Consider the following 121,896-nt stretch of genomic DNA (forward strand, 5'->3'; position numbering starts at 1 on the left):
GAAGAAAATGATCATCCATGATTTCTCCACCCAGTGATCATTAGTTCACACTAGTAAAGCCTTTTTGAAAAGTCCAGCGTAGCTTCATAGTACTAAAGAGAATCAAGAGCCAGGGAGTTAGGGCTTTGAAGAAGTGTATGCTCCTGGGGGCCAGCATAGTGGTAAGACAAGTTATCAACATGAGAGGAAAGTAAAGACTCTGAAGAAAAGTGCTGTGGCCACCTGTTCAGACGTTTCTTCCTGCCTGAACACGTGCCTTTAGAAGCTTTCATCTTCCCAAACCTTCAAGAACTAATTATTTTATTTTATGGAGGATGTCATTTCTCTACACTCCTCTACCAACATCTCACAACTAGTATCCCAGGTGATAGAGTCAGGAAGCAAGGCCCTGGTGATATAAATTGTCCCGAAACAGATACAGCTAAACAGATTTTGTTTCTCTGTTAATCTAATGGTATAACAAAAAAAGATTAAAATAGATTAAAATAGACTGAGCATAATTAGCTTGCTTTAAGGGTAGAGTAGGAAGAAAGCATAGCGAGGGAGTTTGTGAAAAGCAGGCACAATAAATAGTTCTGCATCCCCAACATTTGGGAATTTTAGGTCAGAAAAAAAGAAGAGGAAAGGAGGCAGCAGGAAGCACAGAAAAGCTGACTTGTGCTCAGCTCAAGGAGAGACCAGGTTAAGGTTTGGAGAGCATAACTGGCTGGCTAGAGAAGTTTTTACCCGAGCAGGCTAAGGTTGATTTAGGGGCTACAAGCTAGAACAAGTTAATAACAGACATTCTCTGCAGCATTTATATAATACATACATACTATCTACTATTTGCTAGTTGAATTGGGTACTATTTATGCCCTGGAGGCAAGTACATGTCTAGAAAAAGGGAAGGATGAGTGAATCAATGATGACTGTATAGAAGGAAGTGCTATGGCAGGGGCAGTACCTCAGGCTTACAGAGAGAGTACAGAGGAAGGGTAGCTCTACATGATATCTGCTGTGAGGTCTTTGAAACGGGCCTTCCACAGTTGCCTGCCTAGCATCCCTGGAGGAGGTTTGTAGAGGAAAAAGACTAAGGATTGCCTAACTTGTGCTTCCAAAGGTAATTGTGAGGTCTCATTATCTCTGCCTCTACCTTCAAAGCCTAACCACCTTTAATCTCCATTAGAAAGCTATAAATCCTAAAATTAAAGAGAAAACAAATTTCAAACATCATCAAGTTTAAAAAGGAATTTATTGTAGCTAAAGTATTCCATGGGATTAATAATGTCAAATATTTTCTACTTCTGGTAGAAGGGAAGAGACTTGAGGAAACTGAGAGAACCATTGGGACTGGTCTTCTTTCAATACTTGGGGAATCAGCTGTCAACTGGACTTATGGAGGGACAGGAAAGGGGGGGGGTCATTCCCAACTCCTGCAGTTTTTCTACATCAACACCAGGGGGCAGAATCTCCTCAGTATGGAACATGAGAAACCGAGAGAAAGAACCATACCTGAACTTTTTGGCCTTAAAGTATTAACCTACTTTATAATTTGGGTGAAGGAAATCCAGTTTTCCTTTTTTTCTGTGATACTGTACACATTCATTTAAAATAACTTTTTAATGTTTATTTTTAGGAGAGAGAGAGCCAGAGAGAGCCAGAGAGAGACTGGGGCGGGGGGGGGGGGGGGGCGGGGAGGGAGACAGAAGCGGAGACAAAGAATCTGAAGCAGGCTCCAGGCTCTGAGCTATCAGCACAGAGCTTGATGTGGGGCTCTAACCCACAAACCATGAGATCGTGACCCGAGCCGAAGTCGGTCACTTAACCAACTGAGCCACCCAGGCCCCCTGGCACTGTACACATTCACAGCTTGGGGATAACATCTTTGATGAGGCTGGCTATACTCTGCCAACAATACCCCAGCTCAAATAATATTTTCAAATTGACTCCCAGGTTTCGTCATCTACTTCCTCAACTCTTGTAGTTTCCACACTCCCCTCCACTTTCTTCACCTCTTTTTTTGGAAAGGATTAGGAACACCTGTCCCTAAAGAGCTTACAGAAATGCCAGAAGACCTGATTCAGAATTGACATTTTTCACCCGAGAGAAAGTTCATGGAATTGTAGGCTTTCGGGTGAATCTCATATGATCACATTACCACTGGACCATCTCTCTTTTTTTTTTAAGTTAATTTATTTTTGAAAGAGAGAATGTGTGAGTGGAGAAGGGGTAGAGAGAGGGAAAGAGAGAGAATCCCAAGCAGGCTCCACACTGTCAGCACAGAGCCCAATGTAGGGCTTAAACACACAAACCATGAGATCATAACCTGAGCCAAAGTCGGACACTTAACCAACTGAACCACCCAGGTGCCTTGGATCATCCCTATTATTATCAGTTCTCAATTACTAAATTTTCATGCTGTCAAGGATAGAGAGGTAAGAGTATACCTGTTAAACACCTAGACTCTGAAGCAGATTGCCTGGATTCAAACTTGGATTCTGGTTGTGTGGCATCGGGCCTGTTATTTAACCCCTCTGTTCCCGAGTTTCCCTACTGTAAGATGGAGATAATAATAGAATATATCTCACAAGGTTGTGGGAGGATTTAATGATTATGATTAGAACTTAGTGCCTGGCAGAGAGTAAGCACCATGAAAGTATTATCTACCATTATTGTTGATTCCTCTTTCTATATTTTATTAAGAAATGAAATTAGTAGATACGTAGTGCTACTGCAGAAAATGAACTAACATCTGTATGAATATCTCAAGTTTGTTGCTGAAAATAATTGCTGGTATTTCTGTGGCAATTAAGCTCATGGAAAAAAATTATAATATTAAAAGAGTAAAAGAATGTTAAATTCATGAATTAGTTTGAAATGCAAAAACAAAGGAAAAGTACAAATGTTGGAGGAAAGTAAATAGTTTAAATTTCCCTCGATACTAAATAATACCTGTGAAATATCACATCTTATTTCTGCTCAAAACCATTTATCCACCAGGTACTGTCCAAAATAGTTTATCTGCCATTGGCTGTAAAAGTTTTTGAGACATAGTCCTCTATTCATTGGGAACCACCTACTGTCTTAGATTCTAACACCCCTGCCTATATAAACTTCCAACTCTTAACTGGCCTCATTAGCACAGTAGGCAGCATGTTACTCTCAAACTATTAACCCTCCTTAGGGCACACACAAGAATATCCTTTAAAAGACTTTCTTCCTGATTGGGATGACAGAAGTGACTGGTCTATCCCTATGTAGATCTTGCCATACTTAGTAAGGGATTTAAAGATTTTCATATACTTGAAAAATAAGAAGCTTCCTTTCTTTCATTATATTTTAATGTTATACATAATTTGAGCCGAAAAGAACCTGAGGCCAAAAAGACCATTGGTAGGTAAATTAATAAAACAGCGTATGAGATACTCTTGTCTATTGTTGATGGGAATGCAAAATGCAACCTCTTAGAAGAATTGAGAAGTTTATGGACTGAATGTTTCTGTCTCCCTAGTGCTCATATACTGAACCCCTATCTCTTCCTTGTAATGGTATTATAAATTGGGGCCTTTGGGAGGTGATTAGGATTAGATGAAGTCCCGAAGATGGAGCCCTCATGAACAGGATTAGTGTCCTTAACAAAAGTCATGAGAGAGCTTGATTCCTCTCTACTCTCCGCCATGTGAAGATACAATGAGAAGTGGGCAGATTGCAACCCTGAAGAGGGTCTGACCAGAACCCACCATGCTGGCACCCTGATCTTGGACTTCTAACCTCCAGAACTGTCAGAAATAAAGTTCTGTTATTTATAAGCCACCCAGCCTACAGCATTTTGTTGTAACAGCCTGAAATAACTAAAGCAGGCAAAATTATATATCATCTATGCTTTGGCTCAGCAATTCCACTTCTAAAAATCTATGCCCAAAAACACACAATGACAAATGTACAAGGACATTTTTCATTGTGACATTATTTATAAGTGCAAAAGTCTGGCAACAACCCAATGACCATCAGCAGGAGACTACTTCAAAGTTCTGTAGTATATCCACACAGTAAGGTACTAAGCAATTGTAAAAAAAAGATTAGGAATTATCTCCATACATTGATATGGAATCTCCAGAATATATTAAGTAAAAAAAAAAAAAAAAAAAAAAAAAGTTGAAAATATACTATCTTTTTTGTAAGGAAATAGGGAAAGGGGTATATTTATTTTTCAATGAAACCAACATCTAATAAAAATGATTACCTATAGAGGAATAAAAATGAACAGGGTGGAAAATATGGAAATGCAGACAAAACTTCTGGGAATGCATCATCTCATAGAGTTTCAACTTCAGGATCAAATAAATATTTTATGTAATTAGAAAATAAAATTACATCCAAATATATATACCTAAATATTAAAACCTGAATTTGAGTAACTTAACTGTATACCAATCAATCATGCTTTACTCAAATAAAAACATTTTATTTAACTCTAAAAACATTGCTTTTAGGAGCGCCTGGGTGGCTGAGTTGGTTAAGCATCTGACTCTTGATTTCAGCTCTGGTCATGATCTCTAAGTTCATGAGTTTAAGCCCCACTTCAGGCCCTGCTCTAAGAGCACAAAGCCCACTTGGGATTCTTTCCTTTCTCTCTGCCCCCCTGCTCACGCTCTCCTTCCCTCTCTTGAAATAAATAAAGTTAAAAAACGTTAAAAATGTTTTTTAAGAAGCTCCAGGCCCACATGGGGCTTAAACTCCCAACCCCGAAATCAAGAGTCACATGGTCTACCAACTGAGCTGGCCAGGCACTCCTAAAAGCAGTGCTTTTAACGTTTACCCTTGTGAAATATATCCTAAGGTCAAAAGAGAATCACAGGGACTCTTAACTGCATTCGCCGGCCCTATTTATGCCATCACTGTTATTTTAAAACTATTGTTAAGTGTGTTTAAGATAAATCAAATAGGTAATTATGCTAATGTTGACAGAAACCAAGATTTTCAGGCTAAGAAAAACATTAAAATCCAAGAATTTATTTTATTTTATTTTTTTTTAATTTTTTTTTTTCAACGTTTATTTATTTTTGGGACAGAGAGAGACAGAGCATGAACGGGGGAGGGGCAGAGAGAGAGGGAGACACAGAATCGGAAACAGGCTCCAGGCTCTGAGCCATCAGCCCAGAGCCTGACGCGGGGCTCAAACTCACGGACTGCGAGATCGTGACCTGGCTGAAGTCGGACGCTTAACCGACTGCGCCACCCAGGCGCCCCTAAAATCCAAGAATTTAAATAAAATCCCTTTTCTCTCTTTTGAAATAAAAAAGGAAGCATTTCCTGACTCTACCTATTGAATAGCCTATAAACAATAACAACTGAGTAGCAGAAAGTACCACCAGCACAACACTGGGATCTAAAATACCACTTCCCAGCAAAAAAGTGCCAGGGACCCTTGACGAAATGGCTGGTTCTAGATCTGAGGAAGAAAATGTGGAAGAGCCAAACCACAATGATGTTTCAATTTGATACCTGAACTGTGGTTACATAAGAGAAGGAATATCCTTATTCCTAGGACATACATGCTGAAGTATTAAGGGATAAAATAACATAATGTGTGGTGTCTACTTTTGAATCGTTCGAAACAATAAGAGAAAGGTGATAAAACAAGTGTGGCAAGATGGTAAAAAAACTGGTGAACTTTGGAAAAGGTATTTCAGAGTTCTATTATTCTTACAACTTCTCTATAAGTTTGACATCATTTTAAATCATGTCAAAATAATTTTAATAAAATTTTTTAAAAGCAAGATTTTCAGTGGAACTTAATGGAGGTATCCACTGGACTAAGGCCTATTAATTGAAACACACATATTGAAATGAATATATAAAACATGGTAAGTTCATGATACTTGATCACCTTTAGAGGTTTCTAGGACATCAATTCATTAAAGATTGAAAAGAGAATGAATCAAATATTTCCCCCAACCTTTCCTTATAGGCCTTATCTCAGGGTAACCAAATACGTGATAAGGAAGTGTTTTCCTTTATAGGATTCCAACTAATAAATGCAGGAAAAAAAAATGACAGAGAATCACTGTTTTGCAACTTAACATAATAATGGATCTGGCAGGGGCACCTGGGTGGCTCGGTCAGTTTGGCATCCAACTTCACGTCAGGTCATGATCTCACGGTTTGTGAGTTCGAGCCCTGCATCAGGCTCTGTGCTGACAGCTCATAGCCTGGAGCCTGCTTCAGATTCTGTGTCTCCTTCTCTCTCTACCCCTCCCCCACTCGTGCTCTGTCTCTATCAAAAATAAATGTAAAAAAAAATAAAAAGAAAAAATAATGGATCTGGCAGTAGTTGTTAGTTGTTAATAGCTGCAAAAAAAAATCAAGTGAAGAATTTGATGGGGAACTTGATAATGGAGGGGTCAGTTTGACAAGGCCTAAATGAAAGCCATGATTAACGTTAGCATCACTAATAGTGGGATAACCAGACATAATTTACCTCAGATGCAATGTAATAGGAAGAATACGCATCAACTACACTTACCAAAAAAAAAAAAAAAAAAAAAAAAAGAAGGGAAAGAAAGGAGGAAGGGTGGGAGGAAGGGAGAAGGGAAGGAAGGTATGGAATGGGGAAGAAGAAAAAAAGGACCTGAATTTAATCAAGACTCTGGTCAACTATGAGAAATTTGAAGACTAAGACAATAGCTAAACAATACCACAAAAAGCAATTAGCCAAACCTAGAATGTGGGACAAGCTACTAGACAAATGATCTCATTTGTTCACAAGTATATGGCATGAAAAGGGAGAGTGGCACAGTGACTGGTAGAGGTTGAAAGGGACTCAAGAGCTAACGGTCAAACGCAAAGTACAAACCTTTAGATCCTGCCTCAACCGACAACAAAAAAAAATCAGATCAGGGAAATCTGAATATAGATTGTGTACTAAGTATTACAGCAGTATTAAATTTTTAAGTGAGATTATTATCAATGTAATTGCTTAGAGAATGAAAATTTTAAGTGTCCACTATCACTTAGAGATGCAGTCTCAGTTCTTTATCAGTCATATTGCATGTCTGGGATTCTCTTTAAAAATATTCCAGAAAAAAAAAAAAAAACAGGGTGAATAGATGAAGATTAGCAAAATTAATTACTAAAAGGTTAATTTTTGAAGCTGGGTGATGGGTATATGGAGGTTCCATTAGTATTAAAAATGAAAAAAAGGAAGCCTGGAAAACACATTAAAACTCACAAAGTATTCTATCTTATCACAGAACTTCCTTTTATGCCTTAAGAGTTTGGACTCTTCATTGTAATAGCTTTTTGCATCCCGTTATGAGCCTATCGTACAATCCACTCATCACAGTCTTCCAAATTAAAGTTGAAACTTCTACTCCCATTACTGCTCTGGCCCCAACTAAGAGAACCATCCAGTAATTTTATGAAAGAACACAAGAGGTATAGCTTGAGCTTTGCCGGGATATCACTGTCTTCTATTTTCTCTCTCTGGGGGGAAAAACTAGGTGTATTTTTAATTCCTCAAATAGATTGAAGAATATGGCTTTACTCCTTTGTGCTATCATGTCCTACACATACTAAGCTTTTAATAACTGTCTGCTGACAGATTTTGCAATGACTTCTGGGTAATACGAAAGCTATCTGTGCATGTCTTAGACATCACAAACCAAACTTCAAATGCATCAATTCAGTCAAGAAATCTTAATTTCAGTATTTTAATAGGTACTCCTAAAGTGCTTATTTGCATATTTTGTCATCTATAATAAATACCTCAGTATATGTGTTAAGTTTCTACTTAAACTCTAGGAGTTGCCCTGTTAAGAATGCAGTTCACAGATGGTTAGCTGATATTTTAACCAGGAAACCTATATTCAAGGCAGCTACAAACACTTCGGTTATTCATAATTTGACCAACATCCAATGTTTTGCTCATTAGTGTATTAAATGTCAGGGACATTGTTGGGGAATAGTGGTTCACAGAATAACATGAAATAAAAAAGTTGTTCCTATTGGTGAAGTTAACAGTTTCAAGTTATATGGATTGCCTAAATATATGAGATATTTCCAATCCTTGCATGGACAGGTTATCTGAATCCATTCAGGCCTATAGTTTACAAATTCCTTAAAGATGGCACCTGGGGCTTAATCCCTTGTTTACAGAAACTTCCCCATAGGAGGACTGCTGGTTACCTGATGCTAGCCATAAGCGTAACAGAATCCTCTGCAATGTTGCCTTGTCTGCCTCAAGTAAACCCCTTACAAGGCAAGTTAAGGAATCTAAAAGGAGAGAAAGCTGGGACTGCATGGAACTTACAGACTGAACTCTTGTGCTGGCTTTACTAAAGAATGTTTCTTTAATAAGTGTCTGAACATGTGGCAGAATTTAGCACGACACACGTTTCCATTATAATCTCGTAATGAGGATGTAAAAGATTAGCTATCCCATACCAACCTCAACTTTTGTGGCCACTACCTGCCTACCAACAAGCATCTAAAAGTTGAGAACGACAAAGTCAGCTTGGGTCAGTTCAAAACATTTGACGCATATGAAGTCATGTTTCTCAAATTTATTTTAAACATTTCACATTAAATGAAATTTAACCATAGTCATTGCAGAGCATCACCACAACAGTACACACAAAGAACTTTTAAAATAAAAGACAAAAGAATACAGCTTTCAACAAGTTAAATGCCACTTTACCATGTAAACAAAAATAAAACCCTGATGCTAAAAAGATACATATTCAGAGGTAAGATACATTTACAAAAACATTTAAACACTAACATAATCCACAACTACATCACATTCTTTGCAAGAGAGTACAAATATTAGTACTCTACATCTACAAAATTTCAGAATCCTGTTAAAATCAAAACCATCTCTGGTTTATGATACAGCACAATTCATAAGGCAAAAATAGAGGCATTATCATCCAGTTCTTTAATTTCACTTGTATTTTAAGGCAAACTTGGAGCTTTTTGCTTATTATTTTAAAATAAACGGGACTTACACATGATAAGTTGACAAAATTAATAATAAATTATCTCTAGTTAAATATGTATAATATAAAAGACATATGGATAACAATTTTTCTCTCTACAGAGATGTAAACTGGATTTTTATTGACTCCATATTCACACCAGTAAGAAAACTTGTAAACCTATAGTATTTGAAACAATGTATTTTTTACTCTTTTCAAATGTGTATCAACACTGAATTAATATACTGTAAGTGAAAATCCAATATGTATCCAGCCACAGAATAAATGTATCTAATTAAACCAGGTCTAATTAAAGTGCTGTTTTACAAAGGAAAGAAAAAAAAAGATTAAGAAGTAGAACTGGATGTTAACTTGACATGTGACATCTTCTAATTTGTTTATTTTCAGACTACAGAGGTTATAGAGGTTATCACAAGTTTATTGAACTTTTAAGCAGTATATTTATTGTAGAATCTGATTTTCCTGAAAATGAGCACTTAGGTGACAATACCAGAAATCCAACACCAAAACTGAAAACAAACACAGCATTATAGGTACATATACTTCTTCAATGTTAGCCAGAGCCTTGTAATATAGTAAATAATTTTTTTGCAGTTTCTACAATTTTGTTTTTCTAATAGAAAATATATTATCCAATTCCAGGAAGTTTAGAGTTCTATAAACATTAGGTTTTCTATAATTCTTTACATGTCAATAAAACCTAATTGGACACTAAAGGACACAAATGTTTATACATAAACTGGGTGTCTAATCACTTCTAGTGATATTGGTTATAAGGAATTAGATTCATACTTTACCATAATAGTTATTTGGGTACAGGTCTCCCTCACCATACTTCACTCGTTGAGTGAAAAGACTGTATCTATTATTTATAATATTTCTAGCCCTGACAGAATCTGGCACAATACCACGTGCATATAGTAGACCCTCCATAATTTGTCAAGCTAGCAAAATAATTTTTCAAAACCTGATGCCATTTTCCTACCATTTGATATCACTTTCTACAGTTTGATATTCATTCATATTTAAAACATTATTAGCAATAACCTATGGAAACATCCTTTGGGCTACATTAAAAATCACTTAAGTTCTATTACTATATTTAACAAAGATTAAATACCCAAACATTCCTACAAGATTAAGTCGTCATAATTATGGAAGGCAATTACCTTCCAGGTGATTAGATAATTTCTATTTCCATTGTCACCTTTTTTTTTCCAAAATATTTCTGGGCAATCTTAAACAGCTTTCTTCCCATTGCCTGAGTATATAAAATTATGTCTAATATCATTTATAAGCAAACACTTTGATGAGTTTTGACACATGAAAAACATGTGACTTTAAATTCACAATCTGTCAGCAAAGTATTCATGATGAAACTTCTCAGAAATCCATACGAGAAGGTCTACTGTAAAGTTATCAGTTGTCAGGTTACAATACCTCTGGTTGTTATGGATAGTACCGTAGGTTTGGTAAACCCAAAATTAGTTATTTCAAAAGTTTGGGGTTGTTTTCTTTCTTTTTACAGGTTTTTATAATTTTTTCTCTGGTATACAGTTTCTACTATTGCCCAAGATGTTTCACATTTAGTCTTTAGCAAGATAAAGTTTTGAGTTTTCCAAAACAATGATCAATATATGCCTTTGGTCTAATTTACCAAGTGATTCTATGTTTAATAACAATTTGATAGTGGGGAAAACACATGAGTAAAACATTGTTGACATGTATAGTACAGATCTGTTTACAATTAAAATAAATTTCTATTGTCTTTCAAATTCCCTTAATTATTATCTTCTGGGGATAGAAGATTAAAATAGTATAATAGAATGCATTTAATAATATAAACAGAAAAAAGATTGAGTTGAGAATTTAAAATTAAGTAAGTAATGAAATCTATTTTAAATTGCTTTTCCTTAAATAAAGTCTAGGCCAATCACAATAGTGCACCTTGTTTCTATTCAATAGATTTATTCAAATCAATTAAAAAGTTATTGCTATATATCATTATGTTATTCAAACAAGCAACATAGAAAATACTCAGCCTGTCAATTTTATTAGTAACTTCTGTTGAGTTCTTAATTGTAAGAGACTAAAAAATCACTTGCAAGGTTTTATAATCTGTGCAAATATTCATAAAGCATACTACTTACATGATTAAAGGTGATTTTATGTAGTTTTGCACTATGTATTTAAATCTACACTGGCAGTTTATGGAAGAACAAGAAAAACTGCAAATTGCCAGGCAATAGTTTCCAAAAAATAACATATTTGCTAATGAATGAACCTATGTTTTATAATTACAAATGGCTTCTTAACAATAGTTTGGAATATTATGGCACTTAAGAATGCAGTATGAATTTTTTCTTAGAAAACAAATGTACACTGGTTTTGCAGAGACTATAAAGAGATAGCAGGCAGGTTAAAAAAAAAAAAATGAAGGAAAAGAAAACAACACAACTACAGTACCAAAAATACAAGTACCGACATCCTAATAAAATGCAAAGTAATAGGTTCAAGACTGACAGGTATTTACTAAAACATGCTAAAAATGAGCTAACCACTAATTTTAAATAAACTATCACTGGCTATAGCAAACAGTCTTGCTTGTTTCTTTAGTCAAAGTAGAACCAAATTTAGAACCATTACTCAAGTAAACATCGAGTTCCAGTTTTCCTCAGTAACTTTGTAAAATATTCAATTACCTAAGAAGTGTACAAAGTAATGCATAACTGCCTAGTGCTTCATATTTAATGCATATATTTGTTTTTAAGGAGGACATATAATATCTAGCACAAGGAGAAAGAAGATTAAAAAATGCATCTTTCTTTAAATCACTATTCAGGAACCATGAAAAATATAACAGGCCATTTAGATGACTCTTGGATGTTAACATTAGCATAACTGCTAACACTTTTAATAAGCACAAATGAACCAAGCCAGTAAAAAAAAAAAAAAAAAAGAAAAAATACTATCAAAACATACTATCATGCATATCTCATACTGAACATTCAAAAGAACATTATAGCCTTGTTATATATCCTACAGTTAGCACCATTTTTATATCTGAACACTTTGAAAAAGCAACCAAAGGTCTTAAAAAACTAAAATGATTATAAGGATATATGAAAAAAAATCAGTATGTACTTAGAATGTACTGAACATTTGTCAAATATTTACATCAACACTGGGAAGCCTGCTGTACTACGGAAATAACAAAAAAACTGAAACTGATATGCTTAACTCTTTCTATCCATGCTTAGTATAGCACAGGTGGGTAGCTAAATTCATCCAGCCTTAACCTGCCCATAGAAAGAAGGCATAAAGAGCAAATATCTGCCTTCTTAAAATGAGCCCCCAAATATCATGATAGTAAAAGCATTTGTTCTACAAACTTCTTATATCCCCATTCCTAAAGCCATTTAGTAGGAAGAGTATCCAGATGACTCACTATTGTATATAATTTACAACCCTTAACAGTACCCCCCTCAAAAAAGCAGCCCTTTATTTAAAATGTGAAGCATATGAATTAATATCCAACAGACAGTATCAGCGCTCTGTCTAGTCATTCAATACACTCCAACACTGAAGCATCTCTCATCCTAGGAAATCATGGTGCATATATTAAGTAAGAGGGAGAGCTAAATTTTTTTTTAAGCAGCAAGATTTTCTCCACATGTACACTTATGAACATAAAACGACTCTATCCCAGTATTAGGAGGGAAAAAGTGCACAATTAAATTGGCAAGTTCTTTTTTTTTTTTTTTAAATTGATTCACTATGTAATCAAGAGCAACCAAAGCTACTTTATCAGTTCAGAGTACCCAAGAGAACTTTGAGTCTTCATGCCATTTCAAGTTAATAAGAAAGTAATGTAGCTTTTGGATTTCAGAAAATTGGGCATCCTTTCATGCGGCACAAGGTTCATTACCACACTATTTCCACAAATCCACACTTGTCAAAGTGCAGTTAATCCAAAGTTGCAGCGACAGTATATCATGCCAGCTGAATCCAGCCACGTATCTGAAATAGGGTCATATTTCTGCACAGTATTCAGATAGGAAGACCCTGAGTGACCGCCGACTACATAAAGGTAGTTATCAATTACTGCAGCACCAACTCCTAGGAAAGGTGAGTAAAAAGAGGGAAAAAAACATGTTAACCATGAAGCAGACTTCTCACTAAAAATAAATGTATTTTAATGTTTTCTTAAAATACATTCTAATAATCTATTATTAATTATACAAACAATATAGCCATATGTACTTACTGGAAAAAAATCCCTTAACATGAAAGCAAGAGTTCTAGTCTTCCTTCACTTCTCCTCCCTAATCCTATTCTCCCTCTCCTCTTCCACAGAAAAATATGAAGAGTATATTATATGTCTTCCCATATGCTTTGTCAATTTATATGTATATATTTTTCAACAAAGCATTCATCTTTATCAGGTTTTTAAATGTCTTCAAATACTTGAAACATGTATTGAACTATATAACTTAGACTTTAAAAATTCTACCGTATACACTGTTTTACACAGTTCTAACAGAACATGGCTACCTAATGTTTTCTCACATTCTCATTATTTTATGGCTTTCCCTCTTATGCAAGGAAGCATTTCCATCAGCAACTTAAAACTTTCTCCTTAAAATAATATGATTTGAGTTTGGGTTCAAAGATAATTTCCTTCTTTTCCTCAAAGCTGTTTTTGTTTTCTCTGGGAACTGAAATCCAACCTTTTCTAGATCTTCAAACTCCTTCAGTAGGTGAAAACATTTGAAAGCAAACATATAGACTGATGTACAATAAAACAAAAACAAAACAATGCAAAGATTCTGGGTGTGTGTGTGTAACATAAAAAGATGACACTTGTGGGGCCTGGATGGCTAGTTGGTTAAGCGTCTGATTCTTGATTTTGGCTCAGGACACGATCTCACAGTTCATGAGATTGAGCCCTCCATGAGGCTCTGCGCTGACAGTGAGAGGCCTACTTGGGATTCTGTCTCTCCTTCTCTCTCTGCCCCCGCCCCACTCGCTTGTGCTCACTCTCTCTCAAAATAAATATTAAATAAACATTTTTTAAAAGATGACATTTGTTGTATGGACAGAGGAGTTTCTGTAAGATACATTCTATTGCCACCATTTCTAAAAATGTGTTCTCCCAACTATAAGAAATGATAATATCCACAATGGCATATTAAAATCACAGTTCAAGAAATCTATTTAATTTTGTTGAATCATTTGTCTCTCGAGTCGAGCACAGAAGTTTTTTTTTGGCTGGACAAGTAATACTCTTACTATTCCAAGGACCTATTATTATTCTAAGAACATCACTTCTATAAGAAATATTACCCTATATGTTTAGATATTAGTTATTATTACCTGTTCTGGGTTCTTTCATTGGTCTACACACAGTCCATTGATTTTGATGAGGGTCATATCTTTCAATGCTTGACAAATGTGAGACACCATTATGTCCACCCACCACAAAAATAAAGCCTAGCATGACACCCACACCAAAGTGAATCCTTTTATCTGCCATAGATGCAACCATCTCCCAGGAGTCCTTACTTGGATCATAACGCTCCACACTGCAAATATTCACAAAAGAAAGAATTAATTCACATATTCTTTGTGCCACTCTTCCTACCAAAACAAAATTAAAACCTACCATAGTTTTAAAAGTGCAAAAAGTCAAATAAAACAAGAATAGTTTTCCTAAATGTTTACTTTTTGCTGATAAAATTGCAGGGATAAAAGCTTACCTTATGAACTGAGAGCAAAAATAACAGTACGTTATTCCCTTATATCATACAAGCAGCAAGATGTATTAAGGACATGGAGCTTCTGGAGTTAGAAAACCTTGGTTCAAGTACTAATGCTGTCTACTTAGGGTTAAATGAACTGAAGCTCTAACACTTGTGGGGCCTGGGTATGTGTAATCCTGGATAAGCCATTTCCTCTCACCTGCAAAAATGGGGATAATCTAACCTCAAAGGATTCATGTAAGAATAAAGTCAAATGCGTATGTACGTTCTGAAAAGACTCTGAACATCCCAAATTATAGATGTTTTCTAAGGACACTAAGGATCTTTCAAAGAGCTAAGGAAAAGGGAAGATGAAAAAAAAAAGGAAAGGAGAGGAATTTTTTGTCTTATAGAATTCATGGTTTACTGTAAAGTAAACATTGCAGTAACCTCAGAGTGATTTAGGAGAATTCAGGGATTTAAGTCAAGTCTGCATTCCAGATAACACTTGGCATTTCCAAGCTGCATTATGGATATCCAAAACAAATCAGAATGTCCAAAACAAGCTTCCTAGAAAATCCCAGAAGGCCTCTAAATCTGTGATTTGCCCTGAAGGGCACAAAGCAGGCTTGTTGAGCTCCTTCTGGTCCTAACCTAACTTCTCAAGAAAGCCTGAAGCATTTGAGAGTCGGTAGCCTAATTCTGGAGTTCAGAACAGAGACCAGACTGTAGACTGACTAGAATATAGACTAAACTATAAATATTTCTGAAAGAACACCAGAATAAAAGCCATTAGAGCACAATTACTGGACAAGAAGAGTTGATAAACTTAACAACTTAAACTTGAAGATCATTACCTCCCAATAGAATACTCAACCATTTATCTTATAAATTTCTGACAGCACATTTTCAAAGATTAAAATGCATGTCTGTGCCCCAAAGACTTTTCCTTCAAATAAAGGCGCAAATAAAATGGAAGAATGCTTTAGCTTACAAAGAAATAAAAATTTATAGATGAAATGCTGTTGTGCCCCTACTTACGCAGTTAACAAACCACAACATACTCTTTCATCAAATGCTCACAATCAATAAAACATACACCACTCTAGTTACTATCAGAGATAAAATCTCTAGAACATCGATTTTCAACAACAGTTCAGAATTATGATTAATTTTCCATATAAGCAGTCACTTTATGCTTTTATTTTTCTTGTATATTTTTCTCCTTTATTCAGAGAATACTACAAAATACAGAAATTGCAAATTCGGACTCCAGCAGAACTCAGGTACATAATGATACACACATGATTATAGAGTAAGAATCCAAAAAGGAATATTTAAATAAGGCTTTATATATGTTTATGATGCACTATAATATATAAGCATATAGAAATTACATTTTTCACTTTTTATTCTGTTAAGCAATGCAATAACAGACCATTTATACACACACATGCATATTTATATATATTCAGCACTCAAAATCTAAAGTTGTCCAACTTCATCTTATTTTCAGATTTCTGAATTTTAAAATCTAGCCGAATTATATTAAATGAATGAATGTAAATTCTTATAAGAGGGATTTCTTAGGTCTATATTAAATCATCATGTAAAACAATTACAATTATACTAGTGGAGCAGATTAAATTTCCCAAATGCCTAACAATATTACTTTGAAAATTAAAAAAGGAAGTTCATTCATATATACAAGTTGTGTATGAATCATTATTAACGATACTTAAAAAAAAATCTATAAGCATATACAACTTCATTAGGTTAAATACCTGTTCATGTGGGCAGGACCATACCCACCAATGGCATATATCATTCCATCCAACACAGCTGCAGCAAAACAACTTCTTGTTGTAGTCATTGGTGCCACATGTTGCCATTTTCTTAATTTAGGAATATACTTCTCTACAGATTGTAAGTAAGATTGTCCATCATAACCACCTAATGCATAAAGTTCTCCTGCAAGTACTACTACTCCAAGGGTACTTCGGCTCTCATTCATTCTCTCGAGAGAAGTCCAGGTATTTGTATCAGGATTCCAGCATTCTACTGAATTTTCATGTTTTCTGATAGTGATGCCAGGACGCACATTAGTTTCAATACCACCTATAACATACACTTTTTGGTCTAAAACACATATTCCAAATTCATAGCGAGGAATGTTTAGGGGTGCCAAACCAATCCAAGAGTCATTCTGAGGAAAGTACATCTCCACACTAAAGAATAAGCAGAAAAAATTAAATTTTAAAAATCAAAATGGCTCAAAAACAAAAATGTTTAAACTCTTTAATAATCAGGGACGTGCAAATTAAAACAACAAACCATGACACACTTTCCAGACTGGCCAAAATTTAAAGTCAGATAATAGTAACCGTTGGCAAGAATGTGAGCAAGAAATGCATACTCTGTTGGTTAGCGTGTAAACAGGTTAAACTATGCTGGAACACAATATTACCGGGTAAAATTGAAGATACACAAATGCTCTGACTCAGCAATTTCATTCATATGGATCTACGCTACTGAATGCCTGTTATAGCCAGTTTTGCACCAGGACATATGTACAGAAATGTTTACAGCAGCACAGCACAATCATCCATCAAAAGGAGAATGGATAATTAAGATGTGGTATATCCACCCTATGACTGAATAACTCCACTCCGAGATATATACCCAAGAGAAATACACACATGTATATATATGACGTTCATAGCAGCGTAACAGTCAACAAATGGAAACAATTCAAATATTCATCAACCATAAAACAGATAGATTGTGACATATCAGAGAATACAACAATGAAAATAAATTATAGGTATGTGTAACAGGAATGAATCTTACACATATAATGTCACGGGAAAGAAGTCCAATTCAAAAGGATACATTCTGTATAGTTTCATTTATAACAAGTTCAAAAACATTTCTAATTTCTGGATTAGAAATGAGGATAGTGGTTACCTTTAGGGAGGGCAAACTCCAGGGTGGTTTCTGGTGTCGATCATATTCTTTCTTGAACTGGTTTGTGACATTCACTTTGTGATAGCTCAGTGAGCTGTTTGCTAGGGATCTGTGCACTTTTCTGTATGTATGTAACACTTTACCTAATTTTTATATTTAACATGTTCATTTTAGAAAGAAAATATATTATATCCATATACTGTAATACCATACACCAATGAAACTAAGTGAACTACTGCTTCATGCAATCTCACAGGTGAATTTCATAAATTTACTATTTAGTGAGAAAACACATCTCTGAAGAATATATATGCTGCATTTAGATAAAAACATGTAAAACCTAATGCTATATTGGGGCACATAAATATGTGATGAAAATTACAATGCAAGGCAAGGAAATAATATACAGAAAATTCAAAATAGTGGTTATTTCTAGGGGAAGAAAGGAGATGCACCAAGGAGGGACAGGAGGGACACAAGGGAATTTAAAGGTATTGTTAACAGTTATTTCTTAAGCTGGCTGATAGGTACTTGGGTTTTTATTCTTTATATCCTGCATGCTTATTATATATGGCCTCTTGCAAGTATACACATTTCATTTCAATGCCTCCAAACTCAATAGTGCAATGGCATAAAAATATGTTTTCTATTCAGTATGACCAAAGAACATCATTCATTCAACAGTCATTGAATGCCTATATACAGTTTTGTTATATTGCTTGTTTTAAAAATACGAACTTGTTCCAATGAGAATGATACATCAGGGAATTATTTGACCTTAATGAGAGAAGTTTCAGTGGGGTGGTGTGGACAAGTCTTGACTGGAGTGGTTCAAGAGAGAATGGGAGGTGAAGTGAAAACAGTGGGTATCAACAACTTTTCTAAGGATTTTACTATAAAGAGTAAAACAGACATGAAGCAGTTACAAGGATGAGCACAGAAAGACCATGGAATTCAGGGAAAATTGATTTAATCTGGGAACTTAAACCAAAGCATGTCTGCATGCTGATGGCAATGATGTAGTACAACGGGAGAAGGCGATGTAAGAGAGAGATGGGATACATGCAAGAGCAGAATCCTTGTGTAGAGGACAGGAATGGAAGCTAGTAAGTAGAGAAATGGAGGGAATGGTCTTAGAAGTAACTTGGTGGATCTGGAGATCAGAAAATGAGGTAGTTCTCTTCTGATTGCTTCTATCTTCTCAGTAGAGTAAGAGATGAAGTCATCAGCTGAGAGTTGGAAGGTGAGGGTTGGGGGGTTTGGATGTTTTCATGCAGAGAAGAGAAGGTATAAGACAGTCCTCGAAGGGAGTCAAAGAGTAAACTGGTTAGGGAAAGTAAAGGGGTTGCTGAGAGTGCTAAGGGCCCCAAGTGACACAATTTAAGATGGGTATTATGTGTGCTTCACTGCTCAGGTGCAGCCAGGGCATAAGTAGAGAACTAATTTTAACTAGATGAGTATGATGGAAGGAAAGAAGGGCAAGGGAGCCATGAGTGTATTCAAAGGGATGATGACAGTGATGTTCCTGGAATCTAAGCTGGGTAAGGAGTGAAGTTGAGGACACTTAGTGATTGGTGAGCAATAAAGTTTTCTGATTATAGGGCCAAAGGATTAAAAGTCTTGAGGTGACAAAAAGTAACTGCAGTAGATGTACTGAAATAAATAAGCTGGCAAGAAATAAGCTGGCAAGAAATAAATAAGCTGGCTAGTCAGAGACTGGAATGTGTGAAACCAAGATTTTGAAAGTTTGAAGTCACTGGTAATGACAAAGTTGAAAGTATGATCATGAGAATAGGTGCCCAAGGTAAGGCAGAAAAGACTGTTAGAAGTGAGATCAAGGAGAGAGGCAAAGTTGTTGAATAACTGTGGATCATACTACAGGGATGATGAAATCAACAAGAATGTAAGCCAGCTATAAAAATCTTTACTAAATGTAGTTACTAAAGGGACAGCAGATGTTGACAATAAGAAGGGATATCGAATGATATCACCCAATGGCAAACACTTGGAATGAGTTGAGATTTTTGAGAGAAGGGAAATGAAAAAAAATTGGATATGAGGAACAAAGAAAACACTTACTCAACCTTTAGGACCTGCGATACATGAGGTATGGGAAAACAAAACGGTTTTGAGAGGGCTCTGGCAAAAACAGTATCCGTTAAGCATCAGTCATATTTCAGAGTAAGAAGTTAAAAATAAAGATTTTTCTTATGATTGAATATAAATTCTATAGGACATGGCAGACAGCTCTGAGGAGTCAAAAAAAAGAGGACTGGGCAATAAAGTTAAATTAGATGATATACAGAACCTACAATAACGGTGCAATAAAAATTCTATTTGGGTTATGTGCCAGGTTCCTAGCAGAGAGCTCCTAAACTTAATTTCCTGAGTGATAAGAATATCTTTTGTTTTTTATAATGAGCCCCTTTCAACCACACTTGAGTTTATGCTACTGAGGTGACTACAAGTGGCCACATAGATAGCTTCAGCATGGGAGCGGTAGCCAGAGGTACCAACCATGTAATTAACAGTCTGGAGGTTGAGCTCAATCACCAATGGCCAATGATTTAATCAATCATACCCTTATAACAAAATCTCTATTACATTCCCTAAACAATGGGGTTTAGAGAGCTTCCAGGCTGATGAGTACATTGAAATGCTGGGGGAAAGGGGGAGGGGGTGGGGATGGTGGAAAAGGTGGTGGCATGCCCAAAGAGGGCATGGAAGTGCTGTTCTTCTCTTTGCCACACCTTACTCAATGTCTCTCTTCCATTTGGTTGTTCCTCAGTTGTATCCTTTGTAATAAGCTGGAAATAGTAAGTAAGTACTTTCCGGAGTTCTCTGAGTCATTCTAACAAATTATCAAACTCGAGGGGGGTGTTGTGGGAACCCCTGAATTTTCAGTCCTCCCTACAGAATTGTGGGTAGCCTGGGCATCCCCTTTTGTGGCTAGCATCTTAAGTGGGAACAGTCTTCTGAAACTATGCCTTTAAGCAGTGGGGTCTGGGCTGACTCTGCATACTGTCAGAATGGAATTACTGGACCCACAGTTAGTGTTGGAGAACTGGTGTAAGAAAAAATCTCTCAATGATATTAAGAGTTCAGCTTTGATGATGGATTTTCAGAGATGATTTTTTTTTTTAATTTTTTTTTTTCAACGTTTATTTTTGGGACAGAGAGAGACAGAGCATGAACGGGGGAGGGGCAGAGAGAGAGGGAGACACAGAATCGGAAACAGGCTCCAGGCTCCGAGCCGTCAGCCCAGAGCCTGACGCGGGGCTCGAACTCACGGACCGCGAGATCGTGACCTGGCTGAAGTCGGACGCTTAACCGACTGCGCCACCCAGGCGCCCCGAGAGAGAGAGAGAGAGAGAGAGAGAGAGAGAGAGAGAGAGATGACTTTTCTAGGTAAACAGAGATACAAGATATAAAGGCATTAGTTCTTACAATCTTTGAGGACAAATGAATAATTAGTTGTAATGAGAGCTTCTTTGTTGGAATTTGACCTGTAACTTAGAGCACTGAGGTGAGTGATGTCATGAGTGGTTTGGCTAAAAGTCCATTTAACATTTAATGTATTTGCATAATTAGTCAAAAACACTTTTAATGTACTGCCATCCTTATGACACCCTGTGTAAATAGAAACAACACTGTTCTCAGAGCTTCCTGAGAACTTCCTTAAGCTACCTACCCAGTCTCCACTTCCCTCTTTTGCAGACCTCCTTCCTTTACTAGTTAAAGGGAAAAACAGGCTACTAGATAGTATCTATCTTAAACCCCTTCTCCTTCTCCCACCCCTCCCCACTCCAGCAAACTTATCCTCATTTCTGGTCTTGGAACATAAAGGAGTTTCTCTTTCTTATATTTAAAACCTACCTTTGCTTTTGGTACCAACCCCTTCCTATTTCCTTTAAACTCTTGCTCCATTAGCGACCATTCCTCTGTCCTGTACCTTTACCTTACCCCTCTTTACTGGCATCTGACAGAAACATACTCATGTCTCTCTCTTCCAGAACAAAATAAACAAAAACTTCTCCTGACTCTATCATTGTGCTTGCCTTACCTCTCTCAACTCAGCCAAGATTGTTAAGTCTTCACAGTTTATTTCCTTATTTTTTATACACAGCTCAATCTGCTATAATGTAGCATTTCTACAATTATGCTGAAATCAATCCACCAAAAGTCACAAATGTTCCCCATATAGTCAAGTCTAAGAGCCACTTTTCTATCTTTATCTTTCTGGAACTTTCTTTAGCATTTTACATTTTTAGTCACATTTCTTCCTTCTTGATACATTTAAATTGCTTGGATTTCATGATACTATCCTCTCTTTTTTTTCCCTCATTTTTAATTTTTTTTTGAGGCTGTTAAGGCTGACTTTATTTTTTTTTAAATTCAAGTTAGCTAACATACAGTGTATTCTTGGCCTCAGGAGTAGAACCCAGTGAATCATCCCTTAAATAGGACACCCAGTGCTCATCCCAAAATGTACCCTCCTAATGCCCATCACCCAACCACCCCATCCCCGCACCGACTTCGCCTTCAGCAACCCCTACTTTGTTTTCTGTATTTAAGAGTTTCTTATGGTTTGTCTCCCTGTTTTTATCTTACTAAAAAAAAAAAAAATGACTATTCTCTCTTGATTCTCTGACCTCTAAGACTGTTCCTGTTGCCCTCATCCTGATTAGTGTTCCCAAGAGGTTCATTTATGAGCCAATCTTTTTTCCTTTCTCTATGTTTTTAATGGGCAGAAAGAAGGAACATTTAAGCTAGTCCAGAAGACTTCATGGTTTTAATTTATACATCTAAGTGTTACTACATGCCAATAACTTACCATTTCCAGTTCTGATCTCTTTGTTGAATTGCAATCATGTCCAGCTAGTGGGACATCTTTCACTTGGATATTTAATAGGCACTCCGATCTCAGTGCCTATTAGTTTCCCCTCTAAAATGGCTCCTCTTCCTATATTCTCTTGGTATATATTTATCTAATATCTAACCAAGAAATCAAACTCATCTTGGCCATCCCCTCATATCCATTCAACTAAATCTTGTCAGTCTGCTCTCTTAAAACATTTTTTTTTAAATTTTTTTTTAACGTTTATTTATTTTTGAGACAGAGAGAGACAGAGCATGAACGGGGGAGGGGCAGAGAGAGGGAGACACAGAATCGGAAGCAGGCTCCAGGCTCTGAGCCATCAGCCCAGAGCCCGACGCGGGGCTCAAACTCACGGACCGCGAGATCGTGACCTGAGCTGAAGTCGGACGCCTAACCGACTGAGCCACCCAGGCGCCCCAAAACATTTTTTAATTAATGCCCCCTTCTCTAACTTTGCTACTTCTACCCTAATTGAGGACCTCATAATCTCTTGCCTACACTTTTATAATAACCTCTTTCCTAATCACTCAGATACTAATCCTGGCCTCTCAATCTTTCTTCATAATGCAGCCAAAATGATCTAATATATGAATCTGATCACTGCACTACCCTTCTTAGTTTTTTGACCCACTTAAGAAAAATCTCTTCATCATGGCACATAATACATTCTTTACTTGGTCCATACTGACCACTGTCTATCACTTGCTGGTTAGACCTTTGAACTTTATTTTATCTTTAATGTTTTTCTTTTCTTTTTTAAGATTTTATTTTTAAGTAATCTCTACATCCAACATGGGGCTCAGACTTACAACCCTAAAGTCAACAGTTGCATGTTCCACTAACTGAGCCAGTCAAGTACTGAGCCAGTCAAGTACCCCTGATCTTCAAACTTTATATTCTGGAATACCAAACAGCTTTTTTTTTTTTTAATATTTTAATTAATTATTTATTTTTATTTGAAAGAGAGAGAGGGAGAGAGCAGGGAAGAGGGGCAGAGAGAGACACACAGAGAGAGAATCCCAAGCAGGCTCTATGCTCAGTGTGGAGCCTGATGTGGGGCTCGATCCCCCAACCCTGGGACCATGACCTGAGCCAAAATCAAGAATAAGACACTCAACTGAGTCACCCAAGGGCTCCCTCCAAACAGCTTTCAGTTTTCTGCACACCCTATACTGTCATTCCATTGCACTGTGTCTTTGTGTACTTCCTGTGATGCCCCTGCTGTCTTTTGCTTGGGTCTTGCTTAGCCTTCAACACAACTTGGACGTTAACTTCTCCACAATATCTTCCCTAAATCCTCCAAGTGGGATAAATGCCTTTCCTTAACATTTCCATGGGATTATTTTTTTTTTTTTTCAACGTTTATTTATTTTTGGGACAGAGAGAGACAGAGCATGAACCGGGGAGGGGCAGAGAGAGGGAGACACAGAATCGGAAACAGGCTCCAGGCTCTGAGCTATCAGCCCAGAGCCTGACACGGGGCTCGAACTCCCGGACCGCGAGATCGTGACCTGGCTGAAGTCGGACGCTTAACCGACTGCGCCACCCAGGCGCCCCTCCATGGGATTATTTTAAACACTGCATTAACACTACATATTACAATTACCTATTTAAATATTTGTCAAATAAATAAATATTTGTCTCCTTAACTAAATTATAAATCTGTTAAAGATCCATTACCCAGCATAGTGTATCTGATGCACTGTGTCTACACTATTTTTGCAGAAATATATTGAATAATTACTTAGATTGATTCCACTGTTTCCATAGTTATAAATCATACTGCAATAATACTAGCTTAGGGCAAATGACATTAAAAATTTTTTTTGACAGATTGTATGATGAAAGATTACTGGGTCTAAACACATCAACAGTTCTTATAACTCTTCAAAAATTTATGTCTATTTTTTAAGTTTATTTTGAGAGAGAGAGAGAAAAGGAGAGGGGGAGAAAGAGAGAGAGACATAGAGAGAGACTGAGTGGCGAAAGGGCAGAGAGAGAGAGGGAGAAAGGATCCCAAGCAGGCTCCATGCTCAAACTCACAAGCCGTGAGATCATGACCTGAGTTGAAACCAAGAGTCGGAAGCTTAACCAGTTGCACCCTTATGTCTATTATTTTTAATATTTGAGAGACCAAGAGGCAACTGGTCAAGAATTTTTACTAGGTAAATTCACACTTGGAATTTTCTGTCATGACATTTAACTAATATGGTTTACTTTATGCCAATAATTAATGCCTTTAACAATAAGAGTAAATAATTTTTATAGTCACGATAACTAATGTTCTACCTACAGCCCAATCTCTATGATACTAGCTTTAGACTATGCAATTAACTTAATTTTAGACAATTAAAATGCACAGTAAGACTTTTTAAAAGATACAGATATATCAGTTGACACCGCTAAAACATCAAGTTTCCTATCACTGGACAGGAAAAAAAGCAATCTAGCAAATTTTTGAAAATGGCCAGAAAGAAATCCATATTATCAAACACGAAAGTTTTCATGAAGCATTCCCATTCAAGGGTAATGCAAAGGTAACATCCTGCTATATTTTCAATATATAAAGGTTACTTGTATAATGCTCCAAATCAGACGACTTTTGTAAATAAAGGTTTGTTGGAAACCCATTCACCTCATTTGTTTATGTACTGTCTATGGCTGCACTCACTACAATGGCAGAGCTGAGTAGTTATGACAGACACCATATGGCTGCAAAGTCTAAAATATTTACTATTTGGCTCTTTATAAAAAAAAAAAAAAAGTCTGACAACTCCTACTGTAAGTTATTAGAAAATAAAATACTCTTTACTTCTGTCATTAAAAAATATTCACACCAAAGAAAAGAAATATGGAAGCCTATGATTTGTATTGGTATCCTACTTTTTCTTCCTTCTTTTGTGGTTCTTCTAATTAATGGTATTCATTCAAACCCACTATAGTCCCCAGTCTGCCCTCATCAAAAATTCCTAGCTCTCCTTCTAGCATCTTCTGTTATAGTTAGCAATAATAAATCCCTGCTGACCTGGTCAAATAATAATGTAAAAAGTTTCACAAATTAAAAGAAAAAAAAAAAGACATAAAATGGTAGAAAAGTAACCAAAATGGATAGTTTGTGCAGAGAGGGCTTGGGGGGAGGTTGTTAATAACTGGGAGTGTTGAAGAGAATGGATGCCAATGTGATTGAAGCAATCAGGAAAGTGTTTTAGGAAGAATGGAAGAAATAAAAAGAAGCAAAGAAAGCAAATAGTAAAATCAAACTTTTAAAAAATATAGAACATTAGCATACTTAGAGAGCATAAAATCTTTCAGTATCAATCATTTAAGGAAGCTTTCTATTTACCTGTCCAAACAGGCAAATAGTCCAGATTTTCCTCCTACTGCACAAAGTACTTTGGGAGCACAGCGAGGTCGTGTCATCAGGACTGTCTGATGAGAAAGTCTATGTTCAGGCATAAAGTGGTACTTTAGGGCTTCATTCAAAAGATGTTTACAAGTGCGATCATCACGAATAAGATGATTTGCTTCATATAGTCTAGTAAGAAACTTAACACTCAGCAATGGTAATCTCACACTGTTAAGTAGCTGTGCTAAGTATTTCTGACGTTCTTGTACGTCATACTTGATCCAAGACTCAAGTGCGTAAAAAACAGTCTCTTCAGTAGCTACGTTCAAACAGTCATTGGAAACAATTTCATCCAAATCAGCATGTGTAAGTTCAAAAAACTCTTCAGTCTGGCAAACGGCTTCAAAATTCTGGCATATGTATTTAGTAGCTGCCAAATAAAGGTCATGACAACCATATGTCTCTGCAAAACGAGAAATTCCAATACAATTACCAGGATCAAGCTGGCTTTCAAGAAATGCACAACATTCTTTTAGGACAAGCTTTATCTGGAGTAGGTTTGCTGCTGGAAGGAGAGATTCAACTGTGTCCTGCGAAATAAAAACAGTCCCGGTATAGGCATACTCCACAATGGCCTGGAGAGCAGTTTCATCAATGCACTGAAACTCAACCTCACTGTTCTCTTTTTCAGAAAGGTTTCCAGTGAACATAGCTTTGAAATATGGGCTGATGCTGGCAAGTACCACTTTGTGAGCATGGATTTTAACATCACCTACTCGAAGAATGATGTCACAGAGTTCGTGATGTTGACGAAGAAGATTCAAGCCCTGCAGAAGTTGTTCAGAATGTAAGTGGGTTAAGTTAGCAAGCATGTAGGTCGGGGATGTGTGGTCCATCTATGGAAAAACAAAAAGCACGAACAGTTATTTCAAAATGATCTTGCTAATATGATTGATTCCTTTTTCAAATAGTATAAAATTAGCAAAATTTGTTTACTGGTCTGTTTGTTGGTTTTTTAATACTTTATACTAAATACTAGACAGAAGCTTTTAGAGGTAGAAGGGATATTACCAATCATATAGTTCAACTTCTATATCATAAATATTAGGAAACAGAGGCCCAAAGGTTATGTGTGTGATATGTCCCAAACCGCAAAGGTCTCTTGACAATGGACTTTTGGACTACAACTCTGCCAACTCTTCTGTTTCCTTTCATTAAATTCAAGTCTGAGTTACCACTGAGACAAATTACAAATGTGAAAATGCTTAAAGGAAAATGAGTTCTGAAACAATGCTAGCAGGTTTTTGGCTATTTTATCAGGAATAATATCAATGCCTACCAATCTAATCAACAGATGCTTTAGTTGGAAAGAAATTCCATGTTAACACACATTTTAGTCAACAATTCAATAATTACTTTGATAAAGGGTGCTGAATTTAACAAAGGTATTACTATCAACCAATAGAATGACAATAAAAATTAATGTGAGTACAATTTGATGCTCTACAGTGAAGGCAATTAGGCTCACCTACTCATCTACACCATATCTACTCAACTCTTCACCATAACTTTAGATCATATTCAATCAATCTTCTTGCCACTTTGTATGTCTGGAATATGAACAATAAAAAACAGGAAAAAAGAGACAGAGGAGAATAAAAGAAGAAAAAGAAGCAATAGGGATTACGGTAAATTGAATAATGGCTCCCAAAAAGATATCCACATCCTAATCCCTGGAATCTTTGAATGGTACTATCTGGCAAAAACAACAACAACACTGCAGTTATAATTAAGGATTTTGAGATGGGGATATTGTCTACTGGATTATCCAGGTGGGCCCTAAATGCAACTTGTAAGAAGACTGTAGATTTGACACAGAAAGAAGAAGGTAATATGACCATGAAGGCAGAGACTGGAATGAGGCAGCCACAAACCAAGTAATAACTGGTAGCCCCCAGAGGCTGGAAGAGGAAAGGAACATATTCTTTCCCTAGAACTTCCAGAGGGAGCATGGCCCTGCCAACACTTTAATTTCAGCACAGTGATAACTAATTTCGGACTGTGGAAGAATAAATTTCTGTTGTTTCTTTAAAAGGTTTATTATTTTAAGAGCGAGAGAAAGAGAGTGTGAGCAGGGGAGGGGCAGAGAGGGGGTAGGGGGAGAGAGAATTCCAATCAGGCTCCATGCTCTCGGAGCCTGATGAGGAGCTTGCTCCCTCAAACTTTGAGATCATGACCTGAGCCAAAATCAAAGAATTGGATGCTTAACCTAAATCAAAGAGTTTGGCATCCAGGTGCCCCTGAATTTCTGTTGCTGTAAGCAACTGAGTTTGTTGCAACTTGTTACCTAAAAAATTAATACATGGATACTTCAGAATGGATGTTTTTAAAAATATATGTACATATATATATATAAATAATTTTTTTTTTTTTTTTGAGAGAGAGAGAAAGACAAAGAGAGACAGAGTGTGAGCAGGGAAGAGGGAGAGAGAAAGACAGGGAGACAAACAATCAGCAACAGGCTCCAGGCTCTGAACTCTCAACACAGAGCCTGACACGGGCCTGAACCCAAGAACTGTGAGATCATGACCTGAGCTGAAGTCCAACTCTTAACCGACTGAGCCACCCAGGCGTCCTTCTTCAGAATGGATCTTAGCAGCCGCTTAGAAATATGAACTGCTTTGTTCTTATCTCATTCACACTTCAAACATAAGTTATTGGGATAATAAAAAAAGGAGAAGATTTGATTCTAATTTTTATTTTTATTTTTTTTTATTTATTTATTTTTTTTTTTTAAATTTTTTTTTTCAACGTTTATTTATTTTTGGGACAGAGAGAGACAGAGCATGAACGGGGGAGGGGCAGAGAGAGAGGGAGACACAGAATCGGAAACAGGCTCCAGGCTCTGAGCCATCAGCCCAGAGCCCGACGCGGGGCTCGAACTCACGGACCGCGAGATCGTGACCTGGCTGAAGTCGGACGCTTAACCGACTGCGCCACCCAGGCGCCCCTGATTCTAATTTTTAAAGTATTATCAAATAAATCAAAACATTCCAAACCAACATCAATACAGGTAGGACTGAGAGAGTATAGCACTTTATTCCTATGCATTTTTAAGTGGAAATATCCAAATACTGAAACTTTTATCTTCATCAAGAACTTCATCATTTCACACTTGTTTCAAATGAATTTTAAATCCATTAACAAATTATGGTAACATGGCCACCTAACAGCTGGTATCACTGACCTCCACTTCTGATCTCTCCAAATAATCCCCCACACATCTAACAGAATAATGCCAATCATGGTATGAACAAGTCTCAAGAAATTTCTGGAAAAAAAAATTCTGTGTCTTCCAGTAGGTACTTTATTCCAGAACAGAAAATTGGTAAGAAGACAGCAGCCATAGGCATACGGTTAGATCTGGATCTGTTCTTTTACTTACTATAGGATTGACCTTTTAATCTATTTAACTCCCTTTAGTCTCAGTTTACTGGAAAAAATTAGTATTTTGACTAAAAAGTGAAAAATGAACAACAGGAATGGAAAACATACAGAAAACAAGTGAAAAGATTAAAAAGCAGTCTTAAGCTACTTTACATCTAGTTAACTTCTCTCATTTTCATTTTACTGATCTATAAAATGAAACATTATACCTGAACTATATACCTCACATGGTTTTTGAGGGTCAAATTAGATATTGCACATGAAAACGCAATAAACTTTCAAGAGTTACAAGTACAGGGTATTATGGTGAGGCAACAAAAGGGGAACAGCATCAGGAAATAAAAAGGACCTTGGAAATATAAGATAATGAGTTTTAGTCTGAACTAGGTCACATACTGTTACATGGAATCGATACATTCCTTAATCTGAATATTAATTTTTTCATTCATAAAAGAATACCTCCCTCTACCTCAAAAGGTTATATGAAAATGTTTTCTTAAAGTTGTTTTTTTTTAATGTTTATTTATTTTTGAGAGAGAGGGAGAGACAAAGTGTGAGTGGGGAAGAGGCAGAGAGAGAGGGAGACACAGAATCCAAAGCAGGCTCCAGGCCCTGAGCTGTCAGCACAGAGCCCGATGCGGGGCTCCAACTTGTAAACCATGAAATCATGCCCTGAGCTGAATTTGGATACTTAACCAACTGAGCCACCAGGCGCCCATTTTAAATGTAAAGTTCCATACAGTTTGAAGTGCCATGAATATAGCACTTAAGTGCCATTTTATTAAGTTGCCTCTTCCCATATCCTCACTTTCACTAATTCCCATTCTTTCCACAATAACCTTTCATTCCAGTAAAGCTCATGTAATTATTAAAGGGCTATACAAATATTTTCTTACCATATGCCTGATTTTTGTCTATAGCCTTTCTCCTCTCATTTTCTTTACATCCAATTCAAATTCTCAACAGGCTGGGTCAAATTTAACTTCATCTGTAAGTCTGTAAATATTTAAGTACTCAATTCCTTTATATGCAATTAATTATATGTGCCGTTTTGTGTAACATAAACAACTCTCTCATTGTCTAAGACTCTCAACTCTCTCAACTTTCATTTGTCTTATTTCACAAGGAGAATGTTATTCAGACTGAAAAGTGCAGAATAAAGAGGAAAAGTGAATGGATTCAAAATAAGAGAAAGGGGGTGCCTAGATGGCTCAGTTACTTAAACATCCAACTTTGGCTCAGGTCATGATCTCGCAGTTGTGGGTTTGAGCCCCACGTTGGGCTCTGCTGCCAGCTCAGAGCCTGGAGCCTGCTTTGGATTCTGTGTCTCCCTCTCTCTCTGCCTCTCCCCGCCCCCCACCTCTGCTCTCTCTCTCTCTGTCTCTATCTCTCTCTCTCTCAAAAATAAAAATTAAAGGAGAGCCTGGGTGGCTCAGTTGGTTGAGCATCTGACTTTAGCTCAGGTCATGATCTTGCGGTTCATGGGTTCGAGCCCTGGGTTGGGCTCTGTGCTAACAGCTCAGAGCCTAGAGTCTGCTTTGGATTCTGTGTCTCCCTCTCTCTCTCTGCCTCTCCCCCTGCTTGCACTCTGTCTCTGTCTCTCTCTCAAAAATAAATAAATGTTAACAAAAGAAAAAATTAAGAAAAAAAAAAACAGAAAAGAAGAGAAGGGGTTGAAAAAGGAGATTTAACTAATCAGACAAGAAAGGGAAATAAAGAAATAAAACTGCCTTTGTTAGCAGGTTACTGGATTGTCTATGTAGAAAATCGGAAACAATCAACAAGAACATTCCTGGAACTAATAAGCAATTATAGTAACGTAGCAAGATACAAGGCTAATATCAAGTCAATCCCTTTTCTATCTATACATCAGCAATGAATAAGTGAAATTTGAAATTAAGGACATATTACCGTTGACACTAACACCTAAAAAAATGAAACACTTAGATACGAATCTAACAAATATATACACCATTTATGTGAGGAAAATTGTAACATTCTAATGAAAGAAATCAAAGAACTAAATTAATAAGAAGCTACTGCATGTTCATGGATAGAAAGACTCAAAATCATCAAGATGTCAGATGTCAGTTCTTCCTGACTTGAACTATATATTCAATGCAATCCCAATCAAAATTCCAGCAAATTATTTTGTGGATATTGCAAACTGATTCCAGAGTTTATAGGGGAAGTAAAAGACACAGAAGAGCCAACTCAATATTGAAAAAGAACAAAGTTGAAGGACTGGCATTACCTAATTTCAAGAATTATTATAGGGGCCCCTGGATGGCTTAGTTGGTTAAGCATCCAACTCTTGGTTTCAGCTCAGGTCATGATCTCAGTTTGGGAGTTCAAGCCCCACATCCACTCTGCACTGCCAGTGTGAAGCCTGCTTGGGATTCTGTCTTTCTCCCTCTCTCTCTGCCTCTCTCCCTCAAAATAAATAAATTGAAAAAAAAGAAAAAAAGAATTATTATAAAGCTGTATTAATCAAGACAACTGAACCACCCAGGTGCTCCTAAAAAAGATAAGTCTTTAAAAAAATAAATTTAAAAAAAAGGAGACTTAGCTAATCTTTCAATTACTACCAGTGCCACAGACTGGAGACTGTTTTAAAAAATAAGACAGTAAATTCAACATTCTGATAAGGTTAATGTTATTTTTGATAATATTTTAAAATAAATTATTAAAGGTTTGATTTGTGAATACCTAGAAAAGGATGTAGTGATCTGTAAAACTAGAATGGATGAGCTAATAACAGTAAGACATGTTATAGACTAATCTTGTTTCTTCTTTTTTTTAATGTATATAGAAGACTTGGACATCAGGAAAAGACTTGATGTTGAACTAGATGTTTGTAAAGAATTTTACAATGACTCTCATGATTTTGACAGCAAAACTAAAAAAATATAAACTTCAGTTAACTAAATTAGCAACATGAGAGTATACCACCTTCATGGAAGGAGGTTTATCTGAAGGAAAGCTTCTAGAACATGCTGTAAGGCCAAAATGAAGATACTTGGGCGTTCCCTTCAACTCTGCAGGTGACATGAAGCTTCCAAAGACAGCAAAATCAGTGGTTAACAAATCAAGGATCCAAAAACACCTGATATCTAACAAGAAATTTAAGAGGGTAAATGTTGAGATTCTATAATGAATTACAAAACAACTACATAAGTATAGCTTAAGAGAGAAAAGATACATTTGTAGGATATGTTTAAAGGGCTCAGGGGTTTTAATTTTAATATTATTTTAGTACACTAAGCTTATGTACATTTAAGTTGCAATAATAGAACTGTAATATGCAGAACTAACGGAGACATTCTCACTTTGCTCTGCAAATGTCACACTACATCTTGAGTATAGATTTTGGATACCATCCTTTAAAAGGGAGCTAAACAAAGTATAACACCTGACAAAGAGAAGAAATTCAAATCATGTCTCATGGGTAATGGAACTGAGGATGTTGAGTCTGAAGAGAAAGAAATCTGAAGGTTATCATGTAAAATAACCTAGGGGTAAAAGTTACTCAATAACTACATTATTATTATTAACTATACAGAGATGTTTCAAAGATTAAATAAGCTTATACATATAACGTGCTTAGAATATTGTTTACCAGTAAGTTCTTGATAAATATAATTTTATTTATCAATAAGCGACTGCATTTGAAGTGAATTTCTTGACTACTTAAAAGGTATTCTGCCTTCTGGGTTGCACCATTTCTCACTACTAGGTAAGAAATCCACTCTGTACTACTGAAATCCTGTGCCCCATAAAGTATTGCAGAATTGCTGATTTTTAAATCAAGTAAATGGAGGCGCCTGGGTTGCTCAGTCGGTTAAGCGGCCAACTCTTGCTTTCGGCTGAAGTCATGATCTCATAGTTCTAGAGTTCCAGCCCCACATCTGACTCTGTGCTCACAGTGTGAGGCCTGCTGCAGATCCTCTGTCCCCCTCTCACTGCCCCTCCCCCATTCTCTGTCTCTCAAAAATTAATTAAAAAAAATCAAATTAATGAGTTATTTATTCATTTGTTTCACTTTTATATAAATAGTAACCATATAGTAATAGATCCTTACAGTAAACTAGTTTTTGTGTATTTAAGGCTAATAAATTACCACTAACATAATATGAAAGCATGATACAATACTGATTTGTAAAAAGACACACACATATATGTACACACAAAACACATAAACACACACACACATGTGTGTGTCTGTGTGTATCTCAAGTATCCAGATATGCAGGACAGTATGATTTTAATAAGGGACTCAGGAATCAGGGTCCTAGGGTCACAATATTGTCTTTACTATATACTAGTTGTGTGACCTTGGGAAAGTGATCTTAAAGTCTCATTTTCTCATCTCAGTAAAACACAGACAAAACAGCACATATAAGAACTCAATAACTGTTAGATGCAATTTATTATTATCAATATCATACTTAGAAAGGCTTGTTTTTTGCTGGCTAAGCCGTGTGACTTCCTTTCATGTTTACCAAAAAAGAAAAGAAGCTTACTTACTATCGAGCGAACTAACATAACCAAAGCCTGGCTAATCTGACCGGAAAAGATACAAGGCACTTTTAAATTTGGACAGTTTGCTAGTAGCACACAAAGAAGAGTAAGCCAAAGACTAGGCTTCCTGAATTCTTGTCCCACACAACAAAAAGGACAACAAAACAAAAGGCGCTGGACGATGGCAACACAAGTTAGAAGAACCCAAACTACACTGAAGCTAGGCAGTTTTATGTTCTGCAGCTCTATTCTTTTGGGTAGGGGCACATGAAAGCCCCACATCTCATCGTAATCAGGGAGATGAAAAGAAGCACTCTCATGACAGACTCTCAGGGTTATAAAAAGGCAAGTGGGAGATGGACTTGTAGCGGCTCCATAAAGGTCTGCCAACTTTTAGTGTTTCAGGAGAATCACAAGGTGTTCCAGCACTCAGATAAGCTGCAGTCCCAGGATTCAAGCTTTTCCTTATGTGGACACATACAGGCAACGATGAAGGTCATGATGAAGCTGTTCCCCTACACTCAGACCTTCTATAGATTTCTCCTTTAACCTACTTTCTTAGTCCCCCTCCCCCAAATAATAAAAATGATCAAAGTTTGAAAAACAACTCAAAGAAAGGGAACTGGCAAAGATGACTTTGTGAAAAAAACACTCACACATAGTTCCGTCCATCACTCTACAGGATACACATGACACGATGTTCATTCCCTTTAAGAAATACTGTGAATGGGGAGCCTGGGTGGCTCAGTTGGTTGAGTGACCAACTTCAGCTCGGGTCATGATCTCATGGTTCATGAGTTTGAGCCCTGCATCAGGCTGTCTGCTGTCAGCGCAGAACCTGTTGACATCCTCTGTCTCCCTCTCCCCATCCACCCCCCCACCCCCTGGGTGTGTGTGTGTGTGTGTGTGCATACATGCATGTGCACAGTGCGCGCACTCTAAGAGATAATATTTTTAATGCTCAACTAAAACAATTCAAACTATACACTTTAAAAGGGTTAAGATAAAAATAGGAAACTTAAAATGAATTATAATGGAGATTTGTCATAACATCATTTTTAAAATTTTTAATTTGACCCCTTTCCTGTCTGAAGAAATCTGACCTAAAAGCAATTCACAAAACTTTAACTTTTTTTTTTAGAAGCTTTAAAACAATGGTTCTCAAAATTTGATCCTTGTACCACCAGCATCAGCATCACCTGGGACTTGTTAGGAATACAAATTCTTGAGCCCAACCACACATCTAAGGAATTAGAAACATAGACATAGACAGGAAGGGGCAGCAAAAGCAACATGCATTTTAAGCCCTCCAGGCAATTGATATGTATGCTAATGTTTAAGAACCAGTTAAAATAATGCCATCACAAGTATAACTGCTAAAAAATTATTCTAAGTCACACTGTAACTCCTTCAAAATTACAAATTACAACTGTGACTATATTTGGTTCTCAGCTATTTACCTTAAATGTCTAAAAATAACTCAAAGAAGCGGTAACTTCTAATCTTTAAAACCTCATCTTTGACAGTTTACATTGACAGTTTTATCTCAATAACAACCTTGTGCAGAAGGAAAAGAAGTATCATGGAAAACAGGGAAGAACAGTGAACAAATTCAGAATCAAGAGATTTGGGATCGAGTTTATATGTGACTACTTAATAGCTGTTATGACTTGGGACAAATTACTTATTCTAAACTTGAATGTTCTCATTTGTAAAGTTTGTTGTTGTGGATTAAACCAAATGTTTGGTTTGGAGAAACAAACCAATGGAGAAGAATTAAAATACAGAAATAGATAATTCAGCATATGGAAACTTAGCTTATGATAAAGACCATTATCTTGAAATCAATAAGGAAAACAGGGCTTTTAAATAAGCAGGTTGGGGTGCCTGGTGGCTCAGTTGGTTAAGCGTCTGACTTCGACTCAGGTCATGATCTCGCAGTTTGTGAGTTCCAGCCTCATATCAGGCTCTGCGCTCATACCTCAGAGCCTGGAGCCTGCTTTGGATTCTGTGTCTCCCTCTCTCTCTGCCCCTCTCCCACTAGTGCTCTCTCTCTCTCTCTCTCTCTCTCTCTCTCTCTCTCTCAAAAATAAATAAAAACATTTAAAAAATTTTAAATAAGCAGGTTAGGATAACTGAATAAAAATAGATAAAATTAGATCCTTATAAAAATAGATAAAATTAGATCCCTTCCACATATCTACACCAGTATAAATTCCTAATGGGATCAGAGGTATAAGTAAAAAATGAAATCATACAACTATTACAATAAAATAGGGTGAATTCCTCTGTAATGAGATTAGAAATAATTTCCTAATTATGACACAAAACCCAGAAGCAAGCAGTAAGTGAAAAAACAGACTAACTTGATTGCATCACAACTTTGCCTAGCTAAAGAAATCAAAGGAGGGGCACCTGGATAATTCAGTTGGTTAGGCATCCAACTCTTGGTTTTGGCTCAGGTCATGGTCTCGCGTTTGGCGAGTTTGAGCCCTGCATCAGGTTCTGTGCGAACAGTGCAGAGCCTGCTTGGGATTCTCTCTCTCCCTCTGCCCCTCCCCCCACTCACTCTGTCTCTCTCGAAATGAATAAATAAACAACAAAAAAAAAGAAATCATAAGCAAAGGAGAAATAGGAGATTGAGAAAAATATTTGCAACACATATATAACACATATCAGAATATTTACAACATTTCTAAAATACTCTAGCCCCACAGAAAAAATAAGCTAAAGAAATGAATAGCTCATTAAAAAATGCAAATGGTTCTTAACTATATGGAAAATTGCTCTACCTCACTTACAATCAAATGGATTAAAATGAGTTAATAATTCTTTCCTGGCAATATACTCTGTTGGTATGACTGTGAGAAACAGGCACTCTCACACACTGCTGTGCAAATGTCAAATGTTTAAGACCTCTGGAGGTAAATCTGGAAAATCTAGCAAAACTACATTTGCATTTACCCTATGACCCAACAACCCTACTTCTAAGAATTTACCCAAAAAATATACTGGCAAAAAATATATAATGGCACCTTCATAAGGTTAATAATTGCAGGTCTATTTGTAAAAGCAAAAGAATAATTCTTTATGCTTATTTTTATGCTTGAGAGAGCAAGATGTAACTGACCAAGAATTTTAAAACGACTCTAAAGTCCACCAATAAAAGAATGGTTGAAAAAAACTATGACGTATCCAATCAAATGAGTGCTATGCAGTTATGGAAGAAGAATGAGGAATCTCTGTACATAGGCTCTAGAGGGATCTCTGATCCAAGCAAGAGAAATATGTGTATAGTATGTCACCATTTACCTAAGAAATGGGAGGTTACAAATATACAGATTCACTTACATAAAAACAAAGGAAATATTAAATAATATATATTTTTAAAGGTTATCTACAGGAGGAGTGAGGGAACAGAGTAGAGGGGATAGAGATAGAAGCTAGACATCTCTGAACATATGCCATTTTACAGATTTGCCTATGGAAAAAGTATTTTATATAATTATAAAGCAAAATTAAATCTTGAAAACACAATCCATAATAAATTTGAAAATAAAAGGAAGCAAAGGAACTCAATGTTCATCTAGTTAGTGGTCTAACCATATCATTCTAAATACCTTTAAAACAGTAATTTGATGGTCCTTTCCTAGTAGGATATGCCCTAAAAAAACACACTATTTTCAGTAATCACATTGCTGATGAAAGTGTTATTTGTATTGTGAAACTGTTATGTGTGCATTGCAAATGCATTATTACAAGGCATTTCTAATCATCCCTAGGGTCACTATGATCTGTAATTCTCAGTAGGGGAGCAAAGAGATAAAGATGTTGAGACGAAGATACTAAATATAAACCTTGAACTCTGATTTTGAATATAAAGTGTTTAGAATAGATCTATATACAGAAACAACATTAATTATATATTAATATATATTTTATGCATAAACATATAAAATGCAAATGAGATACACAAATATATAAAATATATTATTTTAAGAAAAAAGTTAATTATATTTACTAGCTCTGTTTCCTGAAAAGGGTTAGAAACTATTAGACTAATGGCTGATTCAAGGCCTGGGGCACAAAAACGTCAAGATAAATTTGGAATTTTTACATACTAGGTAGCAAGAAAGCTATCAATGACAGCGAAGGTTATAAAAAACTTAGGAGCCAAACTGAATAGGCTATCATTAGTCAAAGATGGGACAAACTGAACATCAATAACTACAATTGATTAAAACTTATCAGATATGCTTAAACCCATGAGTCCATAATGATAACAAAATTATGATAATTAAAAGAAAGTCTTAATTCATCACCACTGGAAAATGCTAATGAACCAACTTATTATTTGAAACCTAGTAAATAAAGGGAAAGAATCAAACATTTATCATGTCTTTCCAATACTAACTACACCAATGAGTTACCAAACAAATGAGGGGAAGTTTCTTTCATAAAAGCAAAGGAATAAATAAATACAGGAATGTTAATAGATAAAGGATGACAGAGTATCACCATTTCACAATCTTTTTAATTTCTTTTTCACTTTTATTTATTTTTGGGAGACAGAGAGAGACAGAGCATGAATGGGGAAGAGCAGAGAGAGGGAGACACAGAATCTGAAGCAGGCACGAGGCTCTGAGCTGTCAGCACAGAGCCTGACACGGGGCTCGAACTCACAAACTGCGAGAGAGATCATGACCTGAGCCAAAGTTGGATGCTTAACCGACTGAGCCACCCAGACGACCCCACCATTTCACAATCTTAATGAATAAATGTAGGTAGGCTTTCATTATGAAGGGCTGCTAATATCACAAAGAGACAACCAGACATCAGGGCCTTCTGATAGGAGACCATAATATCACCTATGGATACTCTTGGACTCCCCGCCCTCCCCCCCCAAACACCAAAATCAAACATGCAGTCAACAGTCTAGATCCAACTATTAATTTACAAGAAATACAGAGAACAGAAAAAGCACATTAAACTATAACAGAAAGATGCAATTAGCAAAAAACATCCTGACTGTGAGAAACTTCATGGAATAAATAACCTAGATGCTTCCACAAATAAACTGAAAGAAATAAAAGAGAACCAACCTACAGTTCAAAATAAACTTGAAACACAGATCAAGCAAATACAACTAATGAAATATACAGGTGTGTGCACGCATGCATACATGTGCACATGCCCATACATATATATTTAGGAGACAACTGGAAATTTGTACACTAACTGGGTAATTTATTATATTAACTAATCACTGTAACTTTAGTTGCTGAAAAAGGATACTGTAGTTATGTTTTATACGTTTATATGTTACATATGTAACATATAACTACATATGTAGTACTTTTAAGGGTTTTTATCTTTTTATACTAAAATATTTATAGATAATGTTTTCAGAGATTTGCTTCAAATTAATATGGGATGAGCAAGCAGATGTAGATGTAGATGATCTCATGACATGTTTTTGAAGCTGGGTGATAGAGACATGAAGGTTTGTGTATTATTTTATTTTTGCATGTTTTTGAAATCTTGCACAGAAAAAAATGTATGTGTAAGGCACTAAACTTGGCCTAAGACTTAGAGATGAAGAATCTGACGTGCAGAGAGTTTAAATGAATTGACAAAGATCATACAAGTAGTAAGAGACATTATAGGAACTATAACGTTTTCCTAATCTTAAAACAGCATTCTCTTCATATTACATTAAAAAAATTTCAAAGCTGAACAGTGTAGACCTACTCAAAATATTTACTAAATCAATTTATAATTATTACCACTCCTGAGAAAACTAAATGATTCTAAAAAGAGCAACTGGAATGGGGTGCCTGGGTGGCTCAGTTGGTTAAGCGTCCAACTTTGGCTCAGGTCACAATCCCACAGTTCGTGGGTTCGAGCCCTGCATCGGGCTCTGTGCTGACAGCTCAGAGCCTGGAACCTGCTTCAGATTCTGTCTCTGTCTCTCTCTGCCCCTCCCCTGCTACTGCACACTCTCTCTCTCTCTCTAATATAAACGCTAAAAAAAATTTATAAAGAGCAACTGGAATACCTTTGACTGTCACAGTGTGCCAGTTACTGTTCTAAGCTTTTTACATGTATTAACTCCTTTCATCCTCAGAATAACAACATGAGATAGGTGCTATTGTTATTATTCCTATTTTATAAAGTAATCTGAGGCATAGAGAAACTAGGCCCAGGCAAGACTTAAACCTTGGTATGCTGTCTCCAGAGTTCTTCACTACCAGGTTATAAAGCCTCACTTATAAACTCATAATTTCTTAATCTCAGTAAAGTTTAACTCAAACAAGAAACTAAAAAAGGGCAGAATAGAAACTCAAAAATAGATCACATACAAATACACACATATATATATTTAAAAGTACATCAAGGTTTTAAAATGAAATACAGAGGGATCTATGGAACAATCATTCCCTTCTGTTATTTATATAATAGTAGCATTGTTACATAAACATCCACAATATAAACACAATGTTAGATAAAAATCAAACTTTCCATAGTCTGCAGCAGCTTCGTAATTTCAGGTTCCGAAACAAAGCTAATAAAGGTCAAGCTGTGAGTTTAGTAACTATTTAACTGACACCTAAATTACAAAACAGTTGTGCTGAAATCAGTTGGGAGGCAATTATCTGCTACAAGGAGAACAAATAGTGATGAGAAATAAGAATTGTTAAAAAAAAAATCCAGACACATATATTTTGCTGTAACAAGTATGATTTATGAAATAATATTTTATTATGTCAGTCATTTTCTTAAATTTCTTTCCCACAGTTCAACTCTCCTCACACAAGAATTCAATTACTGATGGCATACTATTTTATCAGTGAGCCTATGAACAAGTTGGCATATTTTCCTGTTCTCTGGGCCTGGCTTTCATTATATCTGAAGAAACAAAAGTAACATTAGAAGCCTCTTATAGTATAATCATTATATCATGAAGTCAGAAATAATACAAAAGAAGGGAAGCTCCCAAAGCCTTTTCTACATCCAGTAAAAGCTGTAAGTTATATAAAACTAGTTGCAATGAATGTGAGATCCTGTTACCTCATACAGATTAGCACCAGAAATACAACAAAAATTGATTGTTGTTTAAAACTATACTTTTGACTCAGTCAAAACTGCACAACAGCTTTGAAACATAAACCTAAAGAAATGAAAATGTTGTTTAATTACACATATACAAAAACAGACTCATAATTTCTTAACCTTATTAAGTTTTGGCTCAAATAAGGAACTAAAACAGTACAGAACTGTTAAAAAAAAGGTTAAAATATATATAATATTTTCAAGATAAAATATATAATAAATATATGAATATATATGAATAAAATATATGAATATATTATAATAAAAATATAATAAATATATAATATATATTTAATAAATATAATTAAAATATATGAATAAATATAATATAATATATGAATGATTAATACAAAAATCTAATTTTTTCCTATATTTCAACACTTTCCCCCACCAAAGCTTTTCCAAAGCTCTACCATGTACCTACATAGCTTGAGTTTTACTTTCTTTCTCTGTTCAATTACTTTCCAATGGATACAATTGCCACAGTACAAACATAGATGTAGCTTCCAAAACTTGTTGTGAAAATTAAATGAGTCCATATCCAGTAAGTACTTATCATCCTGTATGACAGATAGCCAACAATCAATAAATGGTAGTCATATCACGATCTGTTAATTGTACCTTTCATTTGCATAGCATTTATTCACAATAACTTCTTAAAACTATACAAAACTCTTAACAGTTTACAGAATTCACACTGATTTCCAATATTCCTTAATGTCTGTAAAATTTGAGTAAGAACACAGAAAAAATCATAGTGGTTTATCCAACCAAGTAATATCTTATGTCTGTGAAAATAAGAGATGTTTTTAGGACAATTTTATTTACCTTAAGTTCAGCTCAAAAAATTAATGTATCACAAATACTCCTATAATCCATTAATTTAACTAAACTTGTTAAAAAATATTGGTATTTTTAATTTGTCTTACCTGAATTTGGTATTTTCAACGTACTCTTAATTACAGCCTTTCAACTTTAAAAGGTGTACTGTTAAACACATAGTGTATTTCACTATTTTGGAATTTGATTTAAAAATTTTTGTCCTATCTCTGGGGTGCCTGGGTGGCTCAGTCAGTTAAACGTCCAACTTCGGGTCAGGTCATGATCTCACAGTCTGTGAGTTCAAGCTCCACATCACGCTCTCTGTTGTCAGTGCAGAGCCCACTTGGGATCCTCTGTTCCCCTATCTCTCTGCCCCCTCTGCCCAAACTCTTGCATCCTCTCTCAAAAAATAAATAAATATTAAAAAAAATTTTTTATCCTATCTCTATTTATGGTTAAACATAAAAGGTTTTTCTAGTCAATACACAATTTCTACAATTCCCTGGATTCCTGGAATTCAAGAATAAGATTTTTTAAAATTTTTCTTTGTAAAAGAAATAGACCGAACATACATTAAATGGATGCAATCTGCCTTCCACAAAATAACCCCTAAAGATAATTAATAAGATGTATGATGTTTATTAAGGTCCCATTTCCTAAATATCCACCATGGAGACTAATGCATCTTCCAAGTCTTTACCAAGGAAATTACATGTAACAGATACAAAATAAATTGCCATCTATAACATAGTGATCTACAGAGCCCTGAAAAAAGGATCAAAATTAAGACTCATTTTGCCTTATTCTAAGGGAAAGGCACAATAACTGGTTGGTTTAAGTATCCACAATCCTTGAAAAGTATTCACTATGAAGAGAAGGGGTAATTCTAAAGCTTCTACCATAACTTTGATGATGGTACATCATTCAAGACGTTCCAAGTTCCTTTTCTTTGATTCCATGATTACCATACAACCTCCACTTACTAACCTGGCTTCCCAAGTTCTTGGATACAGGAAAGAGTGCACTGGATTCTTCCACCTGAAAATTCTGATCACTGGAAAGGGTTATCTTCTATTCCAACATAAACTAGCATTCTAATATGTACATTCTAAAGTGTACATCATTCTCTTACTCAGTTTAGTTTGAATTGGGGTCCTGAGACCTGGAGTTTTATGACTAAAAGTATAAATATGAGTTTCTTACATTGAAATAGGAAAACCAGACAGACATTCCTTTTCACTGACGACTGCTACAATCATCTCTTGTGTTTTAACTCCCCAGCCCTTACCCTGTCCCTAAATTAAAAAAAAAAACAAAACAAAACAAAAAAACAAAAAAAAAATTTTTTTTTCTTTTTTTGGTCTACTGAAATATACCTAAACCATATTAGGCAGATTCATTTAAACACCAAAATGACTAACTAAACTCAAAATAACAACCAACCACAAAAGAACCGAAACCAAAACATAAGGATGTTTACATAGGCCTCATTCACATTTACTCTATTCCTAAAAGACAAAAAAGAAACCTATGGTATCCAAATTGTACTTAAGACAACAGAAATAATTATCCAGCAACATTATTTAAAAAAGGTTTGACATATGTAACTCAATTATCCTGACTTCACTTACATTTAAAATGCATAAATGGGAGACCTCAAACGATAACTTTTCTGCAGCCTTTTCTCAATAAGTCATCCTAAAGTAATTAATTGTGTTATGCTTCAAAAAAGCCCAACTCCCCCCACACACTCCACAAGAATACAGCCTCACAACAGACACTCCGACACTCCAGCTCTTCAACTGTGTTCGCTTAAGTTTCATTTACAACAGGAAAGAACCGCTCACCAAATTCACAGTTCGCCTAAAAAAAGAAATGTCTATTATTAGCCGCAAATCTACAGGGCAGTTCTCTTAGGACCGTGATGCCAAGCCTTCAACCGCAACTGAAGTTGTCGTTGCAATCTCGGTTTCCAGGAGACTGAAGGGCTGCAGACACGCGCAAGGATCCTGCAGGGAGGTTGGGATGGCACAGGGCGCCGGAGGAGGGAAGGAGGTAAGTCTCATAAAGGAACTGCATTAGGGGCCTTTGAGAACGTCTAAGGGAGAGGTGGGAGCTACAGGGAAAAATAAATTAAGTACGTTTTAAAAGAGAATTTAAAGTGGTGAGATTAAGGAAAAATGAAGAAATCATCAACCTTCCAAGACCATCGTGTAAGCGAAGTAGGAAGGGGGTAGGGCGGGGAGAATAAGGGCCCCAAAGACCAGAATTTGAAAAAAGTACGCGAGCTATAAGCTTGGCTTTGGTCCGAATCTCCTGTCAGGGTACGCGGGCCGCAGGACAAAAGGATCGCACTAACTCAGGGTTGTAGAAAGCAACGCATTTGCAACGATAACAAGCCCTGCACAAGAAGATGTCGTCTTTCTCCCTGCTTGCTCCTGTTCATTTCTTTACCTCTTACTGCAGCACCAGCGTCACTCCGGCAAAACTCTGCCAAAGCCCGCGCCGCAGGAGGACAGCAAAAGGAAAATACCTGAGTCCCCGGAATCAGGCAGGTAACAACAAGAGAAGTCGCAGGCCAGCGGTGTCGGGGTAGGATCCCCTGCTTGTCCCCAGTCAAACCCCAATTCTTTCCGGTGGGGAGGGGAACTTCCGCTCGGAGCGAGAACGTCACTTCCGTCTAATGCCTTCACGCTGCTTTGCCTTCTCCGCTCTACAGACGTTTGCTACCGTCGTAATGTTCTCACTTCCTTTTCCAGGATCCAGCTGCCTATTCGTAACACCCGACGTGGACTACAGGACCCAGCATTCAACACGGCAAGTTGAGTTCCGGGTCAAGAGGTTCGCGCTGGGTATATCACCATGGAAGCGATCGGTTTGGTCACGTGGTGCCCCTGGATACGCCCGGTGGCTGCTGTGGGGTCTGGGGCTCAGGCAGGGGCCATTTTGCAGAAGGCAGCCTCCCGGAGTTGGGAGAGGCTTGGCAGCTAACTGAAGCTGTTCCTTTCCCTCCTCTACAGCTTGTGGCTTGTAGAGGAACCTGGAAGGCTGGGCTCCATCGAGCCCTTCAAAGACGATGGTTTCCTACAGCCTTTGCCATCTGACGACTCTCCATGGAGGCTGTGCCCTCTGCGCTGCTCCTGCTGCCGCACCTTCCAGCCCTCTGTGCCTATCGCCTTCAGAGCTGCAGTCGTCCTTCCGCCCCAGAGACTGATGATAGTCGAGGTGGGGGCACCATGAGAGGCGAGAAAAACTACTGCCGTGGAGCTGCCGGAGACCACGGTTCCTGCCCTCCGACACCTTCACCTCTGGCCTCGACCCTCGTGATGCCCGCGGAGGCAGTCACAAGTGGTTGGTCTGGGTCTGGAGGTGGTTTGGCAGGGGGAGACGAAGAGGAGACTCGGCTTCTTCAACTCTTCCGAACCGCGCCAGATCCTTCCGAGGCCTTCCAGGCTTTGCAGGCTGCTTTGCCGCGGCGGGGCGGTCGACTCGGCTTCCCCCGACGGAAGGAAGCATTGTATCGGGCCTTGGGCCGAGTGCTTGTGGAAGGAGTTAGTGATGAGAAGCGACTCTGCTTGCAGCTCCTCTCGGACGTTCTCCGGGGTCAGGGGGAGGCAGGCCAGCTGGAAGAGGCCTTTAGCTTAGCACTTCTGCCTCAACTTGTTATCTCCTTAAGAGAAGAGAATCCAGCCCTACGGAAAGATGCGCTACAAATCCTACATGTCTGTCTGAAACGTAGTTCTGGACAGGTGCTGAGAACGCTTATACAACAGGGACTGGAAAGTACCGACGCCCGACTTCGAGCTTCCACAGCACTACTGTTCCCCATCCTGCTTACTCCTGAGGATTTGTTGCTCAGCTTAGATCTCACCGAGGTAATAATATCCTTAGCCAGAAAGCTTGGCGATCAGGAGATAGAAGAAGAATCTGAGACTGCTTTCTCTGCACTTCAGCAAATTGGGGAACGACTTGGCCAAGAGAGATTTCAGTCCTATATCTCTCGCCTGCCATCTGCGTTGAGGAGACATTACAATCGCCGCCTGGAGTCTCAATATGGAAGTCAGGTTCCTTATTATTTGGAACTTGAAGCCTCTGGATTTCCTGAAGATCCTCTCCCCTGTGCAGTGACTGTTTCCAACAGCAATCTTAAATTTGGGATTATTCCTCAAGAGCTTCATTCAAGGTTGTTAGACCAGGAAGACTATAAGAACCGGACTCAGGCTGTTGAGGAACTAAAACAGGTGATGGCAAGAGTTAACCCTAGTTCTACCCCTCATTCCAGTCTTGTCGGTTTCATTAGCTTGTTGTATAATTTGTTAGACGATTCAAACTTCAAAGTGGTCCATGGCACACTTCAGGTCCTGCATTTACTGGTTATTCGCCTTGGAGAGCAGGTACAACAGTTCTTGGGACCAGTTATAGCAGCTTCTGTCAAAGTGCTGGCAGATAACAAGTTGGTAATCAAACAAGAATACATGAAAATCTTCCTCAAGCTAATGAAGGAAGTAGGTCCTCAACAGGTGCTTTGTTTACTCCTGGAACATCTCAAACATAAGCATTCCAGAGTGAGAGAGGAGGTAGTGAACATTTGCATCTGCTCCCTCCTGACTTATCCAAGTGAAGATTTTGACTTAACCAAACTGTCTTTTGATCTTGCCCCAGCTCTTGTAGATAGCAAACGCAGGGTACGCCAAGCAGCTCTTGAAGCCTTTGCTGTGTTGGCATCGTCAATGGGCTCAGGTAAAACCAGCATCCTTTTCAAAGCTGTGGATACTGTTGAACTGCAAGATAATGGAGATGGAGTGATGAATGCTGTGCAGGCCAGATTGGCTAGGAAAACCCTCCCAAGGTTAACAGAACAGGGATTTGTGGAATATGCAATACTTATGCCATCATCTGCCCAGGGTAGGTCAAGTCATTTGGCACATGGAGCAGATACAGATTGGCTTTTGGCTGGTAACAGAACTCAGAGTGCACACTGTCATTGTGGTGACCACACAAGGGGCAGCATGCAAATTTATGGATCTTACAGTCCAACCATATGTACCCGAAGGGTATTAAGTGCAGGAAAAGGAAAAAATAAATTACCATGGGAAAATGAGCAGTCTGGAGTCATGGGAGAAAACCAGACCTCCAATCCCAAGGATATAGAACAGGTATGCATCTTTTCTAATTTCCTTGAGTTGAAACTAGAAAGAGTTTAAAATGAAAATAGGTTTGTAATGACTTAAGGGTGAAACTGCTAGAGGGTTGTTATGCTGTTTTTTTAAAGTCAGTTTGAAAGCTGATGTGGACATCTATTGTAATGGTACAGATCATGTAGGAACATTTAATAAGCTTACTGCTTGATGGATTTCATTGAATTTGAGGCACAATATGATAATGACAATACTTGGATTTCAGTTTGGGCCTGTCAACTTGGTATGTCAATTATCTCATCCATACACAAACACTGAGTATTTAGTACTTGTCAGATAAAGAGCTGACTTCTAATAATGAAGATGAGGCTGGTTCCGTGAAATTTAGGTAGAAAGACAGACCTGTAAATGGGCAATTTCAAATTTGTTAAGTGCTAAAGGAGAAATATAAAGAGTCCGTAGGAATGCTGAAAATAGAAAAAAGAATTCCACTAGAAAAGTTCCAAGAATTCCTCCAAGAAGTTCCAAGAAGTCTTCCAAGTTGTGACATCTGAACTGATTTTTCCTCCAGTTTTTATTTTGAAAATTCCAAATCTACAGATAACTTAAAAGAACTGTACAATGAATACCCATCTACTTCATCTATATTTGTCACTTGTCATCTTTTCATATATGCTTCATATTTGCTGAATCATTTGAAAGCAAGTGCAGATATCTTGATATTTCATTTCTCAATATTTCTACATTTATTTTCTAAGTATGGCATTTTCCTTTATCATATTATTATCACACCTCAAAAAAATCAATAGTAATTCAGTAATATCTAATATATAGTCTGTGTTTAAATTTCTCCAATTAACCCGTAAAAAATGTTTTATAGTATTTGTTTTACTTTTATCACCTAGGTTCCAATCACGGTTCACTTGGTTAATATACCTCTTATCTAGAACAATATGCCTACCTGTTTGTTTATTTTTTCTTGACATTGACTTATTTGAAGAGTCTGAAGTAGTCATTTTGTAGAATTTCCTACATTCCTTAATTTGTCTGATTGTTTCTTTATGAATACATTCAAGATAAACAATTTTAGCAAAAATGTTACATGGGAGATATTGTAAAGTTCACATTATATCACATGAGGATACATATAATATCAAGTTGTCTCACTACTGATGAGCTAAATTTTACCACTTGGTTAATGTAGTGATGACCAGATCACTGTCTTGTAAGGTTTATTTTCTTCTTTATAATTAGCACATGATCTGTAAGGTGATACTTTGAGACTGTATAAATAACCTAAAAACCTTTCAGCCACTGTTCTTAGCATCTAATAGTGATTCAAACCTATATCATTTATTACATCAAGGTCTACAAAGAAAGGATAATTTTTAAAAAATTCTTACATTTCTTCTGTATTTGTTATCTGGCATTCTTTTTTATTCTCTGTGTTAGGTACATCAGTATTCCTTTTGATGCTAAAATTGGCTCTAAGTTGACCAGTGGCTGATTCTTATGTCCTTTGACGTGACTCCTTAGTCATTGAACACATTCTTAATCATACAAGATTCCCAGGCTTACTTTGTACCTTTCTTGTGTCAGACCTGGAATCAACCATTTTTTCAAACTGCTTTTTTAGTTAAGAGCAGAATTTAAAAACCAAAGTCTAGGTATAAATGTATTCATCGCTATTGTTTACTATTGTGGATTGGTCATTTCAGTGGACAGAACCAGGCAGTACCTTTGTGTGTGTGTGTGTGTGTGTGTGTGTGTGTGTGTGTGTGTGTGTGAATCATATTGATAACCTCCAGTTCAAATCCAGCACTACAGCGTTTTTCCTTATCTTCCTTTAGTCCATATCTTCCTTCTCCCACAGTAAAACCCTGGTTCCCAGTGTCAGTCATATTTATTCATATACTGTATTCTATGATGTACAAAATATAATTACTACACCAATAACATGACAACTACCTACTAAAGTTCAAGATTTCTACACTTGATCTTAGCCAAAAGGCCGAGAAGCGATAAAAGTTCAAGATTTCTTTGCAGTTCTTTTTCTGCTTAGAATTATCCCACAGAGTTTTGTTTTCAAACTTTTCTTAAATTGTTTTCTGAGTTATTATGATTTAAACGGTGTGATAAAAGATGAGTAGAAGTTTGCTTAAGTGTGGACGGGTTCTGGTGAATTCCAGATGGGAGGAATATATGTTGAGACACTGAGTTATGAAGGACTTAGCAAATTAATAGGAAATGGTGAGTTTCTGTACTGCTGAAACTGTTTGGTGGGGGGTAGCAGAAGATACTAGAAATACAATCAGAAGCAAAAATACAGAGATCATTATTACAAATAAGGAGTTTGTATTTTTGCAGTAGAACTCAAATGGATGGAGGTAAACTAAATATTCTTTCCTTCCTTCTAGCTCCAAATTATTTTTAACAATAATTTTCAGATTTACATAATCTAGTTATATGGTTGTTCTTGTGTACTATAAACATTACATGGGATTGAATGGGTTTCTTTAAGCATTGATCTTAATCCTGCTTGTTCTGTGTCAAAACTAAAATGTTAGTGTATCAAGAAGATTCTGGGGGCATCTGGGTGGCTTAGTTGGTTGAGCATCTGACTTCCACTCAGGTCATGATCTTGTGGTTCATGAGGTCAAGCCCCACATCGGGCTTGCTGCTGTCAGCCTGTCAGAGCAGATCCCACTTCGGATCCTCTGTCCCCCCCTCTCTGTCCCTCCTCCACTTGCCCTCCCCCAAAATAAATAAATATTTTTTTTAAAAAGAAGATGATTCTGGTGCTGGCCAAAGCACCAAGAATCTGAAAATAAGTGCATTTTTTAAATTCCAGTGTAGATATATATTGCTTTTAAAAGATGGAACTTGGGGCACCTGGGTGGCTCAGTTGCTTGAACATCCAACTCTTGATTTCAGCTCAGGTCGTGATCTCGTGGTTCATGGTATTGAGCCCCATATGGGGCTCTGTGTGGACAAGCATGGAGCCTGCTTGGGATTCTGTCTCTCCCTTTCTCTGCCCCTCCCCTGCGTGCTCACGTGTTCTTTCTCTCTCTCTCTCTCTCTCTCTCTCTCTCTCTCTCTCTCTCTCTCTCTTTCACTCTAGCTCTTACTCGCACCCTCCCCTGCACACCTGCAGGCACACTCTCTAAATAAATAAATATTTAAAAATAAATAAAAATGAAAGAACATATCCCAGAAATTGAGTTATACTTTCTTGCTCATAAATGGTTTGTAGAAGAACTACATTGGAATTTATCTTGAGGACAGGTATTAAATAGTTAAATATTTTTAGGTGAGCAGTTTTTGAAGTATGTATCTATTTTAATTAATAAACATTATTTTTTAGAGCAGCTTTAGGTTCATAGCAAATTGAAGAGAAAGTACAGAGATTTCTGTTATTTCCTCTGCCCTCACACATGCAGTCTCCTGCACTAGCACCACAGTGGTATGTTTATTGCAGTTGATGTAAATTGACATATTATCACCAAAAGTCTGTAGTTTTTACATTAGGATTTGCTCTTGCTGTTGTATATTCTGTGGGCTTGGACAAATCTATGTCTAGTATCTACCATTATAGTATCATTGAGTATAGTTTCACTGCCCTGAAAATCCTCTGTGCTCTGCCTCTTCATCACTCCTTCCTTCCCTCCCAGCAACCACTGATTACTGTTTCCATAGTTTTGCCTTTTCTAGAATGTCATGGCCCCTGATCTGTTAGGTGTTGGCTCTTGCCCAAGTTCTGCTTTAACATTTCCAGTCTGCTGTTAATTGATTATTTCTGTCTTGTCCACATATAGCGTTGGTTAATTACATTAAACAGCAAAGCTTCCAGAAAAACTCGTGAATGTTGATGTATTTCTGTAGCTCATTTTAAAAGTAGACTCATTTGCTTAGATGATTTTTGTAATGTAGTGTTAGAAAATACGTTTACAAGAGGGAAGCAGGGCTGCATTGGAAACTCTTGAATGTCAGACCAAAGAGTTTAGCTTGTGAGCACGCACAAGTTGGGGAGAAGCAGGGAAAGAGAGGAGAGAGAATCCTGAGCAGTCTACACACTATCAGCGCAGAGCCTACACAGGGCTCACAAATTGTGAGATCATGACCTGAACCGAAATCAAGAGTTGGATGCTCAACCGAATGTGTTACCGAGGCGCCCCTCCTTTCTTTTTTTTTAAGCAATGCTTTGGGAAAATTCATCACAACAACAGAAATGTGTAGGTTGTACTTTTTGTTTCTTTTCTTTCTTTCTTTTTTTCTTTCTTTCTTTCTTTTTTTCTTTCTTCCTTCCTTCCTTCCTTCCTTCCTTCCTTCCTTCCTTTCTAGAGCTAGAGACTACAGACTTAGGAGATTAATTAGACTTATGAATTAGACTGCTTGTGTGAGGTGTTGAGATCTGTAAGGATTAGCAGGGTATCAGGATTAGACTAGAAAGAAAATAATGGATGTAAGAGATGTTTCAAAACATTTAGTGACCAAGTGTTAGAGTAGAGGGGGAGAGAGAGACACAGAGAGAGAACTAAGATTTACATGAGGTGACCAATGCATAAAATCCATGAATACATATAAGAAGGCCCCAAACAAGGAAATTAATTAGGTGGAAAATGAATTTTAGGTTGAACAAGATAGAATATTCTAGTTGAGTTTGAAAAATACTATCCAGAGACAAAGAAAGAACCAGGGATGTAAATCTTGGAAGTCATATACTGAGAAGTATTTGCTGAGACTGAGAATGGGTAGACTCTCCAGTGAAGGGTATATAGAGCAAGAGCAGCATGCTTAGGACTCAGTCTTGACATACAGCCCCAATTAGGGAAGAGATATATGAGACAGAACCAAATAAGGCAAAGAAAGAGGTGCCTAACAGTTGGAAGAGAACCAAGAAAAAACAAAGTTTTAGAAGTGAAGCAGAAAGTTTGAGAAAATACATCTGTACCACTAAATGCAGGAGAGATTAAGGAGAAGGAAGACTGAAACATGACTTGTTCTTACATATTCAGCCTGCTACTTGTAAAATAATTTTTAATAACTTTATCTTCCTGAATTTCCTCTTAATAATTTTTCTGATTATAAAAAAGTTAATGTGTACTTATAGAAAATTTGGAAAATATAAAAAGCACAAAGAAGTAAATTAGATTTTTCTAGTAGTAATCCCACTTCTGAGAGAGGTATGCACTGAATGTTCTGTTGCCTGATTCTTTTTTCAGGCATGAAAATGAACGTCCCCCTTTTAGTTATTCACTTACTTTATCATGAACATTTTTTTCTTTAATATCGAATAATCTGTAGAAGGATCTTTAGTGACTATTTAATATTAGATCATATAATATCATGGTCTAACTGCTCTCTTACTTTTTGAATATTTAAACTTTTAAATTCTGTTATTGTTTCCACCATTTAGTTGATTGTTTTTGTGCCCTAACACATCAAATCACTGACAACCATGTTCCTGTGGTATTTTAACTTTGCATCTCTTTTTATGTTTCTTATGAGTGTTTTAATGGGTTAATGGGGTCAGTGATCAGGCCTCACTAGCTGACTACCATATTAGCTATATTTTTCCTAACAGATTTCTATACAGTGTGGTAAGAGACATAGTAGTCAGTAAACTAGAATGAAAAATAAAGAGCATACTTGCTTCATCTGTATGCAGTTACTAGCTCTGTAGCTTTTTCAGGGTGGAAGATTTGATTATATAAAGGTCGTTGGGACATGGAAAAGAGTGGTTTTAGAAGAATGTCATAGAGACTGAATTTAAAAGTTTATGAAGTGAGTTGATAAGGAATACAGGCAGTAAGCATTTCTTCAACATCTTTTTGATCATCCACTATGTGTGAAACCAAGTGCAAGCTTATAATCTACTCTTTAAAGCACTGCCTAGCATTTTTTTCTATCATTGTTTAGCACATGTGAGCCATGTTCTCTTTCTCAATGATGGTAAGCACTGGGGTGATAGGGACTGTTTATTTTGGTTTTTGTTTTTGCAATAGTACTAACCATAGTGCTGTGTCCGCAATTAGTATCAATAAATATCTGTTAAGTGAGAAGACATTTAAGGGTTTGGCAGTGAAAGAAAAGACCACGCAGGATATAGCAGGACGAGTTATTACTGTGTTTTTTTTATTTTTTTTTTAATTTTTTTTTCAACGTTTTTATTTATTTTTGGGACAGAGAGAGACAGAGCATGAACGGGGGAGGGGCAGAGAGAGAGGGAGACACAGAATCGGAAACAGGCTCCAGGCTCCGAGCCATCAGCCCAGAGCCCGACGCGGGGCTCGAACCCACGGACCGCGAGATCGCGACCTGGCCGAAGTCGGACGCTCAACCGACTGCGCCACCCAGGCGCCCCTGTGTTTTATTTTAAAATAGGAGACGCTTGACTTGAGAGAGGCAGAAAAAGGAGCCAATTATGAATTCAACATACCTACTCTGTGCCTTGTACTGTGGTAGATGTTAGATATGAAAAATACTTACGATTTGGTCCCTGTAAGCATATTTGAGAAAGAGAGGCAAGGAATTAATGGGTCCTAAAGAAGGACTGAATGAGTCAAGAACACAGGTTTATATAGGGAGCTTAGCTGTGGAACAGAGGAGGAAGTCTTTTCCTCTGGAAATGAAAGAAAAAAGGAAGGTGACTAAGGATACAGAAAAATTTCGAGATAGCAAGAAGGGTGCATTTTGTTTTTAGTCAAAAGAAAGGAAGATGTGATTCTAGAACAGTGTTTATTAAACTTTAATGTGCATGTGGATTGACTCAGGATCTTGTTAAAATACAGAATCTGATTCAGTTTGTCTGGGATGGGATCTGAGACTACATGTCTAATAAGCTCCTAGGTGTTGCTGATACTCTGGTTTGTGAACCACATTTTGAGAGCAGCTCTAATATTAAGCTTCCATATTCTGGTAAACTAAGAGGTAAGCTGAAAATGGAAAATTATGGGTCCGGGATCTGAAGAATATGGGAAAGGTTTAGAATACTTAATATGACAAATTTGAAGGTAAAACTTATTAACCTGCAGTAATGTATTTGTTGTGAATTCATTCTAATGAGGCTTTTCTTGGATGTTCAGTTGTTTCTAATAAGTAGTTTTTGATTTTCTTTTTAAAATATGATTGGAGTATCTGAAGGAGAAAAACTCTTAGTTTAAGCATGTCAAAACCATGAACAATCCTGAAAGCATATCTGATGTCAGTATAGATGTTAGTTTCCAAGAAGTACTCACTGATTTTCTTTTTTCTTTTTAAATTTTTTTAAAATAATCTCTGTGTCCACCCTTGGGTCTGAACTCATGACCCCAAAATCGAGAGTCACATGCTCTACCTACTGAGCCACCCTGGAGCCCCTGATTTTTTTTTTCTTTTAGATTTTATTGAAGGTTTAAAGAATTTGAAAAACTTTTAGTTTTAATGTTTGTCGAAATCCTGAACAGCACCAAAGCATATCTATTCTCAGTGTGGACGATCTATTTAAAAACTTAAAAATAATTTTAAAATAAATTTTAAAAAATAAACCTTAAAAACATATTAAATAAGGTAATGTATGTTTATATGTTTTTTTCACCTTAAAAAAAAGCTGTAACAGTGCCCTTGATAAATGGACAGCATGTATCCATTGCCTTGTATACATTTTTTTTTTTTTACAGTTTATTTATTTTTCAGAGAGAGAGGGAGAGCAGAGGAGGGGCAGAGAGAGAGGATCTCAGGCAGGCTCCACACTATCAGCGTGGAGCTCAATGTGGGGCCTGAACTCAAAAACCATGAGATCATGACCTGAGCCAAAACCAAGAGTCTGATGCTTAACTGACGAAGCCACCCAGGCACCCCTTCTTGTGTACATATTTTTATCTCTCTGTAATTTTTTTACCTAGAGCCATGTCAGCTGTATATATTAAATACAACCTTACACAAAGAAACCAGCTGTGTTTCCTCATAGATGCAGAAAAAAAAAAGTCATATAACCAAGAATTATCTTTCATTCTCTCTAAGAGTACACATTTCATATCCTTTTATGGTGATTTTAGTGGCAATAATAAACATGTATTTAATGTCATCCAAAGGTATTTATAGATCTTTTAATGTTTATTAATGTTTATTTGTTTATTTGATGGTTATTCTATAATGTATAAGAGAAAAGGGTAAAAAAAAATTTGATGATCAGTGATTTGAGTTTTTATCTTAATTAGAAATTCTAGGGGCGCCTGGGTGGCGCAGTCGGTTAAGCGTCCGACTTCAGCCAGGTCACGATCTCGCACTCCGTGAGTTCGAGCCCCGCGTCAGGCTCTGGGCTGATGGCTCGGAGCCTGGAGCCTGTTTCCGATTCTGTGTCTCCCTCTCTCTCTGCCCCTCCCCCGTTCATGCTCTGTCTCTCTCTGTCCCAAAAATAAATAAACGTTAAAAAAAAAAAAAAAAAAAAAAGACTAAAGATTTTTCATTAATTCAATTTTATATTAGTCTAAAATAACATTAAGGGTTTGGAAACTACAACACAAGGTAATATATTAATCATTGTAGGATTTATGGCATTATAGGAGTTGATCCCTTTTAATAAAGATATTATGTATTATAAAATTTAATTGAACTCATGATTTTACAATTTTATATTTTGAAAAGTGAAGCCAGTGGAGGACATTTGAGAAATTTAAGTTAGTTAGGCTTTTCCTGAGAAGATAGGTTCAAGTTTGCACAAACAATTATATCATATTAATATTATTTTACATGGTGATAAAATCTGGGCAAAGACAAATAGCTGTTTTTAAGTGAGTTTTATTTGTCTAAGGATTTTATATGAACTTTTCCTGTGTAATTAATTATATACCAGATATTAAAACTTTAAAATTTAAGAAAATTTTTTTTCTTGGTTAACCAAGGACATTAATTAAACTCACAGCTAGTCTTTGTTTTCCCTTGAATGTACATCTTGTGGCAAGACCATTGTTTTCCTTACACAGTACATTCAAATCATAAAAAGTAAAGAAATCTCAGAAGTCTCTGGGATTTTTTCATTTAATGTGAAATAAGCACTCACCCTTTTAATAATGATTTTAGTATGCTAACTGACATAAGATCTTGTTTCAGTTTATTTTATTCTGATAGATTAATACAGTCTATACATAGACATGATATACCAATCTGCTCAAAAAATATTTTGTATTCATAAAATGGAAAAATTTTACCCTCCAAGAACTTAAAGAATGTAATTATGATAAAGCAGCAAAAAAACCCAAAAACACTTAATCACCATTAGATTCATCATTGCTGAGTATGTTGGTTTTAAATATATTACCACAAATTCTTTGAGATTCTTTCCTTGAAGAGTTACAATCCAGTTCCCTTCTACTTGTATGTGTCTGACTTAATGACTTACTTCTAACAAATAAAGTAGAGATCATGGTGTGTGACTTCAGAAACTAGGTCATAAAAAGGCACTGCAGCTTCCATCTTGGTTGTGTTTTCCTCGAATCTCTTGCTTTGGAGGAAGCCAGCTGCCATATCATGAGCAGTCCTCTGGAGAGACCCAGATGGCAAGGAACTGAAGCTTCCTGCTAGTAGCCATGGAGTGAAGTTCAGTGATCCTTCAGTCTCAGTTAGGGCTTCAGTTGACAGCAGCCTAGCCGATATCTTGATTGCAGCCTCAAGAGATTAGAACCATCCAGTTAAGCCACTTGTAAATTTGTGATCCACAGAAAGAAAGATAATGAATGTTCATTGTTTTAAGGTACTATACTTTGGGATAATGCATTATATGGCCAAAGATAACTAATAGACTAAGAATTGTGATTTGCAGGAATTTGGAGAGATATTATATTTCTAATGTCCGTATCTTGTACAATAAAGTCATTGAGTTTTCTTTGTTTTTAAAAAAGCTAAACTTACTTGAAGTTTAGAAAATATTAAATATTGTTTTGTTTGGCTTTTGGAAACCATCATTTTTCTGAGTGTCTAATTTATAATTAAGTTTCTTTACTGTCCTTTGTTTTGCTTCAGAATTCCAAATTAATATTAACTTGCAGTTACTCAGTTATTTAGAGAAACTGAAGAAAGCTGACCATTGAACGTTAAGATCTTGTTTCCTTTCATCTTTGGTATAGGAATTTGATTTTTGTAGATATTGACAGGTATTTGCCCCATTGTAGGTAAACATGAAGAAACCTTAAGCTTTGGATGGGGAAAGAAAGCTCTGGCTATTAGAGTAACGGAGCTTATATCAGCACATTTAAAAACAAACATAAACAGAACACACCAATAAGGAAATGAGATTGCAGATTCCCAGTTAGCTGCCATCTGCCCAGGATACTGTCATCTGGCAGAAATCACATAATAGGTCATAAAATCAAAACCCATTTCCTCCACTGCTGCCATCTGTGTGGAAACTATTGTCCATGTGTTCAGTTATAGTCGGAACCAGAAAGAGGCTTTATGAGCAGTGTATGCTCAGATGTATGTATGCATGTATGTATGTAATCTCTATACACAATGTGGGGCTCCAAGTGACAACCCAAGATTAAGAGTTGCATGCTCTACCGACTGAGGCAGCCAGGCACACCTCCAAAAATTTTTTTAAAAAGATCCTTTTATTAAAAAATTATACAAGGAATTGGGGCACCTGGATGGCTCAGCCAGTAGAGCATGCAACTCTTGATCTTGGGGTTATGAGCTCAAGCCCCACATTGGGGAGTAGAGTTTACTTGAAAACACACACACACACACACACACACACACACACACACACACACACGGAATCAAATGAAAAGTTAACAGTAGCAAGATTAAAATAATAAGACTCTAAATCTCAAATTGTTGTTAACATCAAGTGTGAAGCTTACATTTTATAATACTTTGACTTTCTGTAACTCTAAGGAATTAAGGAATTAAATGAATTACATTTCAGATATTAACTTCAAAGACTGAAAACAGTCCATGTTTCTAAGAGTCCTAAGGTACTCTCAACAGACTGCTTCACATTTTATAAAATTAGTTTTCAACTCTTTCAAAATATATCTGTACTTTTCTCTTTCACCCTAACTTCCTTTTCTCTTTAAAATTATTTTTAAGTTTGTTTATTTCTTTTTGAGAGAGAGAGCAAGTGAGGGAGGGGCAGAGAGAGAGGGAGAGAGCGACTCTCAAGCAGGCACCGCACTGTCAGCACAGAGCCCAGCGCAGGGCTGGAATCCACACACTATGAGATCATGACCTGAGCAGAAACGAAGAGTCGGATGCCTAACCAACTGAGCCACCCAGGTGCCCTACTTCCTTTTTTCTTTAATTCATTATTTAGTCCCATGAAAGTTTATCCATGAAAATCATTTGTCAACTTTTAAGAGAAACGAAAAAGGGTCTCATTGGTGTGTCCTGTAGTCTACCTTCAGATATGTGCATATTTTTTCCATAGCAAAATTTATTAATCTCTGACTGACTTCTGCATTCTTAAATTCCACAGTCACACACATTCTCCATCACTACCACCGCCCCCAGTATTCCCATTCCCATCCTCACCACCACCACTGTTGTATGTATCTGGCATGTACAGTAATGTTCTGTTCTCTAAGCAGAAATTAATCACAGAGTAAATCTAATATGTATTCCATACTGTAGGATTATTTCTGGATTTCTCACTATTTTAATGGACTTAGTATGTTCTTTTAATCAATCTAATCAGGAGTTGACCACAGTTTGTTTCATTTTTATTACACTTAATACAAACTACTATATAATCAGTCATAGAAATTGTAATATACTTTGAGAAAGTAAAATCGGGTCTTTTTCATTTGGGGCATTGTTTATTTTTCACTGATATTTTCTTGGTTAATTTTTGAAAGTGTTAACTGGTTTTTCACAAATTTGATGAGGAATAACATGTTATCTGAGGATCTGGTTAGTTCATAGTTAAGTAGCTAAGAAGTTTTCAAATAGACATCTTTAATTTTATTGTTTCTCATTATTGTTTGATACTTGGCAAAGTTTGCAAAGAAGCATATTGAGAAGGCTGATAGTTTACCGCATGTCTAGATTTGATTGTGTCTGTAAGCTCCAAATAAATATATAGATAGTACAATTTTTGTTAATTTTTTTTAGTTTTAAAGTTTATTTATTTATTTAATGTAATCTCTACATGAAATGTGGGGCTCAAACTCACAACCCCAAGATCAAGAGTTGCATGGTCTTTGACTGAGTCAGCCAGGCATATTCACTCAATTTTTTTAATGCTGTAGCCACATTAAATGTGAAATGATCTAGAACAATTGAGCTCATTATTGGTAAAGAAGTCTTGAACACTTGAATAATGTTCTCATTTAGTTCTTTAGCTATGATTAGTTCTTTTACTTCAGAATTCTGTTCTGGCACTTTTGTACCTTAAGGATGAAAAGAGACATGTGAAAAAAAATTGGAAACTATGAAGTACTAGACTTGTATAAAGTATCACGTACTCAGTTTTAATTAAAAGTTCCCTCCTGGGGCGCCTGGGTGGCGCAGTCGGTTAAGCGTCCGACTTCAGCCAGGTCACGATCTCGCGGTCCGTGAGTTCGAGCCCCGCGTCAGGCTCTGGGCTGATGGCTCGGAGCCTGGAGCCTGTTTCCGATTCTGTGTCTGCTTCTCTCTCTGCCCCTCCCCCGTTCATGCTCTGTCTTTCTCTGTCCCAAAAATAAATAAAAACGTTGGAAAAAAAAAATTAAAAAAAAAAAAGTTCCCTCCTGAGGGAACCATGGTATAGGTTACCATGTGTATATTTTTATTTGATATTACTATCAGTATTCTATAGTAAGTAAGACTAGTAGAGTGGGGTGCTTGTTGGTTCAGTGACCTTCAGTTACCATTTACTATTTAATGTTCAAGAATGTCATAGTGTGATAGTCTACACTGCTGAATGAGAAATGTGCTTTGCTCTACTCAACTTGTTTTTTAGATGTGTGTCCCTTTACATTCTTTCCTTCCTAGCTGCCAGATGTGTACTTAAGGAAGTAAGGTACAGGGGAGTCTGAGTGGCTCAGTCGGTTAAGGTCTGACTCTTGGTTTCAGTTCAGGTCATAATCTCATCGTTTGTGTGTTCAAGTCCCACATTGGGCTGTGTGCTGACAGCGCGGAGCCTGCTTGGGATTCTCTGTCTCCCTCTTTCTCTGTCCCTTCCTCACTCAATGCTGTCTTTCAGAAATAAATAAATAAACATTTAAAACAAATGTAAGGTACAGGAAAGAGATGGGATAAAGTAATAAGGAGGCAAAATTAGCATTTCTATCATGGAATGAAAAATACTGTTGGTGTACCTACCATACTATATGTGGATGTTTATTTGTTTCATTGTATATTTGATAAATTTAATATTTTTCTTTTAGTCTGAATTTCATAATTGGGTCTAAGTTATTCTTTCATATTTATTACCAAGTAGATGTAACACAAATTTGTTAATTTATTATCCTCTTCTCATAGTTTTCAGCATATGATTTCATCCCATCTCCAAAATTAAAGCCCTCTCAAGGAATGCCAGTCAATGATGATTTATGTTTTAGCAGAAAAAGAGTGTCAAGAAACTTATTTCAGAATAGTCGGGATTATAACCCAGATTCTCTTCCTGTGTGTGCTGCTGGTAAGTAAAAGGTTCAGGTAATAGACATGTTGAAACTAAGTTAAAGGTTTCTCTAAACTTAATAATTCATTCAAGAGCTCAAAGAATTTATAATCTAGTAGACAATTCAGATTCAATAAATATTTGTTATAGATCTGATAAGAATGGACACTTTGACGTAATTGTATATATATATATATATATATATATATATATATATGTATATATACTGCATATATACTATATATATATGCAGTAAAATTCCATAATATTTTTACACAAAAATGATTGTTATAATGATTGTGTAGTTTAATGTTTATTTAATAGAGAAAAAGAAATGCAAGAATATATCCAGTTATGCTCATACCATTACTTGGATTTTTATAAGGCTCATGCTTTCTGTACCATTGAGAGCTCTTATCTAGTCACACAGATTTAAAATAACTAGAAAATAAGACAACATAAAACCTGATGCTAGACTGATATGAATTATAAGTACTATTTAGGGATTTAAGAAAGGAAAATGTGATAGGTGTTGAAGTGGTTTAGGAAGGCTCCAGGAAAAGTTGGACTTGAGCTGGACCTTAAAGAAGGGAAAGATTTGTGATTGATTGACACTGAGGCAAGAGAGACTGTTACAGATAGGGAGAAAGTACGATCAAAGCACGGAGATAAGAATTAACTTAGAAGATGTCTGGTACATGAAGGATAAAGGGGCTTAAAATATAGGGAGATAATTTTAAAAATCCCATACATAGAACTGTAAGGGGCCCCTTGCTCAGGGATAACCTTATCTAGCCAAGGTAGAGGGAAAGAGATCTTAGAAATAAGCTTGGAAACCATGTGAATGCTGTGTTAGATGTTAGGAAAGAAAGTAGAATTCTGCGGTACAACTTTTTGTGCAATGTGTACTACAAATACTGGGAAGAAGAAAAGCCAGCACAAGAAACAACAGGTGTTGGCGGGGACAGGGAGAAAGGGGAACCTTCTTACACTGTTGGTGGGGATGCAAACTGGTGCAGCCACCCTGGAAAACAGTATGGAGGTTCCTCAAAAAGTTAAAAATAGAACTACCCTATGATCCAGCAATTGCACTATGAGGTATTTACCCAAAGAATACAAAAACACTGATTTGAAGGGATACGTGCACCCCAATGTTTATAGCAGCATTATTAACAGTAGCCAAATTATGGAAAAAGCCCAAATGTCCATTAACTGATGAATGAATAAAGAAGATATGGTATATACACACAATGAAATATTACTCAGCCATCAAAAAGAATGAAATTTTGCCATTTGCAATGACATGGATGGAGCTGTAGTATATTATGCTAAGCAAATTGAGTCAGAGAAAGACAAATACCATTATTATTTCATTCATATGTAAAATTTAAGAAACAAAACAGAGGAACATGGGGGAAAAAATAAGAGAGGCAAATCAGGAAACAGAATCTTAACTATAGAGAACAAATTGAAGGTTACCAGTGGGAAGGGGGGGGGAGATGTGAATTAAGGAGGGCATTTGTTGTTATGAGCTCTGGCTATTGTATGTATGTGATGAGTCACTACATTCTACTCCTGAAACTAATAGTACACTGCATGTTAACTAACTGGAATTTAAATAAAAACTTGAGGGAAAAAAAAAGGAAAGTCAGGTCTGGGGAAACGTTCCATAGTGAGAGGAGGGAACATGTAGGAAGAAACTGTTTTTGTGTGTATTTTTCAATATACCTTTCTTTGTACTTTTCCACTCTCTCTTCTGTTCTTTAACCCCTGATACCAATCAGATATACCAACAGCAAAAACTTTCCCTTTCTTCCTGCCTGGCTTACTGTACATTTACCCCTGTATTTATTCCCACACAAATGAAATCAGTATTTCTGAAATTAGATGTATTCATGAAGTAAAGTTAACATTTACTTTTATGTTTTTCTCTTCCTTCCTTCCTTCCAAAGGCAGTACTGGGACTCATCAGACAAATGTTACTGGGAAATGTGGACAACTTGGATTTTCACAGATATGTGGGAAAACTGGCAGTGTGGACTCTGACTTACAGTACCTGGGGACAACTAATAGTCATCAAGATAAAGGTTTAAATTCCAACTTAATTTGGATGGAAATGATTTATAAATATTAAGGGAGGTTTCCAAATCTAGCTTATATATTATTTTGTGTAATTATATTCACTACAGGAAAGAAAAACATGTTATATTTTTAATAAAAATCTTAATAACATTTTTTCATAGTTGTAACCCTAAAATGTTAGTTTTAATAATCTTCGTACATATATATGACTGATGAAAATTAGAGAGTTTAGAAATTCATGGTGGAGATGAGCATTTTAATACCAAGTAATTAAAAATGTTTTTCATTAAGAAGTACTGTGTTAGGGGCGCCTGGATGGCGCAGTCGGTTAAGCGTCCGACTTCAGCCAGGTCACGATCTCGCGGTCCGGGAGTTCAAGCCCCGCGTCAGGCTCTGGGCTGATGGCTCAGAGCCTGGAGCCTGTTTCCGATTCTGTGTCTCCCTCTCTCTCTGCCCCTCCCCCGTTCATGCTCTGTCTCTCTCTGTCCCAAAAATAAAATAAACGTTGAAAAAAAAAAAAAAGTACTGTGTTAGCAGAAGACCATTATTTTCCATAGCAGTTTTAACTTTTAAGTACCCTTTTAGGTATCTTGTATTTTTTAACTTTATCACAGATAGAAGGAAGAAAACCATATAAATATGTCAACAGATGCAGTTAAAATTCAACATCAGTTGGTATGATTACCAAGTTATAACAAACTACAAATAACTTTTTTAACCTGATAAATTATGTCTGTTAATGCCTATAGCAACTATATTTAGTAGTAAAATATTAGAATAAGACAAAAATGCTCACTGTTACCATTGCTATTGAACATTGAATTACTAATCCCTGTAGTGTTTATTGAGAAGCAGGCACTGTTCTAGAATCTAAAGATCAAAATCTAGTAGAAGAGGAAATAATAAAGGAATGATAAGAATAGAAGTGACCTCTATGAAGAAAAATAAGGCAGGGTAAGAAGACAGAATGTGATAGGGAAAGTTTCTGTGAAGTAAAAATGTTCAACAGAAAACTGAATGCAGTGAAGGAGGGAGTTATGTGGATATCTGGAGAAAGAGCATTCCAGGAAGAGAGAACAATCAAAGTATAAATGCTCTGGAGGCGCCTGAGTGACTCAGTTGGTTGAGTGGCCCATTCTTGGTTTTGGCTCAGGCCATGATCTCTTGGTTTTTGAGTTTAAGCCCTGTGTTGGGCTCTGTGCTGACATCGCAGAGCCTGCTTGAGATTGTTCTCTCACCCTCTCTCTCTGCTCTTCCCCTGCTCACGCTCTCTCTCTCTCTCTCTTAAAATAAATAAGTAAATTAAAAAAAGAAGTACAAGTGCTCTGAAGCAGGCTTATTGGAGAAATATCCAGGTCAATGAAATGAGTGAGGGGGAGAGTAATTTTAGGCAATAACATGGGGCCTTGCTGAACATAGTAAGAATTTGAGATTTTATTCTGAATGGGATAGGAAATCACAGTAGGTTTTTGAGGGAAAAAAAGGGGGGCATGATTTGACAATCTTTAAAAGGATCAGAGCTACTATGTAGAGAATAGGTTTGGTAGCAATAGGGGTAAGGTACAAAGCAAACCAATTGGGATATGGAAGTTGTAAAGGCGAGAGATGATATGGTTTGTATTAGAAAGGAAGCAATGAAAGTGATGAGAAGTAGTTGGATTCTGATATATAAGGTGGCTGTGAAGTTTGGAAACATGGGTAATTTTATTTTATAATGTATGCTAATGTAATATGAATAAGCCATTTATTCTGTATTCACCAAAGTTTTCAGAATCAGTAATCACCATGTGTTGTTAATATAGAGCCAAAAAGAATTACTAATGGATTAGATGTGAAGTTTGTGAGAAGAGAGGAGTCAAGGATGAGCCCAGTGTTGTTGGTCTAAACAACTTAAAGAATAGAGCTGCCATTTACCTAGAAGCAGAAGATTAGGAAAAGAATAGATTTGACTGAGAAATCAAAAGCTTTGTTTTGAACATGTTAAGTTTGGGACATCTGTCTCTTAAAGAAGATGTTGAGTGACATTTTGATATTAAGTCTGGAAGCAAAGGAAAATCCATGCTAAAAACTTGGGAGTCATTGTACTTCCGTGTAGGGAGAGTGTAGCTCAAAATTAAAAGTATATAATTTGTAAAAAATAGAATAAAATAAAATTTGTAGAGGAATAAAGAAAAATTGTCATTACTCTCCGATAAAATGTGGTACAATGTGGTAATTAAGAACACTGGGAAGCCACAGTGCCTGGGTCTGTATCCCAGCTTTATGATTTCCTACTGTGTGATGTTTAGCAATTTACTTACCCTCTTTACATTTTTACTTTTAATCTATAAGATTAGTACCTACCCCCACAGGGTGTTATGAAGATTAAATTAGTTAATACACATGAAAAATTTAGAATACCACTTGACATAGTAAAGTGCTCAATAAGCATTAGTTCTCATTGTTGCCATCTTTATCGTTATTAATATTAATAGTTTATATAGAAAATCTAAAAGGATATACAGAAAACTCTTAAAATATTAGGCAGTTTAGCAAGGTTGCCAGATATAAACCAGAATATAAAGATCAATAAAGTTCTTAGATACAAGCAACTTTCAGAAAATATAATTTTTAAGAAAGAAATTAACAGTATGAACAAAATCTAGAAGTGTATGGAAGTCTAACAAAAGATTTATATACCTTTTATTATGAAAGCTAAAATACATTTCTGAAACACATAAAAGAAGACCTAAATAAATTAAGGCTATCCCACATTTTTAAATAGGGAGGCTGAATATCAGGAAAGTGGCAGTTATTCTTAGATCTGTAAATTCAGTGTCACTCCAATCAAAAATCTGACCAGGGTTCTTACATAGAACCTGACAGGCTGATTCTGAAATAAATATGAAAGAATGGAGGGTCAAGAATGGCCAAGATAATTCTAAGGAAGATAAAAATGAGACATCCATCCTATTGGATAGCACTATGATAAATAAAACATTGTAATACTAGTGCAGGGATAGGCAAAATAGACTAATTGAACCAATAAGAAGCACATAAGTGTGTATGTGTATACATACATATATATATATAGATACGCGCACACACACACACACACACACACACACACACACACACGTAGGAGCTTTATAGATGAAAGGAAAAGAAAGGACAGTTTATTTATTTATTTTAATATGAAATTTATTGTTAAATTGATTTCCATACAACACCCAGTGCTCATCCCAACAGGTGTCGTCCTCAATGCCCATCACCCACTTTCTCCTCCCTCCCACCCCCCATCAACCCTCAGTTTATTCTCAGTTTTTAAGAGACTCTTAGGGTTTGGCTCCCTCCCTCTCTTTTTTTTTTTTCCTTCCCCTCCCTCATGGTCTTCTGTTGAGTTTCTCAGGATCCACATAAAAGTGAAAACATATGGTATCTGTCTTTCTCTGTGTGACTTATTTCACTTAGCATAACACTCTCCAGTTCCATCCACGTTGCTACAAAAGGCCATATTTCATTCAAGAAAGGACAGTTTAAAACATGGCACTAGGGGAGCCTGGGTGGCTCAGTCAGCTAAACGGCCGACTTTGGCTCAGGTGATGATCTCACGGTTCCTGGGTTCAAGCCCCACATCGGGCTCTCTGCTGTCAGCGCAGAGCCTGCTTTGGATCCTTGGTCTCCCTCTTTCTCTGCCCCTCCCCACTCTTTCTCTTGTTCTCTTTCAAAAATAAACATGAAGACCTGGCACTGGGAAAATTGTACTATCTATATATAGAAGAAAGTTAAATTAGATCTTTACCTCACACTGCACAAAAAAAAGTAAATAAAATAAATGCCAGATGGGATAAAAACTTGAATGTGAAAAGCAAAAAACTTCAAAATCTTAGATGTGTATACATAAATAATATATTTTCTTTTGTTTTATTACAGCGTATGCTAGCCTAAATTTTGCCCCTAAGACACAACAGACATTTGGTACCCAAACAGAACGTACTTCGTCATACTCTGGTCTAAATCCAAGTCCAGGAGGCTTCATCCTTCCATCCTATCCTGTCTCATCACCTCGAACTAGTCCAAAGCACACATCTCTTACTGTATCTCCAAAGAAGTCTCAGGATAATTGCATCAATTTCTCTAATTCCTGGCCTCTTAAAAGCTTTGAGGGACTACCAAAGCCAAGTCCACAGAAAAAGCTTGTCAGCCAAAAATCGTCTGACCCTCCAGGTATAAATGACGGTAAAAATTAATACTTTGTTCAAATTTTCATGTGTTTTTGAATTATTACTTTGGAGTTAGGGTTTTTTAATCTTTAAAAGCTGGTAAACTGCATTTATGTTAAATAGTTCAAACCTGTAATAGAAAATTGAATTGAGGGGTGCCTGGGTGGCTCAGTCGGTTAAGTGTCTGCCTTCGGCTTATGTCATAATCTCACAGTTCATGAGTTTGAGCCCGGCATTGGGCTCTGTGCTGACAGCTCGAAGCCTGGAGCCTGCTTGGGATTCTGTGTCTCCTTCTCTCTCTGTCCCTCCCCTACTTGTGCTCTGTCTCTCTGTCTCTCTCTCAAAAATAAATAAACATTAAAAAAAATTTTTTTAATTGAATTGAGGGGCATCTGGGTGGCTCATTTGGTTAAGCACCCAACTCTTGATTTCGGCTCAGGTCATGATCTCGTAGTTTGTGGGCTCAAGCCCTGTGTCAGGCTGTGCTGCTGACATCGTGGAGCCTACTTGGGATTCTCTCTCTCCCTCTTTGCCCCTCCCCCTTGCATGCATGTGTGCTCTCTCTCCCTCTTCTCCCTCTCTCTCAAGATAAATAAACATTAAAAAAAATAAAATTCAATTGACATTGTCATTTCTTAGTTTTCTACTTCAGAATCCTTTTTCAAAACTATGCAACTAATAATGCTTTGTAATGAGCATGAACAGCCTAAGAGCCCAGTAACAAATTTTCACTTTAGAAATAAAAAATGCCATTCATATAATTACTATAATTATTGTTTAGTATCCATTTATTCTACATTTTTTGAATGCTTAGTATATGTTAAAATTATTTTAAGTTTTCTAGTATTTGTTGTAAATTAAAATATCCTTAACAATAGCCCTCTCCAAAATAATGAAATTGGCATGTAAATTTATTCAAGACAGATCCAATTTCAAAATAAGTCTAGTAAAGGCAACCCCTATATCCCACATACTTTCTTATTCCCAATCTCTGCAGTAAGATGTTCCAGTTCATAACTGATTGCGGTGCCTGGCTGACTCAGTCAGTAGAGCATGTGACTCTTGATCTTGGAGTTGTAAGTTCAAGCCCCGCGTGGGTGTAGAGATTACTTAAAAACAAAATCTTACAAACAAACAACAAAAAAAGATGTTCTACCTTTAAACTACCCCACAACACTGATGTTCTAGTTTATAACATGACCAAGGGCAATTTATCGCATGGTCAGTCAATTTTACCACTTATTCTTAGCACTGAACCTTCATTTTCTCCATTAATTTCTTTCTATGTTTGTCTTTCCTCTAAGATCAAATATTGTATTGAAAGCTGAAAAATTATTCAGTTTGTTCTCCTAGTGCCTGGCATTAATGTTTTGCGTATAGTAGTCATTCAAATGTTGTGTATGTAATTAAATGAAGATAGGAAATAGCCCCTGTGGCTTATTTAGGGACATATGGACTTTTCTGTACAAATATCAGTTATGATAATGTGTATGAAGACAGGAATTTTACTTGGTGTATACAGTATTTTTATCTAATATGAAAGAAATTCTGGTGACTCAGTTTTGTTATATTTGTTAGGGGACCCTGATACTTTGACCTCATTTTAAATAGTATCTTCACTCCTAATAAAAAAAAGTGTATTTTTTAATTTAAAAACATTGTATTCCAAACACTTGTGATTATAACTTCCACTTCTCTGAAATTAAAAAAAAAAAAGTAAAATATATTTCTTTTCATGCAGGAGAAAATTCTCAAGAAAAACTATCTCCAGTTCAACTTACCCCTGCCTTGGTGAGATCACCATCTTCCCGCCGAGGCCTAAATGGGACCAAACCTGTCCCTCCCATACCAAGGGGAATCAGCCTTTTGCCTGATAAAGCTGACTTAAGCACAGTGGGACCCAAAAAGAAAGAACCTGATGATATTTGGAAGAGTGAAAAAGATAGTCTTACAATCGATCTTTCAGAATTGGATATCAGAGATAAAGATTTGGATCAAGAAGAGGTTAGAGCCAAATATCACTTTTAATAGTTTTAAAATGCTTGTAATTTTCTATAATACAATAGCTGTCATTTAAGGAAAAATCATACTTTTTAATTCCATAACATGTTTTCTTTTTTATAAAAATATTTCATGATCCTTATAGAAAATGTAAAAACTGTAGTGAAATGTTAGAAAATTCATCACACCAAATCCCACTACCCAGAATGATTTGCCATTAACATTCTAATGTGTTTCCTCTATTTCTTCTGTGCATATTTTATTTCTTTTTGAATTAAAAGTATGAGTAATATAGCAATATACCCATGCACTAACCCCTCCCAAATGAAAAATTTGCATATTTGTTTCCTATTTTTTAAATAAATGAAACATAACATAGTTCCCTCCCCAATCCAGTTCCTCTCCTTCTTTCACCAGAGTCAACTACTATCACCATTAATTTGTATTTTATGTATTTTTGTACTCTTAATATATTAATACTTTGGTATTTATGATATAATCGTAATTGATTTTGGGTTATTCCTAGTCTTTTTGTTGTTGCGAACAATGGTGCATTGAACATTCCTGAGTATGTCTGTTATTCATATGTACAAGTTTATTATTATGAAACTGAAATCATATACTCATCTTTGAGTATATACTATATTTTTATACTATAAAAATCTATTGCCAATATGACAACTCTGTACATACTAATTATGTCAGAGAAGGAATGTTGTTGCTATATTACGTTGATTCAGAACACTATTTCCATAGATACTTCCTTTTTATCCTATCAGTCTGCCTGATGTCAGATTTTAAAAAGTGTTTACATTAAATATATAAACCGAAACATTCAATGATGATATTTTGTGGTCTTATTTTTGCCAATTTTTAAGATATAAGCATCATTACTGATAATTTGCTCAATAAAATAAAGTTAATATTAACACATCCTCACTTTAAAAGCATTTCTTTAATATTAAGCATGCATACCAAAATTGGTTCTTAATGAATTAATTAGTTATTCTAACTTCTAACTGCTTGTAAAATCTCCTCCCTCCCCCCCAGTTGTATTTCACTGGTACTAGGAAGAGAATTCATTTAAAGGGAAGAAAGTTATAGAAGAGGCATTTTCCTACATAATTCATAAGTTTCATTTGACACTATATATTTTTGCATTGTTTTTGTGAAAGCTTAAAAATTGCCCTTTTTCTTTTAGTGAATAATTGAAAGGGTTATTTCTTTTACATAATTATTGATAAATATTGGAGATAGTACTGTTTTTAAATATTTAGCCTTCCGAGGATTTACTAGGGAAGTGGCCGTATAGTTGCATCAACCATTATAATCGTTACAATCAAAATGTAAGTAAAACATAGTTTATGTATGTTTTTGTGTTCCTTAATTCATTCAAGGTTCTATTTCCAAATTTAATGTATTAGTTTGTAATGGCAGTTTCTAGTCTACATTTCTAGAAATACTTGGCTTCAGAAGTCACATACAATGATCTGTTGTTCTCTGAACCCTAACATTGGCAAGCTGGATGTAAACTTCAAATTTTAGAAAAATGATCACTTTTCACAGAATTTTGAAATGGCTACATTCACACATTAATGACTTAAGATTAGCCAAACCTCTATGACTTCAGCTCTGATGTCTACCATCTGATTCAATGATTCATTTACTGATTAACTTATATTAGTCATTGTGCTCAGTGATGCAAATATCATGGTAAATAATAAATAGCTTGGGATCCTTCCTCTTAAGGAGTTTACAGTCTTGTTAATAAATTGGTCATGATAAAATATGTATTTTTACTCTGTACAGATATGTTAATATCCATCTTGTTAGTACCAGACTGGAGAGTGGCTAGCTAGGTATAGTGAATAAAATTTAAATACTAAGGATAACTTTTATTCATATAAATGTCTTGTAAAGTTAATTGTTTCTATTTTTTTTTCTTAGATGCAGAGCTCTCTTAGGTCCCTTCGTAATAGTGCAGCTAAGAAAAGAGCAAAACTGAGTGGCAGTACTCCTGATCTTGAAAGCCCTGATTCTGCAATTAAGCTTGACTTGACTGTGGACTCACCATCTCGATCTTCCTCTCCAAACATCAGCTCTTATAGTGAAAGTGGAGTTTACAGCCAAGAATCACTGACTTCTTCTCTGTCTACAACTCCTCAGGGGAAGAGAATAATGTATATAATTTTTTTGACATGTTAAAGGAATGCTAATGTTTAATTTGTAGTCTAATCCCTAATATCATATTTGAAAAAAAAGCTTTAAAGCTATTTATTTTCTAGTTTTTAAAATGTTGAAGTCCATTTAAAAGAAAGGTTTACAGGGCGCCTGGGTGGCGCAGTCGGTTAAGCGTCCGACTTCAGCCAGGTCACGATCTCGCAGTCCGTTGAGTTCGAGCCCCGCGTCAGGCTCTGGGCTGATGGCTCAGAGCCTGGAGCTTGTTTCCGATTCTGTGTCTCCCTCTCTCTCTGCCCCTCCCCCATTCATGCTCTGTCTCTCTCTGTCCCAAAAATAAATAAACGTTAAAAAAAAAAAAGTTTAAAAGAAAGGTTTACAGGTATTACCTTGCTTGGCGTTGGTTTCGGATGGGTGGAGAGAGAAAACACAGCCACAGCTGTAACCTAGGGCACCTATATTAATATAAGCCCTTATTCCCCAAGCCCTACTTGTTCCTCTGCCTATCTAACATTTATCCTAATATTCCTTGTTCTTTAACTCCTTTCTGAATCATTGACACTTTTTGCAGCGGACCTATAGCTGATGTTACTGCTTTCATTCAAAACTCAGCACCAATTTCCTCTAATTTGTAGGTAAACTCCACCCAGCTGTTACCCCACTCTTGTATTTTGTTATTCCATTATCTTTTGGAAGCTCAGGAGGCCATGCCATAGCTTTTGCAGCCTCCTCAGGAGTCTTCTTGTAGCGGCTGTGGAATTAGAGTCCTGGCCGCCCCACACTGACAGAGAATTATTTTCTAGTACAGCAATTCAGCAAACTTTTTCACATTACCTCAGTAACCCCTAAGTCTTAATTAAATGGTAAACCCACCTTGATTTCTGGGGATTTCTGTGACTTTATTCTAGGATTTGGGGGAATCTCTTCCCTCTTTATTTTAGACAAGAACCTAAGAGTAGAATTGCTAGGTCATAGGGTAGATGTACATTTAACTTTTTAAATAACTGCTAAACAGTTTTCCAAGCTTGTACAGTTTTACACTCCCACTAGCAAAGTCTGAGGTGTTTCACATCCTTGTTTATATCTGTTGTCATTCTTTTTACCTTTACTTTTCTTTGATTTTATCCTGAACCATGTTTATACACAGCTATCAGCCATGATTATTTAAAATTAAATTTAAATTATTTTCACTTACATGAACTGGAGTCTCTTAACAATGTATGTAACTAGAGACTGCATAATCAAAGGAGAGATGGTTTTCTATTAACTTTAATGGAAAAGGGTGTTTCATTTCAGCAGTCCATAGAATTAAACCAAATTTTTGTGTCCTGCTCTGAGAAGTTTATCTTATCCCATGATTTCATTCTCTACAGTTTTAACTTAAGTGGCATTTTATTTTGCAGTTGTAAATTTTTTTTTTACTGGAAATTATTTTGTTGTAATTACCGAGATAGAATAATGCAGTGTATTTACAAAATTAATTTGGAATGGCTACATGGGCTGGTGAGATAACTGTGGTTACATTTACTTACCAGATGTTTGAAATAGATATTTATCTTTTAGATCTAAAGTCCTTCCCTTATCTTCTAGGAATGTGAAATTTTGTGTTAGATACTCCTACAGTTGCAAGGTCCTGTGAATAATTTGGAACCCAGTTGGGAAGAAATGTTCACTTTATACTTTAACATTCAGAATTCACTATTCCCTGTATTGTCTCATGGAATTATTCTCTTCAGATATTGAACTCTGTGAGAAGGGGAGTTCAGTATGCCTTCATATCTGGACTAAATTACCTTTAATGAATTTCATATTTCCACATTAACTGTAATAGCTTTAAAGCAATTATTCTTAACCAGCTTGCATCTTGCCTTAAGAATAATGTCAAAGAAAGCCACTTCTACCCTATGTGGAGCTTTCATCTTTAAGTGGGTTTTGGAGGAAAAACTCTTAAGAGCCACTCTTTTAGAGACTGAAGTATTTTCTTTCACCTGAATGTAATGCATGGCATAAATGTAAATTTTTTATTCTTTCTATTCTAAAGAAATTACTCTTTAAAGATGTTTAACATTGATTTCTCACTAGATCAATTAACAACTATGCCAACCCAACTAAGAATTGTACTCCTTTGTAAAATCTCTTCTTTATAATATCCATCACTGGCTTGGGGCACCTGGGTGTCTCAGTCGGTTAAGCATCCGAGTTCAGCTCAGGTTGTGATCTCGTGGTTCGTGGGTTTGAGCCCCGCGTCGGGCTCTGTGCTGGCAGCTCAGAGCCTGGAGCCTGCTTCGGATTCTGTGTCTCCCTCTCTCTCTTCCCCTCCCCTGCTCATGCTCTGTCTCCCTCTCAAAAATAAATAAACATTAAAAAAAATTATATCCATCACTGGCTTATTGATATTATGACACTTACTTGATTTAAAACAGTTCTATTACATTCTAATTTAACATTCTTCAGTTGCTTTTTTTATAAAACATAGCCTGTAGGTCTTTATAATGTCAGAAAAGTGTGGGGCGCCTGGGTGGCTCAGTCGGTTAAGTGTCTGACTTCGACTCAGGGTATGATTTCATAACTCCTGGGTTCAAGCCCTGCATTGGGCTCTGTGCTGACAGCTCAGAGGCTGGAGCCTGCTCTTCAGATTCTGTGTCTCTGTTACCTCACTGCCCTTCCTCTGCTCGTGGTCTGTCTCTCTCTCTTTCTCAAAAATAAACGTTAGAAAAGAAAAGTATAACAAAGAATAATACAAGAAGGGGCACCTGGGTGATTCAGTCAGTTAAGCATCTGACTTGGACACAGCTCAGGTCATGATCTCATGGTTTTGTGAGTTCAGCCCCCCCCCCCCCAACTGCCGTCAAGCTCTGTGCTGACAACGCAGAGCCTGCTTGGGATTCTCTCTCTCTCTCCCTCTCTCTGCTCTCTCTGCCCTTTCCCCACTCATGCAGTCTCTGTCTCTCTCAAAATGAATGAATAAACTTAAAAAAAAAAAACTCCAAGAAGTGGCTTTTGCTAATAAATGTTTCTAGTCTCTTATTTGTAATGTAGTTAAGTCTCTTTTTTTTTGGTATTATTATTTATAAGGGTAGATAGTATATTAGATAATTAGGAATCATTTGCTTTAGTTTTGGAATGCACTTTCTTTGGATCACTTTTTTTTTTTTTTGACCCAACAAAAGATTATATAGTACAAGTCGGAGAATCTTCCCTGCCTTTGGCAATCCTCTCATAAATAATTAAGAATTGCTGATATGTTAAAAAGGTTGGAAGTTCAAAAAGTGAACTAGGAATATCAATAAAAAATTCTTATAGTTTTTCTTACTTGCTCCTGCTTTATTATTGCAGTTTAGTGAGTTAATGGGAAATATAGAGAATGTTTTGTGTAAGAATGTTGAATAGCTTTAGATCTTAAATGATTATTGAAATTACTTTGTTTCATTGTAGGTCAGACATATTTCCAACATTTGGATCAAAACCTTGTCCTACAAGACTTTCTTCTGCAAAGAATAAAAATTCTGAGATAGCTGACCAAAGCCCCAGTGCAGGTATTTTATAACTTTTATAAATATGATTTATAGACACTATGATTTTTAAATTATATCAAAAATGATAAATACACTTCAGATTTAGAATTTTTGAGCATACCAAGTAAAACTAATCATTTTTTTAACTCCTTAAAGGGACTTTTTTTTTTTTGGCAAGAATAAATATTTTATTATTCTTAGAAGAAAAAGCATTTAAATAGTTGATACCCATTTAAGCCCATAGGTGTACCTATGCCTGGCTCTTCCACCCAGATATTTTGGTTTAATTGATAAGAAATGTGATGCTGCTGTCAGAATTTTGAAAGCCCTCAGGGTGATTCTAATATGCAGCATAGTTTGGAAGCCACTATGCATCACAAAAGACAATTTGTTTTAAAAAACAACACTTAACTAGTCGTTAACTTCATTTGTATCTTAAGAATTTTGTGAACTAACCTATAACACTCTAGTGTATAGCATCACTTTTCAGAAAATAGATTTAGTTGTTCGTAATCATTTGGAAAAATATTTGGATTTTTATCTATTTAGGATGGGAACTGCATGTGATTCTATGATTGGTAAAACCGTATTCGATTCTGAGTGAATTGTAACAAATTGGAATGTGATGTTTATATTCATATGATCTCAGTGTAAAAGTCCTAATAACTTTAAGCTACTGTATCTTATGTTATAATTTTCTCCCTAAAAAGCTATATTTGTATTTAATTGTCTGCTAAGATTTTTACATTTCTTGCTCCTAAATATGCCGTACTATCATCTACTCTTTTTAGTCTCTACTATCACTTTTGCTCATTTCTTACCTACTTAGCCTCCTAAGATTTTTCTCTAGCTTCAGTCTCATTCTCTATAATCCATTCCCCACAATGTAAATCTGAATATATTGCCCAGCCTAAATTTATTCAGGGCATACTTCTATGATCTCTCCCCTCTCTACCTCTCCAGCCTCATATTTCACTTCCTTCTTTATAATCTTACACTCCAGTTTTATTAGATCACCTTCAGTACCATTTTTTCTCTTTTTGCAGTTGCATGTACTATTTCTTCTAAGTGAAATGTGGAATCCACACCACACCCCATTCAGCTGTGAAAACAGCTCAGTTGCTTTCTCTGGAAGCCTTCCCCATTCACAAACAAAATTGATTATTACCTCTTTTGTGATGTCATTATTTGTGATGTCATTACATTTTGCACTGACATGTTTATAGTTGTATTCCATTGTTTCACTTTTTTGGACTCTGAGATTCTTAGATCCCCAGAAATTATTTACTTCTGATTCCCTACCAAGTACCTTCATAATCATGAATGCCTAATTCAACCATGCATGCCTAGTATTCTGTCTTCCACAAAGCTAGTGTTCCACAAAGTTAGTTAATCTAACTAGGTACAGGAAGGCCAGGTAAATGTGCTTTGGGGTCTGAAAGACTCTAGCTGGAATCCCAGTTTGACTATATTCATGAGCTGAGCAAGTTATTTAACTGCTTTGAAACTCAGTTCTTTCATCTGGTAATGTAAATCTTGTGAAAGGGTAGTGAACATTTAAATGTATAAGATATATAAAGCACCTAATGGGGCTCCTGGGTGGCTCAGTCAGTTATGCATTTGACTATTGGTTTTGGCTTAGGTCATGATCTCACAGTTTGTGAGTTTGAGCTTGACATTGAGCTCTGCACTGTCAGTGCTTGGGATTCTCTCTCCCTCTCGCTCAGCCCCTCCTGTGCTGTTTCTCTCTCTCTCTCTCAAAATAAATAGATAAACTTAAAAAAATAAAGCACCAAGTGCATAGAGGACACTTGGTATTTGTTCCCTTAAAGGAGAAGACACAAAGAAACATAACACATAAAATTGTTCTTTAATCCTTTTCTAAAGTTGATTATCATAGTAAATTTTTCATAACTTTAAAAATATGTGTATAAGTTATTGGTGGGTTGTATCTTGTTTCTAAAAATGGAGCCCTCTTTTGGAAGAATATCTTTGGAGTTAGAAAAGATTTAGAAGGAGTGCCTGGGTGGCTCAGTCCGTCAACTCTTTTTTTTTTTTTTTTATGTTTATTTTTGAGAGAGAGAGACAGAGAGCGAGTGGGGAAGGGGCAGGGAGAGAGGGAGACACAGAATCCAAAGTAGGCTCCAGGCTCTGAGCTGTCAGCACAGAGTCCCATGTGGAGCTCGAACTCACAAACTGTGAGATCATAACTTGAGCCGAAGTCGATCGCTTAACTGAACCACCCAGACGCCCCAAGTGTCCGACTCTTGGTTTTGTCTCAGGTCATGATCTCACAGTTTGTGGGTTCAAGCTCCCATCAAGTTCTGTACTGGCAGCACAGATCCTGTTTGGGATTCTCTCTCTCCCTCTCTCTCCGCCTCTCCCCCTGCCTCTCCCTGCTCACATTCTCTCTCAAAATAAATAAATAAGCATTAAAAAATGTTTTTAATAAAAATAAATAAATAAACCTAGATTTAGAAAACCTAGATTTGAGTTTCCCTCTGACCTAGTAAATCATTTAAGTTAGTGGAATGAAAAAAGTCTTGGGGCGCCTGGGTGGCGCAGTCGGTTAAGCGTCCGACTTCAGCCAGGTCACGATCTCGCGCTCCGTGAGTTCGAGCCCCGCGTCGGGCTCTGGGCTGATGGCTCAGAGCCTGGAGCCTGTTTCCGATTCTGTGTCTCCCTCTCTCTCTGCCCCTCCCCCGTTCATGCTCTGTCTCTCTCTGTCCCAAAAATAAATAAACGTTGAAAAAAAAAAAAAATTTAAAAAAAGAAAAAAAGAAAAAAGTCTTAAAACAGTACCTACTTCTGTATGTAATATTCAGTGTTTCCCTAAAGAGTCTAATATTTAGTGTTTCTCAAACTAGCCTAGTCCTAGGAACCATCAGGGCTGCTTGTAACAGATTTCTGGGACCGCACTTCACAACTAATGAATCAATCTTCAGAGTTAGAAATCTGTATTTTTAAACAAGTAACTTAAGTATTTCTATGATCATGTTTTCAGACCTCTACTGTTGAATTCACCGTGAGATATTCTTGCTTAAATTTAATATGTTCTCAAAATGTAAAGTTGCTAATGGTTTAGGATTTTATAAACTTGAGTTTACATTTTTTGTTTTTGTGGGATAGGGTTTTGTTTTCAGTAAGCAAATATTTACAAGTTTATTATTTAATTTGTGAAGTATAAAAATGATAGGCTCAGAATAAAGACTATCTGAAAACAAAACCAAAAATAATTATGTAAAAATCGTTTTGTCTTTACATCATCATTTCCAATAAATATTTCCACACATAATCCACACTACCTATTAGAGCACATTGTGCTAAATTTCCTGAATGATGTTATGGTAAACTTTTTTCCTATAGCATCAGATTAGTAGTTCCTATTATGAACAGAAAGCATTAGCCCCCAAAGCCAGTATCTTTATGAGGCTAACTTTAAAATTTTTTTTTTTCAACGTTTATTTATTTTTGGGACAGAGAGAGGCAGAGCATGAACGGGGGAGGGGCAGAGAGAGAGGGAGACACAGAATCGGAAACAGGCTCCAGGCTCTGAGCTGTCAGCACAGAGCCCGACGCGGGGCTCGAACTCACGGACCGTGAGATCATGACCTGAGCCGAAGTCGGACGCTTAACCGACCAAGCCACCCAGGCGCCCCTGATTGTAATTTTTAAATGGTTGTAATTTTAACCTGTTTTATAAAATGTTTAGATATAGCTTATAATAAATGTTCTTAACTGCTAGTAAAAAGTATTACAAAATTTAAAATAAGATAAAAACCTTTAAATTACTGTAACGTTGTAATTTCTAATATTATGTTACTGACCTTTTTAAAAATCTAGAAGGCAAGATAGATTTAGAGGGGAGATATGTACCTGTCTGTACTATTACCTGAAACACAGGTAATATTTTTAATAAATATTTTTATGTATTTTATTTTATAGGGATTACAACATCCAATGTAAGCATAATTGGTCAACGTATGAACTATGGGTTTGGATGTGGTGATTTTGAAGATGATAGATCCCATGACATTTCACCTAGTGTTTTCAAGATACAAAATAAGGAACACCCAAGACACACAAAAGGTTAGTAAATTTCACAAGTTAATTTTTAAGATGGAATGTCCTTAAATCCTAAATTAAATGTCTCAGAATTCTCCCTAAGCATGCCAATAAAGAAAAATTAACTGAGCTTTCTAAGTTTTGAGATTTTTCTTTCCCCTCTGCTGATGTGTTATTGATTAAATAATTTTGCCAAATAGAAGAACATACAGGTTCATGTATTGGTTGATGGACTTCCCTGAGAAGCCATGGCTGGGAAGCAACTACCCAAGAGGTTAACACTAGGGGATCTCTGCTGATCTCAACCCCCTCAGATTACACACACACACACACACACACACACACACACACACATTTTTTACAAGACATTTTACCACTAAAATAGGGGACATAAATCATGTGAATAAATAAATCCCAGATGCCTACTTAGGTTGTAACCAGGGATTAAAACTATAGAAGCAGGAATATAGTTTCCTGTGGTCGAACCTGGAAAGGCTTCTTTCTCATCAGTAACCGTTGCTAAGAATTTACATTCTCTGTTGTTTTTCTTTAAACTTAGTATAGCACCTAGCTCCTCTGTGACAGCTGTCCATTTTTTTTTAGAGATCTATCATAGCTACATTTTAAATTTTTCCCTTAGGTAAAGAGAAAGTGATTTAAAAAATTTTTTTTAATCTTTATTATTTATTTTTGAGAGAGAGAGAGAAAGAGATAGAGTATGAGCAGGGAAGGGGCAGAGAGAGAGGGAGACACAGAATCCGAAGCAGGCTCCAGGCTCCAAGCTGGTAGCACAGAGCCCGATGTGGGGCTCGAACCCACAAACCATGAGATCATGACCCGAGCCAAAGTCAGACACTTAACCGACTGAGCCACCCAGGCACCCCAAGAGAAAGTGATTTTAAAAGGTATAAATATTTAAATAGAGTAATTAGAATTCATTGTAAATTTTTAATCTACTAGTAACTTTAAGGAGCTGTCTTTTTTTTACATGTAGCAACTGTGATTGTAATAAGATCAACTTTTGTTATTTCTCTTCATCTGAAATCATATGTATGTGTAGGCAGTCAGACATTGTAGGACATGTATACTTTTTTTTTCTCAACGTTTTTTTTTATTTATTTTTGGGACAGAGAGAGACAGAGCATGAACGGGGGAGGGGCAGAGAGAGAGGGAGACACAGAATCGGAAACAGGCTCCAGGCTCCGAGCCATCAGCCCAGAGCCTGACGCGGGGCTCGAACTCATGGACCGCGAGATCGTGACCTGGCTGAAGTCGGACGCTTAACCGACTGCGCCACCCAGGCGCCCCTTGTGGAAATAAATTGAGTAAAAGGAAGTTGGTTAGAAGCTTTATCTTTTTTTCTTTTTTTTTGCAAATTTTTAAATTTCATCCATAATGTACTTCAATATCTGTTCTTTGTGGATGGTTTCTTATCATTGTTTTTTCAAAAGAGAATGACAAGGGTTTTTTTCATATTTACTTACATATTTCATTTCTCATGTAAAGATAATCAGTACAAAAAATAATTTTCTTCCTAAAAGTAACTCATACCCTAACATATGATTTTTAAGTTTGTTTATTTTGAGAGGGCAGGGAGGAGTAGGGAGAGGAGCCCAAGCAGGTTTGAACTCACGAACCATGAGATCATGACCCGAGCTGAAATAAGAATCAGATGCTTAAATGACTGAGCTACCCTGGTGCCCCCCAACATGCATTTTTTTTTCTTTTTTAAAAATAGTTTTGAAATAATTGCTACACATGTTCATTTACTACTAGTGGCATCCTTTTTGCGCAGCAGAATCAAAAAATATTTGTATCTTTTGGGGCACCTGGGTGGCTCAATCAGTTAAGAGTCTGCCTTTGGCTCAGGTCATGACCTCACGGTTTGTAGGTTTGAGCCCTGTGTCAGGCTGTGTGCTGACAGCTCAGAGCCTGGAGCCTGCTTCTGATTCTGTGTGTGTGTGTCTCTCTCTCTCTGCCCCTCCCTTGCTTGTGCTCTCTGTCTCAAAAATAAATAAACTTTAAAACAATTTTAAAAATATATCTGTATCTTTTGACCAGCAGTTATTTCTATGTCAGAAAATTACTTTGCACTCACACTGCCAACTCTAAACCAAACACCTGCTACATCTGTTCATTTAACAAGAGTAAACATGTTCAAAAACCAAACTGACCTTCCTTTCCAGACCTGCTCTTCTTCCTTTGTTATCGTTTTTATTAGTAGCATTACCATTTTCCCAGTTATGGGGACTTGTAACTTGAGAGTCATCATTGTCTTCTTCTCCTTACCCTCCAGGTTCAGGCAATGACTGCCAGTTCTTCTGTTTAATCTCAGCCTTTGTTACCTCTTCCCTGGATAATTACAGTAGCCTTGTGATAAGACATCTTGCATTTTATTTTATCCCTTTTTACTCCAGGCTGCATACTCTTCCCAAATTATCTTTTTGAAGTATTGTTACCATCTCTTCCATACTCAAAACCTTGAGTGGTTACCTATTTCCCACAGAATAAATTTCCTGCTCTGTAGCATAATTTGGAAGACCCTTAACAATCTTGTCTCACCTTAACTTTCTTGCATTATCTTATTCCTCTTTTCATTCCCCATGCCCTGGCATTCTTAATACTAGAAGTTTTCTTTTCTTTTCTTTTCTTTTTTAATTTTTTTTATGTTTATTTATTTTTGAGAGAGAGACAGACAGAGAACAAGCAGGGAAGGGGCAGAGAGAGAGACACAGAATCTGAAGCAGGCTCCAGGCTCCAAGCTGACAGCACAGAGCCTGACACAGAGCTTGAGCTCACAAACTGCGAGATCATGACCTGAACCGAACTGGATCTTGGTTGCTTAACCGACTGAGCCACCCAGGCGCCCCTAGAAGTTTTCTTAGTTTGCATGTATGTTGGCGTAGATGTCCGTTTCCAATCTTGATGTGTTCGAATCATGTCTGCTTTTTGAATACTAGCTTAAAATCCATTTATTTAGAAAGCTTTCTTCACTTCACTGGGCTGTAGTAGTATAAGTCATTTAAAAGGAAATACACTGTCATCTTTATATTCCTGTTAGGCTTTGTATGTAATGGTGTTCAGTGTCACATGTTAAATGGAGTGATGATGAGCCAACCCAAACTAATAGTGTAGCCTTGGGCACAGTCACTCAAACATTGCATCCTCAGTCAGGTTAAAGTAAATATTGAGTGCAGAGCTGGAGGGAATAAAAAAACTTCCAAAAGAAATATTGGCAATGAGTGGCATATGTGAATGGATTCCTTTTGCAGGAAACCTCAGATGATTTTAGGGTTAGCTTTCAGAACCCCTTCTTCCCATTCCACTCCTTTGCTGGTTGTTCCTTTGAACCTGTCCATCTTCTGGCATAACATAGAGCCCCTATTGATGACTTGAGAAAGTGATTAATGATGGATGCTTAGAGTGTTAGCAAACTGGATTTTATGAATTAATATTTTCTCTTTCTCTATTTGGATGAATGAGAGAGAAGTGACAGAAAGGTTATATAAGGATTGTTTATATGTCAAGAATCTTTTAATTTTATTTTTCCCTTATATTTTAGAATTGAGACTCACTAAGCAACATTTCTTTCAGCGTTTCTTTGTTTATAAGAAAATATAGTATAAAAAGTAAAAAGTAACATTAAAAATGACTAGTTATATCAGCTTTTTTGATAAATGAAGTTAAACTACTTAAAGATAACATGTTCTTTATATCTTTCTTCATGAGATCTGTCTAATTATTCGGTCATCTTTTGACAGATTTTGTTTTTGGACTATTACTGAGCAAATTGTTCCATTTACTGAGATATGCTTCCCTTTGTCACTACACATCACTACCTGATGTTTCTAATAGTTGACCCTAAATTAATCATGTTGTGCTTTTCATTTTTTCTGCCTTGTAACATTCATCTAACATATATTTACTGAATACCCACTATATGCCATACTAATAGGCTCTGGAAAAGATTGATAATCAAAATTAGATAGAGGTCCTATCTCCATAGAGCCTACAGTCTAGTAGTAAAGAGAATAATTACATAATCACAAACTGGAGTGAAATGTAACCTAGAAAATTACAGAATGCTGTGAGATTGTCTTAGTCTGTTTTCAGGAGTTAGAGCTTTCCCCCATGATTACCCCTTTGTTGCTCAATTATCATGCTATAATTATTTTCTTGTACATCTTTCCCATTCTTAACCCTGGAACATGTAAACTCCTTAAGGAAGGAAGGTTTCTTTTCTCTCTACTGCCTAGTGCATGCTAGGTATTCTACTTTTAAATATTTATTGGACTAATAAGTGAATAAATAAATTGTAAAATCTGTGTATGAAATTAATTTTGTTTTAAAAGACCATGTTACAATATTCTAAAAATATAAGGAGAATTTTTAAATATGGGTTTTTTGTTGTTTTTTTAGCATTTACAGGGTCATCATCAAATTTACAGCAAATTCCCAGTTTTGACTTCACATCCACAAATACCTTACCAGAAGACTCAGTAGTAGTTGTTGGAAAAGGTATTTCAAAGTTCCTTAGCTTGTTAATTGTATGTGTTCTTCACACATAAGCCAAGGGTATCATTCAAGAATAGAGAAGAGTGTGATTCAAGTGTGGATTAAAACTTTCTTTTTAAAAAATTATTAAATTGAAAGAATTAGAAGTAGGTTTTATGTTTCTGTCTAACAACTATAATAATTCATGTCGGCAGTTTTCAGAGAGATGTATTAAGTGACAGTTCAGGTACTTCTAAGTAGGTACTGCAGTTTAGGTACTTCTAAGACACTTTTGGGATAGCTAAAATAGTTTTGTCATAGTTTAAATTCAAATGACAGTCCTTATTTATCAGCTTAGTAATTAATGTAATTTTATTATTTTCCATACAGAGTCTAGACAAACCAGAATTGACACCTGGTATGTATATTTAGGGGGATTAAGGGAGCTTTGAACAACATATTTGCAAATATTTTTTTAAGCTCTTTTTTTTGGCAGACAGTCTCTTCTCTGCTGTCCTGCCTGCTGCTCTCTTGCAGTGTATTCAATAAACTTCTAACTCCTTTAAAAAAAACTGATTTTTTTAGCTTTATGGAGGTATAATTAACTGAATTATAAAGTGTTTAAAGTGAGAAAAGGATTCCCCCATCAAGTTAACATACCTCAACTAGTTTCTTTTTTGATCAGAAAGCTAGCATGTGAGGATAGACATTGAGAGTGCACATCTTATTATTGGTAAATGTGGTGAAATAGAATGAAATGCTTGGAAAGCTTTCCTAATTGTTTGCTTGATAGAATCTCATTAAGTTAATTTAAGGCTCTCCACCTACCCTTGCACACTTAGTTTCTGTTATTCTTCTATTTGCCTTGTGCCCAACCAAAGTTATTCACTCCACATACGTGGAGTATACTTGTTCAGCTCTGCTTATAACATTCCCATCTCATAGGATGTCCTCACCTCCTTCTTCACTTATCTGTCCATCTCCATTGTATCTTCCAATCCCATTTATATATATATATATATATATATATATATATATATATATATATACATGTATTTTTTTATATATATATATAGTTTTTAAGTTTTATTTATTTAAATAATCTCTACACCCAACATGGGGCTCAAACTCACAACCCTGACCAAGATCAAGAGTTGGATGCTCTTCTGATGGAGCCAGCCAGGCTCCCATATATTTATGATTATTTAACATATTTTTCCTACTAACTATATTGTTTACTTCTTAAAGAGCCTTGTCTTAAACTTTGTTATTAGAGTGACATCACATAAATACTTAATGGCAGTTGGATGGTTGGTTAATTTCAGGTGTATTTGGAAGTCCACATTCAGCACCAGCAGCCTGCAACCAATCAGTGATATCTTCTGTGGAAAATGGAGATACATTTTCAGTTAAACAAAGCATTGAACCACCATCGGGGATTTATGGAAGAGCAGTCCAGCAAAGTATTCCATCATATGTTGATGTTGAGAATGAAAAGGATGTAAGGTTATTTGCAGATTATTAGGATAAATTTAAGCCTATATTATATCATTGTTTTGTGTTCATCAGATTTGGGGTGGTGAAAGTGTTTGGATTGAAATTTTAAAAATCTCAGTATAATAGAAATTTCTGATCCTTAATCATATATTTATTTATTTATTTATTTTAAGTTTGTGTATTTACTTTGACAGGGCACCTGGGTGGCTCAGTCAGTTAAGTATCTGACATTGGCTCAGGGCATGATGTCTCCGTTTGTGGGTTCTAGTCCTGCATTGGGCTCTCTGCTGTCAGCAGAGAGGCTGCTTTGGATCCTCTATTTCCCTCTGTCTCTTTGCCCCTCTCTTGCTCGCGCACGTGCTCTGTCTTTCAAAAATAAATAAACATTTTTTAAAAGGTTACTTATTTTAAGAGAGAGAGAGTGTGTGTGAGCAGGGCAGGGGCAGAGAGAGAGGGAGGAACAATCTCTGACTCAGGATTCGATCTCACAAAATGTGAAATCATAACCTGAGTCAAAATCAAGAGTCAGACGCTCAACTAATTCAGCCACCCAGACGTCCCGTGATCCTTAATCATTTAATTGATGGATTATTCTTTCCTAACAAATATATTCTCATTCTGTATACTTGACATATATATTATATATAGTACTTTATATATATATGTATGTATATATATAATGTACTTTGTAGATATGTAATATTTAACAATTTTCTAGAACACTCAATGAGTAACAGACTGGTATCCTCAGGCACAGATTTAGTTATGACATTAGCACTATGTAATTCTGTTCAATTTTAGAATTCCTGAAATAAGGACTAAAAAATGTATATTTTATTTTTTACATATAGACCTTTAATGTCCACATACAGTTGTCTGAGATGAAGATAGTTATTTTAAATGTCAAACTCCCTGAATACTTTCAAATATTTCAACTTTTTCATTCAGATTAAAGTTTCTATTTCAAAATCTACTTATGACAAGATGAGACAAAAGAGAAAAGAGGAAAAAGACCTTTTTGACATTAAAGATTGTGAAAAGAAGGAACAGAATTCCTGGGAGCGAATGAAACATACAGGAACTGAGAAAATGACATCTGAACGTAAGTGGAATTTAACTTTTGGCGTGTTTTTTAACTGATAATATTCTAAAGCTAGTGTACCTGTGGTTTAATTGAGGGCCAATAATGGAATATGTTGAACTATAACACTGAAATTTGCAAGACCCAGTAGCTTCTATTATAATAAATATTAATTCCTTCTCATCAAAATGAAGTTGATTGTTTTTCTCCCTTCTAGACTTACATATTTTTGGAGATGAGGTAGGAATATCAAAAAATGAGAGTTCCTCTTTAGAAAATATTGCCTTCAGCCCTCCATTGAAAGAAGGGACCTGTTTAAAAAGGTCACCATCTTTAGCATTTTCAGTATTCAGGTAAGAAACTTGTTTAAATGTGAAGAATAACATCACAAATGCTGGTTAAGATGAAGAGACCACATATGGTTCAGTGCATTTGTGATGAAAAGAGCATTAAACTAGTAGGAGTCAGTAGACAGACCTGGTTTCATGAATATTAGGTCTGCCCTTTAAATAACTTTGTGACCTGGAAATAGGCCTCAATTTTCTGCTGCTAGAAATATCCAAAATATCTCAAAGGTCAATATTAACTCAAAGATCTCCTCCATGCTCCCTTGTAAATATTACTGTTTCACTAAGTAGTGGTATCTTATTTTATATTAAGGGTTAAATGAGATTATGAAATTGGTTTATATTAGATCATGATTTTAGTTTTTTAAATTTTTTTTAATGTTTATTTATTTTTGAAGGAGAGAGAGAGAGCGTGAGTGGAGGGGGAGGAGCAGAGAGAGAGGGAGACACAGAATCCAAAGCAAACTCCAGGCTCTGAGCTATCAGCACAGAGCCCAATGTTGGGCTCGAACTCACAAACCATGGGATCATGACCTAAGCTGAAGTTGGACGCTCAACTGACTGAACCACTTAGCCGCCCCTAGATCATGATTTTAAAAAATCATTATGAGGGGGCGGCTGTGTAGCTCAGTCGGTTAAGCATCTGACTTCAGCTCGGGTCATGATCTCGCAGTTCATGAATTTTGAGTCCCATGTCTGGCTCTGGTGCTGATGGCTCAGAACCTGGAGCCTTCTTCAGATTCTGTGTCTCCCTCTCTCTGCCCCGTTCCTGCTCAGGTTCTGTCTCTCCCTCCCTCTCTCTCAAAAATAAAATAAACATTAAAAAAATTTTTAAAGATCATTGTTGGGGCACTTGGCTGGCTCAGGCAGTGGAGCATATGACTCTTGATCTCAGGGTTGTGAGTTCGAGCCCCATGTTGGGTGTAGAGATGACTTAAAAATAAAATCTTTTTTAAAACGTTAAAAATAGAGGCACCTGAGTGGCTCAGTCAGCTAAGCCTCCAACTCTTGATTTCAACTCAGGTCATGATCCTCATGGTTGTGGGATCAAGCCTCGTGTTGGGCTCTGCGCTGGGCATGAAGCCTGCTTAAGATTTTCTCTCTCTCTCTCTCAAAATAAATAAAATAAAATAATAAAATAAAATAAAATAAAATAAAATAGTAAAGTAAAATAAAGCAAAATAAAAATAAATTTAAAAGTCATTATATTTATCCTTTATTCAGTCTACCATTCAGTACTTACTGGGTTCTATATCTGGCCAGAGTAGTTTCCATGTTTCCTGTGTGTTTTTAAAAATATTAAATAGGTCTTAGGTATGGTAGTCATCAGAAATTGATGAAAATGAAAATGAAAATGAAAAAACACATGAACTATCATAAACATTAAGGTTATTGCTTATTATTTTTATTTATTATTGTTTAATGTTACTGAAGAATAAACTGTTAAAACTGTCTTAAAGATTTTAAAATTTATGTTGGGTCTGAAGTCTAGGTATCAATAAAAAAACAAAAAGTACAGAAAAAATAAACATATAAATGTGATATTGGGCAACATACTTAACATCTCTCAAAATCTCTCACAATAAAAGAGATTTGAACTTGGGGCACCTGTGTGGCTTGGTAAGTTAAGCGTCCGTCTTCGTCTCATGTCATGATCTCACGGTTTGTGGGTCTGTTGTCAGCACAGAGCCTGCTTCGGATCCTCTGTCTCCCTCTCTCTCTGCCCCTCCCTCACTCGAGCGCTCGCGCGCTCTCTCTCTCTCTCTCTCCCCCTCTCTCTCTCTCTCTCTCTTTCTCAAAAATAAACATTAAAAAAAAAAAAAAGAATTGAACTGGATGAATGTCTGATTATTCCCAGTTTGGATTTCTTTTATAATGCAAGTTTAGAAAACTTTTTAAAATTCTTTGTTCTCAAAACTAATAATTGTTGAAAGTATGGCTGATGACATGTTGACTTGTAAAATTAGTGGTTTTAAACACGTCCCTAAGAACCAGTTAAATGTAGGCATTTGTGAAGGTGAAGCCTATTTGCTAGCATTCTCAAATAATTTCACTATTATTAATGTCATAAAATCTAGGGGGAGAAAAATCCACAAAACTTCTTACCTAAGTTCTGAACAATGCTGGCTGCTACCGTTAACAGTAGGAAAAGAAGTACAGATAGTAGTAAATAGTACACATTGATGAGGGGTGCATGGGTGGCTTAGTCAGTTAAGCATCTGACTTCGGCTCAGGTCATGATCTCACAGCTCAGCTCTCTGCTGACAGCTCAGAGCCTGTAGCTTGCTTCAGATTCTGTAGCTCTCTCTCTCTCTCTGCCCCTTCACCGCTCATGCTGTCTCTCTCTCTTTCTCCTTCTCTCTCTCAAAAATAAATAAAAACATTTAAAAAAAATAGTACACATTGATGAATACATTTATGATAGTCATTTTCTAGTGCCTAATATAACCTTTTTAAAAATATCTCTTAACAGTAAAAAATAACTAGTAAATCTTTACCCATTTACAATAGCTGGTACACATTTTATTTGATCTTCTTGATCTTTTCCTTTCTAACACCCTCACTGCAGGTATCTTGCATTGTTCAGTGCCCCCTGGGCCATTACCCTGACACTCAAAGACAATGATTTGTTTCCCCAACGTCTAGGGCAATGCCTTACATCTGGAAAATGGTTGGTAAATGTTTGATTACGGAAGAAATATTGTTCTTATTAACACACATGGTCTTAGGATTTGCAACAGACCATTAATTCTATACTAGTAGCAAAAAATTAGTATTTTTGGAATTCATCTCGAACTCTATATACAGATGCGATGAAGCTTCATTTTTAGTTGCCAGTTGTATGGTAAAACAGGTATACATCCACATGTTTTTATAAAATGGGATCATAATGCTTCTTATTGATTTTTTGCTCTTAAAACTATACTTTATTATGTGACTGAAAAACCATTTATATATTTATATTTGATATAATTTAATAATTTTGTAGATAAACAGTGAAGTTTTAAATACCTCTGGTATCTAGGTATTACAATTTTATTGAAGACTAAACTGGGGTGCCTGGGTGACTCATTGGTTAAGCGTCCAACTTCAGCTCAGGAATGATCTCACAGTTCGTGGGTTTGAACCCTGTGTCGGGCTCCGTGCTTTCAGCTCAGAGCCTGGACCTGCTCTGGATTCTTTGTCTCCCTCTCTGTCTCTGCCCCTCCCCTGCTCATGCTCTGTCTCTCTCTCAAAAATAAAAAAACATTAAAACATTAAAGAAAAATTATTGAAGACTAAACTAATAATACTAGTTTCCATAAGAAATATTCATAGAAGCTATGGTATATATGTATATGTATATATATATATATATATATATATATATATGTATATATATATATATATATATATATACACACACACACGTACACACACACGCACACACACAATGGAATATTACACATCAAAAAGAATGAACTCTTGCCATTTGCAGGGACGTGGGTGGAGCTAGAATGTATTATGCTAAGCAAAATAGGTCAATCAGAGAAAGACAAATATATGATTTCATTCATACGTGGAATTTAAGAAACAAAACAGATGAATATTAGGAAGGGGAAAACAAAGAAAGAAGGAAGCAAACCATAAGAGACTCCTAACTATACAGAAAAAACTGAGGGTTGATTAAGGGAAGTAGGCAGGAGATGGGCTAAATGGGTGATGGATATTAAGGAGGGCACTTGTAATGAGCACTGGGTGTTATATGTAAGTGATGAATCACTGAATTCTACTCCTGAAACCAATATTGCACTGTATGCTAACTAAATTTTAAATTTTAAAAAAAGGAGGAAAAAAAGTATTCATAGAATCTAGTCAGAATATCATTTGTTTTAGAGTTCTCTGCTGCTTTATTTAATATATTTTTGTTTTGCTTTGTTTTAGGTGAAGCATCTCCTGGAGCCATTCCACAATATAAAGAAAGGATTCCTTCTGTCACTCATAGTCCAGAAATAATGGATACATCGGAACTACGGTCATTTTCCAAACCAGAAATAGCACTGACAGAAGCCCTGAGGCTTTTAGCTGATGAGGATTGGTAAGTTCACCATCCTTAACTTAAAACTAAACTGAGTTCCACAAGTGTCCTATAAATTTTTTTTTAAACTTTGAAACATTTCCTATTAAAATAGTCTTAAAAATGATTATTATAGTTCTTAGTCCAAAGTTCTTTCGACTTCTCAATGTAACTGAACTCTGGTCCTAATAGCACTGTATTACCAGTTATATTATAACTTATGTACCATAAGGACAGTTTACCTTTATCATGGATTACGTAAATCTTTTGGTACTGGAATACAAATCTCACCATTTCTCCAAGTGTTTCTCTGTGAAATACATCATATAACAATCCTGGAAATACATCCATGTTACTACCGCAGCTGCAGCAGCCACCCAGCCCCGCCCAGCTGGAGCATCTCCTGGCTGCTCTTGTCCCACCCATTTCCTTCCCTTCTTCTTCAGTATCTCTCTCTATCCCCATCTTCTGTGTTCTCAGTTTTGCTCTTCTACTAGATCATATTGCTCAACATTAAAATGTGCTGTATCTCCTATTTCTTAAAAATCCTCCGTAAGCTACACATCTTTTTCACATTTCTTTTCTTCTTGTTGTTTAGCCAAGTCCTCTAAAAGGCTAACTCATTGTCTTTAGTTTTCCACCTCATATATTCTTCTCAATCTTTAATTGGCTCTCAACCCTCCCCATCATGACCATCACATCACTAAATCTATGAAAATGATCATCTTGCTAAATCTACACTGGTTATTTATTAGTGGTTATGTTTCTTAGCCTTTTAGCAACATTGGACACAATCAACACTCCTTTCTGATTTCACTGTGGAAAATTCAGTCTCTTGGTTCTTTTCTTGCTTTAGTTTGTTCTTATTTCTTCTGTTTGACTTCAGAAGTGAGGTATGCTCCAGAATTCACTCCATTGGCATTCTCTATCTACATTTATTCCACAGATCTAGGCTGGCAACCGTTTTCTGTAAAGGGCCAGATGGTAAATATGTTCAGCTTTGCAGGCCAGGTGTCTCTATCACAACTCCTCAACCTTGCTGTTGTAGTGTAATAGCAGCCTTAGGTAGTATGAAAACAAATGGCTTTAGCTATGTCCCAATAAACTTTACTTAAAAAAAATCTGATGGGGCCAGATTTCGTCTGTGAGTCATAGTTTGCCAACCTGTTTCCTAAATGATTACATTCATTATATAGCTTTGAATTCAGTCCATACTTTGATTCTCATGAATGTATGTCTGGATCCTAGATATCTTCTTGAGCTCTAAACTTATAATCCAACTGCCTGCTTGACACTTTCACTTTGATGTCAATAGACATTTTAAACGTTTTTTTTTTTTAATGTTTATTTATTTTTGAGACAGAGAGAGACAGAGCATGAACGGGGGAGGGTCAGAGAGAGAGGGAGACACAGAATCCGAAGCAGGCTCCAGGCTCTGAGCTGTCAGCACAGAGCCCGACGTGGGGCTCGAACTCATAGACCATGAGATCGTGACCTGAGCTAAAGTCGGACGCTTAACCAACTGAGCCACCCAGGCACCCTGCCAATAGACATTTTAAATTTAACACATCCAGTATAGAACTCTTGATTTCCACTTCTTGCCAAGATGGGTTAACAGGCATTAGATTTGCCTACACATCTGAAAGAACTAGAGAAATTGTACAAAATAAATGAAACAGTGGTTTTTAAAATATTGTTCACCAGGTTGTGACAAATAGTGATCCCTGAGAGATGAGAAACGAACAAGGTGAGCTCTACAATTGCCCTGGCTTTCTTTCTACCAAGTTTCCAGGTCATAGCTCAATGAAAGGAAAACTGTAAATACCAGCAGAGATGGAAATGGAGCTATGAGTTTGGGGAGGCCAAGGTAACTAGAGTTTGCAAGGCAGAGTACCAGAGAAGATGGAGCTTCACAAAGAACTCCAGAGACTTTTAAAGGATTCTTCTCAAATATTTAGCTAAGTACTAGTCAGGACATACATGTAAGAAAATTACCTGAAGCCAGAACTAGGATGAAGTTACAGGGAACAATCCCTGAATACTTCTTGTTCCCACCAGCATGGTGGAAAACCTCATAATTCACAGGGCATTGAGTAGGAAACTGAGAAGAGTTTTGCTTCTTAGTGTGGTAAACTAAACTGTAGGCTAAAAACTAGTTTGCTCCTGCCTGACAAAGCATAAAAGCAAAGCCTAACAGGATCAGACTTTTCAAATAACCTAACTCCATTTCAGAACAAAGCTCAAAAATGATTTAGGAATATAAAAATATCTCAGGTAAAATGCATAATGCCTGACACCCAATAAAAAATTATCAGGCATGCAAAACAGCGGGGACATACAACCTACGATGAGAAGAAAAAACCAACAACAGAAACTAATCCAAAAATGATACGGATGATAGAATTAGTAGATAGGGACATTATAGCCATAGTTATAAATCTGTTCCGTGTGTTAAAGAAACTAGAGGAGGGGCGCCTGGGTGGCGCAGTCGGTTAAGCGTCCAACTTCAGCCAGGTCATGATCTCGCGGTCCGCGAGTTCAAGCCCCGCGTCAGGCTCTGGGCTGATGGCTCAGAGCCTGGAGCCTGTTTCCGATTCTGTGTCTCCCTCTCTCTCTGCCCCTCCCCCGTTCATGCTCTGTCTCTCTCTGTCCCAAAAATAAATAAAAAAAAAAAAAAACGTTGAAGAAAAAAAAAAAATTTAAAGAAACTAGAGGAAAGACATGAACAGAGAATCAGTGAGCTGATAGACAACTTGCAAAATCCCTTTTGCCAAATAACATAACATGATTGAGGGAAATAATATCCCTTCATATTCACACAGAAAGGGAGGGTATTATCAGGTGGTATACACCTAGGGGCAGGAATCATGGGTGCCAACCTAGAATTATGTATTTCACATTAGGAATAAAAAGAGTCATTTTATAATGATAATGGTAAAAAGGTTAACTCATCAAGCAATCCTGATTTTACTTATCAAATAACAGAGCTTCAGAATACATTAAGTAAAAACTGGTAGAACTGCAAGAAGAAATAAATCCACACTAATGGTTAGAACTTCAACAAACCTCTCTCATTGACAGAGCTAGAAGAAAGAAAATCCTCTAGTGACAATATGGAAGACTTGACATGATGGACCAACTTGACCTAGTGGCATTTATAGAATATTCCACCTAAAACAGCAGAATTTATATTCAAGTCCACAAGGAACATTTACCAAGAGAAAATAGTATTTGGGATCATAAAATAAGTAATTAAAAATTTTTTAATGTTTTTATTTATTTTTGAGAGAGAGAGACAGAGACAGAGTGCTAATGCAGGAGGGACAGAAAGGGAGACAAAGAATCTGTCTCTAGGCTCTGAGCTGTCAACACAGACAGAGCCCAACACAGGACTCAAACTTGTGAACTGTGGAATCATGACCTGAGTTGTAAGTCGGACACTCAACTGACTGAGCCAGCCAGATTTCCCTAAAATAAGTAATTTAAAAGGATTCAGATTATACAAATTTTGTTCTCTGACTACAGTGGAGTAGAGTTAAATTAGAAATTAGGAACGAATAACTAGAAAATCTCTAAGTGTTTTGAAACTAGCACACTTAGAAGCTTCCCATGGATCTAAGAAGCAATCAAAAGAGAAATTAGAAAGTATTTTGAATTTAACGAAATTAAGAATGAAACATCAAAAATTACGGGATACAGCTAAATTAGACGGAAATTTATAGCACCCTAACGCCTATGTTACATAAGAAGAAAAGTTTTATGTCAATGACTTCGGCCTTCACCTTAAACTAGAAACAGAAGAGCAAAAGAAGCCCAAAATAAGTAAAGAAAAGAAATAATAAAAATAGCAGTAGAAGTAAAAAAAAAACAAAACAGGCGAACATTAGAGGAAATCAGTGAAAACAAAAGCAGTTTCTTGGAGAAGATCAATTGATAAACTTGTAATCAGACTGATCGAGCAAAAAAAGAGATAAAAAACAAATTGCCAAATCAGGAATGAAGGAAGGAACATCACTACTGATCATGTAGCTCTTAAATAAATAATAAAGGAATATGATAAACAGCTTTATGCCCATTAATTTGATGACTTAGTGAAATGGACAAATTCCTTGAAAGACACAAACTACCAAAACTAAAAAAAAAAAAAAAAAAAAAAAAAAAAAAATAGCCAACCTGTATAATCCAATCTATTAAGGACATTGAAATTGGGCTTAAAGTTTTTCCACAAAGAAAACTCCAGGTTCAGATGGTTTTAATAGTGAATAACATCAAACATTTAAGGAAGAAATGAATTCTACACAAACTTCTTAGAAAACTGAAGAGGCTGGAGTACTTCCCATCTTATTCTTTGAGGCCAGATACCAAAACCATATAAAGATAAAACTACAGACTGACATAAAAAAATATCTCATGAACATAGATTTAAAAATCTTTAAAACAGAAGGTTTTTTTTTTAATTTTTTTTAACATTTTATTTATTTTTGAGACAGAGAGAGACAGAGCATGAATGGGGGAGGGGCAGAGAGAGAGGGAGACACAGAATCGGAAACAGGCTCCAGGCTCTGAGCCATCAGCCCAGAGCCCCACGTGGGGCTCAAACTCACGGACCGCGAGATCGTGACCTGAGCCGAAGTCGGACGTTTAACCGACTGAGCCACCCAGGCGCCCCTAAAATAGAAGTTTTTATTTACCTACCTCCTAATCCCAAATCTGCTTCAGTATTCACCATCTTAGTTAATAGCCCTGCCATGGACATTTAGTTGTTCATACCAAGTCAGTGTTGACTTTTTCTCGTTTCTTCACATTCCATCAGTTCTTTTACTTTCAGAACACATTTCAGCTACATTTATCTCTCATCTGGCTATAGTGGTATCACTGGTTTGCATGCCTCCATTATTGCTGAACTCACACAACAGCCAGAGTGATGCTGTTAAAACATAAATCAGACCCTGGGATTCCCTCACATAAAACCCTCCAATGGCCCTCGAGAACACTAGAAAAAAAATTTTTAACTTTTTTATAGCTTACAAAGTCCTTCATTATCTGTCTGTGGCCTCTTTGTAGCCTCATCCCCTACAGTGCTCTGCCTTACTTATCCACTGTAGCCATCTGGCTATTTCCTTAACATCCAGCTCATTTATACCTCAAGATGTTTGTACTTAATCTTTGAACACTCTTCCAAGTGGCTTCTCTCTCACTTCATGTGAGTATCAAATGTCACCTCCTCAGGAAAGCCTTCTGGCATGACTTTTACTAAAATAGTGTACTTTTCCCCATCCTCTTATATTGCTTTATTTTTAATATTGCTACCCAACCTTATGTTTCATTTTAACATTCTTCTTAGCAATTTGATTATGATGTTCCATGTTGTGGGGTTTTTTTTTGTGTGCTATCCTGTTTGGGGTATGTTCTTACATTCGAGGGTTTATAGTTTTGATCAAATTTGGAAAAATTTTAGCCACTTTTTCTTAATTACTTTTTCTGCCTCCCTCTCTCTTGACTGTACTTTCTGTTATTTATGTGTATAGAAGAGTTGTTTCTGCATTTAAATTGTAATTGTAAACTGTTTTATCCTTTTGAAAAAATGATCATTTTGAACCGGAAAGCTATTAACAAATAGACCCATTTACTCTTGCCACCTTGGATTCTTAGGTGTTTTTCCTTTCTCTGAAGTTTCCATAATCATTCAGGGAATTTAAATGCTTTAAAAAATGACCACCATCAATATTACCCAAGGAAATATTATAATATTTCTAAGGAAATTCATTTTGGCTCAGATTTTCAAACCTGCAAGATGAAAATCATCAAATTTGTATTGTTAACATCTAAATCCCACTTGAATCCCACCCTCTTGTTAGTACTGCCTACCCTTCATCTACCTCATTAAGCCAGATAATGAAAGAAAAATACAAATTATAGAACCATCTGTTGGTGGTTTTCTGCTTTTGGATTATATATTTGCCAGTGAGGTAATTGCTTCTCTCCTTCCGTTTTTGTTTTAGTGCTTCCCTCACCTTCTGTTCTCCAGAAAGAATATGGCATTCCTATCACTAGGGGGGAAATACTCCTTTTTATTTACAAAGCATGAACTTCGTTTGACTGTCAATGTTGATTTTGGGTCTTAAAAGATATTTTGAATCATTGAAGAGAGCTATTGGAACAAACAAAACTATGTATTTTTTATTTGAAATTCCTAAATGGTATGGGAGAATAAGCAAGGTCTCCTCTTTGGCAGTATTTCATGCACACAAGACAAGATATCTGAGATCCTGTTGTTTGAGCCCCATGTAGTAAGTGATTCTGTCATTTGTTTGTTTTTCCCATAGGGAGAAGAAAATTGAAGGACTGAATTTTATTAGATGCTTAGCTGCTTTTCATTCTGAAGTATTGAACACAAAGTTGCATGAAACAAGTTTTGCAGTAGTTCAAGAGGTAAACTTAGTTTTCAGCCCAGTTAAGAGTTGTTTGGACGACAAAGAATAAATATGCCACATTTATTTGACTTTAAAAAATATTTCTGTACTAAGTGATATAAACAATAAACAGCTTGTATGTAGTTAAAAGTAGCTTATGTTTGGGTGGCTCAGCATTACAGCATGTGACTCTTGATCTTGGGTTTGTGAGTTTCAGCCTGTAAAATCTAAACGGTAGATTTTACTTTAAAAAAAAAAGTAGCTTATACCTTACTTCACAACTTTTTTTTTTAATTTTTTTTTTTTTTACTTCACAACTTTCAAAAAAATTGTTACATGTTAATTTTTTAGGGCGTAAGATAATATGTATTACAACAGGTTACTGTATGGGGCGCCTGGGTGGCGCAGTCGGTTAAGCGTCCGACTTCAGCCAGGTCACGATCTCGCGGTCCGTGAGTTCGAGCCCCACGTCAGGCTCTGGGCTGATGGCTCGGAGCCTGGAGCCTGGAGCCTGTTTCCGATTCTGTGTCTCCCTCTCTCTCTGCCCCTCCCCCGTTCATGCTCTGTCTCTCTCTGTCCCCCCCCCAAAAAAATAAATAAAAACGTTGGAAAAAAAAATTTTAAAACAGGTTACTGTAATAGTAAATGTGGTTTCAAAGTTATTATTACTGATTTTCTTTCAGAATATCAGCAAAATATACATTTTGGAAATTTTTTTTAGGTGAAAAATTTACGCTCTGGAGTTTCTCGTGCTGCTGTGGTCTGTTTAAGTGATCTTTTCACTTACCTGAAAAAGAGCATGGATCAAGAACTAGATGCTACAGTAAAAGTTTTGTTGCACAAGGCTGGAGAATCAAATACATTTATAAGAGAAGATGTTGACAAAGCCCTGAGAGCTATGGTCAGCAATGTAACTCCTGCACGTGCAGTTGTTGCTCTTATCAGTGGAGGACAAAGGTAATGTTCAAAATAATCAATGTGTCCTTAAACTAAAAAGTCAATTGTTTGTAGTCTGGGATATAGGGAAAAAAAGCAAACATCAGTATTATTTCAGTCAAAAAATAAGTAATTCCCATATGATAAACATCAGATTAGGTGGAGAGCATATAAAGAATAATAATATTGGTATTATAGTAATTTTACTTACATTCATAGATACGGAACTAAATAAATGTCAGTGACTATGTGTTTTGTTTTTAACTTCTTTTTTTTATTTTTTTTTTTTGTTGTTGTTGTTTTTAACTTCTTAGGTGGAGGGTAACTAATGTAATTTGTCATTTTAGCGTCCAAGGATGGTTGTTGAGGGTTAGAAGAGGTTTAATCATTTTTTTTTTTCCAACGTTTATTTATTTTTGGGACAGAGAGAGACAGAGCATGAACAGGGGAGGGGCAGAGAGAGAGGGAGACACAGAATCAGAAACAGGCTCCAGGCTCTGAGCCATCAGCCCAGAGCCTGACGCGGGGCTCGAACTCACGGTCCACGAGATCGTGACCTGGCTGAAGTCGGACGCTTAACCGACTGCGCCACCCAGACGCCCCTAATCATTTAACTTTAAAGGTACATCTTTGGTAAATAGTTTATACATCCGATGTTTGGCCATGTTTTCTTGTAGCCATTTACACATTGCGGTAAGAAGATGTACAGCCCAGCACTTATCAGATGTAGTGGAATTTATGGAACCAGAGCGTATTTTATCTGGAACAAAGGATATGGCTGACCGCATATTACCAGCTGCTGCCAAGTTTGCTCAGGACAGTTCACAAGAAACCAGGTGAATAGCTGCTAATAATATTTGCTGAATCTGTTAGGAAAATGGCTTAAAAGTAGGCAGCAAAGGTTAAAAAAGAATAAACATTTTTCCTAAATTGACAAGTGGGGTCCATAGGGATTGGTGCTGGGGGATGGACTTATTTAACCAATTTGCAAATGATCTTGAGGGAGTGCACAGTGAATTCTCCAAATTTGCGGATGACATTACCTACTTCTGGGTAGTGAGATGCCATGTCACAGGGATGAACTGCATGAAAACAGCACAAGACTGAGTGGGCAGAAAAGTGGCAGAAGAACTTTATTTTGGGCAAGTGTAAGGTAATGCCTTTAGGGGAAGTGATATATTTTCCAAGCTGTTAGGTGAAATCATGGAAGTAGGTGCACATGAAAAATACAGGAAGCAAAATGGGTAACATATTATCTCCTGAAACATGATATAGCTGCACTTAGAAAATACCATAAATTTCTGAACACTGTATTTGAAGAACAATTTTACAAAGGTTAAGAACAGTCAAGAGAGAAATGACGAAATAATTAAGATGTGGATGGTACATTATCCGTGTTGGTAACTTTTTTTTTTTAAGTAAACTCTTTGCCCAAAGTGGGTCTTAAGGCCATGACCCCAGCATCAAGAGTCATATGGTCTACTGACTGAGCCAGCCAGGTGCCCCTAGATGTATTGGTGGCAGAAATTTTAGATGTAGTCAGGAGCCTAGGTTCAATTCCTAGCCCCAGTTACTGTTTGCCCTAAAGCAAATTACTTACTGTCTGTTAGGCTAGGTTTTCTTGTATGTAAAATTAGGAAGGTGGGACTAGGTGGTTGATAATGTCCCATACAAAAGTCTAAAAATTTATGGCAGTTACATATGAAGATAGATTAAAAGTGGGGAGGGGGGGGTCCTGAGTTCATAGAGACTAAAGTAAAGAAGGGTATTAAAGTATTAACCTTTTTAAGACAAAGGTATCCTTGACTTTAGGTAACTGGAGTTAATCTTATGGAAATCATTATACCAGAAGCTAATATAGAAAGTCAATGTATTCATTTTCTATTGCTGTGTAACAAAGTGCCACAAACATAGTGGTTTAAGGCAACACAGACTTTTTTAGCTTACTGTTCTTTAGGTTAGAAGTCTTGCATGGCTCAACTGCTTTCTCTGCTTAGGGTCTCCCAAGACTGAAATCAAAGTAACGATAAGGCTGAGATCTTATGTAGAGGCTCTGTAGAAGAATCTGCTTCCAAACTCCTTTTGCTGGTTAGCCAAATTTAGTTCCTTATAGTTTTAGGACTGAGGTCTCTATTTCTTTGCTGTTGTCAACCAGGGTCCTCTTTCAGCTCCTTAGGGCCACCCAAATTCCTTTTTATCTCCATCTTTATCTCCTTTTTCCTCTCCATCTTCAAGCCAAAAACAGTATGTTGAGTCCCTCTGTTGCTTAGAAGCTGTCTTACTTCCTCTTCTCTTACCAGCCATAGAAAGCTTTCTGCTTTTAAGGGCCTGTCTGATTAGATTAGGCCCACCCAGAAAATCTCCATATCTTAGAGTTAACTATACCATACAATATAACATAATCCTGGAAGTTATATCTCATATTTACAAATTGTAGGGATTAGAGCAGGACGTCTTTGAGGAGCCATTTTAGTAGTTGTGTATACCAAAGTAAAGTTCAAAGCAATTTAGGAGGGTTCAGATCATAATAGACTGGTTAGGAACAAGAAAAAGATTCATAATGGTTGTTTTGTGTACATCTTTAAAAAAACTTTTTTTTTAAGGTTTATTTTTGAGAGAGAGAGAAAGACAGATGGAGCACAAGCAGGGGAGGGCAGAGAGAGGGGGAGACACAGAATCCGAAAGTAGGCTCCACGGTCTGAGCTGTCAGCACAGAGCCTGACGTGGGGCTCATACTGACCAGCTGTGAGATCATGACTTGGGTCGAAGTCGGACGCTTAACCGACTGAGCCACCCCAGCGCCCCTGTTTTGTGTACATCTTAACCTTTCCTTAAATGACATGGTAATTGTTTTAATCCATTTCATCATTTCTTGATTTCTTATTTGACGTTTTAAAGTTATAAAATAGTTACACCTTTACAGTTTTAATATTTCTCACATTTAGTGTCCCCATTGCTTGTTTACTTGATTGTTTTAGCCATTCTCCTATAATTAAGGGCTTATGATGGACCTACAGTTTTTAATATTCTTGGCTAAAAGTTATAATCATCCTTGAAACTATAACTGATTAGGAACTACTTATCAGGGTGTAGACTTTGTTCTGGTTCTGAGGAGAGAACGGTAGTTTTTATTTTCTGATACTACCTCTCTATAATTTCATTATAGTTGGAGTCTAGTTGATACAGATATTTCTGAAATCATTCTGTACCCTCTCCCTATCCCCCAAGCCTTGCCTCCTCTGCTTCTTCTAGTTCCTTATATTCCAATTTGTAGGGAAAAAAAAAAACTGTAATTAGCTTTAGGGCCACGCCTCCTTGAAGGATAGTAATATGGTATAATTAAAAGGTACTGTAAGACCCCTCTATTCAAAAATATCTCCAGTATACACTTCTATATCTGCAGTTCTTCCATTAGAATGATATCTGGGCTTAAGGCTTTATCCTGAGAGAATTTGTTTTTTTAATGAATAATTTTGAAATTTATATATCGTAAAAAATTTAGTTTGGAGAGCATTACACATTCATTAATATATCATCAATGATTTATCAACTAACTTTGGGTGTGTTTTAGGTAGCAGAGAATAGGTTTTGAAGAATTGGAACCCAGGTAAGTTTTGGCATGAAAAAAAAAGGTTCTGTATTTCCTACAGAACCTAGGGAAGGTTGACTTAGGTCAGAACATCTGACCAGCAGGGGAGCAGCAAAAGCTCACTGGGCAAGGAGCCCAGGATAAAGACAAACTTCTCCTAACTCACAGTTCTGCCAAATGCTGGCCTTGATATGGGCCCTAGGGTGTCTGAAAAATAGAATTCAAGCTTTTGGCTCTCCATCTGACATATAACTGAAAGAATTGAAGCTATAGTGTTTTTTAAAGGTGAGGGGCAGGAAAATGCTTTATTCCAGCTCAATTGATATAACTACATTTCAGTGGTTTATTTAAAATAGGGATGACAGTTTTGATGTTGGTAGATTTTTTTCTGTTGAAAAAAATTGCATCTAAGGACAGAAACTGAGTTTGTTTAAGGTATATAACATTATTTACATATTTCTCAAATATCCATAGGTACTATGGTCGAAAAATGCTTTTCCTTTTGATGTGTCATCCAAACTTTGATAAAATGCTTGAAAAATATGTCCCATCTAAAGACTTGCCATATATTAAGGAATCTGTTAAAAGCTTACGGCAAAAGGTATGTGGAAAAAGTTTATTTTATAAACAGCTTTAAAAGCAAAGTACCAGAAAAAAATAATAATAAAAAATAAATAAAAGCAAAGTACCAGGAAGCTAAAGGATACAAGTAATTACTTCAATTATTTCTCTGTTAACCATTCAGACTGTATCTATAGTAGCATTTCAACAACTGCAGTTGAAAAACTTGGAGTAGACATTCATAGTGTTGGTAAGTGTTTATTGAACAGAAGCTCGATACTTGATAGAACATAGTGTGGTTTACTGGAGTGACAAGACTTGGGTTTGAATCACAACTCTGAGAATTAGCGAACTATAATGTTAGGTACATCACTTCATTTCTTTAACCTGAAGTTTTATTTTTATAAGGTAAGAATAGTGATGTTCTTCATGCTTGATTCCTACTTTTTTACCTTGCATATTTCACTATTAGAATTCCTATCACACTGCAGAACATTAATTGGGAGCTGCTTGAGGGGAAGCCCCATGTCTTATTTATCCTGGTAGATAATGGGGATTCGGACATGTCTGAAATGAGTGACTGAGGGAATATCACGTAAATTAAAATATGAAAAGTGTCTTATAAAAAAGTAATCCACTTACATATTATTTTTTACAAAAATATGTTAAATAATCTAGAATTATTCTGTGGTAATTTATGTTATTCTTTACTGATAGTCTTCAGCAAAGGATTCATTTACGTAAGGATAGTATTTCAAAGATGTATGATAATATACATTTTAGAGCATTTTCTTCTGCTCATTTAGCTTAATTCATACAGAAATAACTAAAGTAACCATGCAAAAAATTATCTTACCAGCGTGAGGCAGATTATATTTGTGAGTCATTTCAAGTACAAGTATTTTTAAATAGTTCTTATGTAAGTGTTTATTCTCACACTGGAATTCATTATTCTCACACATAGGAATTCATTATTTATGTAATGTGTTCATATTTTCTCTACAGATTTTAAGGTTTAAGAAGAATACTTATAAAACATAGCATATTAATTTTAAAAATGTTAAACAGTTTTACCCTGCCAGTGCCATTTCCTATTAATTTGGTTAATTTACTACTAATTAGAAGGTATTTTATGTATTGATACCTTTTGAAGCAGAAGCATAGCAGATTATTAAAATGCTTTCAATTACAAAGATCAATAATGGGTTCTCTGGCATTGTATAAATTATTTCACTTTACTAGTTTTGAAATTTTTAGGGGCGTCTGGGTGGCTGAGTTGGTTAAGTGTCCAACTTCAGCTCAGGTCTTGATCTCCCGGTTCGTGGGTTCAAGCCCCGTGTCAGGCTCTGTGCTGACAACTCAGAACCTGGAGCCTCCTTCGGATTCTATACCTTGCTGTCCCTCTGCCCCTTCCTACTCACACTGTTTCTCTCTCTCAAAAATAAATAAACATTTTTTAAAATTTTTAAAAAAGACTTTTATTACACTGCCTTTCTTTATATTACTTAAAGGGTTTGGGAGAGATACCACTAGATACTCCTTCAGCAAAAGGAAGACGATCTCATACTGGTACTGTTGGAAATACACGGTCATCCTTTGTTTCTAGAGATGCTTTCAATTCAGCTGAAAGGTAAGCTCATTTGATAGTTCACATCATTGGAGAAATTACTCCCTAGTGATAGTAGTCTCATTTGGATATTTTTATGAACTATTCCAGGGATATTTGTCAAAACTGAATGGAGTTTTAAAAGTTGAAAGTAAGAACTTAGAAAGTGTGAGGTAATTAGATTTAATAAGGGAATTGCATATTCACAGCAGCTTTCTTTTTTTTTTTTTAATTTTTTTTTTTTTCAACGTTTATTTATTTTTGGGACAGAGAGAGACAGAGCATGAACGGGGGAGGGGCAGAGAGAGAGGGAGACACAGAATCGGAAACAGGCTCCAGGCTCTGAGCCATCAGCCCAGAGCCCGACGCGGGGCTCGAACCCACGGACCGCGAGATCGTGACCTGGCTGAAGTCGGACACTTAACCGACTGCGCCACCCAGGCGCCCCAGACAGCAGCTTTCTTTTATATGCACTAAACAGTATTAAAGCATTAATGTGGTTTAATAAAGTGCTGTTGAACTTGTCAATATTAGGCCTGTGTTGGACAACTCTAATTGATTTTTGTATTAATTTATAGTCTTTACTTTTTCCCCTTGATTATGAAAATAATACATAATTATGATTAAAGAAAAAAAAACTTTAGAAAATCCAGACATTATCAGAACAATTTAACCAATCACCACCAGGCAGAAGAATCCTCTTAAAATTTTTATGAATATAATTACATATGCTATTGTGGAACCTGTTTACATTATGTAACATGTAATAGATTGATTATATAACTTAAAATTTTTTTTCTTTTGAAAGTATGATCTCTGGCATATTTTAAAATATATTTTAAACATTATTTTTAAAACTACATGGTAAATATATAAGTATCTTTCATATTTTCTAGATTTGTATATTTTTGAAATATTTCATAAACTAAAATATACATTTTGTTAAAAAATTAAAATCCATGTGAAAATACATGCTTTTGGGACCTTGCTATTCTAAGTACAGTCCATAAAACAGCCCCATTGGCATCCCCTAAGAACTTACTAGAAATTTGAATCTTAAAAAAAAGAAAAAAAAGAAATCCAAATTTTGTAATCTTCCCAAGCCTATGGAATCAGAATCTGCTGTTTTTTTCACATTAAGGTATAATCACAGGGGTACCTGGGTGGCTCAGTCGGTTAAGCATCTGACTTGACTTCAGTTCAGGTCATGATCTCCAGGTTCATGAGTTTGAACCCTGTGTCGGGCTCTGCGCTCACAGTCCGGAGCCTGCTTGGGATTCTTTGTCTTCTCGCTCTCTGCCCTTACCCAACTTGTGTGTATGCGAGTGCTCTCTCTCTTTCACTCTCTCTCTCTCAAAAATAAATAAAACTTTAAAAAAGTGTCATTGAATATTTAAAAAAAAAAGATACAATCACATAAAATCCTGGGTCAGACATTTTGGTCAAAAACTTTTTTTGCAACCAACAAAAAGTAGCTTTTTAAATATTAATTGAGAATATACTGTGTACCAAGCCCTTTCTGGTCAGTTACTTATTTTGTAGATGTCTCTTAATTGGGTATTATCTGATCATTTTTCACAGTTAGATTTGAGGTTATGCATTTTTTGACAAAAAATACCTCAAAAGTCAAGTTGTACCCTTCTCAGTGCATCATTTCATGAGGTGCATGATGTTGCTGTGCCTTCTTACTGACTGTGTTAACCTTGATCCTCTGATAAGGTGGTTTCGTCACTGCAAAATTACTATTTTCCCCCTTATAAATAATAGATATTTTGGAATACTTTGAGACTATATAAATCTCCTGTTTCTCATCATACTGTAGTTTACAAATCTTAGCAACCATTGGTGGATCTTGCCTACAGAAATTATTGTGGGATTTATTAATTTATTTATTTATGTCTAATGGTGATCTTTTATTTACCTTATTCTTCTACATTTATTAGTTGAATTTTTGCATGAAGAAAACTGCTACTTTTCCTCCATGTATTCACTTACTCAAATATTTATATTATTGTAGATGGATGGATTTTTATTTTATTTTATGGGTTATAATCTATCTATATCTATAAAAACTACTCATTACTCACTTTTTCAAATTGTTGCAACTTTAAGATCTCCCTCAGGTTGGCTGTGTGCTTTGTCAACATGGCACATTTTACATTTCTTTATTTTTTGCCATCACAAGATTGCCCCGGATCAACTTGTATTATTTCCTCTTCTCTAACTGTATGTTTCTAATTTCTTTTCCTTTCCTGTCTGAATTGCAATGACTAGAATATTGAATATGATGTTGCATACAAATATTAAGAACAAACATCTTACCTTATTCCTAATCTTAGGCACAAAACATTTGGTATTTTCCCACTAAGTATGATGTTAGCTATAGATTCATAAAAGTCCTTTATCAGCTTAAAGGTCCTTCCTCTTTCTAGTTTGAGTTTTTATCGTGAATGGTTATTGAATTTTGTCAAGTGACTTCTCAATGTCTATTAGGATAATCATGTATTTTTCCTTTATTCTATTAATATGAATGGTTTACAGTCATTGATTTCCAAATGTTGAAAAAAGATAACTTGTATTGCTTGGATTCGTAGCACTTGATCATGAAGTGTTATATTTTTAATATATCACTGGTGTTGGTTTGCTAAAATTAGGTGGGTATTTTTTGTCTATAGTCCTGGGATCTGTAGTTTTCTTGTCTTAGGATGTCTTTGGTTTTGTTATGGGAGTAATGCTGGATAATACCTTGTGGTTTCTTCTTTAATACATGGGCTATTTAGAAATGTGTTTCTTACCAGCTGTATAAGATGGTTCCAGTTTTAACACCTCCTCGTCAATATGTGTTATTCTCCAAGTGGGTATAAACTGGTATCTCATATGACAAAGACTTTTTCTTTAGCTATACTTTACACAGGCTTTTTATCCATGAATCCTCTAAGTCTGCTTGTTGGCTATAAATTCCAGCTGTCTTTACTGCATTCAGAATTGAACACCTTCTGACTATCTCCTCTATTGCAGTAGTCATGACCCCTATTCCAAAGTCTTAAATAAAGTCTTCTTTATAACTTTACAATGTCAGAATAATTATTCTTTACCACGTTATAGTTTTGACTTGTGTTTCTTAGTATGTCTTTTTAAAGTATGTTTTTTGTAAAAATATATATGTTATATTTAATATATATTTATATATCTGATTAAATCTTGCTTTTTTATCTAATAATCTCTCCCCTTTAATTAGAGTATTTGACCATTTCTATTTGGTATAATTATTCATATGGTTGGGTTTAAGCCTATCATGGTGATATTTTTATTTATTTCAATCTATCCTGGTTTTGTTTCTTTTTTCCACTTTTCCTGCCCTTTTTTTATCCAAATTTTTACTTAAATTCTAGTTATCATACAGTGTAATATTAGTTTCATGTGTAGAATTTAGTGATTCATCACTCACATACAACACCCCAATACTCATCACAACAAGTGCTGTCCTTAATACCCATCACCCATTTAACCCATTCCCCCACCCAAATCCCCTCCAGTAACCATCAGATTGTTCTCTATAGTTAAGAGACTGTTTCCTGGTTGGCCTCTTTTTTTTCTCTTCCTCTGTGTTCTTTTGTTTCTCAAATTCCACATATGAGTGAAATCATATGGTATTTGTCTTTCAATGACGGACTCATTTTGCTTAGCATAATACACTGGCTCCATCCACATCATTGCAAACGGCAAGATTTTATTCTCCTGATGGCTGAGTAACATTCCATTGTGTGTGTGTGTGTGTGTGTGTGTGTGTGTATGTATAATATATATATATTATATACACATGTATATTATAGACATATAACTATATACATGTATATATTATACACACACATGCATACACAAACACATACATACATCCACACTACCTCTTCTTTATCCATTCATCAGTAGATAGACATTTGGGCTCTTTCCATAATTTGGCTATCACTGATAGTGCTGCTATAAACATTGGTGTGCATGTGCCCCTTTGAATCAGTATTTTTGTATCCTTTGGGTAAATACCAGTAGTACAATTGCTGGATTGTAGGATAGTTCTATTTTTAATTTTTTGAGGAACTTCCATACTGTTTTCCAGAGTGGCTGCACCAGTTTGCATTCCCACCAGCAGTGTAAGAGGGTTCCCTTTTTTCTGCAGCCTTGCCAACACTTGTTCTTTCCTGTGTTGTTCATTTTAGCCACTCTGACAGGTGTGAAGTGATATCTCATTGTAGTGTTGATTTGTATTTCTCTGATGACCAGTGATGTTGAGCATCTTTTCATGTGTCTGTGTGTCATATGACGTATCAGATATGTCATTTGCAAATATCTTCTCCTATTCCATAGGTTGCCTTTTAATTTTGTTGATTGTTTCCTTTACTATGCAGAAGGTTTTTATTTTGATGAATTCCCAATAGTTTATTTTTGTTTTTGTTTCCCTTGCCTCAGGAGATCTATCTAGTAAGAAGTTGCTGCAGCCAATGTCAAAGAGGTTATTGCCTGTATTCTCCCCCAGGATTTTAATGGTTTCCTGTCTCACATTTAGGTCTTTCATCCATTTTGAATTATTTTTGTATATGGTGTAAGAAAGTGGTCCAATTTCATTCTTGTGCATGTTGCTGTACAGTTTTCTCAACACCATTTGTTGAAGAGACTGGTTTTTTTTCCATTGGATATTCTTTCCTGCTTTGTTGAAGATTAATCAACTATATAGTTGTGAGTTTATTTCTGGATTTTCTATGTGTTCCATTGATTTATGTGTCTATTTTTGTGCCAGTCCCATACTGTCTTAATCATTACGGCTTTGTAATATAACTTGAAGTCCAGAATTATGATGCCCCCAGGTTTGCTTTTCTTTTTCAAGGTTGCTTTGGCTATTCAGAGTCTTTTGTGGTTCCACACAAATGTTAAGATTGTTTCTTCTCGCTTTGTGAAAGATGCTGTTGGTATTTTGATTGAGATTGCATTAAATGTGTAGATTGCTTTGGTTAGTATAAACATTTTAACAATATTTGTTCTTTCAATCCATTAGTGTGGAATGCTTTTCTTTATGCCGTCTTCAATTTTTTTTTTTTTTTTTTTGAGAGAGAAAATGAGAGAGAGAGAGTGCAAACCAGGGAGAGGGGCTGAGGAAGGGAGGGAGAGAGGGAGAGAGGGAGAGAGGGAGAGAGAGAGAGAGAGAGAGAGAGAGAGAGAAAGAGAAAGAGAGAGATTCTTAAGCAGGCTCCATCCATGCTCAGCACGGAGCCCGACTTGGGGCTCAATCCCACCTTGAGATCATGACGTGACCTGAAATCAAGAGTCAGACACTCAACTGACTGAGCCACCTAGGCATCCTTTCTATTTCTTTCATCAGTGTTTTTATAGTTTTCAGAGTATAGATCTTTTACCTCTTTGGTTAAGTTTATTCCTAGGTATCTTATCATTTTTGGTGCAGTTGTAAATGGGATGGATTCTTTAATTTCTCTTTCTGCTGCTTCCTGATTGGTGTAAAAGAATGCAACAGATTTTTATACATTGTTTTTGTACCTTATGACTTTACTGAATTCATGTTTCAGTTCTAGTAATATTTTGGTGGAGTCTTTTGGGTTTTCTACATAGAGTATCATGTCATTTGCAAATAGTGAAAGTTCAACTTCTTTCTTGCGAATTCAGATGCCTTTTATTTCTTTGTGTTGTCCGATTGCTATGGCTAGGGCTTCCAGGACTATGTTAAATAACAGTGGTGAGAGTGGACATCCTTGTCTTGTTTCTGACTGTAGAGGAAAAGCTCTCAGTTTTTCCCCATTGAGGATGATTTTAGCTGTGTTTTTTTTTTTTTTTTTGTGTATGGCCTTTATTATGTTGAGGTATATTCCCTCTATCCCCACTTTCTTGAGGATTTTTATCATGAATAGATAATGTACTTTGTCAAATGCCTTTGCTGCATCTATTGAAAAGATCATATAGTTCTTATCCTTTCTTTTAAAAATGTGGTGTATCATGTTGATTGATTTGCGAATATTGAACCACCCTTGGAGCCCGGGAATAAATCCCAGTTAATCATCGTGAATGATTCTTTTAATGTACTGTTTGATGGGTTTGTTGGTATTTTGTTGAGAATTTTTGCATCCATGTTCATCAGGGATATTGGCCTGTAGTTCTCATTTTTAGTGAAGTTGTTTCTCTGGTTTTGGAATCAGGGTAATGCTGGCCTGATAGAATGAATCTGGAAGTTTTCCTTCCTTTTCTATTTTTTGGAATAGTTTGAGAAGAATAGGTATTAACTCTTCTTTAAATGTTTGGTGGAATTCACCTGTGATGCCATTTGTCCCTGGGCTTTTGTATCTTTGGAGATTTTTTATTATTGATTCAGTTTCTTTGCTGGATATCGATCTGTTCAAATTTTCTGTTTCTTCCTGTTTCAGTTTTGATAATTTATATGTTTCTAGGAATTTATCCATTTCTTCCAAGTTGTCCATATAATTTTTGGCATATAATTTTTCATAACATTCTCATAATTATTTCTATTTCTGTGTAGTTAGTTTTTATTTTCCCCCTCTCATTTGTGGTTTTAATTATTTGGGTTCATTCTCTTTTCTTTTTTAGAAGTCTGGCTAAGGGGTTATCAATTTTATTCTTTCAAAGATATTGATCTGTTCCACTATTTTGGTTTTTTGTTGTTGTTGTTTGTTTCTATATCGTTTATTTCTGCTCTAATCTTTATTATTTCCCTTCTTTTGCTGGCTTTAGGTTTTGTTGTTGTTTTTTCTAGCTGCTTTAGGTGTAAGGTTAGGTTGTTTCATTTGAGATTTTTCTTGCTTCTTGAGATAGACCTGTATTGCTGTATACTTCCTTTTTCCTTTTTCTCCACATCCTCACCAACACTTGTTATTGCTTGTCTTTTTAATAATAGCCATTCTTACAAGCATGAGACAATATCTCCTGATGGTTTGATTTGTATTTCCCTGATGATTAATGATGTTGAACACCTTTTTCATGGACTTGTTGGCCATTTGTATGGCTTCTTTGGAAACAATGTCTATTCAGTTCCTCTGCCCATATTTGTTTTGTTTGTTTGTTTGTTTGTTTGTAGGTGTTTGTTTTCTAGGTTTTTGGTTTTGTTTTTTGTTGTTTTTTTGCTATTAAGTTGTGTGAGGTCTTTATATTTTTTGGATATTAACCTCTTTCTCTTCAGATATATGATATGCAAATGTTTTCTCCCATTTTGTAGGCTGTCTTTTCATTTTTGTTGATGGTTTCTTCTGTGCAGAAGCTTTAACTTTGATATGGTCCTACATGCTTATATTTGCTTTTGTTGTCAAATCCAAAAAATTACTGCTGAGACCAGTGCCAATGAGCTTACCATGTATGTTTTCTTCTATGAGTTTTGTGGTCTTATATTTAAGTATTTAATCCATTTTGAGTTGATTTTTGTGTATGGAGTAAGATAGAGGTCCAGTTTCACTCTTTTTGCATATGGCTGGCTGTTTGGTGTTCCTGGCAGTATTTATTAAGGAGATTATTCTTGCCCCGTTGTATGTTCTTAGCTCCTTTATCATAAATTAATTGATGGATTAATTAACCTCTGGGTTTATTTCTGGTCTCTTTATTCTTTTCCATTTATACATGTGTTTGTTTCTATGCTAATACCCTGCTGTTTTTTTTTTTTAAATATATGAAATTTATTGTCAAATTGGTTTCCATACAATTACCCTGCTGTTTTGAATGAGAAAGTATGATGCCTTCGGCCTTGTTCTTCTTAGAATTGCTTTGGCTATTCTAGGTTTTTTGTGGTTCTATAAAAATTTCAAGATTGTTCTATTTCTGTGAAAAATGCTGTTGGGATTTCTATGGGGATTGCATTCAGTCTGTAGATTGCTTTGGGTAGTAAGGACATTTTAACAATATTAATTCAGTACACGAGCATGAAATATCTTCCACTTATTTATATCTTCTTCAGTTTCTTTTATCAAGGGTTTATAGAGTAGAAATCTTTTACCTTGGCTAAATTCATTACTAGGTATTTTATTATTTTTGATGCATTTGTAAATGAAATTGTTTTTTAATTTCTTGTTCTGATAGTTTTTTTGTTAGTGTGTAGAAATGCCACTGATTTTTATATATTGATTTTATATCCTGAAACTTTACTGAATTTGTTCATTAGTTTCTGAGTTTTTTTGGTGGATTATTTAGGATTTTCTATATAAAGTTGACCCTTAGACAATGCAGGGGTTAGGGGCATTGACCCTCATGCAGCTGAAAATCTACAAACAGCATTTGACTCCCCAAAAAGTTAACTACCTACTGTTGACCAGAAGCCTTACTTGATAAACATAATATAAGCAGTTGATTAACACATATTTTGTATATTGTATGTTTTAAATGCTGTATCCTTATAGTAAAGTAAACTAGAGAAATTAAATGTTAAAAAAATCATAAGGAAGAGAAAATACATTTACAGTACTGTACTATGAAAACTCCACATGTAGGGGTGTCTGGGTGGCTCAGTCCATTGAGCATCTAGCTTCAGCTCAGGTCATGATCTCACAGTTTGAGTTTGAGCCCTGCCTTGGGCTCTGCACTGACAGTGCAGAGTATGTTTGGGATTCTTTACCTCTCTCCCTCTCTCTCTGCCTCTCCTTCCCTCATACTTTCTCTCAAAATAAATAAATAAACTTAAAAAAATATCCACATGTGGGGTACCTGGTGGCTCAGTTGGATAAGCATCCAACTTTGGCTCAGGTCATGATCTCGCAGTTCATGAGTTTGAGCCCTGTGTCGGGCTCTGTGCTGACAGCTCAGAGCCTGGAGCCTGCTTCAGATTCTGTGTCTCCCTGTCTCTCTGGTCCTCCCCCGCTTGTGCTCTCTCTGTCTCTCAAAAATAAATAAACATTAAAAAAAAAATTTTTTTTAATCCACATGTAAGTGGACCTGCAGAGTGCAAACCCATGTTGTTTAAGGGCCAACTGTATATCATCTGTGAATAGAGGCAGTTTTACCTCTTTCTTTCTTACTTGGAGACTTTTATTTCTTTTTCTTCATAATTGCTCTGGCTAAGACATCCAGTACTGCATTGAATAAGAGTGGCGAAAGACGGTATCCTTATCTTGTTCTTGTTCTCAGAGGAAAACCTTTCAGCTTTTCATCATTGAGTATGATCTTAGCTTTGGGCTCATCATATGTGTCTTATTATGTTCAGGTATCTTCCATCTAAATCCAGTTTGTTGAATGGCTATTGAATTTTGTCAGATGCTTTTTCTTTATCTATTGAGAGGATGATACAATTTTTATTCTCAATTTTGTTAATATGGTGTATCACATTAATTGACCTGGAGATGTTGAGCCATTTTTGCATCCCTGGAATAAATGCCACTTGGTCATTGTGTATGATCCTTTTAATGTATTGCTGCTTCAGTTGCTAGTATTTCGTTGTTGAAGTTCTTTGCATCTGTGTTCTATGATCATTTTAATGCATTCTCTTTTTTTATAAATTGTATTGATGTTAATATATACCTAGTGAGTTTCTCCATTTCACTCTTACTGTATCTTTCCCCCTAAGGTATATTCAATGCTATTCTACTATCAAATCCATTTTGTTTTGAACAGTAAAAAAGTCATCTTTAAACACAAGTATCAGTAATTAGATGACTTCTTGTGGTGTTCTTTTGTTTTACTCTTCATTTTTTCACCTTTTATGTATCATATACTTCTTAGTTTAAATATAAATTTAATCCTCTGTTTTTTCTCATTGTATAGAATTAACCATTTTACAAATTAATCTCAGATTGATTTATTTAAATAAATTAAAAATAATGGATGAATACATCTAAGATCTGCATTCTAGATCACCATCCTGTGTCTACTTTTAAGATGATTCTGAGTCATTCATTAACCAGTGCTCTTAAGATAACATTAGCATCATTTTTAATACTGGTAGTCAGAAATGGTAACTGGCAACTGTTACTATTGTCTGTAAGACTTATCAATTTGCATGACTTAATTTCTTTCAAAGGGATCATTTATCTGCCATATTGAGTCACCCCTTTATAGGAATAAAAAAAATTATGCTAGTAATAGTAATTGAAATAATAAATCCTGTCAAGATTCTAGTTCTCCCACACAAGTTCACATGGTTATTTTGAGTTAACATAGCAGGCCTGAGACTACTATTTTTGGAAAGTCCTACTTACAAGGTTAGCCCTTGGTTGGCATCTAGGAACTAGGATTTCAGGAGGATTGCCACTGTTCCTTAACTGATGAAGAGTAGTTTACTATACCAAAATTATTTGAGCAAACAATATGGTTTATGCTGAAGACCTGCTTTCCTTCTGGGAGCCTGGAATTTTAGTATATCCTAGGCAGAGGACCAACCATGACCAACTCTCAATAAACACCCTGAGCATTGAAGTCTCTAATAAGGTTCATTGGTAGACAGCATTTCACATGTGTTGTCACAGGTTGTTGCTGGAGTAATTAAATTTGTCCTATGTTACTTCACTGGGAATGGACCCCTGGAAGCTTATAGCTGTTTTTTTCCAGACTTTGACCCCTACGCTTTTTCCCTTTGTTTATTTTGTTTTGTATCCTTTTGCTGTAATAAATCATAGCTGTGAGTAAAACTACATGTTGAATCCTGTGAGTCCTCCTCGCAAATCACTAAAGTCGGGGGAGATCGCAGGGACCCCCTTTAGCCTTGTGGCTATCAGATCAGTTTGTGAAATTTTGAGAAATATGTATGTAATAAGATATATTATGTTTATGTTTCTCATAGGATATTAAGAATGAAATTAAATTTACCTTTCTTTGACTTTAGAGAAGTAACTGAAATTCGTGACATCACCAGAAAATCAGTTCCCCGCAATTCCTTAGAAAGTGCTGAATACATTAAAGTCATAACAGGTTTATTAAATGCAAAAGACTTCCGTGATCGTATTAATGGGATTAAGCAGCTTTTATCAGATACTGAAAACAATCAAGAGCTTGTTGTTGGGAACATTGTGAAGGTAATGAACTGTAAAAATTAATTTTCATTTTCAATATATAGCTAATAGCTCATTAGTATAAAAAATTGCCCTCTTAGTACTTTATATGTATTGTTTTAAAATGTTAAGCTTAGAAGAATGAATTACTTTCTAGAACAATTCAAAGTAATTGGGAAAAAATAAGAAAATAATAATATAAGAAAACAGCTGCTTAATTTGTCTGAATTTTCCCACTAGATGGTAACTCTTTGAAAGCTCTGTATTCTCAGAGCTCTTGGAACCTGAAAGCTCTGTATTCTCAGAGCTCTCAGTGCATATATGTCAAGTGAATCAATAAATATTTTAAAAACCAGGGCATTTAGGTTCTCTGATATTACTTAAGAGTAGATATTAAAATTTTTATATGTAGATTAGAAATCTTATATATACTAATTTATATACCAATGTTAGACAACAAGCAATAGAAAAGAAGATAGTAATAAATGTTAGTGGTACCAGAGCATAGATGATTTATGCTTCTTCAGAGTTAATTCAGTTAATTCCATTAGTGATTTATTAATAAAATCCCATGTTAAATTTGTATTATGTGCATTGAACTTGGCCAGCATACCATTAACTACTCTTAATACCAGTAATGTTGTCTCTTAATTTTCAGAAGAAAGGTACCATATTATCATGCGATGGGCACCAGAAAGTTGCATTTTCTGATATCTGTTGAGTAAAAATAAATCTCTTGGGAAGACTGTTCTCACCATGAAAATTTTTATTTATATATTAACTTTCATATTTTTATGAGAGATGTGTATATGTATATCAGCCTCATAGAATAGCTCTTCACTCACCTAATGTGACTAAAGATTTTGCTTATCATTCACTTTTTATATCTTAAACTTATGAAAGTTAAGAATTCTAAAGAGCAAGGAATAATTGTTAAAGTAATCAGGTTAAAAGGTAGTAAAAATTTAACTCTGAAATTGCATATAAAATTCTCATAAGAAACCCAAACTGAAACTAAATCAAATCTCTATGGTTGTTACATATCTAATTCTGTTATGAATAGTGATAAAAATGAAAACTTTCCTTGAGTTCTTAGAGTTAGCTAAGCTAACCACACCTTCCAAAAAATAAGATTTTTATCACATTTACGGTAAATCAGTCATCTTCATACTGAGTCAAATTTCACAACCTGAATTTATTAGGATGTCTGTTTGAGTGATGTTTGAAGACCTGTCATTTTGCTATAAGAAGGTTTGAGACTTAGATTTAACATCCAAATTTTTATAACATTCCTATTATCTATGTTCAAGTTAAATAAGATGTTGTGTGTATGTTTTTAAATAGTATATTAATAGGATAAATACTACAGAATGCCAAAAAGAATTTAAATAGCTATAAACATTATTTCACATTAAATTATTTACCAATTTACTTTCAGATCTTTGATGCTTTTAAATCTCGGCTTCATGATTCCAATAGTAAAGTAAATCTGGTGGCTCTAGAAACAATGCACAAAATGATTCCTTTGCTTAAAGACAACTTATCTCCTATAATCAACATGCTAATTCCAGCAATAGTAGATAACAATCTGAATTCTAAGAATCCAGGCATCTATGCTGCTGCCACAAGTGTTGTTCAAGCACTGAGTCAGCATGTAGGTAAGAAATCTTACTTTTGCACTCAAATTATTTTGACTTTACTTTCATACTTTCTGTCCTACACATGATGTACTTTATATAATGTTGAAATCATAGATGTTAAATATTTGTCATTTAATGTGATATTTTCAGTAGTTTAAATTATTTTTAGAGTTTAACACTAACCCATTAAATTGACTTTCTCTTATTTTTGATTTTTCAGTCCTTTCATTCCTACCTCAACCTCACATCTGGTGCAAAATTAACTCAAAATGGATTGTAGATTTATTTATTTATTTATTTATTTATTTTTTTTTACATTTTATTTTATTTTTGGGACAGAGAGAGACAGAGCATGAACGGGGGAGGGGCAGAGAGAGAGGGAGACACAGAATCGGAAACAGGCTCCAGGCTCTGAGCCATCAGCCCAGAGCCCGACGCGGGGCTCGAACTCACGGACCGCAAGATCGTGACCTGGCTGAAGTCGGACGCTTAACCGACTGCGCCACCCAGGCGCCCCGGATTGTAGATTTAAATGTAAAACTTAACTGTAAATCTTTTAAGGATAACATAGGTAAAAATCCTTAGGACTTGAGTGCTTGGTGAAGAGTTGTTAGCATGATACTAAAAGCGTGATCCATAAAAGGCAATAAATTAGACTTAATCAAATCAAAAAACATTTGCTCTGCAAAAGACCTGTTAAGTACATAAAGAGACAAACTACAGTTTTGGAGTAAGTATTTGCAAACCACATGTCTGAGGAAGAACTCAGAATACATAAAGAACTCTCAAAACTGAACATTAAAACAAACAATCCAATTAGAAAATGGGCAAAGGACATGAAGGAACACTTCACTGAAGACGATATATGGATGGCAAATAAACACATAAAAAAGATTTTAACATCACTAGTCATTAGGGAAATACAAATGCAGGTTAAGACCATGGTCACTACACAAATATGTTCATCTGTTCAGGCTGCTTTAGCAAACTACCTACAGACTGGACAGTGTAAAAACAAATATTTATTTCTCACAGTCCTGGAGGCTGCAAAGTTCAAGATCAAGGTACCAACAGATTTGGCATCTGGTGAGGGCCCACTTCCTGGTTCCAGTGGAGCTTTCTGGGGCATCTTTTATGAGAGGTCTAATCCTATTTATGAGGGCTCCACCTTCATGACCTAATCATCTCCCAAAGTCCTCACCTCCAAATACCATAACAACAGGGATTGGGTTTCAACATATGAATTTTGGAAGACACAGACATTCAGTTTATAGCAAGTATTAGGACAGCTAAAATTAAAAAGAGTGATAATACCAAATGCTGACAAGATTTCAGAGAAACTGGATCTCTGCTACATAAATAAAATGGTGTATCCACTCTAGAAAATGGCTTGTCAATTTCTTTAAAAAAAACAAAAACTAAGCATACACTTAACCATATAACCCATCAGTTGCATTCCTAGGCATTTATTCTACAGAAATGAAAACTTCCATCCAAGAAGTTACACTCTTGTTCATAGCGGCTTTATTTACAAAAGTCAAAAACTTCAGGCAACCTAAATGTAATTCAGTGAGTTAATAGTGAAGAAATTTATGATACATCTATACCGTAAAATAGTACTTAGTGATAAAGTAGTATTATAGATACATGTAACAATTTGGATGGATCTAAAAGGGCATTATGCTTAGTGAAAAAGGACAGTCCCAAAAGGTCACATGCTGTAGGATGGCATCTTTGTATAGCCTCAAAATGATAACATTTACAGAGACGGAAAACAAATTAGTGGTTATCAGGGTTTGCGGGCAGCTAGGAGGGGCTGGATGTGACTATAGAGCGATAGCTCTGCGGAGATCTTTGTGGTAATAGAATAGTTCCATATGCTAATTGCAGTGATCATTACACAAATCTACACATGTGATAAAATGACATAGAACTATACACACGTAGGGATGCCTGACTGGCTTGGTCATGAAAGCATATGACTCTTGATCTCTGGGTCATGAGTTCAAGCCCCGGGTGTAAAGCTTACTTAAAAATCAACAAAGAAGGTGAATGATGTAGATTAGAATTATGCACAGGTATTGTACAAATGTCAGATTCTTTGTTTTGATATGTACTGTAATTATGTAAGATGTAACCTTTGGATGAACAGTACACAGGACCTTTTTGTACTGTCTCTCCAATTTCCTGTGATCTATAATTATTACAAAATTAATGGGGCTCCTGGGTGGCTCAGTCGGTTGAGCATCCGGCTTCGGCTCAGGTCATGATCTCACAGTTTGTGAGTTCGAGTCCCGAGTCGGGCTCTGTTCTGACAGCTCAGAGCCTTTGGAGCCTGTTTCAGATTCTGTGTCTCCCTCTCTCCCTGCTCCCCCGCCCCCGCTCGTGCTCTGTCTCTCTCTCTCAAAAATAAATAAGCATTAAAACTTAAAAAAATTAAAACTGAAAAAATCAGTAAAAATAAAAACTACCCCCTCCAAAATGTAGTTTTTTTTCTGTTTTTTTATTTTGTTTGTCTTTAATAAACTTATATTCTATTTTTTGGAATAAGATGACTGGGAGATAGGCAATTCTTTTGCTTTTTTATGCCATATGATAGCTCTTTTAGAACTCTTATTTGAGGTATTTTATTTCTTATTTGCTATAAGAATAGTATTCTATTAAGGTTTTATAGATAATGTTAAGTACTGATTACATAGATTTAAAAATCTTTTTAACACATTTGCATTCATTTGTGTATCTTTTCCTTTTAATGCTTTGTAATGAAAAGTAAGAACTCATAACTCTTTAAACATGTGTCTGTATTATTCTTTTTGTTTAGACAATTATTTGCTTCTACAGCCATTTTGCACAAAAGCTCAGTTTTTAAATGGAAAAGCAAAACAGGATATGACTGAAAAGCTTGCTGGTAAATATTCTTTAATTGCTATTTCTAAAGAAATATTAACTAAGGAAAAATGATAGGCAGTTCAATTTCTCTTTGGGATAGCTACCAAATTCAATATCATTACCCACAATGTAGAAATGAATTGCATAATGATCTATACGAGAACTTTTTAAGACTTTTACCCCAAATTTTTTTGTTTATCCTTTTTTTTTTCCAGTAAGAATTTCTTCCTTGTCACATTTAAAAATAGACATTAAAATCAAATTGGTACTCATGAAAAACTGTTTCAAATTATTTATTTGATAAAAGATCAGTGGGTTAAAAATGTATGTTTTTTGGAAAACATTGAGATGAATTTGGGGTTTAATTCCTATCTTTACTAATTTTGCCTGAGCTAAGTTGTCCTATGTGGAATTCTAATACTTGAAGATTCCAATCTTTGGGAGAAAAGTTTCTGACCTTACCTTCTGTAAAATGCTTGACATTTTAAGACAAGTGACATAGAGAAGAAGCTTAGTATATTTTATATGCTGTTTAATTAGCAAAAATTGAATTTATATTTTTAAAAACCTGTTTACTAAATTTTTATGTTTCAGATATTGTTACGGAACTTTATCAAAGGAAGCCCCATGCCACAGAACAGAAAGTATTGGTTGTTTTATGGCATCTCTTAGGGAACATGACAAACAGTGGCTCTTTGCCTGGAGCTGGAGGAAATATACGAACAGCCACAGCTAAATTATCGAAAGCACTTTTTGCGCAAATGGGTCAGAATCTGTTAAATCAGGCTGCATCTCAACCACCACATATCAAAAAGAGTTTAGAAGAATTGCTTGATATGACAATATGAAATGAATTATGAATCTTTGATGAAATATAGTATGATGAACAAAATTGTTTACATGGTGACAAATGGAACTTTTTCAAGTTACATTTTCAGTGCCTGCACTACTCATCTGGTAAATTAAGTCAATGGCTATTTGTATTTGCAGCCAGTGGGCACACATCTGCTCTGTATCAACCCTACCACTTGTACCCATCACAGACAGAGAAACCTAAAATAATTAATATAACCTAATATTCATGAAATCTGAGGCCCATGGAATGAATCCAGTTATATTTTTGAGGAAAGTCCTGCTCATTTGCACTGTTCTATAGAAACCACAGTTCATTGCCCTATATGTACAATTAGATTTGTAATTAAAAATATACTTTTTATTATGTAATCATGTTCTGTCATTACTCAGCCTTATTTTATGAAGTGAAATAAGTCATTGAACTATGTTATCACAAACTAACTTTTGTGTGCTATTTGTGAAAAACATGTATTTCTGAAATCAGTCTGCTAATATGATTGTGCAGTATTAGCTTGCTTTTGCTGCTGTGTTAATGTGATATATTTGCTTACCATTTGGGTTTAATCATCTACATAATTGTGAAATTTAACAAGTTATAATGAAGCATGGTGACCAAAGTTTTAGAAAACACTTAAACATTTTAAATGCACGTTTAAGAAAACGTGTTGAATGTAACTTCCCTATTTTTGTGTGAAAACACTAAATTTTATTTCTATATGTCCTGACATTTATAAAGGTGTTATTTTGCTGCCCAGTTGTGTAATTCTCAAAAATAGTGCCAGGTCTTCTATAGGCTTTTCTCAGAATTCTTGGGCTATAAGTACTGTATGCATCTTAAAAAGAAAAGGAATGTTATAAAAATAAAAGGATTTATTTCTGTAGATATGTGAGAGGTGTCCTATTTTTCCAACTTCCAAATTTGTTAAAATAAAAAGTATATATATTGTAATACTGACCTATCATTTTCAGTTGGTATACTTGATAAAATATTGACCTATCTCTATTGACCTAACAATAGACCTGGATTATAGTTCTAGCTATAGAACTATAGGAAAATTAGGCATGTGATCTTGGGCAAGTCACTTACCAGTTCTAGGTCTCCCATTTTGTCATCTCTAAAATGTGAGAGCTGACTAGATGATTTTTAAGGTTCTGTTTTGTTCTAAAATTATATGGTTCTGTGTTGTAGTTTATTCAATGATCACTTTATTACAACTGTGAACTATCCTCATTCTTTCTCACCTCTTGTGTCACTAACTGGTTTTCTGATGTATTTGGCTGCATTTTAAATTGTGATTCTTTGTATTACTGCATGAGTGCTAAGAAGAAAATGGGGGTACAGGGGGTTACAGCAATTTGAAGCGAAGCTGAAAGGAAAGACTTGGTTACTTTTTCTGTTTATGGGCATTGTTACATACATTCATAGTTACATATTTCTTAAATGCTTTATCTTCTAAGTGTATTTTATTATGTATCTATAGTTTAGGTCTCAAGTTGGCAAACTTTTTCAGTAAAGGACCAAAAAGTAATTACTTTTGGTTTTGTAAGCTATAGACAGATTGTGGCATATTCTTTGTTTTTTGTTTCATTTTTTTATAATGTTTTAAAAATGTAAAAAATATTCTTAGCTCAGGCCAGACAAAAACAGGCCTCTGGCCTAGTTTGTCAACACCTGGTTTAGACTCTTTTGACCTTAGCTGTAAATCTGAAATCGTCATTAAAGTTTGCTTTAACCCTTAATGATATGCACCATTGAAACAATAGTTACAGATTCCAAGTTTTATTAATTTTGACCATTGTCCCTGTGTCATTGCAAATTTGCCCCTACTAAATTTGCATTAATGTTGGATATATTGAAGGTAAATTTTAAATTTCAAAGGGAAAAGACCATTACTTTGTGTATAAGCTTAATTATCTCTTTTTTTTTTTTTGAGTTGATGTAGTTTGAATTTTGCACTGAAAAAGTACAGTAAATAGTCACTACTATTAATGTGAGGACTTTACATAATCTCTGTGCTGTCTTTTATTATAAAAATTTTTTTTAATGTTTATTTTTAAGACAGAGAGAAACAGAGCATGAATGGGGGAGGGGCAGAGAGAGAGGGAGACACAGAATCCAAAGCAAATCCAGGCTCTGAGCTGTCAGCACAGAGCCTGACGCGGAGCTCCAACTCACTAGACTGCGAGATCATGACCTTAGCCGAAGTCGGAAGCTCAACTGACTGAGCCACCCAGGTGCCCCGGTGCTATCTTTTATTATAAATAAAATACTCATGTAACAGAGTCCCAGGCCTTAAAGATTTTCTGACTTTTAGTAACTTCTTAATAATGAGCACTCAGAAGTCAAGCACTCTGTTATCAGGAACTGTTATCAACCCAGAAGT

At 36.0% G+C, this 121,896-nt stretch overlaps 2 protein-coding genes across 3 annotated transcripts; one reads left to right on the plus strand and one right to left on the minus strand.

Moving 5' to 3' along the window:
- Positions 1–8,528: 8,528 nt before the first annotated feature.
- On the minus strand, positions 8,529–44,449 carry KLHL28 (kelch like family member 28). 2 transcript variants are annotated; one of them, XM_047075649.1, is made up of 5 exons: positions 44,348–44,449; positions 25,909–26,807; positions 16,504–16,947; positions 14,355–14,563; positions 8,529–13,097 (listed from the first exon to the last, which is right to left on the minus strand). In XM_047075649.1, exons 2-5 carry the CDS (start codon positions 26,805–26,807, stop codon positions 12,934–12,936), a joined length of 1,716 nt encoding a protein of 571 aa, XP_046931605.1. In that variant the 5' UTR covers positions 44,348–44,449; the 3' UTR covers positions 8,529–12,933. The 2 variants fall into 2 exon arrangements, with proteins under 2 accessions (XP_046931605.1, XP_046931606.1); XM_047075650.1 differs by having other exon boundaries at positions 44,269–44,352.
- A 133-nt stretch (positions 44,450–44,582) lies between these two features.
- On the plus strand, positions 44,583–121,402 carry TOGARAM1 (TOG array regulator of axonemal microtubules 1). Its single transcript, XM_047075651.1, has 21 exons — positions 44,583–46,970; positions 60,390–60,546; positions 62,481–62,615; positions 66,523–66,816; positions 68,554–68,816; positions 70,761–70,993; positions 74,427–74,527; positions 78,452–78,595; positions 82,991–83,089; positions 84,391–84,566; positions 85,511–85,664; positions 89,915–90,068; positions 96,374–96,479; positions 97,182–97,417; positions 98,074–98,232; positions 101,460–101,586; positions 103,058–103,176; positions 113,963–114,152; positions 115,567–115,786; positions 118,590–118,676; positions 119,252–121,402. The coding sequence occupies exons 1-21, from the start codon at positions 44,928–44,930 to the stop codon at positions 119,503–119,505; spliced, it is 5,451 nt and encodes a 1,816-aa protein (XP_046931607.1). The 5' UTR covers positions 44,583–44,927; the 3' UTR covers positions 119,506–121,402.
- The last annotated feature ends 494 nt before the right edge of the window (positions 121,403–121,896 follow it).

Source organism: Lynx rufus, unplaced genomic scaffold (assembly GCF_022079265.1).
Source record: "Lynx rufus isolate CCGP_SWC_20201006 ecotype Redwood Valley unplaced genomic scaffold, mLynRuf1.p SCAF_13, whole genome shotgun sequence".
Classification (NCBI taxonomy): Eukaryota; Metazoa; Chordata; class Mammalia; order Carnivora; family Felidae; genus Lynx; species Lynx rufus.

What these genes read in the sequence shown, in the direction of transcription:
- KLHL28 (XM_047075649.1), bottom strand. Translation starts at nt 26,807, where the DNA reads ATGGACCACACATCCCCGACCTACATGCTTGCTAACTTAACCCACTTA. An exon ending in CTATTTGCCTGTTTGGACAG is followed by an intron (nt 16,948 to 25,908) that starts GTAAATAGAAAG and finishes CTTATTCTTTAG; the next exon opens with TGTGGAGATGTACTTTCCTC. An exon ending in AATGAAAGAACCCAGAACAG is followed by an intron (nt 13,098 to 14,354) that starts GTAATAATAACT and finishes CACCTTTCCTAG; the next exon opens with GAGTTGGTGCTGCAGTAATT.
- TOGARAM1 (XM_047075651.1), top strand. Translation starts at nt 44,928, where the DNA reads ATGGAGGCTGTGCCCTCTGCGCTGCTCCTGCTGCCGCACCTTCCAGCC. An exon ending in AAGATTTGGATCAAGAAGAG is followed by an intron (nt 68,817 to 70,760) that starts GTTAGAGCCAAA and finishes TTTTTTTCTTAG; the next exon opens with ATGCAGAGCTCTCTTAGGTC. An exon ending in ACACCCAAGACACACAAAAG is followed by an intron (nt 78,596 to 82,990) that starts GTTAGTAAATTT and finishes TTGTTTTTTTAG; the next exon opens with CATTTACAGGGTCATCATCA.